This window comes from Lissotriton helveticus, chromosome 2_1 (genome assembly GCF_964261635.1).
Source record: "Lissotriton helveticus chromosome 2_1, aLisHel1.1, whole genome shotgun sequence".
Classification (NCBI taxonomy): Eukaryota; Metazoa; Chordata; class Amphibia; order Caudata; family Salamandridae; genus Lissotriton; species Lissotriton helveticus.
The window spans coordinates 1,488,422,354-1,488,566,532 of record NC_136059.1 but is presented as its reverse complement, the minus strand read 5'-3'; positions in this window follow the sequence as shown (position 1 = coordinate 1,488,566,532).

The following is a 144,179-nucleotide window of genomic DNA, read 5'->3' as shown; positions in this document are numbered from 1 at the left end:
ATCTAGGTAGATGCGTCACTTTGTAAACCCCTGCGCCACATTATACCTGCGCCAGGTGTAATGTATGCAAAGGGGGCGTATTGACGCAAGAAAGGGTCGTAGAAGTGACGCAGTGAAATCTATGAGATTTCACTGCGTCACTTTTAGAACACCGTTGCGTCAAAATCTTTCGCCTGCCTCACAGCAGGCGTAAGACTGATGCAGGCCCTTTCACATGGGGCTGGCCCCATGTGAATGGATGCATTGCTGGAGTTGCGTCACTTTTGTGACACACTCCAGCAATGCATCACTTTTGCGCTTACAGATACGTCAGAAATACTGACGTATCTGTAACTCCTTGCGACATAATGCGTCATACATTAAATATGACGCATCAGGAATGTCGCAAGGAGAGCGCACTGAGAAGTGATGTATCGCTGCTTTCACGCAGCGATGCGTCATTTCTCATAAATGAGGCCCTGACAGAGAGAGTAAAGAAACATAAGTGAGGGAGTGTGGCTGTGTTATCGGGAGTGAGTGTGATAGAAGAGGAGTGACAGACTAAGGGGTCAGAGACAATGAGGCTAACAGAGACAGAATGAGGTAAGAGGAGTGTAGAAGTAAGAGGACAGAGGGAGTAAGAGAAGGAAATAGTGAAGTGGAGTAAGGAGAGTAAGGGAAGAGAAAAGAGTGAAGGAGCAAAAGAAGGAAAGAGATAGGAAGGAAAGTAAAGGTTAAGGTCTGAAAGAAGGTGAGTGTGGGAGTATGGCTGAGTTATAGGGAGTGAACGTGACAGAAGAGGAGTGAGAGGCTAAAGTGACGGAGAGAATGACGCTAACAGAGAGAGAATGAGGGAAGGGAAGTGTAGAAGTAAAACGACAGAGGGAGTAAGAGAAGGAATTAGTGAAGTGGAGTAAGGAGAGTAAGGGAAGGAAAAACAGTGAAGAAGTAAAGAAAGGGAAGTGAGAGGAAGGAAAGTAAAGGAGAAGCTCTGAAAGAAGGTGAGTGTAGGAGTATGGCTCAGTTATAGGGAGTGAGTGTGATAGCAAAGGAGTGAGAGAGTAAGAGGACTGAGAGAATGTGGGTTACAGAGAGAGAGTGGGGGAAGGGGAGTGTAGAAGTAAGACAACAGACGGAGTAAGAGAAGGAATTAGTGAAGTGGATTAAGGAGAGTAAGGGAAGGAAATCAGTGAAGGAGTAAAGAAAGGGAAGTGAGAGGAAGAAAAGTAAAGGAGAAGCTCTGAAAGAAGGTGAGTGTGGGAGTATGGCTGAGTCATATTTACAAAGTGACGCATCTAGGTAGATGCATCACTTTGTAAACCCCTGCGCCACATTATACCTGCGCCAGGTGTAATGTATGCAAAGGGGGCGAATTGACGCAAGAAAGGGTCGTAGAAGTGACGCAGTGAAATCTATGAGATTTCACTGCGTCACTTTTAGAACACTGTTGCGTCAAAATCTTTCGCCTGCCTCACAGCAGGCGTAAGACTGACGCAGGCCCTTTCACATGGGGCTGGCCCCATGTGAATGGATGCATTGCTGGAGTTGCGTCACTTTTGTGACACACTCCAGCAATGCATCACTTTTGCGCTTACAGATACGTCAGAAATACTGAAGTATCTGTAACTCCTTGCGACATAATGCGTCATACATTAAATATGACGCATCAGGAATGTCGCAAGGAGAGCGCACTGAGAAGTGATGTATCGCTGCTTTCACGCAGCGATGCGTCATTTCTCATAAATGAGGCCCTGACAGAGAGAGTAAAGAAACATATGTGAGGGAGTGTGGCTGTGTTATCGGGAGTGAGCGTGATAGAAGAGGAGTGAGAGACTAAGAGGAAGGAGAGAATGTGGGTAACAGAGAGAGAGGGAGGGAAGGGGAGTGAGTAAGTTAGAGGACAGAGGGAGAAACAGAAGGAGTTAGTGAAGTGGAGTTAGGAGAGTAAGGGAAGAGAAAAGAGTGAAGGAGCAAAAGAAGGAAAGGGACAGGAAGGAAAGTAAAGATTAAGGTCTGAAAGAAGGTGAGTGTGGGAGTATGGCTGAGTTATAGGGAGTGAACGTGACAGAAGAGGAGTAAGAGACTAAAGGGACGGAGAGAATAAGGCTAAAAGAGAGAGAATGAGGGAAGGGAACTGTAGAAGTAAAACGACAGAGGGAGTAAGAGAAGGAATTAGTGAAGTGGAGTAAGGAGAGTAAGGGAAGGGAAAAGAGTGAAGGAGTAAAGGAAGGGAAGTGACAGGAAGGAAAGTAAAGGAGAAGGTCTGAAAGAAGGTGAGTGTGGGAGTATGGCTCTGTTATAGGGAGTGAGTGTGATAGCAAAGAAGGGAGAGAGTAAGAGGACTGAGAGAATGTGGGTTACAGAGAGAGAGTGAGGGAAGGGGAGTGTAGAAGTAAGATGACAGACGGAGTAAGAGAAGGAATTAGTGAAGTGGATTAAGGAGAGTAAGGGAAGGAAAACAGTGAAGGAGTAAAGAAAGGGAAGTGAGAGGAAGGAAAGTAAAGGAGAAGCTCTGAAAGTAGGTGAGTGTGGGAGTATGGCTAAGTTATAGGGAGTGAACTTGACAGAAGAGGAGTGAGAGGCTAAAGGGACGGAGAGAATAATGCTAACAGAGAGATATTGAGAGAAGGGAAGTGTAGAAGTAAGACGACAGAGGGAGTAAGAGAAGGAGTAATTGAAGTGGAGTAAGGAGAGTAAAGGAAAGGAAAAGAGTAAAACAATGAAGTAAGAGAAGAGAGAGGAAAGAAAGTAAAGGAGAAGGTCTGAAAGAAGGTGAGTGTAAGAGAAGAGTGTGAAAAAGGGGAGTAAACGTGGGGATTCAGAATAAGTGAGGCAAGCGCAATAAGGGAACAGAGGTTTGGGAGCATCAAAGAAGAGTAGTGAGGTTATGGAAAAGAATATAGAGAAAATACATTTTGTACATCAAACTTACCTTATATCTAATGTAAACTTAATTTCATAATTCAATTAAAATGTATATCTGTGAAAGAGAAAAAAAAGTTAGAATATTTATAATATATATTTTACAATACAAGAGACAAAGTATGCCATTAAAAGTCATAAACGGTTAGTAAGAGATAAAGTAGAAGTGAAGTAGTCAGAACAAAAAACAAAGGAATGGTGAAGGTCAGAGAGAGTTAAAAAGAAATAGAGAGACAGCAAATTACTAAAAGGATAATGACATAGATACATTCAGTGACAGTGAACAAGAGCAGGAGAGAGAAATAAACTGAAGATGAGTAACATCCTAAAGAAATATGCATTACGAAAAATAAAGGCAGAAATGTGAGAAAAGAAAGGGGAGTGAGTAACAGAGAAGCAGGAGTTAATAGTGGATTCATGAAAATGAGGCATGGAATTTCAGTGAAGGTGAATGTAGACTTGTAAGACAGTGAGTATACAATGGGAGTGAACGTAACAGAGAGTGAGTGAGGGAACCCAAGTAAAAATATGATAGAATAGAGGGAGTACGACAAACAGTGAGTAAAGGGCAGTAAGATGAGTAAGGGAAGGAGAATGACTCAGAGAGCAAAGGAAGGGAAGAAACGGAACAAAAGTGAAGCAAAGGGACTGGGAAAAGGTAAGTACGTGATGAAAGAAAGAAGAAGGGTAGTTAAAGATGATGATTCAGGATAACTGAACGAACTGAAGTAAGGGAACAAGGATGAGGGAGGGTGAGTACAGGAGAGTGAGGTTGATAAAAAAGGAAAATAAAAAGAGGATAAAAGCAAATGAGCTTGAGACAAAGGAAGTGAAAGAATGAAAACATAGAGGTAGTGAAGGAAACACTGGCAGAAAGAAACTGAGTAACAGAGCAAAGAAAGATAAGTAAGGGAGTGTGGGTGAGTTTTAGGGAGTAAGGATGACGGAAGAGGAGTGAGAGGGTAAGAGGATCGAGAGACTGGAGCTAAGAGACAGGGAGTGAGGGAAAGGGTTGTGAGGATGTGAGAGGACAGAGGAAGTGAGAGAAGGAGTGAGTGAAGTGTAATAAGGTGAGTGAGAGAAGGGGAATTATTGAGGAAACAAAGAAAGAAAACAAGGGGAAGGGGAGTGAAGTAGAGTGACTGACAGCTGGAAAGTAGTGAATGGGAGAGAGGGAAAGGGCAGTGAAGTAGTGGTTAATAAGAATAAGTGAGCAAACTGTAATAAGGGAAGGGAGGTGAGGGAGAGTTAAGAGGAGTATTAGAGGGTGGAAATAGGTAAGTGAGCATAAGAGAATGGGAAAATAATATATATTTATTAATAGCAAATACAAAATAATTTCAACAACATGTTATATGGTTTATTTTTGCTGTTCTCAGAATATATTGAATTTCACTTAAAACAGTGACTTCAATAGTACTCATCATATAACAGCGGGCAAAAAAAAACCACAATCAAAATGATTGTGTTTAAAAAACCCATAAATACTACTTTTAAATAATGTAAAATTTTGAAAAAACATATCTAACCTCACTTTTGATCCATCCACTTTTCCACGAGGCCAAATAGTATATGGAAAGTCCTTTTCTTTGGAAATTAGTCCAGAGTATTCGTAATTTCTCATTTACCCGACTTTCTGAAAGAAAAGCTCCAACATCTTTTACATTATGAAACAAGAGTTTAATTTCCACATCTACCTTACTTTTTATAAATAATTTCTATAATACTCACAGCACACACTATATGATATACATATTCTATATCTATGAGAACTGCATGCTTTTTATTATCTTCATCACTCTCATTCAGAAAGTAATTTTGAAGAGTAAAGTAAGTTATATTAACTGCTGCAATCTTTATAGGCCAATTACCTTCCCTAAAATTTTGGCTGTAAGAACACTAGGTAAAAATTCTGTAAGTCAGAAAGCAAACGTTGTTTGAAAGTCAATTGAGTATCATTACAGAGCTTCCAGCCTTTTTGACATTTGAAATAACATGTGTAATGTCCTGATGTTGTTGAAGGACCATCATGGTAAATAATTGCTGCAGTTGTAAAGGTTCTTCCTGAAATTGATAACTGAGAAGCCACAATTTTTTTTATTAATGTTGTCAATTTAGTTCCATCAGGTCTACATCGTTGGAACATTAAAATAATATACTGTCCATATGTTTGTAAAAATAAAGTTGATAGCATTTCAGATTTACATTAAGTACAGACCATGCTTTGATTTGCTTCTCTAACTAGATTATTAAAAGACACTGATTTGCAGTCTGGTAAAGTCAAATATATAAATCTTTCAGTGTCTACTGTAGTACTACTTGAAAAGGAGCAATTGTCGCAGTCATGTTGCCATTTATAAGAAAGGCCAAAAAGATTTTCTACATCTACACCTTCATCTTGCAAAATAACAAGCATATACATTAGAAATTCCTGACAATCTTGCTGAATATTCTGTGTAAATTGATTTAGACCAGAACATATGTCTAAAACCTTTCGAATTTCAGAAACACTTTGTATTTTTGTTCTATCACTGCTACATTTCTCAAATACAGAATTTAATAAACAACAAAGTGTTTGATCACGATTTTCAGCAATCTGTTCTTATACAGTTTGGAGAAAGAAAACAACATTAACCACAACATTAGCATAGCAGTTGACACCAGAACTATTTTCAAACTGAAATCCAACAACATCTTTAACTGAATACATTTCGTTTTTGCTTACACTTACTGGTTCATCTACCTTTTTTTTTTTGCTATAACTTCACTACAATTTTTCTCATTTCTTCTTTTTCGTCCTACCACACGCTTTTCAAACAGAGGATATTGAGGTAAATTTGGAGCATACTCTCTTCTTAACCTATTATATTCTTTTACACAATTTAGATCTGCATTAATCTTTGTCTCATAAAAATTAATCAAGTACAATCCTGATAAAGTTCTGACTCGAGATAAAGCAACATATGCCATACCCTCCTTGAACACAGAACTTCCAATATTCACCAAAGCAGTATCCACACTTAAACCTTGCGATTTATGAATAGTCACTGCATATGCCAAAGAAACAGGAAACTGTTTTCTGCAGACATATAAATCTTTCACAAGCAAAAATCAGGCACAACAACGACTGATTTGTTGTACTTCTTCAATACCATCAAATCTTATTTTTATAAATTCAATTCCATCTCTATTTCGGTAATTCACAAAATCCACAACATGACCCATTGTTCCATTTACTAAACCTCTTTCCACATGTAAATTACGTCGTAAAATTACACGACAATTTGAAGATGCATACAGAGTCTTTTCTATACCAGCAGTTTTAGATATTGTCTTCTCTAAAGAATCCAAATTTGATTTCAACTTTTCAGACAAAACAATAGTTGCTCCTTCATGTTCTATTTTATCAATAGCTTCCAGTTTCACAATCTCTTGATTTTCCAACTTTAACATGTTGTTGTTGAAGATTGAACATTCTTGCAGAGTTGGCATCAAGCATATGACAGATTTGTTTACAGGAATTTTCCTAAAAATATTTTCTGGGAGAATGTTTTCATTCGGAAACAAATTTGAAATTAATCGTCCATGTAAAGCTTGTTTTCCATGCTCAGTTAGTTTTCCAATTCTGACATCTTGTAGAATATTTTTATAATCTTCATCCTTTGCCTGTCGCATATTTTGAAGCAGTTCTGCATATTTGAAATGTAACCATATGTTAACATTTCCAATGCTTCCTAAGCACTTCCTGGTATCTTCATGCGTAAGCATTTTAAACACTGGCTGTCCTTTCACTGGAGTTAGTTGCAGTAGATCTCCAAAAAGAATGATGTGCTTGCCTCCAAATAACACATCATAGTTTGTTTTAAGAATTTCTTGCAATCTTAAATGCACAAAAGCAAGCATTACATTTGATACCATGCTTACTTCATCAATGATAAGAAGTTTCATTTTCTTTAGGACTCTTGAAACTTCACAACAAGCTTCTCCAGATAGCTTGTGGTATTGTATCTTGTTATCATGCTCCACTGGCAGCATCAATAAGCGATGTAAAGTAATCCCTTTAATGTTGTGCGCTGAAAACCCAGTTGGAGCAGTAACAACACAAGAGAGCGATGACTCCATTGTTTTCTGCAAATATGTTGCAATCGTTTTAATCAGGAAACTTTTCCCAGTTCCTGCTTCTCCACTCACATATAGTCGGACAGGTACAAATGATGTACATGAGCACTCTTTTTTCTCATGAGATAAACCATGCTCAATGTGTTCTGTGACTTCGTCATATATTTGTCTCTGCTCAACGTTTAGTTCTTTTTCCAAATCTTCTAAGTCAACTCCATCCTCCTGAACTTGTTCCATGGCTCTTTCAACTTCATCCATGGCAGTGGCAGCTTCATTTTGTATAATTGGTCCTCCTAGTGGATCCTGACTCAATGAAGCAGAACTCTGACTATCTTGAGAACTATCTCTAGCCATCTCTGCTGCAATTGCAGCTTCTTGCTGAATTTCCTCGTTCAAAATTTGCAGATAATTTGAAAAAACAGGACATTCTATCGTATCCTTGGTTGCATTAAACGAATCTTCATAAGTAAGAAAATCTCCAAGTAGTTCCTCTTCTCTACGCCAAGGCTTAAAGAGTTGCAAAAGAGCTAAGTAATACAATTCTCTTTTGTCTGGAGAATCACAACTCAATTTTCGATGATTAATCAAATGGCCTTTTCTTTGTTTCACTAGAAAGCCTTCACAACCAATTACAGCATATACATCTTTATTGATGTCTTCTGTGACGTTCTTTTTAAAAATATAAGTTTGCCGAACTTCATAGAGACAAGCGTTCTCAAGGTGAGTACTTCTATTTGGATAGTATGTATCCAACATGTTTGTTTTCAAAATATCTGTACTGTCCGGTTCTTTCTCCACCAAATACCCTATTTCTTGTATAGATTTAAAAACTCGGTTTCGTGTTGCAGCAAGAACTAGACTCACCCAAATGATGGTTCTAGATTTGGCATATAGACTTGCTGATGACAACCGATCAGAACATTCATATGCTCCAATTTCTCGATGCGACAACATCTTCAGACTGTAACTGTATAATTTCTTGCTTAGACTCTTTTCATGTGAAATTTCCTCCCACATTTCCTTCAGTTCCGTCTTTTCTGATTTTGTGATGTAAGACGTCACATATCGAGCCACAGCAATAGAGTTGTTAGCCACATATTCAATATCCATGTTAGCATTCCACATGGACAAAATGACTGGGTTGTAGTCATTTACGAATTTGCATTCCTTATTTCTTCTTAGGTTGTATGTATTTTTGGGTGATTTCCTTGTCACAGTATGTCGCAGAGAAGACATAAAATTGTTGACTCTTCCTTTCAATGTTACTGGATGTGGAAATGCAAAACAACATTTTGTGTAGAACCTGTCCGTGGATTTGTATTTTCGATGACAGTATTTCCCACAACGATGGTTTTGAAAGCGTAAAACTTGGTGTCTTAAATTGTTTTCTTCTGTACTTTTCGGAACAGCACATGTAGAATACTGCTTAATAAAACTCATCACTTTCTCATCTGAATCTGTTCCAAATTTAGGTGCATCTTTAATCCATAGCAGCATATGTATATGAGGAGCACCTCTTGCTTGATACTCCTTTCTCCAAAAGAAATCCAACACCTCTCCAAGCAGAGGATTTTTTTTGTTTGTAATAAAAGACATCATAGCTTCAAACCTATGATTGAAATACCTGCATACATTAACTGGATCCAAAGAGCACAGTTCTCCAGGTGTCTTGTATTCAATACTTTCAATGTTTTTATTTGCCTCTCGTAGAAATTCAAGTAAGTCTTCCCAAGCATACTCAGCATAGCTAAGAGTGAGGAACCATGTAGGAGTTCCTAAGTTTCTTAGCATACATTTCAACTCCCCATGACGACGGTACCAATACTCCTTAGTACCACGCTGACATGCCATGAGATTAATTAGCTGAGATTCTAAAACACTGTCTTGCAGTTTCACTTTATCCATAAAATCCCTTGCCGAAACATTTTGTAGATGTGTTCCACTTTTCAGTATATGGTTTACTGCATAGGAAAGTCCAGACAAGTCACTCTCAAACAGTAGATGGAACAAATATGGAATGCATTAACGAAACCTTGGATCTTCTGCATATAATCTTGAAGTCTGGTATTCAGATGCAGGAATTTGAACAGGTCGGCCGTCATATCGTCCACATTCACCTGTTGGAAATAACTGTGGAAAACAACAAAGCTTCCAAACTTTCTTCCCATACACTAATGGGACTTCCTTCGGCTTTTTTCATCTGAAACAAGTCAATAGCATTCCCCATTACTTCTTTGGAATGCAATGGATGAACACTATAATGTTCATACATTTCTTCACTTCTAGAGACATCAACTTTTTCTATTTGCACAGCAGAGACATCAGTGTTGTCTTGTACAGTTGTTTCCTCTTCTCCCACATACACATTTTTATAGTACTGATTATTTTTTACCAAATACAACGTTGCCTTTTTGACTTTCCTAACATCTACTAATTCTTGCCGGATTTTCTTACTTTTTGTCGGAACACCATTAACTAGAATAACCAGAGGTTCCTCTTCTACTTTTTCGACACCTATTGTATCAATATTTTTCTTAAAATCTAGAGGCAAATAAACAACTCTTCCCTTTAATCCTCTCTGTAGATCTGAAGGAGGCAATTTCCCTGTCTTAGGCTCCATGCGAACAATAGCCTGAAAAGGATGTACACATTGAATCAGAATAGACTCATAGGTATTTAAATCCATCAATTCAGAAGAAATGTCTACCAACTCCATATTATTATGAACAGCTCTAGCAGGCATTCTGTTTTCATTTAATTTATTATAGCAATATGTACAAATACGTTGATCAGAGCCCAAATAAAAACAATTTTCAACCAACAAATAAGTTGCAAAATCCTTCCACTCATTATTATTTATCTTTTCGCTTTTTACATATAAATCAACTAATCTAGTCTGATGCTTATAATGAGTTCGTCGACAACAAACACAAGAAAAATTAGGCCTTTCACTTGAATTGACCTTAAACTTTATAATTTCATTTTCACATTTTTCTGTACTTAAAATCTCTACATTCTCTTTTACATTACCTTCTATTACTGTATCAATTTCTGCACTGACCTCTTTTTTACTAAAGTAACAAAACTCAATTTCATCACAAATGTTTTTGACATCTAATTCAGTTCCATGCAAAAGAGCACTGTTTAACTGTTTTAGTTTAAGTGCTGGACTTTTTGCATAGTACAACCTTCTCACTAATTTCCTCACTTTTTTATGATGCACTGCTAACATCCTAAAATGGTGAAAAACACTCTGACTTCCTTTTCTTGAAAGACAAGCCAGTGAATGCCCTTGCAAACCTGTTTTTTCTCTTACTCTACAACGATCTAACTCTTGTAAAATTTTCATTTTTTGTTTCTTACTTTTCTTAGTATATGTCCGTAAGAAAGTGCGAAACAAATCAATTGATTCCTGTCGGATACTACAAATACTACTACAATTCCATGTATACACTGGAGCCTTAGGACATCTCCCTAAAACTTCATCGGGTAACACCTCTTCCGTATTTCTAGGCACAATCTCTTCTTTTTCAACCGGACAACCGTCCTTCACCTCATATGCTCGACCACTGGTGTCAACTGCATGCACCAAATCATTATCCTGAAAGTAACTTTCTTCATTAAAAAATGGCTCAGAACTTGAACTATGCTTCCATTCTCCAGAAAAAACATCACAGAAATGAGTTAGATTAATTACTCTCCTCCACTTACAATTTGTTTTGAACACATTGATTACCTTATCAAGTGTACGGATTCTATTCATTACTAAGTAAACAATTTATTTTTCACTTTAAATGCTTCATCCACAATCTTAACTATGTTTTTTTTTTCTTGTAAAAAGCGGTCTTTTTTTATACCTCTTTACATTTTTTAATAAATTGGATACAATTCTGTTGTAAAACATTCGTCTACGAATTTCAGTAAATTGTTTGCTTCTTCTTGTGGTATGCAAAATATCGTCTCCTTGTACAGGTCTAACATTTTTAGAAGGACATCCTGTCTTTTTTTAAATTACAGGTGTTTCAATGTTCTTTCTAAAAAAAACTTTTTTTCTTGACATTTCAATAAGTTACTGAGAAAAAATTTATTTTGCTTACCAGGAGCATTTTTCTTTTTCTCTGAAGATTTTATTTTAGTTGGTTCTTGATTTTCTTTTTCCTTAGACCTTAATTTTATTTTATACATTTTTTCTCTTCTTGATTTAGAAGGCATCTTTTTGTTTGTTTGTATAGATGATTATAATCTGTGGAAAACACAAAATAACATATTATAGACCACTACAAACATATTACATATCAATTACAATAAGTAAACCATATAAACACTAGCATACAACAAAAGGCTCAATTACATTACATGTGCTTTGCTTTGTGTCAAAAACAATTTACTACTTAATGTTATATATTTTTTATATATAGGTGGCCTGTTTTTGGCCTGTAGATACAGAGAAATAATTTGTGCAGAGACGCATATACTGCTTGCACAGACAGAGATGGTAGATTACATGTAATATCGTGGACATGTGCCTAAGATCACACCAAATCTATTGCATTTTCAATGCTTGTTTACTTTGGTTCCATCAAGAAAGCAGTCAGATGTGTCACACATTTGCCATAAATTCAGAATGTTAGCACTCTAGTTGCTCATTATATCAAGCTTCACTCACAGTGTGATCTTAGGCAGATTAATAGGATTTACGATATAATGTACCATGTCTGTCACTGCCAACAGTATTTGTGACACAGAGGGCGAGATCTGTTGCATTTTCAATGCTTGTTTACTTTGGTTCCATCAAGAAGGCATTCAGATGTGTCACACATTTGCCATAAATTCTGAATGTTTGACATTAATGCTGGTCCAGAGATAGTGTAAAGGTTTCATACGCATATTTACAAGCCGCTTGCGCAATGTTAGATATAATTTACTAATTAATGTTATATCTTGTTTATATATAGGTGGCCTGTTTTTGGCCTGTAGATACAGAGAAATAATTTGTGCAGAGACACACATACTGCTTGCAGAGACAGAGATGGTGGATTACATGTAATATCGTGGACATGTGCCTAAGATCACACCAAATCTATTGCATTTTCAATGCTTGTTTACTTTGGTTCCATCAAGAAAGCATTCAGATGTGTCACACATTTGCCATAAATTCAGAATGTTAGCACTCTAATTGCGCAATATATCAAGCTTCACTCACAGTGTGATCTTAGGCAGATTAATAGGATTTTAGATTTAATGTACCATGTCTGTCACTGCCAACAATACGTGTGACACCGAGGGCGAGATCTATTGCATTTTCAATGCTTGTTTACTTTGGTTCCATCAAGAAGGCATTCAGATGTGTCACACATTTGCCATAAATTCTGAATGTTTGACATTAATGCTGGTCTAGAGATAGTGTAAAGGTTTCATTGGCATATTTACAAGCCACTTGCGCAATGTTAGATATAATTTACCATATCTGTCTCTGCCGACAGTATGTGTGACTCTGCCAAAGATCACAGTGATGGGTGTATCAAGCTTCAGTCACAGTGTGATCTTAGGTACATGATCAGAATGTTAGATATAATGTACCATGTGTGTCTCTGCCAACAGTATGTGTGACTCTGCGTAAGATCACAGTGATGGGTGAATCAAGCTTCAGTCACAGTGTGATCTTAGGCACATGATCAGAATGTTAGATCTAATGTACCATGTCTGTCTCTGCCAACAGTATGTATCATAGCATTAATGTCAAACATTGCACACACGGCTTGTAAATATGCCAATGAAACCAATACACTATCTCTGTATCAGCTTTAATGTCAAACATTGCGCACGCGGCTTGCAAATATGCCAATGAAACCAATACACTATCTCTGTATCAGCTTTAATGTTAAACATTGTGCACGCGGCTTGTAAATATGCCAACGAAACCAATACACTTTCTCTGTATCAGTTTTAATGTCAAACATTGCGCACGCAGCTTGTAAATATGCCAATGAAACCATTACACTATCTCTGTATCAGCTTTAATGTCAAACATTGCACACACAGCTTGTAAATATGCCAATGAAACCATTACGGTATCTCTGTATCAGCTTTAATGTCAAACATTGCGCACACGGCTTGTAAATATGCCAATGAAACCATTACACTATCTCTGTATCAGCTTTAATGTCAAACATTGCACACACAGCTTGTAAATATGCCAATGAACCCATTACGGTATCTCTGTATCAGCTTTAATGTCAAACATTGCGCACACGGCTTGTAAATATGCCAATGAAACCAATACACTATCTCTGTATCAGCTTTAATGTCAAACATTGCGCACGCGGCTTGTAAATATGCCAATGAAACCAATACACTATCTCTGTATCAGCTTTAATGTCAAACATTGCACACGCGGCTAGTAAATATGCCAATGAAACCATTACAGTATCTCTGTTTCAGCTTTAATGTTAAACATTGCGCACGCGGCTTGTAAATATGCCAATGAAACCAATACACTATCTCTGTATCAGCTTTAATGTCAAACATTGCACACGCGGCTTGTAAATATGCCAATAAAACCATTACACTATCTCTGTATCAGCTTTAATGTCAAACATTGCACACACGGCTTGTATATATGCCAATGAAACCAATACACTATCTCTGTATCAGCTTTAATGTCAAACATTGCGCACACGGCTTGCTTGTAAATATGCCAATGAAACCAATACACTATCTCTGTATCAGCTTTAATGTCAAACATTGCACACGCGGCTTGTAAATATGCCAATGAAACCATTACACTATCTCTGTATCAGCTTTAATGTCAAACATTGCACACACAGCTTGTAAATATGCCAATGAAACCAATACACTATCTCTGTATCAGCTTTAATGTCAAACATTGCGTACGCGGCTTGTAAATATGCCAATGAAACCATTACACTATCTCTGTATCAGCTTTAATGTCAAACATTGCACACGCAGCTTGTAAATATGCCAATGAAACCATTACAGTATCTCTGTTTCAGCTTTAATTTCAAACATTGCGCACGCGGCTTGTAAATATGCCAATGAAACCAATACACTATCTCTGTATCAGCTTTAATGTTAAACATAGCGCACGCGGCTTGTAAATATGCCAATGAAACCAATACACTATCTCTGCATCAGCTTTAATGTCAAACATTGCACACGCGGCTTGTAAATATGCCAATGAAACAATACACTATCTCTGTATCAGCATTAATGTGAAACATTGCGCACTTGGCTTGTAAATATGCCAATGAAACCAATACACTATCTCTGTATCAGCATTAATGTCAAACATTGCGGACACGGCTTGTAAATATGCCAATGAAACCAAAACACTATCTCTGTATCAGCTTTAATGTCAAACATTGCGCACGCAGCTTGTAAATATTCCAATGAAACCATTACAGTATCTCTGCTTCAGCTTTAATGTCAAACATTGCGCACGCGGCTTGTAAATATGCCAATGAAACAAATACACTATCTCTGTATCAGCTTTAATGTTAAACATTGTGCACGCGGCTTGTAAATATGCCAATGAAACCAATACACTTTCTCTGTATCAGTTTTAATGTCAAACATTGCGCACGCAGCATGTAAATATGCCAATGAAACCATTACACTATCTCTGTATCAGCTTTAATGTCAAACATTGCACACACAGCTTGTAAATATGCCAATGAAACCATTACGGTATCTCTGTATCAGCTTTAATGTCAAACATTGCGCACACGGCTTCTAAATATGCCAATGAAACCAATACACTATCTCTGTATCAGCTTTAATGTTAAACATTGCGCACGCGGCTTGTAAATATGCCAATGAAACTAATACACTATCTCTGTATCAGCTTTAATGTCAAACATTGCGCACGCGGCTTGTAAATATGCCAATGAAACCAATACACTATCTCTGTATCAGCTTTAAAGTCAAAGATTGCGCACGCAGCTTGTAAATATGCCAATAAAACCATTACACTATCTCTGTATCAGCATTAATGTCAAACATTGCGCACGCGGCTTGTAAATATGCCAATGAAACCAATACACTATCTCTGTATCAGCTTTAATGTCAAACATTGCACAAGGAGCTTGTAAATATGCCTCTCTTTTTTGAATATTCTTTCTCATTTTATGCCATTAAAAAAAACCTTTTAACATCTCTCACAGCATTCCATATTCTTGTCTGGGTGCCAATTTTATTACTCTCCATGCATTTTCTTCTTGCACCTATGTCAAACATTGCGCAAAAGTCTTGGAAATATGCCCCTCTTTATCTTATATTCCATCTCAATTGATACCATTACCGAAATACTTTATGCATCTCCCACACCATTTCATATGGTTTTCTATCTGCTATTCTTATCCCTCTCCATACATTCACTGCTTCCACCCATGTTAAAGGTTGCACAAGGCGCTTCAAAAAAAGGACCATATTTACAAGTCCAATGAAACCATTACACAATTTCTAAACCAGCATTGAATCCAAGCATAAAAAACAATTTAAAAAGAAGTCTACCTTATAAACACACAGCTAACATTATGGAAAAATGAAAAAATATAATTCCTTAATTCACACAGACACTCACTGTGATACTTGTGAAAAATCTTTATGCTCTCTATCTTTTCTAAAACAATCATTACTCACCTTTAAAAATGCTTTGGAAGATGTAAAACAGTGTCAGTCATAGTCAAAAGATAATCTTAACGAGAATCTCTGAATAATGCTTCCTTCACTTGAGCCAGAGATTAATGGCATAGATTCTTTCTCATTTCAGAGCCATATTCTTGTACCTAACCAATGAAAATTGTTCCCACACAAATTCAAAACCAAACTGCACATTTTAATTGGTTGTACATTTCAAGACTTTGAAACTCACATAACATTCACCCATCCCCCAGTGCTCATTCACCAAGTAGCCATGGTAACTCCCTCTTAAAAAAGCACACAGTTCACAAGTTCATCATACTATGTTGCAAAAAAATCCATCAATGCTGTTTGACCTCTCAATCTACTAGCTAATGAAATGCAATGTTTGTTTAAATGACTTTTTCTCAACCATTGAAATGACTTCTTACAAAAAAAAAGCATGCACCCTAATTTTCAGTGGAGATTTTTAAAAAAGCTCCAATCATTTCTAGTTATTCAACTGCACTGATTCTCAAACACTTTTTTTCATAATCAAACTGCCATTTCATTTCCACAACTCATCTGACTAGAAGCACATCTACCTTTAAGATGCCAAAAGTCTGGTTTGTGGGTCATAGCTATGTCCACTGGAGTCAAAAATACGCAGCTAACAGAGGTAATTACAACCTTGATTTACCAAATGTGGACATTGTATGGATTGGACAGAGAGGATTGAGAAGTCACCAATTGATACCATTGGTAAAATCCTGTATGCATTTACCACGCCCTGACCTTATAATTGTGTACTGAAGTGGCAATGACGTGGGCACTTTGACTGGGGTAGGTCTGGAAATGCTTTTAAAGGACATCTTTGGGCAATTGATGTCACTTTTTCCAAAAACTGCCTTGGTATTTTCTAATATATGCCAAAGGCAAAAATGGAACTGGTCCAACCAATTTTGTCCACAGATTGAAAAAGCAAGGAAACATGTAAATAAATCTGTTTCTGCTTACATGAGAGACTATAACTTGTGTTACAACATGCAAGGCATCTATAGGAGAGATGGTGTGCATTTTACAGATGAGGGGAATAGAGTTTTCTTCTTGAATATAAGACTCTGCATTGGTACCTACTTGTAGGTACAAAAAACACCCACATAACACAACAGCTCTTTTCAAAGCTACCCTACCTCTAAGCACTCTAAATAATTTTTTTACTATAATTATTTACACTGTTTTTCCCCGTGGTGCTTTAGAATGTTGACAGACACCCGACAGCCAATCAGCTTTCTGCTCACGCACTCCCGTAGCGTGCCGGGTGCGCTCCCCGGTACGCGTTCCGGTGAGCGGTCGGAGCGCGCCTATAGATATATATGTGTTTTTGAAGTTAATTTAAAAAAAAAACACTGGAGCAATTTTCACCAAATATAGCAAAGGCACATCTGCGTACCAGTCCATACAATTTTGCCAAGTTTGGCGTAATTCCGTTCAGCGGTTCGGGCTGTAGACTTGTAAGACCGTCCTATGGAAATTAACATGGGGAAAACACGTTTTGGGACCCCCCTTTTTTCTCAGCCCCCACTCTACGAATCCCCCCGAAACTTCCAGGGAAGGAGCAGAGCGGAGCTGGCCAAAATTTTGGAAAATTACACGCAAATTCCTCAACCGGCGCCAGCGTTATTCCCAATAGAATGATGTGGATTTCCTAAGGTAGCCAATCCTAACTGTAACTACCTACTGGCGACCGCCAGTAGGTAATATATATATATATATATATATATTACCTACTGGCGGTCGCCAGTAGGTATATATAGTTAGGATCGATTTCCATAGGGAAATCGCAACATTCTATTGGGAATAACTTTGGCGCCGGTTGAGGAATCTGCCTGAAATTTTCAGCAACTTTGCCTCGCGGCTCTCCGCTCCTTCCCTGAAAGTTTGGGGGGATTCGTCAAGCGGGGGCTGAGATAAAAGGGGGGTCCCAAAACGTGTTTTCCCCATGTTAATTTCCATAGGGCGGTCTGTCGCAGTTTTAGCTCGAACGGCTGAATGGATTTGCACCAAACTTGGCAAAATTGTAGGGACTGGTAGCCCGATGTGCCTTTGCTATGTCTCAAGATATGTGCTCCAGTGGATTTTGAGTAATTTAGGTTTCAAAAAATTTATATATCTGTAAGCGCGCCCCGGTACGCGTACCGGGGAGCGCTCCAGGTGCGCCACGCGACTTGCGCACGGCAAGCTGATTGGTTCTCGGGTGTCTGTAAACATTCGAAACAGTCAGCAGCGGCCGCCATCTTGTGTCTCAGTAGGATTGAGATACAAGAGGTGGCAAAAATCAAAGGGGGAAATGAGCAAAAGGGGGCAGGGTACACCCCCTTTTTTTTTATTTTCGCGGGGGGAGCGCCCGATACGCGCACCAGGGATCGTACCAGGGAGTGTACTTAGGTGAAAAATAGTGAAAATAATAGTGTAAAATAATCATTTTGAGTGATTACAGGTAGGGTAGCTCTGAAAAGAGCTTTTGGGTTCTGTGGCTGTTTTAGGTACCTACAAGTGTGTCCCACACACACCCACATACACAAAACCCCAGACCCACACACCCACACACTCCCCACACACACTTCACACACGTACACCTCCAACCACACTCAAACACCCCACACCCCCACATTGACACCTTACACATCCACACCCACACCCACATCCCACACACCCACACTCAAACACACACCTCACCCCCTTCCACCACACACACACACACATGCACATTCACACAAATATCTCACAGACACACCCCACACATCCCACACACACATCTCCCCCCCACACACACAGAGACAACTCACAGACACATCCACACATCTTACACATACATACACATCCTACACACATACCTCCCACACCCACACACACCCCACACACACCTCACACACCCACACTCCCACCTATACTCAAACCCCCCACACACTCACACCCACACACACACCTTACATACCCATATCCCCACCCACATCCATATATTCCACACACCTATACACCTCATCCTCCCCAGACACACACACACACACATACACACCTCACAGACACCCCCCGCACATCCTCCACACACTCCTCCCCCACGCCTACACATGGGGAAAACTCAGTGAAAGACTAAAATAATAATTTAAAGTGCTTAGAGGTAGGGCATCTCTGAATAGAGTTGTTGTGTTGTTTGGGTGTTTTAAGTAGCAACATGTAGGTACCAATGCTGAGTCTTAAAGTCAATGTACACCGTCTCCTCTGTAGATAATTTGCATGTTGTTACAGAAGTTATTGTGGTATATGGAATCTATACCATAGTCTGTCAGGGAAGCAGAAACAACATGGAGGCAGGAGATGAAAAAGAGATGTCAAATACACATTGGAGATAATATAGTGGGAGAAAGGAAGTAACTATGAGCAAAATTATTATGTAACACAAATACGTTGCACAGTATACTATAAGTCTGACTTTATATTATAATCAATTTGGTACTAGTTTATGAATTACATATAATAATGAATAATGTCTCAAACAATTTTTGATTATTAAATATAAATTTATTTTTCTGATTCTTTTTCAAAATTTAATAGAACGTCTAACATTTGACTGACCGAAATGTCCTCTTTTTGACTGAACATAACTTCCAACATTTGACTGTCAGAAACGTCCTCATATTGAATTAACAAATCCACAGATTCTACACATTGTAGAAGTTCATGGTCCCGTGATTCATCCATGAATTACAAGTCAATGGGTTCAATGATTTCCTCATCGTTCATCTCTAGGACAATTTCAAAGGAAACGTTCTGTTCTCCTTCCATTTTTGTGCTGAAATTTGCATATAAAAAAAATCCGTAGAAATATGGCACTGTTGGGTTTAAGTTCAGATAGGTAGTTTTGATTTTTTAATAGTGAAGTTAACTTTGGGCAATGTATGGTAACAGGCAGGAAGTAGAAATATTGAAAAGTGCCTGTGAAGAAGCGTAAGTAAATTCATAATTATAGCAGAGAAGCCTAAGTCAATCTATAAATATAACAGAGGAGCCTATCTCTATCTATAACTATAGCAGAGGGACAGTAAATAACTATCAGAAAATGTTTTTAAAAAATAACTTAAAGTGCCCCTTACAAATTATCAACTTACTTTACAGAGAGGTGAAGAAGACAAAATGCAAAAATCTTTCCAAGATGTACCTCAGGTAGTGGTAGTGAAAATGGCTGTGTTTCCCTCTCATTTTTCATTTATATTCATGTACATAACCAATCAAATGTCAGGAAAAAAAAATAGAAAATGAAAGTAACATTTTAATTGGTTGTCAATTCTAACACTTCAGATGTGTTTTTGTTATGTAATTTCTCTTAGGATATTTAGACAGGGCTACAGGCCAAATGGCTCAATGGAATTCCACCAAATTTGGGAAAATGGTAGGGACTGGTATGTAGTATTGCCTATTCTTTATTTGGTGAACTTCTCTACAGAGGTTTTTATGTAAATTAAGTTTTACATTTTTTGGGAGCGCTTCCCGGTGTGCGACCCGGTACGCGTACCGGTAGCGCAACGGGAGTCCTCCATTTTGTGTTTCGGTAGAATTGAGACACAAGATGGAGGATAAACAACGTTGGGAATGGGTATAAGGGGGCAGGGTAGACACCCCCTGACCCCCTAGGTTTTCTGAGGGGGGCTTAGGAGGCCCATATAGGTAAAAAAAAAATATATATATATATATATTTTCGGGGGGGAGCGCCCGGTACGCGCACCGGGGAGTGTACCGGGGAGCGTACTATAGTGAAAAAGAGTGAAAAAAGTTATTAAAAGATAATCATTTGGAGTGATCAGAGATAGGGTAGCCCTGAAAAGGGCTTTTGGGTTCTGTGGCTGATTTAGGTACCTACAAGTAGGTACCAATGCACAGTCTTAAATTCAGGAGGAATATTCTATTCCCCTCATCAGAAAAGTGCACACCATATCCTCTGTAGATATCTTCCATGTTGTAACGTAAATTATTATTGTATATTGAACCCATTCCATAGTCTCTCATGTAAGCAGAAACAGATTTATTCACATGTTTCCGTGCTTTCTCAAATTGTGGACAAAATTGATTGGACCACTTCCATTTCTGTCTTTGGCATATATTGGAATATACCAAGGCAGTTTGTGGAAAAAGTGCCATCAAATGATCAAAGGTGTCCTTTAACCACTTGGATGCTAAGGTGTTTTATGGCTTTTAATGTAATTTCCATTGAAATCAATGGAAACTCCATGACGAGCTGGGCTCGTCATGAGCGTCGAAGGGGTTAAAAGCATTTCCAGACCTACCCCAGTCAAAGTACCCAAGTCATTTCCTCCACAGTGCACAATTAACAGGTCAGGGTGTGGCAAATGCAAAAAGGTTTTCACCAATGGAATCAATTGGTGACATTTTAATCCTCTGTGGCCAATCCATTTTATGTTCACGTTTGATAAATCAAGGTTATGTAAATTTCTGGTAGCTGCATACCTTTGAGCCCAGTGGATATAGCTATGTCCAATAATCCAGACAGAATACATGGTCAGAGGAGATCCTGGTGCAGTTTGATGAAGTGTGGAAAAGAAATGGCAGTTGGAACAATAGGAGTTTGGAAAAAAAAACTGTAGACTTTCAGTGCTCTTGAATCACAAGCAATGATTGGTAGAATGAGATGGGTGAAAACTGAAAGTTAGGGTGCATGGTTGTGTTCTGTGTAAATAGTAATTTGAATGGTTAAAAAAAAGTCCTTTAAAGAAAGCTTACACCAGATAAGCTGGTGTATTTGCAAGTCAAACATCCTTGCAGAGGTGATTTGCAACATTGTAGAATAAACTTTTAAACCTGGCAGGTCAGTAGGGAGGGAGTTGCTATGGTAACAGGTAGAAAGGGCTGAGGGGGGGAAGGGTGTTGATTTGAAAATACAGAGGGAAGAGTTTTGATTGGTTACCATGAGCAATATGTGTGTAGAATTAGAGGTTTTCTGTGCCTTTATGGTTTGCAGTGACCGGAGAACATACCTTTTGCTCTGCTAAAGAAATATTGGTGTGTGTATCTGACACTGTTCTGAATCTCCTAAAGCATTTGTAAAGGTGAGTTATGATTCATTTAATATACATAGAGACTTGTATACTCTATGGAGAAGATTTGGAAGCAAATTGTGGTTTTTTAATGTTGCTTTGTGTCATGCTTTTTGATAATGCTTGGTAAAAAGTTTTTACTGCATAGAGTAATTGTATTCTGTAAAATTGTGAAGTTTTAGTAGTGACATGGAATGCTTCTACATAGGACCTGTGTTATGTTTTTTAAATGTGATGTCAAAAACGATTTTGGGAAAAAATAAATGGATTTTACATTTTTAAAAAGGAATAAAGAATGTGTGCATTTTTAAAGAAATATATTTGACTCTTTACAATGATGTTACCTGTGTTTTAAGTCAGTGTAGGAAGCATATTGAGTTTGTTTGCATAGAGTAATTGTATTTTGTAAAATTGTGAAGCTCCATGTGAAAGCTTTTGCCTCAGTCTTATCCCTGGTTTTTACATTTTTGAGTATAATGTGGCGCAGAGGTTTAAAAAGTGACGCATCTAATTACATGTGTCTCTTTTTAAATATGGTGCAAAAAGGTACATGTTTGGGCTTTCCTGGGGAGCGTAGGTGGTGAGGCTTGTGTCTAAGAGTGCAGTGGACTAGGCTTCATGAAGCCTATCCCTGACTGCACTGTTAGACACAGGTGTCAATTTGACTCTTTACAATGATGTTACCTGTGTTTTAAATCAGTGTAGGAAGCATATTGAGTTTGTTTGCATAGAGGAATTGTAATTTGTAAAATTGTGAAGCTTCATGTGAAAGCTTTTGCCTTAGTCTTATCCCTGCTGTGAGGCAGATGGTTGTACATAGGATCTGTGCTGTGTTTCCTAAATGTGATGTCAAAAACGATTTTTCGGAAATGAATGTTTTTTACATATTTGAGTATATTGTGGCGCAGAGGTTTAAAACGTGACGCATCTAATTACATGTGTCTCTTTTTAAATATGGTGCAAAAAGGTACATGTTTGGGCTTTCCTGGGGAGCGTAGGTGGTGAGGCTTGTGTCTAAGAGTGCAGTGGACTAGGCTTCATGAAGCCTATCCTTGACTGCAGTGTTAGACACAGGTGTCAATTTGACTCTTTACAATGATGTTACCTGTGTTTTAAATCAGTGTAGGAAGCATATTGAGTTTGTTTGCATAGAGGAATTGTAATTTGTAAAATTGTGAAGCTTCATGTGAAAGCTTTTGCCTTAGTCTTATCCCTGCTGTGAGGCAGATGGTTGTACATAGGATCTGTGCTGTGTTTCCTAAATGTGATGTCAAAAACGATTTTTGGGAAATGAATGTTTTTTACATATTTGAGTATATTGTGGCGCAGAGGTTTAAAACGTGACGCATCTAATTACATGTGTCTCTTTTTAAATATGGTGCAAAAAGGTACATGTTTGGGCTTTCCTGGGGAGCGTAGGTGGTGAGGCTTGTGTCTAAGAGTGCAGTGGACTAGGCTTCATGAAGCCTATCCCTGACTGCACTGTTAGACACAGGTGTCAATTTGACTCTTTACAATGATGTTACCTGTGTTTTAAATCAGTGTAGGAAGCATATTGAGTTTGTTTGCATAGAGGAATTGTAATTTGTAAAATTGTGAAGCTTCATGTGAAAGCTTTTGCCTTAGTCTTATCCCTGCTGTGAGGCAGATGGTTGTACATAGGATCTGTGCTGTGTTTCCTAAATGTGATGTCAAAAACGATTTTTGGGAAATGAACGTTTTTTACATATTTGAGTATATTGTGGCGCAGAGGTTTAAAATGTGACTCATCTAATTACATGTGTCTCTTTTTAAATATGGTGCAAAAAGGTACATGCTTGGGCTTTCCTGGGGAGCGTAGGTGGTGAGGCTTGTGTCTAAGAGTGCAGTGGACTAGGCTTCATGAAGCCTATCCCTGACTGTACTGTTAGACACATGTGTCAATTTGACTCTGTTTTAAATCAGTGTAGGAAGCATATTGAGTTTGTTTGCATAGAGGAATTGTAATTTGTAAAATTGTGAAGCTTCATGTGAAAGCTTTTGCCTTAGTCTTATCCCTGCTGTGAGGCAGATGGTTGTACATAGGATCTGTGCTGTGTTTCCTAAATGTGATGTCAAAACGATTTTTGGGAAATGAATGTTTTTTACATATTTGAGTATATTGTGGCGCAGAGGTTTAAAACGTGACGCATCTAATTACATGTGTCTCTTTTTAAATATGGTGCAAAAAAGTACATGTTTGGGCTTTCCTGGGGAGCGTAGGTGGTGAGGCTTGTGTCTAAGAGTGCAGTAGACTAGGCTTCATGAAGCCTATCCCTGACTGCACTGTTAGACACAGGTGTGAATTTGACTCTTTACAATGATGTTACCTGTGTTAACTCAGTGTAGGAAGCATATTGAGTTTGTTTGCATAGAGGAATTGTAATTTGTAAAATTGTGAAGCTTCATGTGAAAGCTTTTGCCTTAGTCTTATCCCTGCTGTGAGGCAGATGGTTGTACATAGGATCTGTGCTGTTTTTCCTAAATGTGATGTCAAAAACGATTTTGGGGAAATGAATGTTTTTTACATATTTGAGTATATTGTGGCGCAGAGGTTTTAAACGTGACGCATCTAATTACATCTGTCACTTTTTAAATATGGTGCAAAAAGGTACATGTTTGGGCTTTCCTGGGGAGCGTAGGTGATGAGGCTTGTGTCTAAGAGTGCAGTGGACTAGGCTTTGTGAATCCTATCCCTGACTGCACTGTTAGACACAGGTGTCAATTTAACTTTTTACAATGATGTTACCTGTGTTAACTCAGTGTAGGAAACATATTGAGTTTGTTTGCATAGAGGAATTGTATTTTGTTAAATTGTGAAGCTTCATGTGAAAGCTTTTGCCTTAGTCTTATCTCTGCTGTGAGGCAGATGGTTGTACATAGGATCTGTGCTGTGTTTCCTAAATGTGATGTCAAAAACGATTTTGGGGAAATTAATGTTTTTTACATCTATGAGTATATTGTGGCGCAGAGGTTTAAAAAGTGACGCATCTAACCACATGCGTCACTTTTTAAATATGGTGCAATAAGGTACATGTTTGGGCTTTCCTGGGGAGCGTAGGTGGTGAGGCTTGTGTCTAAGATTGCAGTGGATTAGGCTTCATGAAGCCTATTCCTGTCTGCACTCTTAGACACAGGTGTGAATTTGATTCTTTACAATGATGTTACCTGTGTTTTAACTCAGTGTAGGAAGTATATTGAATTTGTTTGCATAGAGGAATTGTATTTTGTAAAATTGTGAAGGTCCATGTGAAAGCGTTTGCCTCAGTCTTATCCCTGTTGTGAGGCAGGTGCAAGATTTTGATGTAACAGTGTCGTAAAAGTGACGCAATGAAATCGCATAGATTTAACTGTGTCTTTATTACGAGGCTTTTTGTGGAGAAATGACCCCTCTTTGTACATTACACTTGACAGAGGTATAATGTGGTGCAAAAGGTTTAAAAAATGATGCTTTTACCTATATGCATCACTTTTTACATATGGTGCAACAAGGCATATGTTTTATGACGCCAATGCGTCACAAAAAGTGACGCTTCAGTAGCGCAAAACTGACGCATGGATTTATAAATGAGGATCAATTATGTCATCTGCGTTACCTGAAATTAGGAAGTAGATTGTGCAGATGAGGTGAGACATGTCCAGAGGGATAGAGGAGGTGAGGTTTATGATCAAGATTGTTGTGGGAGAGAGGCCTTTCTCGGGAAACATAGGTGGTGAAGCCTGTGTATAAGAGTGCAGTGGACTTAGACATAGGTCTCATCTTCTTTGTACTTGTGGACAGAGCTGTCTTCCACTCTACTCTTCAATACAGGCCTCACCTTTTGTGCACCCCTGGAGAATCCTCACAGATCTGTAATTTTGAATAGATTGTTTGCTTTTTGTCATTGCTTTGTTGTTTGGTAATAGTGGTCTATAATGTGCTATTTTTTTCTTTAACACAGATTGAAATCGTTACTTCAAGAATAAGGAAAGATGCCCACGAGGGAAAGGTCAATTAAACAACGTAACCGGGAAAAATCAAAAACAGCAACGGAATTACAGCACTCTTCCACAACAAATACTTCAAAAAACAGGAACCAAGCTCCTGGTAAGAGAACTAAGTCTTTCTTTCGAAACATATGTACTTTTCAAAGAAATGATGGACAGGATGTAGAAAATGAAAATGAGAGAGTCAAATTGAAAAGGAAGGAGAGAACTTCAAAGAATCCTAAAACTGGAGCAGGAGAGAATAATATGTATAGGAATAGAAGGCAGAATCAGTTTAGAGACATTCGTAAACTAATGTTTCGCAATAGGGTGGTTTTAAATTTGTTAAAAAACATTAGAAAAGGAAAACAGAGAGCTGCTTTTTATAAGAAAAAGAAAAATGTAGAGAAGATTGTTGATCAGGCTTTTGAAGTTAAGAAGAAATTATTTATTTTAGTAATCAATAGAATTACGACACTTAACAAGACAATTGATGTTTTCAAATCAAACAGTAGATGGAAAAGAGTAATTAATCGGACTAATTTTTGTAAAGTTTTTTCAGGAGAATGGATGCACAGTTCAAGTTGTGAGCCATTTTTTAATGAGGAGAGTTACTTCCAGGAGAATGATTTAGTGCATGCAGTTGACACCAGTGGTCGAGCGTATGAAGTGAAAGATGGTTGTCCGATTGAAAAAGAGAAACTTGTGCCTAGAGAATCAGAAGAGGTGTTATCTGATGGAGTTTTAAGGAGATGTAATAAGGGTCCAGTGTACACTTGGAAGTGTAGTCGTATTTGTAGTGTGCGACAGGAATCATTGATTTGTTTTGTAATTTCTTACGTACATATAGTAAGAAAAGTCTAAAGCAGAAAGTGAAGTTGTTGCAAAACTTAGATCCTTGCAGAGTGAGAGTAAAGACAGGTTTGGCAGGCCATTCACTGGCTTGTCTTTCTAGAAAAGTCTGTCAGAGTGTTTTTCATCATTTTAGGATGTTAGCAGTGCATCATACCAAAATGAGGAAATTAGAGAGAATGTTGTATTATGCAAAAAGTCCAGCACTTAAGCTTAAACAATTAAATAGTGCTCTTTTGCATGGAACTGAATTAGATGTGAAGATTTGTGAAGAAATTGAGATTTGTTATTTTGGTGAAAAAGAGGACAGTGTAGAAATTGAGACAGCAATTCAAGGTAATGTGGAAGACAATGTACAGATTTCAAATACAGAAAAGTTTGAGCAGGAAATTACCAGGTTTAAAGTGAAATCAAGTGAAAGGCCGAATTTTACTTGTGTGTGTTGTCGACGGACTCATTATAAGATTCAGACTAGGTTAGTTGATTTATATGCAAAAAGTGAAAAGATGGATAATTATGAGTGGAAATACTTAGCAACTTATTTGTGGGTGGAGAATTGTTTTGATTTGAGTTCTGATCAGCGTATTTGTAAATATTGTTATGATAAATTAAATCAAAACAGAATGCCTGCTAGAGCTGTTCATAATAATCTGGAGTTGGTAGACATTCCCCGTGAATTGATGGATTTAAATACATATGAGTCTATTTTGATTCAATGTGTCCATCCTTTTCAGGCAATTTTTCGCATGGAGCCTAAGATAGGGAAATTGCCTCCTACAGATTTGCAGAGAGGATTAAAGGGAAGAGTTGTTTATGTTCCCCTAGATTTTAAAAAAAAAATATTTATACAATTGGTATAGAAAAAGTAGAAGAGGAACCTTTAGTTATTCTAGTTAATGGGGTTCCAACAAAGAGTAAAACAATCTGGCAAGATTTAGTGGATGTTAGGAAAGTCAAAAAGGCAACGTTGTATTTAGTCAAAAACAATGAGTACTACAAAGATGTATGTGTTGCAGCAGAGGAAAAACTGCAGATGAAGACAGTGATAGTTCAGGCGGCCAAATTGAAAAAGTTGATGTGTCTAGAAGTGAAGAGATATATGAACATTATACTGTTCATCCTTTGCATTCCAAGGATGTAATGGGAAATGCAATTGAATTTTTCAAATGAAAGCAGCAAAAGGAAGTCCCATTAGTGTATGGGAAAAAAGTTTGGAAGCTCGTTGTTTTCCACAGCTATTTCCAACAGGTCGAGGTGGACGATATGACGATCGACCACTTCAAATTCCAGCATCTGAATATCGAACTGTAGGATTATATGCTGAAGATCCAAGATTTCGACAATGCATTCCCTATTTGTTTCATCTACTGTATGAAAGTGACTTGTCTGCTCTTTCTTATGCAGTAAATCATATACTGAAAAGTGGAGCACATCTGCAAAATGTTTCGGCGAGGGACTTTATGGAGAAAGTGAATCTGCAAGATAATATTTTGGAATCTCATCAAATCAATCTCATGGCATGTCAGCGTGGTACAAATGAGTATTGGTACCGTCGCCATGGGGAATTGAAAGGTATGCTAAGAAACTTAGGAACCCCTACATGGTTCCTCACTCTTAGCTGTGCTGAGTATGCATGGGAGGACTTACTTCAATTTCTACGAGAGGCCAATGCTAATATACAAAATATAGAATTCAAAACACCTGGAGAACTGTGTTCTTTGGATCCAGTGAATGTATGCAGATATTTCAATCATAGATTTGAAGCTATGATGTCTTTTATTACCAACAAAAAAATCCTCCCCTTGGAGAGGTTTTGGATTTCTTTTGGAGAAAGGAGTATCAAGCGAGAGGTGCTCCTCATATACATATGTTGTTGTGGATTAAAGATGCACCCAAATTTGGAACAGATTCGGATGAGACAGTGATGAGCTTCATTGAAGAGTATTCAACATGTGCTGTTCTGAAAACTACGGAAGAAAACAGTTTAAGGCAACAAGTTTTACGCTTTCAATCCCATCGTTGTGGAAAGTACTGTCGTCGAAAATTCAGAAACAAGGACAAGTTCTACACAAAATGTCGTTTCGGCTTTCCACGACCAGTGATTTCTAAAGGAAGAGTAAATAATTTGATGTCTTCTCTGTGACATACTGTGACGAGGAAATCACCAAAAAATACATACAATTTAAAAAGAGACGAAGAGTCCAAGTACATCAATGACTACAACCCAGTGATTTTATCCATGTGGAATGCTAACATGGATATTCAATTCGTTGCTGACAACTCTATTGCTGTGGCTCGATATGTGACATCTTACATCACAAAAAAAGAAAAGACAGAACTAAAGGAAATGTGGGAGGACATTTCACATGAAAAGAGTCTAAGCAAGAAATTATACAGTTACAGTCTGAAGATGTTGCCGCATCGAGAAATTGGAGCGTATGAATGTTCTGATCGATTGTCGTCAGCAAGTCTCTATGCCAAATCTAGAACCATCATTTGGATAAGTCTAGGTCTTGCTGCAACCCGAAATCGAGTTTTGAAATCTGTACAAGAGATAGAGTATTTGGCGGAGAAAGAACCACAAAGTACAGATATTTTGAAGACAAACATGTTGGATACATACTATCCAAATAGAAGTCATCACCTTGAGAACGCTTGTCTCTATGAAGTTCTGCAAAGATATATTTATAAGAGGAACATCAGAGAAGATATCAATAATGGAATATATGCTGTCATTGGATGTGAAGGATGTCTAGTGAAACAGAAAAAAGGTCATTTGATTAATCATCGCAAATTGAGTTGTGATAATCCAGATAAAAGAGAATGTAATTATTTGGCTCTTTAGCAACTGTTTAAACCATGGCGTGAAGAAGAGGAACTTCTTGGAGATTTTCTCTGTTATGAAGACTCCTTTAATGCAACGAAGGATACCATAGAATGTCCTGTTTTTCCAAATTATCTGCAAATGTTGAATGAAGAAATAGAGCAAGAAGCCAAAATTGCTGCAGAGATTGCGAGAGACAGTTCTCAAGGCAGTCAGAGTTCTACTTCATTGAGTCAGGATCCACTAGGAGGACCAATTATCCAAAATAAAGCTGCTACTGCCATGGATGAGGTGGAAAGAGCTATGGAACAAGCTCAAGATGATGAAGTTAACTTAGAAGATTTGGTGAAACAACTAAACCTTGAGCAGAAACAGATATATGACGAAGTCACAGAACAGATTGAACATGAATTTAGTCATAAGAAAAAAGAGTGCTCATGTACATCATTTAAGCCTGTCCAACTGTACGTGAGTGGAGAAGCGGGAACTGGAAAAAGTTTTCTGATTAAAGCCATTGCAACTTATCTGCAGAAAAGGACTGAATCACCGCTGTCTTGTGTTGTTACCGCTCCAACTGGGCTGGCAGCACATAACATTAAAAGGATTACTTTACATCGTTTACTGATGCTGCCAGTGGAGCATGATAACAAATTGGAGTATCACAAGCTATCTGGAGATGCGTGTTCCGAAGTTTCAAGAGTCCAGAAGAAAATGAAACTTCTTATCATTGATGAAGTAAGCATGGTGTCAAATATAATGCTTGCTTTTGTGCATTTGAGGATGCAAGAAATTCTTAGAACAGACTATGATGTCTTATTTGGAGGAAAACATATTATTGTTTTTGGAGATCTTCTGCAGTTAACTCCAGTAAAAGGACAACCTGTGTTCAAAATACTCACTCATGAAGATACCAGGAAGTGCTTAGGGAGCATTGGAAAAGTTAATATATGGTTAAACTTTAAATATGCAGAACTGCTTCAAAATATGCGGCAGGCAAAGGATGAAGATTATAAAAATATTCTACAAGATGTAAGGATCGGAAAAGTAAGTCAGCAAGGGAAAGAAGCTTTACATGCAGGATTAATTTCAAATTTGTACCCAAATGAAAACATTCTTCCAGAGAACATTTTTAAGAAAATTAACGAGAAGAAATCTGGCATATGTTTGTTGCCAACTCTGAAAGAATGTTCCATGTTCAATAACAAAATGTTACAGTTAGAAAATGAAGAGATAGTGAAACTGGAAGCTATTGATAAAATAGAGCATATGGGAGCAACAATTATTTTGTCTGAAAATTTGAAATCAAAATTGGATTCATTAGAGAAGACTATATCTAAAACTGCTGGTTTTGAAAAGACTCTGAATGTGTGTTTGAATTGTCGTGTCATTTTAAGAAGGAATCTAAATGTTGAAAGAGGTCTGGTAAATGGAGCAATGGGTTATGTTGTTGGTTTTGTGAATTACAAAAATAAAGATGGAATTTAAATTTTAAAAATTAAATTTGATGACATTGATGAAATAGAACAAATTTGTCATTGTTCAGCTAGATTTTTGCTCATGAAAGACTTATATGTTTGCCGAAAACAGTTTCATAATTGTTTGGCATATGCGGTGACAATTCATAAGTCTCAAGGTTTAAGTGTAGATAGCGCTTTGGTGAACATTGGAAGTTCTGTGTTTAAAGAGGGTATGGCATATGTGGCATTATCACGAGTCAGAACTTTATCAGGATTGTACTTGATTGAGTGTGATGAAACAAAGATTTGTGCAGATCTAGATTGTGTAAAAGAATACAATAGGTTAAGAAGAGAGTATGCTCCACATTTGCCTCAATATCCTCTGATTGAAAAACGTGTGGTAGGCCGAAAAAGAAGAAATGAGAGTAATTGCAGTGAGGTATCAGCAAAAAGGCATAAAGTAGATAAAAGTGTAATTGAAAAGAGAAACAAAAAGGATTCTGTTGAAGATGTTGGATTTCAGTTTGAAAACAGTTCTGGTGTCAACTGCTATGCTAATGTAGTAGTTAATGTTGTTTTTTTTCTTCAAAATTTACAAAGACAGATTGTTGAAAATCGGGAACAAACATTGTGCTGTTTATTGAATTATGTGTTAGACAAATGTAGTAGTGATAGAGCAAAAATAGAAAGTGTTTCCGAAATTAGAAATCTTCTAGATATATGTTCAGGTCAAAATCAATTTTCACATAATATTCAGCAGGATTGTCAGGAATTTTTAATGTATATGTTTGATGTATTACAAGATGAAGGAGTAGATATAAAAAAATCTATTTGGCCTTTCTTATCAATGGCAACATGACTGTGATAACTGTGCTTCATCAAGTACTACTAGAATAGACTCTGAAAGATTTATATATTTAACTTTAACAGACTGCAAATCAGTGTCTTTCAATAATCTAGTTAAAGCAGCGGATCACAATATGGGTGTACCCAATGTTAGTCTGCAATGCTGTCCACATTATTTCTACAAAATTATGGTCACTATGTTATTTTAATGTTCCAACGATGTAGACCTGATGGAACTAAATTGACAACTTCTATTAAAAATTTCGTGACTTCTCAGTTATCGATATCAGGAAGAACCTTTGCAACTGTAGCTATTATTTTTCATGACGGTCCTTCTACAACATCAGGGCATTACACATGCTATTTAAAAACTTCTAAAGGTTGGACCCAATGTAACGACACTCATTTGACTTTCAAACAACGTTTGTCTTTTGGCTTTATAAATTCATACCTAGTGTTTTTACAGCCAAACTTTAGGTAAAGGTAATTGGCCTATGAAGACAGGAGGAGTACTCATATATACTCATACATCTGACACTATTTGGCCAAATGGAAAGGTGCAAGAATGAGTAAAGAGTCATGACTGAAAAAAAAGGGTATATTAAAATTTTGAAAATATTTCAGATATTCTTGGAGCTTTTCTTGTAGAAAGTCGATGAAATGGATTTTTAACTGAACAGCAAAATACCATGCAACGAGAAAAGGACCTCCATGATATACATTTTGGCCTCAAGGAAAACTAAGTCAATCAAAGATTAGCGTACATTTGTTATTTGTCAGTATATAAGGTTTTTTTTAAAACACAATCTTCTAGATTGTGTTTTTTTTCCCGCTGTCATATGATGAGTAATTTGAACTCACTGCTTTAAGTGAAATTCAATATATTCAGAGAACAGCAAAAATAAACTATGTAACATGTTGTAGAAGTTATTCTATACTTTGGATTGTGTAAATTAAATTGTATTCCCATTCTCTGGCATCCACTCTCCCTCGCTTATCTTTGTTTGCTCCTTACTTTTGACCTCTTCTCTCTATTTTTCGTTCACTACTACTCTGTGCTCAGTGCCTCACTCTACTTCTGTTATTTTCACTTGTGTTTATCTTCCTTCTATCACTTCTTTTGCAACAACTTCACTGCTCCTCTCTCGTTGTTCTTCATCCCATTTCTTTTACTCTGGTTCCGTTACTATCCATCATTTCTTTTCTTTCAATGTCCTTCTCTTTACTTTCATCACTAAATTATTTTCTCTCAGTAGCACTGTTTTAGTCATGTTCTCCTCTCTTTCCTTTTTTTTGCTCACTTACTTTTTTCTTTTCTCACTCATTGTACTCCACCTCACTCCGTTTTTCTCTTAGTGTGTCTACCTTATAACTTCCTCAGTCCATTTGCTTCAATTGTTGTATAGTATTCTGTCTCCCTTCATCCTTTCACTCTATGACTGTTCTTCACTTACTCTCAGTTAACTTCTATTCCTCATTCTTCTAAATGCATCCTTAATTAGACTGTTTTCTGTCTCAGTCATTGTCTTTTTACTTACTTCTGTTTCCTGATTTAGTTTTGCTAACTCACATTGTTTTAATATCTTTCTTACCTTCAGTTCATTTCTCTGTTCTTCTCTCTCTTTTTCTTAGTGAATCTATATGCCTTACTCTTTATAATTTGCTCTCCTTCTATTTCTTTTTCCCTCTTTTTGTCCTTCTACCTTAGTTTATTTCCCTTTCTGTGTTCTTCACTCTAACTTTATTTCTAAATAGAGTGTTATGATGTTTTTAGCTCTTCATTTGTATCTTTTCATTTAAAATACATATTTTACTAATTATAACTTATTTTTTCTTCTCTCTTTCACAGATACCAACTGTAGAAAAAAAATTATAGTTACATTTATTATATGGTAAGTATGACAAAAAAATGTAGTTTGTTATCACCCTTTGCTTTAAGGTCACTAAAGTTTTCTCAATCTACCTCACTCCTGTGTTTTTACTCTGCTTCTCTCACTTATTCTTATTCTCCATGTTTACTCCCCTTTCCCTATTTACCCTCTCATATTCAACTTCTTTTGATCCCTATTCTTTACTTCACTTACCCTCTGTTCCCTTCCTTTGCTTCTTCACTCATTCTCTTTTTCTTAATTATTTACCTTACTCCTACATATATACCTCATCCCCCTCCCAACACATACACACACCTGTAACATACACCCCACACACACACCTCATACACACAAAAAAACCTCCCACACACACTCCTCAAAAACACACACACATTCCATACACACACACATCGAACACATATACACCCCACACTCATACACTCCTCACACATATTTCACACACCCTCATCTCTACCCACACCAAAACACTACACACAACCACACCAACAGACACACCTTACACACCCACACTCCGACCTACACCCACTGACTCCCTGTAAGTCACACACACTGCATTACTTATCTTTTTTGGCTGTTTTACTCAAGCCCATTCAGGTACTGTTTCATTTACTCTCTTTGTCCTCTCTCTTTGTCACTCCCCATGTGTTATCCTAATTCAATATTTCTCCCTCTTTCACCCCTCTTTACTTATAGTATGGGTAGAGCACCGGGGAGCGTAACAAGGGGAAAACCAAGAGAAACAGTAAAATAATATTTTAGAGTGCTTTGAGGTAGGGTAGCTGTTGTGTTGTGTGGGTGATTTACTTACTGCACTCCTTCCACTCCTTTTCTCAGTCCCTCTGTTCTCACAGTTTCTCACTCCCGTTCACTCAGTCCGTCTCTCTTACTGTAATTGTCTCTGTCTCTTCAGTCTTTCACTACATGTTCATTATTGTGGAGAAGTGTGGCTCACTGGTTAGAGGAGGCAGACCCTGATGCAGAGGTCAGACCCGGAACCAGGGTTCAATTCCCGACGCGGCAGGGTCTTGAGCCCAAATGTCCACAGACTTGATAATTCTCGCCTCGGTGCCTACTCAAATCATGGGTTCACACTCTGCAGCTCTGGGCAATAGCTTGCTTAATCTCCACTACGGCCCCCTCCGCGGAGGGATGCCTGGTCTTCACCTTGGGGATGCCGAGTAGGGGTAATCTCGCAGGGAAAGCCAGGACGGGTTCCCAAAGCAAATGCTAAGAGACCTGTCGGTGATTTGGCGCTATATAAATAAAAATTAACATAACATAACATTATGCTTTCTCCCTGAAGTTCAAGCACACTACGTTACTTACATTTCTTTGCTGCTTCAATTATTCCCTTTCTGTTACTTCTTCTTTTCTTCTTTTAGTTTTTTCTCTCTGTCAATGCACATGTTTTAACTTTAGTCGATTTTATCCATCTTATTTCATCCCTCTTTAGTTATGCACACTACTTTTTTCTCTCTCTCCCTCAGCAGTGTTATTTAAATCTGGTTCCGTTATTACGTTTTATTTGTAAATTATTTTTTCTCTTTTCTTTTACTCTTTACAGCCACTCACATTCTTTATGTGCCTCTGCTTTAGTATTCTTCTTCTCTCTTTCTTTGTTTCACAGCCATATATTTTTTCATTTTCTCTCTTACACTTTCATATATCTTTTACACTGTTTTACTATGTATTACACAGTACCTCTGTGTTGCTCTCTCTTGCTGTCTCTCTTAACATTACTCTCTCTTTCTCTTTCTCTTATGCTCTCCTTCTCTTGTTTTTTTTTTCTTTTTTTTTTATATTGCGCTAACGGGGCCCTCTCCGGTGCGCGTACCGGGAAGCGCACCCATGAGAAAAATGAAGTCAAGAGTGCTAAAAATTTTAGTAATTTTTTTTAAATGGGAGGTAGTTCTGAAAAGAACTTTTTAAAATGTTTTTGTTGTTTTATATATTTTTTAATTTTTCTGTTTTTTTTTTTTTTGTATTTTTTGAACAATTTTATGTTTTTTGGGGTATTTTTTGTGGGGAAAAACGAAAAACAGGCATTAGAAAGGGCTCAACCAGAGCAAATTTTTTTTTTTATTTCTTGGGGCGTTTTGGGCAATTGTGATTTTCAAAGGCTCTATTAATTAAAATCATACTCATAGTCCCATATGAAATTAGTTCACCACAATAAATGCACACTAGCTTCATGTGCACAAAATTCTGTTGGATACTTGGGACCATCTCCCTCGCCTCTGGTCCCGATAGAGTTACCTGTGACGATGTACTGGCCAGAGGAGTTGGTGGGTTATCTTGGAGGTGACGAATCTCAGCAACGCTGTAATTGAGTGGATGCCACCTCTGCATATGGCGGTGCATAGTATGGTTACCATAACTATACTTTTTGTCTGTACCTCTTGACAAAACAAATTTACAAATGAGGAATGTCACATGTCGGGCATTGACCTTTTTTTGGTCTTGAGGGTATGAAAAAAATTGCCAAATAAAACTGTCTTTGTGGTGGGATTTCCGGGGCTCTTCACGTAAGAACTGCCTCGGCTCTAAGTCTTCTTCCTCTTCTTCTTCCTCTTCCTCTGGGTTTGGAAGGAACTGTGGAGGTGGTCCTTCCTTCCTAGGTGGTTGTGGTGGTGGTGGGGGTCCACCAGCTGCAGCTACTACAGATGCCATAACTAAGGTCTTCCTCTCACAAAGATGAAAGTCAGAGAGAGGAAAGAAGGAGGGGTTTTCATCATTTGTGAAAAAAAAAGTTCTAAACCAATGAAAAGTGTTATTTACAGGTCACATGACCTGTTACGCTTACGTTACGCGTCCCGCTCCGCGCCCGGAGCGCTTCCGGTGTGCTGCGCTTCACGCCTCGTTCGCGCACCGGAGCACTTCCAAGTGCGCGAACGCGGCGCGTCATAAGACGCATTACGCGGCAACGCGATACGTCGCGCTTACGTGACGCGTCACGATGTTGTTCTCGAACGTGGCAGTTCTGCAAATGGAACATTTCCCGGTGCGCGGACCGGGTCGCGGCATAAAATTGAGCTAACGGGAAGCTACCCGGTGCGCGGACCGGTAGCGAAACTTAAAAAAATATATATATATATATACATAAAAAAATTATATTAAATACATATAAAATATATTTTTCCTTTAAAAAAAGAATACATTTAACAGCTTTTAATATTTGCTATTATAAAACCATTGAAATTTACTGAAAAAACCATAGGTTATAGACCATATATAGTTAGGAATTAGCATTTACAAAACCTTCAAAATTCACTGAAAAAACCATAGGTTATAGACCATATATAGTTAGGAATTAGCATTTATAAAACCTTATTTTACTCACACAAAACCATTGAAATTCGCATATATAGTTAGTTGCACTAACTATATATTTCACGCACCCGCTATCCACTGCTGATGATGTCACATATTACATCATTCATGACATGGTCAGTGACATCACTGATGACATCACCAATGACATCTCAAATGACATCACTGATGACATCACTGATGACATCTCATTTGACATGACTGATCACATCACTGATGACATCATTCATGTGATAATACGATGAACTTCTTCAGACTCTAAAACAACCTTATATACACTCAGTGTAAACAGACACTCACAGACTGTCACTCATCCATGGAGTTACTCAAACACCTAGTCAGTCATGCAAAGAATCAATCACACCTCCATTTCCTCAACTATACAGTTATACACACCTTACTTATTCAAACAGATACTAACACATATTTACTCTCTTATACAATCCCTGATACAATTTCAGAATGATCCATACAGCCACTCACACATTCACTGGCTCTTATGCACAGTTATTTATATATGTCAACTCTCACATATACTGTGTTTTACATATGTTCTTACTTGTATGACATGTAGCACTGAGATATCCATTCACTCACCAATACACTCATGCACACAGTCAACCGCCCATACTGCTGTTTCCACATGCACTTTTGAACCCATACATCTAGTGAATCAACTGCTCACACATCTAGGCACAGAGTCATACACCTCTCAACCACCCACACACACACTCAGTCTCCCATACAAATATTTGGGACACCAATCAATAGCCCATATAGTTACTCATATAGCTACTGATCAACACATGCAGCAGTTTACAGAACAACAAACATAATGATGCACACATTCAGACAGTTTAGTCACTAACCCATGCACTCAGTGAGACACATTTAATCACTCACTCATACAGTCAGTCATGCACCTACTAAATCCTTTATCCAGACACTTATACATCCACTCATTCTTCAATATGTAAGACATATTTAAACTTTACAGAAACATAAAATCACTGGATGTTGTTATCAGTGATGTCATTTGAGATGTCATCAGTGATGTCATCAGTGATGTCACTGACCATGTCATGAATGATGTAATATGTGACATCTTCGGCAGTGGATTGCGGGTGCGCGAAATATATAGTTAGTGCAACTAACTATATATGCGAATTTCAATGGTTTTGTGTGAGTAAAATAAGGTTTTATAAATGCTAATTCCTAACTATATATGGTCTATAACCTATGGTTTTTTCAGTGAATTTTCAAGGTTTTGTAAATGCTAATTCCTAACGATATATGGTCTATAACCTATGGTTTTTTCAGTGAATATATATATATATATATTCACTGAAAAAACCATAGGTTATAGACCATATATAGTTAGGAATTAGCATTTACAAAACCTTGAAAATTCACTGAAAAAACCATAGGTTATAGACCATATATAGTTAGGAATTAGCATTTAAAAAACCTTATTTTACTCACACAAAACCATTGAAATTCCATATATAGTTAGTTGCACTAACTATATATTGCGCACCCGCAATCCACTGCTGATGATGTCACATATTACATCATTCATGACATGGTCAGTGACATCACTGATGACATCACTGATGACATCTCAAATGACATCACTGATGACATCACTGATGACAACATCCAGTGACTATGTTTCTGTAAAGTTAAAATATGTCTTACATATTGAAGAATGAGTGGATGTATAAGTGTCTGGACGAAGGATTTAGTAGGTGCATGACTGAATGTATGAGTGAGTGATTAAATGTGTCTCACTGAGTGCATGGGTTAGTGACTAAACTGTCTTAATTTGTGCATCATTATGTCTGTTGTTCTGTAAACTGCTGCATGTGTTGATCAGTAGCTATATGAGTAACTATATGGGTTATTGATTGATTGCCCAAGTATTTGCATGGGAGACTGAGTGTGTGTGTGGCTGGATGGGAGGTGTGTGACTCTGTACAGATCAATGTGTACTTGTATCAATGATTGTATAAGAGAGTAAGTATGTGTTAGTATATGGTTGAAAACGTAAGGTGCTCTATGTTTAACTGTATAGAGTAGAAAATGGAAGTGTGATTGATTCTTTACAGGACTGACTAGGTGTGTGAGTAACTCCATGGATGAGTGGCAGAGTGTGAGTGTCTGTATAGGTGTCTGAGTGCATATGATTGTGTTGTAAACATGAGTGATTGTATGTATGAATGATTGTATGGGTGAATGAGTGAATGTGTGTGTAGACGTAGGAATCAGTGAGTACGTATGTAGTAACTAGTATTGGTGTGTCAATGGTTTCAAAAATTATACTCTGTTTTTAACACTGGGTGAAACAGAGGTTATATTAAAATGTGAGGAGATGCATTGTATTGTCACATGAATGATATCATCAGTGATGTGATCATTGATGTCAAGTGAGATGTCATCAGTGATGTCATTTGAGATGTCATCAGTGATGTCATCAGTGATGTCACTGACCATGTCATGAATGATGTAATATGTGACATCATCAGCAGTGGATTGCGGGTGCGCAATATATAGTTAGTGCAACTAACTATATATGGAATTTCAATGGTTTTGTGTGAGTAAAATAAGGTTTTTTAAATGCTAATTCCTAACTATATATGGTCTATAACCTATGGTTTTTTCAGTGAATTTTCAAGGTTTTGTAAATGCTAATTCCTAACTATATATGGTCTATAACCTATGGTTTTTTCAGTGAATTTCAATGGTTTTTTAATAGCAAATATCATAAGCTGTCGAATGTCAAGTACGTGGTAAGAATTTTTTTTTTCGTGTTTATGCACACTGATCTGCTTTGATTGCTGCCCCCCACCCCTCATTTCTATTAGGAGTACTCTCTCTTTGCAGATAGTGAAGGGTAGTTAACGCAGCCCTTTCCCCCTTTGTAATCCGTCGTGCCTGCTTCTCTCTCCATTTGATTGATTGTTCTCTTTGGTTCATTCTCTATTTACAAACAAGCACAGAGTCGCAATACTCTGTTTAGTCTTTGCAGATAGCGAAAAATCGTGTAAAAAAACAAAAGGAATCGAGCAAAATTAGTAGGCCACTAATGGGATCTCTTTTGACCTCGCTAAAATAGAAACATTAGGAACAACCTGTTGAAAATAGCAATGCGTATGTATATAAGCGGCGTTCATTTGTGTTCACAGTACCCCTTGTTGATTGTTTCAATCGAGCATTGAATTGTTCGAAGTTAATTCTCTTAACGATCTTCTCTACCTGCAAACGAGGAAGAATAGGAATATTCTATCTCCCTTTGCAGATAGTGAAGGGTAGGTAACGCAAGCCTTTAACACGTCGTACCTATTTCATTCCTCATTGATTGATTGATTGTCCGAACATTGACTGTTTGGGAATTAGTTCTTTTTGGAGGTATTCCCTGTTTGCAAATAAACGTAGGAAAATCTTTGCAAGTAGTGAAAGGGTACGTAATGCGGACCGTTCTCCCCCGTTGTAATCTGTCATGCCTATCTACTCCCCACTGATTGATGCACCTTTTTCACCCGGACCATTTACTAGAGATACGTCATCTGGCCCGACCAGAGAGCACCCCTAGTGAAAAGGACATATGCAATAATAACGAAGTGATCACTGTATCCTGTTAACAGAAACTTTACCATGAAACAACCTGGAAAGAAAAAAATAGGAAAACGAAAATCAGTAGGCCACTGATGAACATGAACTTTTATTAAACAACGAACAAAGAAACGATAACATAACGTAATGATAAAACCTATTAATGTCCTAGAAACAAGAAAACGTTAAAATATGCCAGTGGTGAGAGACCAGAAAAACAGTAAGAGAAACCAAATCACCCCTCGCTGTCCCACCGCCTGCCACGCCAAAAAAATCGATAGACTAGGGAAAATGCAAGTCAGTAGAACATCCACCCCCACTCTGGAAACTTCCAAGGTGGGGCAGGGTTCCGGCTACGCCCAGCCGGGAGCAGCCCATATAAGGCAGGTCCTGCTGCCACGCCTCGGCCAGGAGATCCTAACGTAGGGTGTAGCCGGAGGAGAGGCCGAGACCAGCGGGACCCGGCCAGGGGATTGCCTTTACAACGCTGAACAGTTGCAGGGGGGGGGAATGTCTCCTCGACCCTCCCCTCTCTCTCCCAGTCCGGCCGCGGTGGCCCTTGAGAGTTGCAGGTAGTCCCGCCACATGCTCTTCCGGTCCGACCACCAACGGTCGGGGGGCCGAGGCCGACGGGATCCGGCTGCAGCCGATAAACCAAGAAACCCGTTCATGGGGCCAGAGCCAGGGGCGTCCGGCCGACATCCACCGGAAGCCCGGCCCGAAGACGGACGGGACACTTCTTTCTTTTATAATGGCTGCGACAACACTGGAGGGGGATGTCTTGCACATGCCTCCGACCCCCCCTCTCGTCCTCATCGCCTGGTCCGGCCATAACAAATCTCAAGCGAGACGCCGTGGGGTGCACTGGGAGGGAGAGACGGTGCGAACAGGCCTCTCCCGCCTCCCCAGGTGGAGGCTTCCCAGCTGCACCCTCAGCGCTCCAGGCGGTGGCATCCTAACAACTACAGTGCTGCACAGTTTCGGAACGACCTAGATAACGGTTCTTCCACTGTGGCCATGCTGCAACGTCTCGCCCGGCAGGGTGGAGCCCGTCCGCTCATGTGACCCCGCGATCGCCGGTAGCTGCCGAACTCTCAAAATGGCGGTCGACCTGGCAAGAGCGGGCCCAACATAAAGAAATGGCCCGGTCACTGGTTGACTCCACCACCGTAGTCCTCCACGACCTTGAAGATTCTAGAGGAGCCGCGGGAGTCTCCGACCCCCGATGGGGAATGACTGCCATGATCGCCCGTGGAGTGACGAAACTGTATCCGCGGGACGTCGGCGCTCCCATGCTGGCGCCAGCCTCACTTTGAATTACTACAATCCTGCAGACCTTACTTCCGGTGAAAGCACAGTGTGACCCGGTAGGAAAAATTATTGCACCCCCTCCCCTTTTTGACTGATAGTTCAAACCACCGATCCTTTCCTTTGCCCTTTTAACGGAACTTTGGACTGCCTCCCCCTCTTTTACATTTTCTAGAGAAAACAAAACATTAACCACTACATTAGCATAGCAGTTGACACCAGAACTGTTTTCAAATTGAAAACCAACAACATCTTCAACAGAATCCTTTTTGTTTCTGCTGTGACCCTGCTACAGCACAGGCATTGTCCCCAGCAGTAATTCTGCAATGCCGGTAAGAATAGCTGTGGTGCCTACTGGACTCACTCACCCCCGCGGCGCCCCACGCCGTTTTTTGCTGGGCGGCAACTTACTAGACATCACTTTCGTGCCATCTAGATTTCAGCGCGTTCTGCTGCCTTGGAACTATTCGCACAACAGACCGCTACTGACAAGAATATTTCATTATTGGTGCTGTCAATTTCAATAAATCTATTGGATAATTAAAAAGAAATTGCCACGGTCTCTTCGTTGTTTAAATGTTTTTACTGTTTTTGTTTTGTTGTATATATTTATATGTTATTAAAGTTTTATATTCCTACTACTTTGTTGGAGTGCTATATATTTTTAATGTGACACATAATTGTAAAAACTTTGATGTACAAAGAGTCATTCCTGGAATCTTCCGCTTCAGGCTCGGTCCCCTCCCCAATCACAATACAGGATGGTTTTCAGATAGTAGGAACGCGTGTGCTGTGACGGATCACATCGGGTGTGGGCCTTGATCTACTATAACTCCTTTGAAGAGGGGTGATTCTTTACAGCTGGGGCCATAAACTACATCTGCAGGGCTAGCTGATAGCCTAGGACCGGCCTGGACATTCGGACACAGAGGAAGAGGAGTGTCAGAGGGTGCGGTAGTGAATAGGGCGAAAGGGAGGTGTCGGGCGGGCACAGAGTGTGATTCTCAGGGAAGAGCAGCGCAGATGGGGGAAGGTTTATTGCCCATGCATAAGACAGAGAGCGGTGGTGACCAGTGCCTGGGGGAGATGCTTACGAGGGTGAGGAGCCATGCTACGAATCGACAGCGTGCAGAGAGTGGGTCTGGTCAAGACATCTAAAATGGCTGCCGTGCACGACAAAAGTGTGGCATTTCAAAAAAGGCAAGATGGCGCAGACAATGTTTTTCAACACTTCCTCATTTCCTTCGAATCGAACGTTAACAGACGTTGGGGCATATTACCAAAGTTAAGCGATATTTATCGCTAACGATGCTTACCAACCAATTTTTTACCACTAAGCATCGTCAGAAATTATCGAAGATAAACCTTACTATTATCAAGGTTTATCGCAAATGCGATAATAAACGGCCGCAATGCATGAATATCGCTAAAAACTCAGCGATATTCATGCATTACCGAGCTAATACTCTTAGCCATGTTATCCACCTCCCATTGGATAACATGGCTAAGAACTGCTCAGGGCAGGTGTTACTTTTTGGAGATATTCGCGCTTAGCGCGAATATCTCCAAAAGTTGGTAATAGGAGATAGATATCTTGCATGTTGTAATGCAAGTTATTGTGGTATATGGAACTCATACCATAATCTCTCAGGAAAGCAGAAACTGATCCTTTTGGGACCGCCTAAAAAGGCCTAGGGGGTGAGGAGTACTCTACTTTGCCCCCTTTTCACGTTCCGAACTATTTTATTTTACTCTCTTCTGTAATTACACAAAATACCAGCGATAAGATGCATCGGAGACACACAGTGAGAGAAAGGAGGCCGGAGATGAAGAAGACATGTCAAATACACATTGGAGATAATATAGTGGCAGAAGGGAAGTAAATATGAGTAAACTTACCATGTAACATAAAAATGTTGCACTCTATACTATAAGTCTCATTTTATACTACAATCACTTCGCTACAACCTCATAAATTAAAAATAAAAATAAATAATGTCTCAAACAATTTTTGATTTCTAAATATAAATTTATTCTTCAGAATTTTCTAAATTTGAAACAACTAGTAACATGTCCTCATCAGTAATTTCCTCTTCAATCATCTCATCTGGAATCTCCTCATTAAAAGTCTGCAATGATGATTCTTGTAACTCTATGGTCTCCAAACACTCGATAAATTCGCCATCAAGAGATTGATCAAAAAAATCATTCAAGTCATCTCCTCCTTCTGACAATATTTCATTATTGGTGCTGTCCATTTCAATCAATGTAGTGGAATCATTCAAGTCATCTCCTCGTGACAATATTTCATTATTGGTGCTCTCAATTTCAATCAATGTAGTGGAATCATTCAAGTCATCTCCTCCTTGTGACAATATTTCATTATTGGTGCTGTCCATTTCAATCAATCTAATGGAATCATACAAGCCATCTCCTCCTTGTGACAATATTTCATTATTGGTGCTCTCAATTTCAATCAATGTAGTGGAATCATTCAAGTCATCTCCTTGTGACAATATTTCATTCTTGGTGCTGTCCATTTCAATCAATCTAATGGAATCATACAAGTCATGTCCTCCTTGTGACAATATTTCATTATTGGTGCTCTCAATTTCAATCAATGTAGTGGACAATTCAAAAGAAATTGCCACGGTCTCTTCATTGTGAGCCATTTTATTTTGAAATTGCTTGCTGTAAATTGCAGAAAAAAATAATCACTTTCATTTATCGTTTTTAGTAATACATAATATAAAACTAACTTCATCAAGTATTTAGTATAACAGAAGGACTGCAAATAAATAACAGAAAACATTTTTCAAATTATCTTCAAGTGTACAACATAGTTCCCCTTACAAATTAACAACTCACCTTTTTAAAAGTAGCAGAAGTGTTAGTACTGTGTAAATCAAACACCAGAAATTCACCACCAAAAATTCCTCACAAATGTACCTCAGACAGTAGTATCACAAAATGGCTGTGGTTTCCTCTCATTTGACATATATACATAACCAATTAACTTTCATCACACACAAATACAAAACCAAAGTAACATTTTAATTGGTTCTAAATTTCAACACTTTCAAATGTGTTTTCCCCATGCAATTTTCCATAGGACATTTACATACGTCTACAGCCTGAATGGCTGAACGGAATTACACCAAACTTGGCAAAATGGTACATCAAACCTAAGAGGTCAGGAAGGATCTACTATGCCCCCTTATGGTCATTTCCCCCTTCGCTTTGGCCTCCTCTTGTCTCTCAATCCTACCGAGGGACAAGATGGCGGCCGCTACGGACTGTTTGGAATGTTGACAGACGCCGGAGAACCAATCAGCTTCGCAAAGCTCCGTAACGCGAAAAGTACGCGAAGCGGAGCGCTGTTACAGATATATATCTTTTTTTCAACGTTAATTTCTCAAAATCCACTGGAGCACATATATTGAGACCTAGCAAAGGCACATCGGGCTACCAGTCCCTAATATTTTGCCAAGTTTCGTGCAAATCCATTCAGCCGTTCGATTATTATTATTTTGTTTTTTTTTTGCCCCGCGGGGCCCTTTTAAAACCTCCACATCAAACCTAGGGGGTCAGCGAGGATCTACTATGCCCCCTTATAGTTATTTCCCCCTTTGTTTTGACCTCCTCTTGTCTCTCGATCCTACCGAGAGACAAGATGGCGGCCGCTACGGACTGTTTGGAATGTTGACAGACGCCGGAGAACCAATCAGCTTCGCTTCACAAAGCTCCGTTGCGCGAAAAGTCCGCGAACCAGAGCGCTAACCGGTCCGCTGTTACAGATATATATCTTTTTTTAAACGTTAATTTCTCAAAATCCACTGGAGCACATATATTGAGACCTACAAAAGGCACATCGGGCTACCAGTCCCTACAATTTTGCCAAGTTTCGTGCAAATCCATTCAGCCGTTCGGGCTAAAAGTGAGGCCAACCGCCCTATGGAAAACTCAATGTTAAAAACACGTTTTGGGACCCCCCTTTTTTCTCGGCCCCCACTGGACGAACCCCCCCCAATATTTCAAGGGCTGCTCAGAAACAAAATGTGCCATTTTCCTGAAAATTTCAGCCGATTCCGTCCACAAACGCCAAAGTTATTAGACATAGAATTTTCAAAAAACCCATAGAGAAAAATTCCTAACTATATATACCTACTGGCGACCGCCAGTAGGTAATATATATATATATATATATATATATATATATATATATATATATATTACCTACTGGCGGTCGCCAGTAGGTATATATAGTTAGGATTTTTTCTCTATGGGATTTTTGAAAATTCTATGTCTAATAACTTTGGCGTTTGTGGACGGAATTGGCTGAAATTTTCAGGAAAATGGCACATTTTGTTTCTGAGCAGCCCTTGAAAATTTGGGGGGGGTTCGTCAAGGGGGGGCCGAGAAAAAAGGGGGGTCCCAAAACGTGTTTTTAACATTGAGTTTTCCATAGGGCGGTTGGCCTCACTTTTAGCCCGAACGGCTGAATGGATTTGCACGAAACTTGGCAAAATTGTAGGGACTGGTAGCCCGATGTGCCTTTTGTAGGTCTCAATATATGTGCTCCAGTGGATTTTGAGAAATTAACGTTTAAAAAAAGATATATATCTGTAACAGCGGACCTGGCAGCGTCCCAGGACGCGTACTTTTCGCGCAACGGAGCTTTGTGAAGCGAAGCTGATTGGTTCTCCGGCGTCTGTCAACATTCCAAAAAGTCCGTAGCGGCCGCCATCTTGTCTCTCGGTAGGATCGAGAGACAAGAGGAGGTCAAAACAAAGGGGGAAATAACTATAAGGGGGCATAGTAGATCCTCGCTGACCCCCTAGGTTTGATGTGGAGGTTTTAAAAGGGCCCCGCGGGGCAAAAAAAAAACAAAATAATAATAATCGAACGGCTGAATGGATTTGCACGAAACTTGGCAAAATATTAGGGACTGGTAGCCCGATGTGCCTTTGCTAGGTCTCAATATATGTGCTCCAGTGGATTTTGAGAAATTAACGTTCAAAAAAATATATATATCTGTAACAGCGCTCCGCTTCGCGTACTTTTCGCGTTACGGAGCTTTGCGAAGCTGATTGGTTCTCCGGCGTCTGTCAACATTCCAAACAGTCCGTAGCGGCCGCCATCTTGTCTCTCGGTAGGATTGAGAGACAAGAGGAGGCCAAAGCGAAGGGGGAAATGACCATAAGGGGGCATAGTAGATCCTTCCTGACCTCTTAGGTTTGATGTACCATTTTGCCAAGTTTGGTGTAATTCCGTTCAGCCATTCAGGCTGTAGACGTATGTAAATGTCCTATGGAAAATTGCATGGGGAAAACACATTTGAAAGTGTTGAAATTTAGAACCAATTAAAATGTTACTTTGGTTTTGTATTTGTGTGTGATGAAAGTTAATTGGTTATGTATATATGTCAAATGAGAGGAAACCACAGCCATTTTGTGATACTACTGTCTGAGGTACATTTGTGAGGAATTTTTGGTGGTGAATTTCTGGTGTTTGATTTACACAGTACTAACACTTCTGCTACTTTTAAAAAGGTGAGTTGTTAATTTGTAAGGGGAACTATGTTGTACACTTGAAGATAATTTGAAAAATGTTTTCTGTTATTTATTTGCAGTCCTTCTGTTATACTAAATACTTGATAAAGTTAGTTTTATATTATGTATTACTAAAAACGATAAATGAAAGTGATTATTTTTTTCTGCAATTTACAGCAAGCAATTTCAAAATAAAATGGCTCACAATGAAGAGACCGTGGCAATTTCTTTTGAATTGTCCACTACATTGATTGAAATTGAGAGCACCAATAATGAAATATTGTCACAAGGAGGACATGACTTGTATGATTCCATTAGATTGATTGAAATGGACAGCACCAAGAATGAAATATTGTCACAAGGAGATGACTTGAATGATTCCACTACATTGATTGAAATTGAGAGCACCAATAATGAAATATTGTCACAAGGAGGAGATGACTTGTATGATTCCATTAGATTGATTGAAATGGACAGCACCAATAATGAAATATTGTCACAAGGAGGAGATGACTTGAATGATTCCACTACATTGATTGAAATTGAGAGCACCAATAATGAAATATTGTCACGAGGAGATGACTTGAATGATTCCACTACATTGATTGAAATTGACAGCACCAATAATGAAATATTGTCAGAAGGAGGAGATGACTTGAATGATTTTTTTGATCAATCTCTTGATGGCGAATTTATCGAGTGTTTGGAGACCATAGAGTTACAAGAATCATCATTGGAGACTTTTAATGAGGACATTGGAGATGAGGACATGTTACTAGTTCTTTCAAATTTAGAAAATTCTGAAGAATAAATTTATATTTAGAAATCAAAAATTGTTTGAGACATTATTCATTTTTATTTTTAATTTATGAGGTTGTAGCGAAGTGATTGTAGTATAAAATGAGACTTATAGTATAGAGTGCAACATTTTTATGTTACATGGTAAGTTTACTCATATTTACTTCCCTTCTGCCACTATATTATCTCCAATGTGTATTTGACATCTCTTCTTCATCTCCGGCCTCCTTTCTCTCACTGTGTGTCTCCGATGCATCTTATCGCTGCTATTTTGTGTAATTACAGAAGAGAGTAAAATAAAATAGTTCGGAACGTGAAAAGGGGGCAAAGTAGAGTACTCCTCACCCCCTAGGCCTATTTAGGCGGTCCCAAAATGATCAGTTTCTGCTTTCCTGAGAGATTATGGTATGAGTTCCATATACCACAATAACTTGCATTACAACATGCAAGATATCTATCTCCTATTACCAACTTTTGGAGATATTCGCGCTAAGCGCGAATATCTCCAAAAAGTAACACCTGCCCTGAGCAGTTCTAAGCTATGTTATCCAATGGGAGGTGGATAACATGGCTAAGAGCATTAGCTCGGTAATGCATGAATATCGCTGAGTTTTTAGCGATATTCATGCATTGCGGCCGCTTATTATCGCATTTGCGATAAACCTTGATAATAGCAAGGTTTATCTTCGATAATTTCTGACGATGCTTAGTGGTAAAAAATTGGTTGGTAAGCATCGTTAGCGATAAATATCGCTTAACTTTGGTAATATGCCCCAACGTCTGTTAACGTTCGATTCGAAGGAAATGAGGAAGTGTTGAAAAACATTGTCTGCGCCATCTTGCCTTTTTTGAAATGCCACACTTTTGTCGTGCACGGCAGCCATTTTAGATGTCTTGACCAGACCCACTCTCTGCACGCTGTCGATTCGTAGCATGGCTCCTCACCCACGCAAGCATCTTCCCTAGGCACTGGTCACCACCGCTCTCTGTCTTATGCATGGACAATAAACCTCCCCCCATCTGCGCTGCTCTTCCCTGAGAATCACACTCTGTGCCCGTCCGACACCTCCCTTTCGCCCTATTCACTACCGCACCCTCTGACACTCCTCTTTCTCTGTGTCCGATTGTCCAGGCTATCAGCTAGCCCTGCAGATGTAGTTTATGGCCCCAGCTGTAAAGAATCACCCCTCTTCAAAGGAGTTATAGTAGATCAAGGCCCACACCCGATGAGATCCGTCACACCACACGTGTTCCTACTATCTGAAAACCATCCTGTATTGTGATTGGGGAGGGGACCGAGCCTGAAGCGGAAGATTCCAGGAATGACTCTTTGTACATCAAAGTTTTTACAATTATGTGTGACATTAAAAATATATAGCACTCCAACAAAGTAGTAGGAATATAAAACTTTAATAACATATAAATATATACAAGAAAACAAAAACAGTAAAAACATTTAAACAACGAAGAGACCGTGGCAATTTCTTTTGAATTATCCAATAGATTTATTGAAATTGACAGCACCAATAATGAAATATTCTTGTCAGTAGCGGTCTGTTGTGCGAATAGTTCCAAGGCAGCAGAACGCGCTGAAATCTAGATGGCAGGAAAGTGATGTCTAGTAAGTTGCCCCCCAGCAAAAAACGGCGTGGGGCGCCGCGGGGGTGAGTGAGTCCAGTAGGCACCACAGCTATTCTTACCGGCATTGCAGAATTACTGCTGGGGACAATGCCTGTGCTGTAGCAGGGTCACAGCAGAAACAAAAAGGATTCTGTTGAAGATGTTGTTGGTTTTCAATTTGAAAACAGTTCTGGTGTCAACTGCTATGCTAATGTAGTGGTTAATGTTTTGTTTTCTCTAGAAAATGTAAAAGAGGGGGAGGCAGTCCAAAGTTCCGTTAAAAGGGCAAAGGAAAGGATCGGTGGTTTGAACTATCAGTCAAAAAGGGGAGGGGGTGCAATAATTTTTCCTACCGGGTCACACTGTGCTTTCACCGGAAGTGAGGTCTGCAGGATTCTAGTAATTCAAAGTGAGGCTGGCGCCAGCATGGGAGCGCCGACGTCCCGCGGATACAGTTTCGTCACTCCACGGGCGATCATGGCAGTCATTCCCCATCGGGGGTCGGAGACTCCCGCGGCTCCTCTAGAATCTTCAAGGTCGTGGAGGACTACGGTGGTGGAGTCAACCAGTGACCGGGCCATTTCTTTATGCTGGGCCCGCTCTTGCCAGGTCGACCGCCATTTTGAGAGTTCGGCAGCTACCGGCGATCGCGGGGTCACATGAGCGGACGGGCTCCACCCTGCCGGGCGAGACGTTGCAGCATGGCCACAGTGGAAGAACCCTTTTCCGGGCGCCTGGAGCGCTGAGGGTGCAGCTGGGAATCATCCACCTGGGGAGGCGGGAGAGGCCTGTTCGCACCGTCTCTCCCTCCCAGTGCACCCCACGGCGTCTCGCTTGAGATTTGTTATGGCCGGACCAGGCGATGAGGACGAGGGGGGGGGGGTCGGAGGCATGTGCAAGACATCCCCCCCCCCAGTGTTGTCGCAGCCATTATAAAAGAAAGAAGTGTCCCGTCCGTCTTCGGGCCGGGCTTCCGGTGGATGTCGGCCGGACGCCCCTGGCTCTGGCCCCATGAACGGGTTTCTTGGTTTATCGGCTGCAGCCGGATCCCGTCGGCCTCGGCCCCCCGACCGTTGGTGGTCGGACCGGAAGAGCATGTGGCGGGACTACCTGCAACTCTCAAGGGCCACCGCGGCCGGACTGGGAGAGAGAGGGGAGGGTCGAGGAGACATTCCCCCCCCCTGCAACTGTTCAGCGTTGTAAAGGCAATCCCCTGGCCGGGTCCCGCTGGCCTCGGCCTCTCCTCCGGCTACACCCTACGTTAGGATCTCCTGGCCGAGGCGTGGCAGCAGGACCTGCCTTATATGGGCTGCTCCCGGCTGGGCGTAGCCGGAACCCTGCCCCACCTTGGAAGTTTCCAGAGTGGGGGTGGATGTTCTACTGACTTGCATTTTCCCTAGTCTATCGATTTTTTTGGCGTGGCAGGCGGTGGGACAGCAAGGGGTGATTTGGTTTCTCTTACTGTTTTTCTGGTCTCTCACCACTGGCATATTTTAACGTTTTCTTGTTTCTAGGACATTAATAGGTTTTATCATTACGTTATGTTATCGTTTCTTTGTTCGTTGTTTAATAAAAGTTCATGTTCATCAGTGGCCTACTGATTTTCGTTTTCCTATTTTTTTCTTTCCAGGTTGTTTCATGGTAAAGTTTCTGTTAACAGGATACAGTGATCACTTCGTTATTATTGCATATGTCCTTTTCACTAGGGGTGCTCTCTGGTCGGGCCAGATGACGTATCTCTAGTAAATGGTCCGGGTGAAAAAGGTGCATCAATCAGTGGGGAGTAGATAGGCATGACAGATTACAACGGGGGAGAACGGTCCGCATTACATACCCTTTCACTACTTGCAAAGATTTTCCTACGTTTATTTGCAAACAGGGAATACCTCCAAAAAGAACTAATTCCCAAACAGTCAATGTTCGGACAATCAATCAATCAATGAGGAATGAAATAGGTACGACGTGTTAAAGGCTTGCGTTACCTACCCTTCACTATCTGCAAAGGGAGAGAGAATATTCCTATTCTTCCTCGTTTGCAGGTAGAGAAGATCCTTAAGAGAATTAACTTCGAACAATTCAATGCTCGATTGAAACAATCAACAAGGGGTACTGTGAACACAAATGAACGCCGCTTATATACATACGCATTGCTATTTTCAACAGGTTGTTCCTAATGTTTCTATTTTAGCGAGGTCAAAAAGAGATCCCATTAGTGGCCTACTGATTTTGCTCGATTCCTTTTGTTTTTTTACACGATTTTTCGCTATCTGCAAAGACTAAACAGAGTATTGCGACTCTGTGCTTGTTTGTAAATAGAGAATGAACCAAAGAGAACAATCAATCAAATGGAGAGAGAAGCAGGCACGACGGATTACAAATGGGGCAAAGGGCTGCGTTAACTACCCTTCACTATCTGCAAAGAGAGAGTACTCCTAATAGAAATGAGGGGTGGGGGGCAGCATTCAAAGCAGATCAGTGTGCATAAACACGAAAATGTTTTTACTTACCACGTACTTGACATTCGACAGCTTATGATATTTGCTATTAAAAAACCATTGAAATTCACTGAAAAAACCATAGGTTATAGACCATATATAGTTAGGAATTAGCATTTACAAAACCTTGAAAATTCACTGAAAAAACCATAGGTTATACACCATATATAGTTAGGAATTAGCATTTAAAAAACCTTATTTTACTCACACAAAACCATTGAAATTCCATATATAGTTAGTTGCACTAACTATATATCGCGCACCCGCAATCCACTGCTGATCATGTCACATATTACATCATTCATGACATGGTCAGTGACATCACTGATGACATCACTGATGACATCTCAAATGACATCACTGATGAGATCACTGATGACATCATCCAGTGACTGTGTGTTTCTGTAAAGTTTAAATATGTTTTACATATTGAAGAATGAGTAGATGTATAAGTGTCTGGACGAAGGATTTAGTAGGTGCATGACTGAATGTATGAGTGAGTGATTAAATGTGTCTCACTGAGTGCATGGGTTAGTGACTAAACTGTCTTAATTTGTGCATCATTATGTCTGTTGTTCTGTAAACTGCTGCATGTGTTGATCAGTAGCTATATGATTAACTATATGGGTTATTGATTGATTGTCCAAGTATTTGTATAGGAGACTGAGTGTGTGTGTGGCTGGCTGGGAGGTGTGTGACTCTGTGCAGATCAATGTGTACTTGTATCAATGATTGTATAAGAAAGTAAGTATGTGTTAGTATATGTTTGAAAATGTAAGGTGCTCTATGTTTAACTGTATAGACAAGAAAATGGAAGTGTGATTGATTCTTTACAGGACTGACTAGGTGTGTGAGTAACTCCATGGATGAGTGGCAGAGTGTAAGTGTCTGTATAGGTGTATGAGTGCATATGATAGTGTTGTAAAGATGAGTGATTGTATGTATGAATGATTGTATGGGTGAATGAGTGAATGTGTGTGTAGACGTAGGAATCAGTGAGTACGTATGTAGTAACTAGTATTGGTGTGTCAATGGTTTCAAAAATTATACTCTGTATTTAACACTGGGTGAAACAGAGGTTATATTAAAACGTGAGGAGATGCATTGTATTGTCACATGAATGATATCATCAGTGATGTGGTCATTGATGTCAAATGAGATGTCATCAGTGATCTCATCAGTGATGTCATTTGAGATGTCATCAGTGATGTCATCAGTGATGTCACTGACCATGTCATGAATGATGTAATATGTGACATGATCAGCAGTGGATTGCGGGTGCGCGATATATAGTTAGTGCAACTAACTATATATGGAATTTCAATGGTTTTGTGTGAGTAAAATAAGGTTTTTTAAATGCTAATTCCTAACTATATATGGTGTATAACCTATGGTTTTTTCAGTGAATTTTCAAGGTTTTGTAAATGCTAATTCCTAACTATATATGGTCTATAACCTATGGTTTTTTCAGTGAATATATATATATATATATATATATATATATATATATATATATATATATATATATATATTACCTACTGGCGGTCGCCAGTAGGTATATATAGTTAGGATTTTTTCTCTATGGGTTTTTTGAAAATTCTATGTCTAATAACTTTGGCGTTTGTGGACGGAATCGGCTGAAATTTTCAGGAAAATGGCACATTTTGTTTCTGAGCAGCCCTTGAAAATTTGGGGGGGGTTCGTCCAGTGGGGGCCGAGAAAAAAGGGGGGTCCCAAAACGTGTTTTTAACATTGAGTTTTCCATAGGGCGGTTGGCCTCACTTTTAGCCCGAACGGCTGAATGGATTTGCACGAAACTTGGCAAAATTGTAGGGACTGGTAGCCCGATGTGCCTTTTGTAGGTCTCAATATATGTGCTCCAGTGGATTTTGAGAAATTAACGTTAAAAAAAGATATATATCTGTAACAGCGGACCGGTTAGCGCTCTGGTTCGCGGACTTTTCGCGCAACGGAGCTTTGTGAAGCGAAGCTGATTGGTTCTCCGGCGTCTGTCAACATTCCAAACAGTCCGTAGCGGCCGCCATCTTGTCTCTCGGTAGGATCGAGAGACAAGAGGAGGTCAAAACAAAGGGGGAAATAACTATAAGGGGGCATAGTAGATCCTCGCTGACCCCCTAGGTTTGATGTGGAGGTTTTAAAAGGGCCCCGCGGGGCAAAAAAAAAACAAAATAATAATAATCGAACGGCTGAATGGATTTGCACGAAACTTGGCAAAATATTAGGGACTGGTAGCCCGATGTGCCTTTGCTAGGTCTCAATATATGTGCTCCAGTGGATTTTGAGAAATTAACGTTGAAAAAAAGATATATATCTGTAACAGCGCTCCGCTTCGCGTACTTTTCGCGTTACGGAGCTTTGCGAAGCTGATTGGTTCTCCGGCGTCTGTCAACATTCCAAACAGTCCGTAGCGGCCGCCATCTTGTCCCTCGGTAGGATTGAGAGACAAGAGGAGGCCAAAGCGAAGGGGGAAATGACCATAAGGGGGCATAGTAGATCCTTCCTGACCTCTTAGGTTTGATGTACCATTTTGCCAAGTTTGGTGTAATTCCGTTCAGCCATTCAGGCTGTAGACGTATGTAAATGTCCTATGGAAAATTGCATGGGGAAAACACATTTGAAAGTGTTGAAATTTAGAACCAATTAAAATGTTACTTTGGTTTTGTATTTGTGTGTGATGAAAGTTAATTGGTTATGTATATATGTCAAATGAGAGGAAACCACAGCCATTTTGTGATACTACTGTCTGAGGTACATTTGTGAGGAATTTTTGGTGGTGAATTTCTGGTGTTTGATTTACACAGTACTAACACTTCTGCTACTTTTAAGAAGGTGAGTTGTTAATTTGTAAGGGGAACTATGTTGTACACTTGAAGATAATTTGAAAAATGTTTTCTGTTATTTATTTGCAGTCCTTCTGTTATACTAAATACTTGATGAAGTTAGTTTTATATTATGTATTACTAAAAACGATAAATGAAAGTGATTATTTTTTTCTGCAATTTACAGCAAGCAATTTCAAAATAAAATGGCTCACAATGAAGAGACCGTGGCAATTTCTTTTGAATTGTCCACTACATTGATTGAAATTGAGAGCACCAATAATGAAATATTGTCACAAGGAGGACATGACTTGTATGATTCCATTAGATTGATTGAAATGGACAGCACCAAGAATGAAATATTGTCACAAGGAGATGACTTGAATGATTCCACTACATTGATTGAAATTGAGAGCACCAATAATGAAATATTGTCACAAGGAGGAGATGGCTTGTATGATTCCATTAGATTGATTGAAATGGACAGCACCAATAATGAAATATTGTCACAAGGAGGAGATGACTTGAATGATTCCACTACATTGATTGAAATTGAGAGCACCAATAATGAGATATTGTCACGAGGAGATGACTTGAATGATTCCACTACATTGATTGAAATTGACAGCACCAATAATGAAATATTGTCAGAAGGAGGAGATGACTTGAATGATTTTTTTGATCAATCTCTTGATGGCGAATTTATCGAGTGTTTGGAGACCATAGAGTTACAAGAATCATCATTGCAGACTTTTAATGAGGAGATTCCAGATGAGATGATTGAAGAGGAAATTACTGATGAGGACATGTTACTAGTTGTTTCAAATTTAGAAAATTCTGAAGAATAAATTTATATTTAGAAATCAAAAATTGTTTGAGACATTATTTATTTTTATTTTTAATTTATGAGGTTGTAGCGAAGTGATTGTAGTATAAAATGAGACTTATAGTATAGAGTGCAACATTTTTATGTTACATGGTAAGTTTACTCATATTTACTTCCCTTCTGCCACTATATTATCTCCAATGTGTATTTGACATGTCTTCTTCATCTCCGGCCTCCTTTCTCTCACTGTGTGTCTCCGATGCATCTTATCGCTGGTATTTTGTGTAATTACAGAAGAGAGTAAAATAAAATAGTTCGGAACGTGAAAAGGGGGCAAAGTAGAGTACTCCTCACCCCCTAGGCCTTTTTAGGCGGTCCCAAAAGGATCAGTTTCTGCTTTCCTGAGAGATTATGGTATGAGTTCCATATACCACAATAACTTGCATTACAACATGCAAGATATCTATCTCCTATTACCAACTTTTGGAGATATTCGCGCTAAGCGCGAATATCTCCAAAAAGTAACACCTGCCCTGAGCAGTTCTTAGCCATGTTATCCAATGGGAGGTGGATAACATGGCTAAGAGTATTAGCTCGGTAATGCATGAATATCGCTGAGTTTTTAGCGATATTCATGCATTGCGGCCGTTTATTATCGCATTTGCGATAAACCTTGATAATAGTAAGGTTTATCTTCGATAATTTCTGACGATGCTTAGTGGTAAAAAATTGGTTGGTAAGCATCGTTAGCGATAAATATCGCTTAACTTTGGTAATATGCCCCAACGTCTGTTAACGTTCGATTCGAAGGAAATGAGGAAGTGTTGAAAAACATTGTCTGCGCCATCTTGCCTTTTTTGAAATGCCACACTTTTGTCGTGCACGGCAGCCATCTTAGATGTCTTGACCAGACCCACACTCTGCACGCTGTCGATTCGTAGCATGGCTCCTCACCCTCGTAAGCATCTCCCCCAGGCACTGGTCACCACCGCTCTCTGTCTTATGCATGGGCAATAAACCTTCCCCCATCTGCGCTGCTCTTCCCTGAGAATCACACTCTGTGCCCGCCCGACACCTCCCTTTCGCCCTATTCACTACCGCACCCTCTGACACTCCTCTTCCTCTGTGTCCGAATGTCCAGGCCGGTCCTAGGCTATCAGCTAGCCCTGCAGATGTAGTTTATGGCCCCAGCTGTAAAGAATCACCCCTCTTCAAAGGAGTTATAGTAGATCAAGGCCCACACCCGATGTGATCCGTCACAGCACACGCGTTCCTACTATCTGAAAACCATCCTGTATTGTGATTGGGGAGGGGACCGAGCCTGAAGCGGAAGATTCCAGGAATGACTCTTTGTACATCAAAGTTTTTACAATTATGTGTCACATTAAAAATATATAGCACTCCAACAAAGTAGTAGGAATATAAAACTTTAATAACATATAAATATATACAACAAAACAAAAACAGTAAAAACATTTAAACAACGAAGAGACCGTGGCAATTTCTTTTTAATTATCCAATAGATTTATTGAAATTGACAGCACCAATAATGAAATATTCTTGTCAGTAGCGGTCTGTTGTGCGAATAGTTCCAAGGCAGCAGAACGCGCTGAAATCTAGATGGCACGAAAGTGATGTCTAGTAAGTTGCCGCCCAGCAAAAAACGGCGTGGGGCGCCGCGGGGGTGAGTGAGTCCAGTAGGCACCACAGCTATTCTTACCGGCATTGCAGAATTACTGCTGGGGACAATGCCTGTGCTGTAGCAGGGTCACAGCAGAAACAAAAAGGATTCTGTTGAAGATGTTGTTGGTTTTCAATTTGAAAACAGTTCTGGTGTCAACTGCTATGCTAATGTAGTGGTTAATGTTTTGTTTTCTCTAGAAAATGTAAAAGAGGGGGAGGCAGTCCAAAGTTCCGTTAAAAGGGCAAAGGAAAGGATCGGTGGTTTGAACTATCAGTCAAAAAGGGGAGGGGGTGCAATAATTTTTCCTACCGGGTCACACTGTGCTTTCACCGGAAGTGAGGTCTGCAGGATTGTAGTAATTCAAAGTGAGGCTGGCGCCAGCATGGGAGCGCCGACGTCCCGAGGATACAGTTTCGTCACTCCACGGGCGATCATGGCAGTCATTCCCCATCGGGGGTCGGAGACTCCCGCGGCTCCTCTAGAATCTTCAAGGTCGTGGAGGACTACGGTGGTGGAGTCAACCAGTGACCGGGCCATTTCTTTATGTTGGGCCCGCTCTTGCCAGGTCGACCGCCATTTTGAGAGTTCGGCAGCTACCGGCGATCGCGGGGTCACATGAGCGGACGGGCTCCACCCTGCCGGGCGAGACGTTGCAGCATGGCCACAGTGGAAGAACCGTTATCTAGGTCGTTCCGAAACTGTGCAGCACTGTAGTTGTTAGGATGCCACCGCCTGGAGCGCTGAGGGTGCAGCTGGGAAGCCTCCACCTGGGGAGGCGGGAGAGGCCTGTTCGCACCGTCTCTCCCTCCCAGTGCACCCCACGGCGTCTCGCTTGAGATTTGTTATGGCCGGACCAGGCGATGAGGACGAGGGGGGGGTCGGAGGCATGTGCAAGACATCCCCCTCCAGTGTTGTTGCAGCCATTATAAAAGAAAGAAGTGTCCCGTCCGTCTTCGGGCCGGGCTTCCGGTGGATGTCGGCCGGACGCCCCTGGCTCTGGCCCCATGAACGGGTTTCTTGGTTTATCGGCTGCAGCCGGATCCCGTCGGCCTCGGCCCCCCGACCGTTGGTGGTCGGACCGGAAGAGCATGTGGCGGGACTACCTGCAACTCTCAAGGGCCACCGCGGCCGGACTGGGAGAGAGAGGGGAGGGTCGAGGAGACATTCCCCCCCCCTGCAACTGTTCAGCGTTGTAAAGGCAATCCCCTGGCCGGGTCCCGCTGGTCTCGGCCTCTCCTCCGGCTACACCCTACGTTAGGATCTCCTGGCCGAGGCGTGGCAGCAGGACCTGCCTTATATGGGCTGCTCCCGGCTGGGCGTAGCCGGAACCCTGCCCCACCTTGGAAGTTTCCAGAGTGGGGGTGGATGTTCTACTGACTTGCATTTTCCCTAGTCTATCGATTTTTTTGGCGTGGCAGGCGGTGGGACAGCGAGGGGTGATTTGGTTTCTCTTACTGTTTTTCTGGTCTCTCACCACTGGCATATTTTAACGTTTTCTTGTTTCTAGGACATTAATAGGTTTTATCATTACGTTATGTTATCGTTTCTTTGTTCGTTGTTTAATAAAAGTTCATGTTCATCAGTGGCCTACTGATTTTCGTTTTCCTATTTTTTTCTTTCCAGGTTGTTTCATGGTAAAGTTTCTGTTAACAGGATACAGTGATCACTTCGTTATTATTGCATATGTCCTTTTCACTAGGGGTGCTCTCTGGTCGGGCCAGATGACGTATCTCTAGTAAATGGTCCGGGTGAAAAAGGTGCATCAATCAGTGGGGAGTAGATAGGCATGACAGATTACAACGGGGGAGAACGGTCCGCATTACGTACCCTTTCACTACTTGCAAAGATTTTCCTACGTTTATTTGCAAACAGGGAATACCTCCAAAAAGAACTAATTCCCAAACAGTCAATGTTCGGACAATCAATCAATCAATGAGGAATGAAATAGGTACGACGTGTTAAAGGCTTGCGTTACCTACCCTTCACTATCTGCAAAGGGAGATAGAATATTCCTATTCTTCCTCGTTTGCAGGTAGAGAAGATCGTTAAGAGAATTAACTTCGAACAATTCAATGCTCGATTGAAACAATCAACAAGGGGTACTGTGAACACAAATGAACGCCGCTTATATACATACGCATTGCTATTTTCAACAGGTTGTTCCTAATGTTTCTATTTTAGCGAGGTCAAAAGAGATCCCATTAGTGGCCTACTGATTTTGCTCGATTCCTTTTGTTTTTTTACACGATTTTTCGCTATCTGCAAAGACTAAACAGAGTATTGCGACTCTGTGCTTGTTTGTAAATAGAGAATGAACCAAAGAGAACAATCAATCAAATGGAGAGAGAAGCAGGCACGACGGATTACAAAGGGGGAAAGGGCTGCGTTAACTACCCTTCACTATCTGCAAAGAGAGAGTACTCCTAATAGAAATGAGGGGTGGGGGGCAGCAATCAAAGCAGATCAGTGTGCATAAACACGAAAAAAAAAATTCTTACCACGTACTTGACATTCGACAGCTTATGATATTTGCTATTAAAAAACCATTGAAATTCACTGAAAAAACCATAGGTTATAGACCATATATAGTTAGGAATTAGCATTTACAAAACCTTGAAAATTCACTGAAAAAACCATAGGTTATAGACCATATATAGTTAGGAATTAGCATTTAAAAAACCTTATTTTACTCACACAAAACCATTGAAATTCCATATATAGTTAGTTGCACTAACTATATATTGCGCACCCGCAATCCACTGCTGATGATGTCACATATTACATCATTCATGACATGGTCAGTGACATCACTGATGACATCACTGATGACATCTCAAATGACATCACTGATGACATCACTGATGACATCTCATTTGACATCAATGACCACATCACTGATGATATCATTCATGTGACAATACAATGCATCTCCTCACATTTTAATATAACCTCTGTTTCACCCAGTGTTAAAAACAGAGTATAATTTTTGAAACCATTGACACACCAATACTAGTTACTACATACGTACTCACTGATTCCTACGTCTACACACACATTCACTCATTCACCCATACAATCATTCATACATACAATCACTCATGTTTACAACACAATCATATGCACTCATACACCTATACAGACACTCACACTCTGCCACTCATCCTTGGAGTTACTCACACACCTAGTCAGTCCTGTAAAGAATCAATCACACTTCCATTTTCTACTCTATACAGTTAAACATAGAGCACCTTACGTTTTCAACCATATACTAACACATACTTACTCTCTTATACAATCATTGATACAAGTACACATTGATCTGTACAGAGTCACACACCTCCCAGCCAGCCACACACACACTCAGTCTCCCATGCAAATACTTGGGCAATCAATCAATAACCCATATAGTTACTCATATAGCTACTGATCAACACATGCAGCAGTTTACAGAACAACAGACATAATGATGCACAAATTAAGACAGTTTAGTCACTAACCCATGCACTCAGTGAGACACATTTAATCACTCACTCATACATTCAGTCATGCACCTACTAAATCCTTCGTCCAGACACTTATACATCCACTCATTCTTCAATATGTAAGACATATTTTAACTTTACAGAAACATAGTCACTGGATGTTGTCATCAGTGATGTCATCAGTGATGTCATTTGAGATGTCATCAGTGATGTCATCAGTGATGTCACTGACCATGTCATGAATGATGTAATATGTGACATCATCAGCAGTGGATTGCGGGTGCGCAATATATAGTTAGTGCAACTAACTATATATGGAATTTCAATGGTTTTGTGTGAGTAAAATAAGGTTTTTTAAATGCTAATTCCTAACTATATATGGTCTATAACCTATGGTTTTTTCAGTGAATTTTCAAGGTTTTGTAAATGCTAATTCCTAACTATATATGGTCTATAACCTATGGTTTTTTCAGTGAATATATATATATATATATATATATATATATATATATATATATATATATATTCACTTTTGGTTTCCTAATGATGTAAGACTAGGTCATGTGACCTAAAAGTAACACTTTTCATTGGTTTAGAACTATTGTTTTTCCCAAATGATGAAAACCCCTCCTTCTTTCCTCACTCTGACTTTCATCTTTGTGAGAGGAAGACCTTTTGTCATCACTGAGCAATGGCTTCATTAGTAGCTTCAGCTGGTGCTTCCCCACCCCCTCCACCACCTCCAAGGAAGAGAGGACCACCTTCTGAAGTTATCATTCAGCAAGAGGAGGAAGAAGAGGAAGAAGAGGAAGAGGAGCAAGAGAGGAGGCAGTTTTTGCCTGAGGAGCCCAGGAGGTCTCACGTCAAAGAAAACTTTATTTGGCAATTTTTTTAATATCCCTGGGGCCAAAAAAAAGTCAATGCCCGGTACGTAACTTGCCTTATCTGTAAGAAAGATTTGTCCGGAGGGACAGATAAAAAATATAGTTACGACAATTATACAATGCATCGCCATATGGATAGGTGGCATCCTATCAACTACAGTGCTGCGCAGTTACGTGACCAGCAAGATAATCCCCCTTCTGTGGCCAGAAGATCAGTTGTACAGGAAGTGACGGGACCAGAGGCGAGGGAGATGGTCCCAAATATACAGATGAGGTTCGGGGAAGTCAAACAAGTGTGCGTGCGTTGTAATCAGTTCATTTGCTACAGAGAAAGTAGCATCAATCTAATCAACAGAGCTATCGACAATCATGGTTGTCCGAAACGCCCCAGAGAATAAATTCTTTTTTTTTGTTGCTCCTGTTGAGCCCTTTACAATGAATCGTTTTCGTTTCCCCCCCAAAAAAAAATATAAAACCGTTCAAAAAATACAAAAAAAGTAAAAAAATATTCAGAAAAATAATAAAAAAATATAAAACAACAAAAATAATACAAAAAAAAAGTTCTTTTCAGAACTACCTCCCCTTTATAAAAAAATTGGTAGAATGTTTAGCACTCTGCCAACCTCTATTTTTTTTAGTTCGCTTCCCGGTTCGCTCGCCAGTACGCGAACCGGGAGCGAACCCAAAAAATTAAAAAAAAAAGAAGAGTAAGTATAAGGGAAGGAAACAGAGAGTAATGTTAAAAGAAAGACAGCTATAGGGACTAAACCAAAGATACTGTTTAATAGATCTATTTACCGAAGAAAAGATGGAAGAGGGTATAATTGTGAAAAACAAAATAGATAAGGAAGTGAAAGAAAAAAAGGAGAGTAGAAGAATAACAAACAAGAGTTTCTTAGAGAGTGTGACTGAATGATCAAATTAAGATTAAAACATTGGAATAACAGAGAGAAAAAACAGAATGCAGAAAAGAAGAAGTAACAGAAAAGGAATGATTGAAACAGCAAAGAAATGTAAATAACATAGGGGCATATTATCAACATAGGCGATAAATGTTTCGCTGCATTTATCGGCAGATATCTGACGCTAAAGCCGCTTTTGCGGCAGTTTTCTGCCGATAATGACTGCTTTTATCGGCAGAAAACTGCTGCTAAAGCCGCTTTTGCGGAAGAAAACTGCCGCTAAAGCCACTTTTGCAGCAGTTTTCTGCCGATAAAAGCAGCGATAATTTTATTGCCTGTGTTGATAATATGCCCCTTAGTGTGCTTGAACTACAGAGAGAAAGCATAATGAACAAGTAGTGAAAGAGTGATCAGTCAGAGACAGTGAGAGTAATAGAGACGGAGTGAGTGAACAAGAGTGAGGAAGTATGAGAAGAGAGGGACTGAGAAAAATAGTGGAAGGAGTAGAGTAAGTAAGTAATAGAGAAAGGAATGAGGGAAGTAGCAAAGGCAGGAAAGTGAGGGTTAAAGAAATGAAGTAGTGAAACTAATAGAAGTTAAATGTGATAGAAATGTAACGAAAAGAGTACAAAACATTTACCTTATAATTGTCGATAACTTAGTCACTTGTTATTTTTATACTTTCAATCTGTGAAAGAGAGAACAAACATTTGAAAAATATTAAAACATGTATTTAAAAATTAGAAAAGACAAGGGAAAAGATTGAAGGACAAACAGTTTTTCAACAACTTTGACACTTACAGAAGCCTCTGCTTCTCCATGCCCCTACACAGTCCTAAAAATATACATTTTAAACTAACAGTATCTTGATGCAGATGAAGTGAGGCCTATCTTGCAACATGGTGCATCTTTTGCACTGCTGCTGTCTCACAAAAGTGATGCAACGGCAGCGCAAAAGAGGTGCACAGCCATCATAAAACTGTCCCTAACATTTTAAATGATTGTTTCAGGATGCCAATAAGGTGTGTCCTATCCAGAGGTTTGTTTGAGGTGAGGCCTACTCAGGGTTGCAGATGAAATTTAGAGTTGTTGAAGAGTACAGAGGAGATAATACATTTGCAGGAAGTGAGTCATGTCCACTGCACTCTTGAACAAAGGCCAGACCTCCTCTGTTTCCCTGGACAGGCCTAAACTTGATCTGCACAATGTGATGTGTAATGTTAGGAAACACAGGTGATGTAATTGAAAAACGTGCAATTTCTTTTGCTCATTTCACAATCACATCAATTGTGTTTCCTTTGCTTAGGTATCTCATTGTGCAGATGTAGTCCAGCATATGAAAGAGTACCCAGAAGTGCAGCACTGCATGCAACAACTTTGACACTTACTGAAGCCTCAGCTTCTGCATGCCCCCTACACAGTCCTAAATATATACATTTAAAACTGACGGTATCTTGCTGGAGATGAACTGAGGCCTATCTTGCAACATGGTGCATCTTTTACACTGCTGCTGCGTCACAAAAGTGACGGAACAGCGGCGCAAAAGAGGCGCACGGCCATCATAAATCTGCACTTAACATTTTAAATGATTGTTTCTAGATGCTGATAAGGTGTGTCCTATCCAGAGATTTGTTTCAGGTAAGTCCTACTCAGGGTTGCAGATGAAATTTAGGCTTGTTGAAGAGTATAGAGGAGATAATAAATCTGCAGGCCTACCAACGAAGTGAGTCATGTCCACTGCACTCTTGAACAAATGTCAGACCTCCTCTGTCTCCTAGGAAACACACGTAATTTAATTGAAAAACGTGCAATTTTTTTTGCTCATTCCACAATCACATCACCTGTGTTTCCTTTGCTTAGGTATCTCATTGTGCAGATGTAGTCTATCATATGAAAGACTACGTAGAATGTGAGCACTGTATGCAACAACTTTGACACTTACAGAAGCCTCAGCTTCTCCATGCCTACTACACAGTTCTAAATGTATATCATAAATACAAAAAGTACAGAATTAATTATACATGTTAAATGGTTTATTTTTGCTGTTCTCAGAATTTATCAAATTTCACTAAAAACAGTGACTTGAAGGTATTCATCATATAACAGCGGGGAAAAAAAAACACAATCAAAATGATTGTGTTTAAAAAACCCATATAACATAACCAATCAGAAATCAGAACTCCTGAAAAGTAACTTACTTTCCATGATGTCGAAGGATATCCTATGAACAGCTTACACTCTGTTGTGCTGTTATTATTTTCAGCCCGCCACTTTCTGAAAGAAAAGCTCCATCGTTTTGACAAATATGTTACATACAATAAATGACTTCTCGCTCTCTACCTCACTTTTCCACAAGGCCAAATCGTGTAAGAGCCATTTATAACTCTTGGAATTCTTCTAAGCATATCCCGTCATTTTGTATTTCCGCAACTTTCAGAAAGAAAACGTTCAAGATCACTTTCACAATCCTGTACTAGTAATATCTCACCCTTCTTGCTCACTCATGTTCCACATTTCCTATGACACTGATACTGCTTACTATGAAGCAGACTTACACTACCTCTATGACTACTACAATTATTTAATTCTCTACATCACTTTTAATCACAAAGCAATTTAAAACAGTAGATAAAATTATATCAACCCCTAGAATCATTATAGGCCAGTTACCTACCCTAAATTCTCTTTTCTGAAAACAGAAAGTAAGAATATTTTTAAGTAAAAAGGCAACATTGTATCGTAGTCAAATAGGAATCATTTACGAAACAGCAGCTTTTTTTACATTTTCAATAAACTGTGTAATAAGCGGATCTTGTCAAAGGATCATCATGTCATATAATAGCTGCAGTTAAAAATGTTCTTCCTAAAATAAACGACTGTGTAGCCACAACATTTGTAATTAAAGTTGAAGAGTTACTTTCATCAGGTTTATATAGTTGGAATTTTAAAATGACATTATAACCAAAAGTTTGGTCAAATAATCTAGACAGCATTGCAGACTTACATTACCTCTACTCCATGTTTTGGTTGGCTGCTTGAATTAGCTTATAAAAAGAAACAGTTTTTCTGAACTCATTCAAAGTGCAGTTATTTTTCCATGACGTCAAGTGTTATGGTAAGAACACCGTTTGCTTTGGGAAATACTCTGTTGTCCTTTAACTAATCCGTGCCCACCACTTTCTGTAAGAAAACCTTCTTTTTTCCAGGAACTATTTAAAACTCAAAAATAACTTTTGACTCTGTACTACACTTATCCTCAAGGCCAAATTGTGTAGGAGCCATTAGAACCTCTTGAAATTCCTCAGAGCAAATCCTGAGATTCCTTCCCATAAATTTTGGTTTTAAAAACACCAAGTAAGAATTTTTAAGGTCAAAAGGCAATTTTTTTTAAAGTTAAAACAGAATCATTGCAGAATGACCAGCCATTTCTAGACTTTAAATAAGCTGTGTAATGTCCTGATGTTATTGAAGGACCGTCATGATATATAATTGCTGCAGTTACAAAAGTCCTTCCTGATATTGACAACTGTGAAGCTACAACATTTTTAATTAAAGTTGTCAATTTTGTTCCATCAGGCCTACATCGTTGGAACATTAAAATGACATACTGGCCATATGTTCGTATAAATAATGTTGACAACATTTCAGACTTACATTGGCTACACTCCATGTTGTGATCAGCTGCTTTTACTAGCTTATTAAAGGACACTGATTTACTGTCTGGCAAAGTTAAATATATACATTTTTCTGAGTCTACACTAGTAGTACTTGATACCCTACAGTTCTCGCAGTCATGCTGCCATTGATAAGAAAGCCCAAACAGGTGATCTACATCTACACCTTCATCATGCAATACATCAAGCATATACATTAAAAACTCCTGACAATCTTGCTGAATATTTTGAGAGAATTGTGTTTGACCTGAACATCTGTCTAACAGATTTCGAATTTCAGACACACTTTCTATTTTTGTTCTATCAGTGCTACATTTCCCTAACACAGAATTCAACAAACTGCAAAATCTCTGATCCGAATTGACCACAATCTCTTGTTTTAAAGTTTCTAGAGAAAACAAAACATTAACCACTACATTAGCATAGCAGTTGACACCAGAACTGTTTTCAAATTGAAAACTAACAACATCTTCAACAAAATCCTTTTTCTTTCTGCTTATAATTTCTGGTTCATCGACTTTTCGTCTTTTTGCTACAACCTCCCCACTATTGGTCACATTTCTTCGTTTCCGGCCTACCACACGTTTCTCAAACAAAGGATATTGAGGCAAATGTGGCGCATACTCTCTTCTTAACCTATTGTATTCCTTAACACAATCTAGATCCGCACAAATGTTTGTGACATCACACTCAATCAAGTACAATCCCGATAAAGTTCTGACTCGTGGCAATGCCACATATGCCATACCCTCCTTGAACACAGAACTGCCAATATTCACCAATGCACTGTCTACACTTAAACCTTGCGATTTATGGATTGTCACTGCATATGCCAAGCAAACAGGAAACTGCTTACGGCGAACATATAAGTCTTTCACAAGCAAAAACCTAGCAGAGCAACGACCAATTAGCTGTACTTCCTCAATGTCATCAAATTTAATTTTTAAAAATTCAATTCCATCCCTATTTCTGTATTTCACAAAATCAACAACATTACCCATTGATCCATTTACCAGACCTCTTTCAACATGTAAATTCCTTCTTAAAATTATACAGCAATTTAAGCACACATTCAGAGTCTTTTCAAAACCTGCAGTTTTAGATATAGTCTTCTCTAACCGCATGCGTGCGGGCGGAATTCCGCCCGTACGCTGGGTTTTTTTAAATCGCACTTTACGTGACGAGCTGGGCTCGTCATGAGCGTGCGAGGAGGCTACGCCATGACGAGCCCAGCTCGTCATGAGCGTCGAAGGGGCTAATGAATCCAATTTTGATTTCAAATTCTCAGACAAAATAATTGTTGATCCCATATGCTCTACTCTGTCAATAGCTTCCAGTTTCACAATCTCTTGGTTTTCTAAATACAACATTTTGTTGTTGAAGATGGCACATTCTGCAAGAGTTGGCATCAAACATATTCCAGATTTCTTCTCAGTAATTTTCTGAAAAATATTCTCAGGCACAACGTCTTGTTCTGGATACAAATTTGACAGTAATCGTGCATGTAAAGCTTCTTTACCATGCTCGGTCACTTTTCCGATTCTAACATCTTGTAGAATATTCTTGTAATCTTCATCCTTCGCCTGACGCATATTTTCACACAGTTCAGCATAATTGAAGTTTAACCATATATTAACGTTGCCAATGCTCCCTAGGCACTTCCTGGTATCTTCATGCGTGAGCATTTTGAACACAGGTTGTCTTTTCACTGGTGTCAGCTGCAGAAGATCACCGAAAACAATGATGTGTTTGCCACCAAATAACACATCATACTCTGTTTTGAGAACTTCTTGCATTCTCAAATGCACAAAGGCAAGCATGACATTGGAAACCATGCTTACTTCGTCAATGATAAGAAGTTTCATTTTCTTCAAGACTCTTGAAACTTCACAACAAGCATCTCCAGATAACTTGTGGTATTGTAATTTGCTATCATGCTCCACTGGCAGCATCAGTAGACGATGCAAAGTAATACCTTTAATGTTATGTGCTGCCAGTCCAGTTGGAGCGGTGACAACACAAGACAGCGATGACTCAGTCCTTTTCTGCAAATAACATGAAATTGCTTTAATGAGGAAACTTTTTCCAGTTCCCGCTTCTCCACTCACGTACAGTCGGACAGGCTTCAACGACGTACATGAGCACTCTTTCTTCTCATGACTTAATCCATGATCAATTTGGTTGGTAACTTCGTCATATATTTTCCTCTGCTCAACGTTGAGTTGTCTTTCCAAGTCTTCTAAGTTAACCGCATCCTCCTGAGCATGTGCCATGGCTCTTTCCACTTCAATCATGGCAGTGGCAGCTTCATTTTCGATAACTGGTCCTCCTAGTGGATCCTGACTCAATGAAACAGAACTCTGACTGTCCTGAGAACTCTCTCTAGCAATCTCGGCTGCAATCGTTGCTTCCTGCTCGATTTCCGCATTCAACATTTCTAGATATTTGAGAAAAACAGGACATTCTATGGTCTCCTTGGCGGCATTGAAAGAGTCTTCGTAACAGAGGAAATCTCCAAGCAGTTCCTCTTCTGCACGCCAAGGCTTGAAAAGTTGCAAAAGTGCTAAATAGAAAAACTCTTTTTTTTTCAGGAGATTCGCCACTCAATTTTCGATGGTTTACCAAGTGGCATTTTCTTTGCTTGACGAGACATCCCTCACTTCCAATTACAGCATACACTCCTTTATCAATATCTTCTTTGATGTTCCTCTTGAATATGTAATTTTGTAGAACCTCATACAGACAAACATTCTCGAGGTGACTGCTTCTATTTGGATATGTATCCAACATGTTGGTCTTCAAAATATCGGTACTGTTTGGCTCCTTTTCCACCAAATACTCAATTTCCCGCACAGGTTTCAGAACTCGATTACGCGTTGCAGCAAGACCAAGACTCGCCCAAACGATACTCCTGGATTTGGCATAGAGACTTGCTGAAGACAACCGGTCAGAACATTCGTAAGCTCCGATTTCTCGATGTGACAACATCTTCAGACTGAAACTGTACAACTTCTTACTGAGGCTCTTTTCATGGGAAATGTCCTCCCACATATCCTTCAATTCTGTCTTTTCTTTTTTGGTGATTTAAGATGTCACATACCGAGCCACAGCCATACAGTTATCAGCCACGAACTGTATATCCATGTTAGCATTCCACATGGACAAAATCACTGTGTTGTAGTCGTTGATGTACTTGGACTCTTCGTTCCTTTTCAAATTGTATGTGTTTTTAGGTGATTTCTTCATCACATTATGTCGCAGCGAAGACATCAAACTGTTCACTCTTCCTTTAGAAATCACCGGTCGTGGAAAGGCGAAACGGTGTAGAACTTGTCCTTGTTTCTGAATTTACGACGACAGTACTTTCCACAACGATGGCTTTGGAAGCGTAGAACTTGTTCTCTTAGGCTTTTGTCCTCCTTTGCGTTTGGAACAGCACATGTAGAATACTGTTCTATGAAACTCATCACTAAGTCTTCTGGATCTGTTCCAAATTTAGGTGCATCCTTGATCCACAGCAGCATATGTATATGAGGAGCACCTCTTGCTTGGTACTCCTTTCTCCAGAAGAAATCCAACACCTCTCCAAGAGGTGGATTTTTCTTGTTCATGATGAAAGACATCATAGCTTCAAATCTATGATTGAGGTACCTGCATACATTCACTGGATCCAAAGAGCACAGTTCTCCGGGTGTCTTGAATTCGATATTTTCAATGTTTCCATTTGCCTCTCGTAGAAATTCAAGTAAGTCTTCCCAGCCATACTCGGCACAGCTGAGAGTGAGGAACCATGTGGGAGTTCCTAAGTTCCTCAGCATACATTTTAAATCACCATGACGACGGTACCAGTACTCATTAGTACCACGCTGACACGCCATGAGATTAATCAGGTGAGAATCCAAAATACTGTCTTGCACATTGACTTTATCCATAAAGTCACTTGCCGAGATGTTTTGCATCTGTATACCACTTTTCAAGATGTGGTTCACTGCATATGACAGTCCAGACAGATCGCTTTCAAACAGGAGATAGGGAATGCATTGTCGAAACCTAGGATCTTCTGCATACAATCGTAAAGTCCGGTATTCAGAAGCAGGAATTTGATGAGTTCGCTCATCATATCTTCCTCCTTGACCTGTTGGAAATAGCTGTGGGAAACACCGAGCTTCCAAACTTTCCACCCAAACACTAATGGGACTCCCTTTGGCTTGTTTCATTTGAAACAACTCAATAGCATTCCCCATGACTTCCTTGGAATGCAAAGGATGAACACTATAATGTTCATATATTTCTTCACTTTTAGAGGGTTCTACTTTCTCAATTTGACCAGCACACAAATCGCTATCCTCTTCTTCACTTACTTCCTCTTCTGCAACATATACATTCTTATAGTACTTATTGTTTTTTTTCAAATACAATGTTGCCTTTTTGACTTTCCTAACATCCACTAAATCTTGCCATATTTTCTTACTCTTTGTCGGAACCCCATTAACTAAGATAACCAGAGGTTCCTCTTCCACTTTCTCTACTCCAATTGTATTAATGTTTTTCTTCAAATCTAGAGGCAAATAAACAACTCTTCCCTTTAATCCTCTCTGTAAATCTGATGGAGGTAATTTCCCTGTCTTTGGCTCCATTCTTACAATAGCCTGAAAGGGATGGATACTTTGAATCAAAATAGATTCATAAGTATTTAAATCCTTCAATTCAGAGGAATCTCAACCAATTCCAGATTATTATGAACCGCTCTAGCAGGCATCCGGTTTTGATTTAATTTGTTACAACAATAAGTACACACACGTTGATCCAATCCCAAATCAAAACAATTTTCTACCATCAAGTATTTTGCGAAATCCTTCCATTCACTATTATTTTGCCTTTCACTTTTCGCATATAAATCCACTAACTTAGTCTGAATCTTATAATAAGTGCGTCGACAACACACACAAGTGAAATTAGGCCTCTCACTTGATTTCACCTGAAACGTGGCAATTTCCTTCTGAAAATTATCTGTACTGGAAACCTGTACACTATCTTCCACATTACCCTCTTCTTCTGGGTCAATTTCAACATTCTCCTCTTTACTTCCAAAGTAACAAAACTCAATTTCTTCACAAATATTCTTCACATCTATTTCAGAACCATGCAAAAGAGCAGTGCATAATTGTTTAAGCATAACTGCTGGACTCTTAGCATAATACAACATTCTAACTAATTTCCTCACTTTATTATGATGCACTGCTAGCATCCTGAAATGAGAGAAAAACACTCTGGCATACTCTCCTGGAAAGACAAGCCAGTGAATGACCATGCAAACCTGTCACTTCTCTCACTCTGCAAGGATCTAATTCTTGCAACAACATCATTTTCTGCTTCAAACTTTTCTTATTAAATGTCCGTACAAAATCACAAAGCAAATTGATGGAATCCTGTCGCACACTGCAAATACTACTACACTTCCAGGTGTACACAGGTCCCTTAGGACGTCTTCCTAAAACCTCATTACCTAACACCTCTTCTACCTCTGTTGTCACAAGTTTTTCTTTTTCAACTGGACAACCATCTTTCACCTTATAAGCTCGACCACTGGTGTCAACTGCATGCACCAAATCATTATCCTGGAAATAACTCTCCTCATTAAAAAATGCCTCACAACTTGAACTATGCATCCATTCTCCTGAAAAAACTTCACAAAAATTACTACGATTAACTGTTCTCTTCCATCTACTATTTCTTTTGAAATCATAAATTGCCTTGTTTAGCTTCCTAATTCTATTGATTATCAAAATAAATAACTTTCGCTTAATTTCAAATACCTGATCAATAACTTCCTCAATTTTTTTTTCTCTTATAAAAAACCACTTTCTGCTGACCTTTCTTAATATTTTTTAACAAATTGCCAATTATCCTGTTGCGGAACATTCGTCTACGAATGTCCCTAAACTGATTTTTCCTTCTACTACCATGCACAGAGTTATCTCCTGCTCTAGCAGTAACATTTTTGATTGGCCTTCCCTTTCCGTTTAAATTGCTTCTCTTTTTCTGGACTAAAACATTTTCTGTAGTACTACTTTTTTTTCTACAAATGTTTCTTATGAATGATTTCGTTATCTTACCCGGACCTTTCTTGGTGACTTGACGAGTTTTTATTGTAGAGGTCTGCTGCAACAATGTATTAAGCTGCTGTCTTTGATGTTTGGTAGCCTTTCGCCTTCTGTCCTTCGAAGGCATTCTTTAATTTTGAAATGATCTGCAGTTGAATCTGTGGTAAAATATAATAAAAAATGTTATTAACCACTATTAGCAAACAGTAAATCAATAACAGTCATCAAAAATTTAACACACTACTTGTCATTTTTACATAGAATAATTTTTAGTGCATTGGCAAATTTAGTATTCACAAATAGTAGCAAAGAAATTGAATGCTTCTACATTTGACCTGTGCTGTTTTATATGTGAATCTGAACTAATTTTATGAGCATATTTGACTATTTTATTAAAGACACTACACACAACCTATTTTTGAACTTTTGTTTAATTTTAAATGAAACGGTTTACATTTTTACGTTTCATTTCCAGTAACTTTTAAAAATAAATGTTTATAGTTCCATAGGCTCAAGCAGGTCAGCTTCCCACCCTATGTCATACAATTCTGACAAATCGGCATCCTCATCATGTTCTTCATCATCCTCAGGATTTAAATCATCCAAGGGATCTACTTCCACTGACGTTTCAATGACAAGTTCAATGATAAGATCGAGATCAACTGATTGCTCATTATCACTCATGGTTGATGTTGTCGTTATCTTTAAAGAAAGAGAACAACACTAAGATGTTGCAAAGTAATAGATACATCTCAGAGACTATAATATTAAAATTGTTTAACAAGAGTAACATTTTGCAATTATTATTTAGCCATGTCCAGCGATGCTGAGGAGGTGAGGCCTATGTCCAAGTTTTCAGTGAACAGGACTCATCTCTTCTTAACCTTGGATAAGCCTCACCGACTCTTTTTACCCTGCTCATACTTAAATGTAAAGGGGCAGATTTATGTTAACTGGCGCATCCCCGGGGATGCACCAGTTAGCGTGCACCGCTGCTCTGCCACCCATGATGTGCCGCATTTACAATGTGGAGCACCATTGAGCAAAAACAGCACAGATGTGTCACGCATCTGTGCCGCAAAAGCAGCACATTGCAGGAATCACGTCGTAAGCGCGACATGTCTACTGCAATGCACAGGAGGAAGCCACACATTGCATGGTGCATCACTCCTTATGCCTGTTTCAAACAGGCGTAAGGATTTGATTCAGCAATGCTATAAAGCTGACTCAGTGAAATCTTCTAAATTTCACTGTGTTAGTTTTACAGGGCTTTCATGCAAATGAATGCCCACCCTGCAACAAAACGCCTATATGAAACCTGACGCAGGTTTCATGTGGCACAGGACTTTACAGCATGACACATCTGCCTAGATGCATCAAGTTGTAAATATGTCGCAACATAGTGCATCTTTTGCGCCGCCGCTACGTCACAAAAGTGACGCACAGCGGCGCAAAAGAGGCACACGGCTATCATAAATCTGCCCCTAACATTTTAAATGATTGATTCAGGATGACGATAAGGTGTGGCCTATCCAGAGGTTTGTTTGAGGTGAGGCCTACTCAGGGTTGCAGATGAAATTTAGGCTTGTTGAAGAATACAGAGGAGATAATACATGTGCAGGCCTACCAATGAAGTGAGTCATGTCCACTTCACTCTTGAACAAAGGCCAGACCTCTTCTGTGTCCGTGGACAGGCCTAAACCTCATCTGCACAATGTGATTCGTAAAGTTAGGAAACAGAGGTGATGTAATTGAAAAATGTGGAATTTCTTTTCCTCATTTCACAATCACATCACCTGTGTTTCCTTTGCTTAGGTATCTCATTGTGCAGATGGAGTCTAGCATATCAAAGAGTACACAGAAGTTGAGCACTGTATACAATAATTTTGACATTTACAGAAGATTCAGCTTCTCCATGCCCCCTACACATTCCTAAATGTTTACAGTTTAAACGGACGGTATGTTGTTGGAGATGAAGTGAGGCCTGTCTTGCAACATGGTGCATCTTTTGCATCACTGCTGCATTGGTTTCATGTGGCACAGGACTTTACAGCATGACACATCTGCCTAGATGCATCAAGTTGTAAATATGTCACAACATAGCAAATCTTTTGCACCACCGCTGCATCACAAAAGTGACGCACAGCGGCGCAAAAGAGGCACACACCTATCATAAATCTGTCCCTAACATTTTAAATGATTGATTCAGGATGACGATAAGGTGTGGCCTATCCAGAGGTTTGTTTGAGGTGAGGCCTACTCAGGGTTGCAGATGAAATTTAGGCTTGTTGAAGAATACAGAGGAGATAATACATGTGCAGGCCTACCAATGAAGTGAGTCATGTCCACTTCACTCTTGAACAAAGGCCAGACCTCTTCTGTGTCCGTGGACAGGCCTAAAGCTCATCTGCACAATGTCATTCGTAAAGTTAGGAAACACAGGTGATGTAATTGAAAAATGTGGAGTTTCTTTTCCTCATTTCACAATCACATCACCTGTGTTTCCTTTGCTTAGGTATCTCATAGTGCAGATGGAGTCTAGCATATCAAAGAGTACACAGTAGTTGAGCACTGTATACAACAATTTTGACATTTACAGAAGATTCAGCTTCTTATCTTGTTGGAGATGCGGTGAGGCCTGTCTTGCAACATGGTGCATCTTTTGCATCACTGCTGCATCGGTTTCATGTGGCACGGGACTTTACAGCATGACACATCTGCCTAGATGCATCAAGTTGTAAATATGTCACCACATAGCAAATCTTTTGCACCGCCGCTGCGTCACAAAAGTGACGCACAGTGGCGCAAAAGAGGCATACACCTATCATAAATCTGTCCCTAACATTTTAAATGATTGATTCAGGATGACGATAAGGTGTGGCCTATCCAGAGGTTTGTTTGAGGTGAGGCCTACTCAGGGTTGCAGATGAAATTTACGCTTGTTGAAGAGTACAGAGGAGATAATACATGTGAAGGCCTACCAATGAAGTAAGTCATGTCCACTTCACTCTTGAACAAAGGCCAGACCTCTTCTGTGTCCGTGGACAGGCCTAAACCTCATCTGCACAATGTCATTCGTAAACTTAGGAATCACAGGTGATGTAATTGAAAAATGTGGAATTTCTTTTCCTCATTTCACAATCACATCACCTGTGTTTCCTTTACTTACGTATCTCATTGTGCAGATGGAGTCTAGCATATCAAAGACTACGCAGAAGGTGAGCACTGTATGGAACATGGCTATCTAACTCAAAGAATCAAAATCTAAATTTGCCAAGCACACATGGGGGTGTATTTACAAGGACCTTCCACCACGGGGAAATGTCTTTAATTAAAATGGGAAAAATAACATCAAAGGGACTCAAATGCCTTTTAAATATACCCCAAGCAACCTATGAAACTCTAGCACTACATATCAAGAAACCTAATTGATTTCAAAAATCGTTTTTAAACACATCATCTAAATCAATTATATACCTACATTCAAGGGGAAATGACTTAAAATGGCCTAAGACACATGAAAGCGTTTTTTAAGGCCCTTGCACCATTTTTGGGTCCCTTTTAACATGGCTATGTAACTCAAAGAATTAAAATCTAAATTTGCCAAGCACAGATGGGGGCATATTTACAAGGACCTTGCACCACGGGGAAAGGTCTTAAATTAAAATGGGAAAAATAACATCAGAGAGACTCAAAGGCCTTATAAATATGCCCCAAGCAACCTATGAAGCTCTAGCAGTACATATCCAGAAATATAATTGATTTCAAAAAACGTTTTTAAACACATCATATAAATCAATTATATACCTACATTCAAGGGGAAATGACTTAAAATGCCCGAAGACACATGAAAGCGTTTTTTTAAAGCCCTTGCACCATTTTTGGGTCACTTTTAACATGGCTATGTAACTCAAAGAATTAAAATCTAAATTTGCCAAGCACACATGGGGGCGTATTTACAAGGACCTTGCACCACAAGGAAATGTCTTAAAATAAAATGGGAAAAATTACATCAAAGGAACTCAAAAGCCTTGAAAATATGCCCCAAGCAACATATGAAACTCTAGCAGTACATATCAAGAAACCTAATTGATTTCAAAAAACGTTTTTAAACACATCTTGTAAAGCAATTATATTCATACATTCATGGGGTAGTGAGTTAAAATACCCTAAGACACATGAAAGCATTTTTGTTAGACCCTTGCACTATTTTTGCGTCACTTTTAACATGGCTATGTAACACAAAGAAACAAAATCTATTTGTAAAACACTTGACACAAAGCAACATTTTAAATACACAACTTTCTTCATAATTTTCTCCCTAAAGCATACTATTCTCTATCTAAATTAAATGAATCTTTTCTCACAATAGCAAATACTTTATGAGTTTTAAAACAGTCTCAGAAACACACCAATTTGTCTTTAGCAGAGCAAAAGGTATGCACTCCAGAGTCTGCAAGCAACAATGCCACAGAAATGCTGTAATTCATCACACATATCTCTCATGTGACCCAATCAAAACTCTTCCCTCACTTTTTTCAAATCAACACCCTTCCCCCCTCTGCCCTTTCTGCCTTTTTTTCCATAGCAACCACCTCCTGAAAGACCTCTGATGTTTGCAAGTTCACACAACAATGTTTCAATTGAACTCTGAACTCTCAGTACACCTGCATATCCAGTGCAATCTTTCATAAAATGATTTTTTCTTGACCATTCAAATTACATCTTTCAAAGAACTCATCCATGCACCCTAACTTTCTGTTTTCAGCAATCAAAATCCACCAATCACTGCTACTGCTTCATTAACACAGAAACTCCACAGTTTTTTTCATTTTAAACTCTTATTTTTTCAACTGCCATTTCATTGCCACACTTCATCTGACTGCAGCAGAACCTCCTCTCACCATGTTTTCTGTCTGGATTGTTGGACATAGTTACATCTACTGGGCTCAAAGATATGCTGATAACAGAAATTTACCTAACCTCAATTTACAAAATGTGGAAATTAAGTGGATTAGCCACAGAGGATTAAAATGTCACCAATTGATACCATTGGTGAAAACCTTTATGCATTTGCCAAAACCTGACCTGTTAATTGTGCACTGTGGAGGAAATGACTTGGGCACTTTGACTGGTGTAGGTCTGGAAATGTTTTTAAAAGACACCTTTGACCAATTGATGGCACTTTTTCCTCAAACTGCCTTGGTATATTCAAATATATGCCAAAGACAGAAATGGAGGTGGTCGAACCAATTTTGTCCACAAATTGAGAAATCGAGGAAGCATGTAAATAAGTCTGTTTCAGCTTACATGAGAGACCATGGAATGGGCTCCATGTACAACAATAACTTGCGTTACTACATGCAAGATATCTACAGAGGAGATGGAGTTCTCTTCTCAGATGAGAGGAACAGAATTTTCATTCTGAATTTAAGACTGTGCATTGGTACCTACTTATAAGTACCTAAATCTACCATAAACCCAAAAGCTCTTCTCAGAGCTACCCTAACTATGATCACCATAAACAAATTTTAAATGTAATTTTTTTTTACTAATTTTCACAATTTACGCTTCCTGGAGCGCTACCCGGTACGCGCACCGGACGCTAACCGCGCGAAAAGTTTTAAAAAAATGTTTTTTTTTCGCACATATGGACCTCCGCAGCCACCCTCAGAAAACCTAGGGGGTCAGGATACGTCTACCGTGCCCCCTTCTACCCATTCTGAACATTTTTTGCCCTCCATCTTGTATCTCAATTCTACCGTAATACAAAATGGAAGACTACCGTAACGCTGCCGGTTCGCGTACCGGGGCGCTCACCGGGAAGCGCTCATTTAAAAAAAGGTGGGAAAGTAATTTACAGAAAAACGATGGGAGACACTTTCACCAAATATAAATTAACTCATACTACATACCAATCCCTACCATTTTCACAAATTTGGTTGGAATTCCATTTAGCCATTTAGCCTGTAGACCTCTCTAAATACCCTGAGGTATATTACTTCACAAAACACATCTGAAGTGTTGGAATTGACAACCAATTAAAATGTTACTTTCATTTTCTACTTTTTTTACCTGACATTTGATTGGTTATGTACCTGAATATATATTAAAAAAGAGAGAGAAACACAGCCATTTTGACTACTACTTCCTGAACTACATTGCAAGATCATTTTCACTCACAACTTAAACTTGTTTTTAAAAGGTAAGATATTATTTTATAAATTTGAAAACATTTTCAGATAGTTATATACTATCCCTCTGTAAGAGTTAGACATTGAGAAAGGCTTGTTTATTATAATTATGGATTGATTTAGGTTTCTGTGGTATAATTATGAATTTACATAGGCTTTTTCACAGGCACTTTTTAATAGTACTACTTCATGCCTCAAAAGTACCTGTCTGAACTTAAACCCAACAGTGCCCTATCTCTACTGATATATTTATTTTTTCATTCAAATTTCAGCACAAAAATGCAAGGAGAACAAAACGTTTCCTTTGAAATTGTCCTAGACATGAACAATGAGGAAATCATTGAACCCATTGACTTGGAATTCATGGATGAATCACGAGACCATGAACTTCTACAATGTGTAGAATCTGTGGATTTGTTACTTCATTATGATGACGGTCAAATGTGGGAAGTTATGTTTAACCCTGGGCGTAGTGGGCGTAGTGGGCGAGAAACTACGCCCACCTCCGCACTCCGCGTAGCCCCACTACGCACCGCAGGCCTCCCTCCCGCCCTCCCTAAATACTTTAAATTAAAAGTGGAAAAGAATTAAAACGCACTTACCTTGCCCGCCGCTGCCCGCCGCTGCCCGCCGCGTCCCCGGGGCTCGCTATCTTCATGGCTGCCGTCTTGTGTACTAATGCACATGCGCGGGCGACCGCGCATGCCCATTTCTCGTGAGAAATGCGCATGCGCGGCCGCTCGCGCATGCGCATTAGATACACAAGACGGAAGCAATGAAGATAGCGAGCCCCGGGGACGCGGCAGGCAGCAGCGGGCAAGGTAAGTGCCTTTTAATTCTTTTACACTATTAATTTAAAGTATTTAGGGAGGGCGGGAGGGAGGCGGGTGGCGGCCAGCTACGCTCCGTCTGCGGAGAGTGCATAGTGCCGGATTCTACGCCTGCTACGCAAAATGCGTAGAAGCCGGCACTACGCACACTCCGTGCACGGAACGTAGCCGCCCGCCCAGGGTTAGTTATGTTCACTCAACAAGAGGACATATCGGACAGTCAAATGTTAGACGTTCTATTACATTTTGAAAAAGAATCAGAAAAATAAAATTATATTTAATATTAAAACATTGTTTGAGTCTTTAATCTTTTTTATATGTAATTCATAAACTAGTACCAAATTGATTATAATGTAAATTCAGACTTATAGTATACTGTGCACAATTCCAAAAATAAATGTATATGTAATAATCATTAATACTGCTACTTAAATAAAAAAAAAAAAAAAAAAAAAAAGAACAATCAATAAACATACAATATTTCAAAATATCATAGTCTATCATTCTTTTTTCCTTATAGTACGCTCCCAGACCGGTTCCCGGTGCGCGTACCGGGCGCTCCCCACGCAAAAAAAACGTTTTTTTTTTTTTGCCCCGCGGGGCCCTTTTAAAGCCTCCACATCAAACCTAGGGGGTCAGGGAGGATCTACTATGCCCCCTTATGGTCATTTCTCCCTTTGTTTTGGCCTCCTCTTGTCTCTCGATCCTACCGACAGACAAGATGGCGGCCGCTCCGGACTGTTTAGAATGTTGACAGACACTGGAGAGCCAATCAGCTTCGCTTCGCGAAGTTCCGTTACGCGTCAAGTACGCGAACCGGGGCGCTGCCCGGAGCGCGCTTACAGATATATGTATTTTTTGGAACGTTAATTTCTCAAAATCCACTGGAGCACATATCTTGAGACCTAGCAAAGGCACATCGGGCTAACAGTCCCTACAATTTTGCCAAGTTTCGTGCAAATCCATTCAGCCATTCGGGCTAAAAGTGAGGCCAACCGCCCTATGGAAATTAACATGGGAAAAACGCGTTTTGGGACCCCCCTTTTTTCTCGGCCCCCCCTTGACGAACCCCCCCAAATTTTCAGTGGCTGCTCAGAAACAAAATGTTCCACTTTCCTGAAAATTTCAGCCAATTCCGTCCTCAAACGCCAAAGTTATTCGACATAGAATTTTCAAAAATCCCATAGGAAAAAAATCCTAACTATATATACCTACTGGCGACCGCCAGTAGGTAATATATATATATATATATATATATATATATCAATGCTCGAAGGTGTCCACCTTTTTGAGTAGCACGCGAACAGCAGCTTGGTTTATGTATAGGTGAGGACGGGGATCCACTCGTAGACGCCGCTCCGTACGGGATCTGCCCGACGGTGGTTGTGTCATATGGAAAATGGAGAAGTGGGTTAGCGGTCACGCACGCCGCTTGCGTTAAAGCCCCTGAAGAGAAGCATATGGAGCTTAAAAACGCGTCGGGCAGATCCATTACAGAGCGGCATCTGCAAGTGGATTCCCGTCCTCACCTACACATAAATCAAGCTGCTGCTCGTGTGCTACTCAAAGGTGGACAACCTTGGAACGATCATATATATATAAGAGCTCTAATTAGAGCGAAACACTGTGTCAGGGGTTGCTTTTATTCATTCCAGGTTGGCTTGAGTTGGTATTTTACCAATTCAAAGCTGTAATATTGTGCCTGGAGTGATAAATGGCTTTTGTTATTTGACAGCTCGGCAAGGACTGCACTGTACTAGTCCTATGCTTAAAGACTTTGCTGTTTAAATGGCGAAAGACTTTGTCATTTTCTATCTCGGCATGGATAGCACTGTCTAATCCTATGCTTAAAAACTTTGATAGAAAAACAGACATTTGAGGTGAGCAGATCTAGAGTGTCGCTGGTGTTGAGAGTGCTCTAAAAGGAGCTGCTTTCCACCTAAACTGAGACCTACCCAGAGTTCTCTCCTTCTTTTTTGCATAATTTATGCGTCACTCTATGCCTGAAAGGGTTTTGTTTTGACTTAATACTGGGTGCTCCCTTGTGTCTGGACAAAGCTATACCTCTCTGAAGAGCTCTAATTAGAGCGAAACACTGTGTCAGGGGTTGCTTTTATTCATTCCAGGTTGGCTTGAGTTGGTATTTTACCAATTCAAAGCTGTAATATTGTGCCTGGAGTGATAAATGGCTTTTGTTATTTGACAGCTCGGCAAGGACTGCACTGTACTAGTCCTATGCTTAAAGACTTTGCTGTTTAAATGGCGAAAGACTTTGTCATTTTCTATCTCGGCATGGATAGCACTGTCTAATCCTATGCTTAAAAACTTTGATAGAAAAACAGACATTTGAGGTGAGCAGATCTAGAGTGTCGCTGGTGTTGAGAGTGCTCTAAAAGGAGCTGCTTTCCACCTAAACTGAGACCTACCCAGAGTTCTCTCCTTCTTTTTTGCATATATATATATATATTACCTACTGGCGGTCGCCAGTAGGTATATATAGTTAGGATTTTTTCTCTATGGGTTTTTTGAAAATTCTATGTCTAATAACTTTGGCGTTTGTGGACGGAATTGGCTGAAATTTTCAGGAAAATGGCACATTTTGTTTCTGAGCAGCCCTTGAAAATTTGGGGGGGGTTCGTCCAGTGGGGGCCGAGAAAAAAGGGGGGTCCCAAAACGTGTTTTTAACATTGAGTTTTCCATAGGGCGGTTGGCCTCACTTTTAGCCCGAACGGCTGAATGGATTTGCACGAAACTTGGCAAAATTGTAGGGACTGGTAGCCCGATGTGCCTTTTGTAGGTCTCAATATATGTGCTCCAGTGGATTTTGAGAAATTAACGTTTAAAAAAAGATATATATCTGTAACAGCGGACCGGTTAGCGCTCTGGTTCGCGGACTTTTCGCGCAACGGAGCTTTGTGAAGCGAAGCTGATTGGTTCTCCGGCGTCTGTCAACATTCCAAACAGTCCGTAGCGGCCGCCATCTTGTCTCTCGGTAGGATCGAGAGACAAGAGGAGGTCAAAACAAAGGGGGAAATAACTATAAGGGGGCATAGTAGATCCTCGCTGACCCCCTAGGTTTGATGTGGAGGTTTTAAAAGGGCCCCGCGGGGCAAAAAAAAATAATAAAAATAATAATTGAACGGCTGAATGGATTTGCACGAAACTTGGCAAAATATTAGGGACTGGTAGCCCGATGTGCCTTTGCTAGGTCTCAATATATGTGCTCCAGTGGATTTTGAGAAATTAACGTTCAAAAAAAGATATATATCTGTAACAGCGCTCCGCTTCGCGTAACGGAGGTTTGCGAAGCTGATTGGTCATTCTGTCACTGGGCTATAGTTGGGCTACATCTGGCTGATATTTGGGCTACATTTGTTTTTTTGTGTGTCTGGCGGCCATCTTTGGGCTACATTGGGCTACATTGGGCTTCATTGGGCTACATTCGGCTAATTAGCAAATAGCTCATCGCAAACTAGGAATGGTAAAGAATCGCTATTTATTCCTTAAAGTTCGCTATTTAGGAAATGCAAATAACTTTGATGATACATATGGCGGTTCATCTCTAACAAGATAAGAAGCATAGGGATAGATTTATGATGACTGGCGCATCACCAGGGATGTGTTAGTCATTCTGTGCCGCTGTTCCGTCACCTATGGTGTGCTGCATTTACAATGCGGCGCATCACGGGGCAAAAACAGCACAGATGCGTGATGTATCTGTGCCGTAAAGGTGGCGCATTGCTGGAGTTGTATCGCAAGTGTGATGAAGGTCCAGCAAGGGTCGGGGGTGCCCCTGTCGCAGGGTTTCTGTTCTCACACAGAACTGTGGACAGAGGATTGGAACCTCGGCGAATTAGGGTGTCCCAAAACTCACGTTAGTAATCAAAAACTATTTAGCAAGCTAGGTACAGTGTCACATTGGATATAACAAACTCTCAATGTTTAGACAATCCAGAATATGAACTTATAGTACCTCAGGATACGTGGAACTCATGAACAGTCGGTCGTTATATATTTCTTAGAAACCAGAACATGGAGTTAAGAAGAACACATGTGTATTTGAAATGTTTATTTACTAATGCCGTCTTCTCAGGCGTAGTACCTTAGATAATAAAAGTACACATATTATCAGTAGCAAAATTACCAGCATAGTTACTAGTACATAAAAAGTGAATGGTGATAGTATGTTAACATGCTGTAAATGAATAAGAGTTAGCAACACTTATAAGCAGCCGCGGGCCGTGGAGGGAGTTACGGTGAGGCAGGGAGGCGGGGAGGGGGAGAAGCAGGGTGGAGAATACAAGTACACATATTATCAGTAGCAAAATTACCAGCATAGTTACTAGTACATAAAAAGCGAATGGTGACAGTATGTTAACATGCTGTAAATGAATAAGAGTTAGCAACACTTATAAGCAGCCGCGGGCCGTGGAGGGAGTTACGGTGGGGCAGGGAGGCGGGGAGGGGGAGGGGCAAGGTAGAGAGGGCTCCACCCTGCTTCTCCCCCTCCCCGCCTCCCTGCCTCACCGTAACTCCCTCCACGGCCCGCGGCTGCTTATATCTCACCCTCCCTAATACACATATTATATTATTTGCTAAGAAGGTCTCTTTGTGTTGGTTTAGGGCGTGCCCATACTTTAGTGTCTTAGATTTGAAGGAATCACATCAGCATACACCAGCTCTCTCTTCATGTGAACCGCATCAACTGTTGTGTATGTGTGTTCGGCAAAGCAATATAAAACCCGCCTCATGCCCAGAATTGGCAGAAGTTGCACTTATGTTATGAGTATGAAGTCGTGGAGATCAGACCTCATAACAATTCTGTACCGTGTTGTTCTTGAAACTTTAGCACTCGCTGTACAGATATAGTTTAACAAGTAAAGCAGATAGTAGACCAATAACATATTATTCTCATGTAAACCACGATGAACTACTAGGTGGAAAGCTAAAGCAACAACTAAATGTCGTGTGCAGAAGTTGCAAAAAAGGAAAAATGGCGTTTAAACCGGTAATGAGCCCATGCTAACTTAACACGGTGTAAAGATATCCAGGACCTAGATGACACCTCCTCATGATCCGGAAACGAACTGAATAAGATAATAGAAGTGCCATCTCATGAGAGCAGATTGCAAGTTTATATGTGGACGGTCCGCAAGGTAAAGCATTAAAAACTAGGAAAATTCAATGCTAAAGAAAAATAAAACAGCCAAGTACTTTATCGAGTCTTAAGCCAATAGGCAAGGTAAATAATAAAAACTTGACAATTAAGTCAATGAATTGTCAATGAAATGCTAGTACTCAGCATATGAAACATGAAAAAGGTCTATGACATAACTGTGTATGCAAAATAAGCTGCAACAGCCTCCAACAGGAAGTCACCGTCTTCATCCGAAAACAGTTCAGCCATCCAATTTAAAAGCGGAAAAGAACATACGTGCTCTCCCAGCACCGGATCCTCTATCACCATCAGAGGACAGCTCGGTGGGTTTTCAAGAAAGCTGTGTTCCAAGAAAGACTGTGCTGCCGCCAGTAAATTCCAGGGACCAAGTAGTCCATGCATCAATGCCACAGCCATAATCCTTTCGCCAGGACAAATCAACTCGTGAGTAATGATAGGAGTCATCAGCTGATTAAAGTCGACGTCAGGAGAAACCGGTCCGCAGAGACACAAATCAATGGCCCAATCGAAATCACAGGTCAGGCAGTGAAATACAGGCTGGACACAGGTGAAGTAGGAGAACCGAAAAGATAATCCATATGCCGTGCTTAATATCGCCAACGGCATTGTGCCATAATATTCTAGCATGCGATTGCGGAACAGTGTCAGCAGCTGCAGGGTCGGAGGTTGCATAGGAGGGACATCCATATTTAAAAATGTAAAAAAGTACAAGAGCGTCCGCTGGTAATGGAAGTAAAAATGCAATCCACGAACCAGAGTGGAGAAAATGGAATGAAAGGGAGCAGGGATGACTCCAAAGATTTTCTCAAATGAAGTCACGAGACCACTGGTAACAACTTTAAAAAAGTGTGCCAGGGATTTTGTGGAGGATGCGTTAAAGATAGTCGGAAACATGTTGCTGAAATTGAAAGGCAAACCTGTGTACGGGTGTTCGCTATGTGAAGTACGAAAGTTTCACGGGCCGAACTCAAGGCCACCTCTCTCTGAGACAAAAGAGCTCTTATTCTTGTCATGCCGTTGAAACGTGTCCCAAGGTTGGTATTTGTGGCCAGATTGAAAACTCCCTATGTTCATGTGTGGGAGGAAATAGAACATTTCTGCAGCAAATAACCCGTTCACTTACTGTTACGATAAAAGGAATACTTTTAATTAACTCAGAACAATCTTCATTATTGAGCATCAAATAACTACCATTTTCCAACAACTTGAACGTGGGGATGATAGCAGGAACTGGCGTGCCTTGCATCACGCAAGCCATATTTGGTCGCTGTTTGTTGCATGAATCGTGTAACTGTATGTGCCTACACATTAGTGAATGATCTGGCGTCTCAGTGCATTCCTCTCCATTCAGATAAACTTCTTGATCATCTTTGAAACATCTGTATGTGTATGGAAGCGACCAGACCTCATGAACAAAAGCACTACCTAAAGGTTCATAAAGACCTATTGGTATATATTTCATACAATTTGAAAACTTATATAAAGCAAAAGGCAGCGTTATTAAACCGTCGATAAGGCATGTTGCCAAAAAACCCGCAATCCTCTGCTGATGATGTCACTGAGCATGTCATGAATGATGTAATATGTGACATCATCAGTAGTGGATTATGGGTAATAGTATCTCTAGTTTACTCCCCTATAGCTGTCTTTCTTTTAACATAAGTGTGTGTTTCCTTCCCTTATACTTACTGTTTTTGGTTCGCTTCCAGTTCGCGTACCAGCGAGCGAACTAGGAAGCGAACTAAGAGAAATAGAGGTTGGCACAGTTCCAAATATTGTACCAATTTTTTAATAACGGGGAGGTAGTTCTGAAAAGAACTTTTTTTTTTATTTTTCTGAACATTTTTTTACTGTAAGGTTCCCGATTCGCGAAGCGGGAACGAAGAAAAAAAAATATTAAAAAAAATAATTATTCATAAACATATAAAATATATTTTTGGATTTAAAGAAGAATAAATTTTACAGCTACAGATATTAGCTGTTAAAAAACCAATGAAATTCACTGAAAAAACCATAGGTTATAGACCATATATAGTTAGGAATTAGCATTTACAAAACCTTGAAAATTCACTGAAAAAACCATAGGTTATAGACCATATATAGTTAGGAATTAGCATTTACTAAACCTTATTTTACTCACACAAAACCATTGAAATTCCATATATAGTTAGTTGCACTAACTATATATCGCGCACCCGCAATCCACTGCTGATCATGTCACATATTACATCATTCATGACATGGTCAGTGACATCACTGATGACATCACTGATGACATCTCAAATGACATCACTGATGACATCTCACTTGATATCAATGATCACATCACTGATGATATCATTCATGTGATAATACAATGCATCTCCTCACACTCTAATATAACCTCCGTTACACCCAGTGTTAAATAGAGAGTATCATTTTTGAAACCATTGACACACCAATACTAGTTACTACATACGCACTCACTGATTCCTATGTCTACACACACATTCACTCATACAATCATTCATACATACAATCACTCATCTTTACAACACTATCATATGCACTCATACACCTATACAGACACTCACACTCTGCCACTCATCCATGGAGTTACTCACACACCTAGTCAGTCCTGAAAAGAATCAATCACACTTCCATTTTCTCATCTATACAGTTAAACACAGAACACCTTACATTTTTGAAACATATACTAACACATAGTTACTCTCTTATAGAATCACTGATACAAGTACACATTGATCTGCACAGAGTCACACACCTCCCAGCCAGCCATACACACACTCAGTCTCCCATACAAATACTTGTGCAACCAATCAATAACCCATATAGCTACTTATATAGCTACTGATCAACACGTGCAGCAGCTTGCACAACAACAGACATACTGATGCACACTTTTAGACAGTTTAGTCACTAACCCGTGCATTCAGTAAGACGCATTTAATCACTCACTCATACAGTCAATCACGCACCTACTAAAACCTTCATTCAGACACTTATACATCCACTCATTCTTCAATATGTAAAACATATTTAAACTTTACAGAAACACATAATCACTGGATGTTGTCATCAGTGATGTCATCAGTGATGTCACTGACCATGTCATGAATGATGTAATATGTGACATGATCAGCAGTGGATTGCGGGTGCGCGATATATAGTTAGTGCAACTAACTATATATGGAATTTCAATGGTTTTGTGTGAGTAAAATAAGGTTTAGTAAATGCTAATTCCTAACTATATATGGTCTATAACCTATGGTTTTTTCAGTGAATTTTCAAGGTTTTGTAAATGCTAATTCCTAACTATATATGGTCTATAACCTATGGTTTTTTCAGTGAATATATATATATATATATATATATATATTCAAACAAAGTTGCTCAAAGCGTGAGGACCCCACACACGACGTATAAAATATGCCCTTTTATACTTTGACAGGCAGCAGCTGAATAACAATTTTCTTCACAGCGTATCATTTTTGCCGTTTAACGCCATACGCGTTTCAGGACTCATACCCTTGTTCACTGGCTTCGGCATGGTGGAGAAGAACCTTTTGCGTTGTGCACTCACGTTTTTAAATTGTCATAGTCCCGCCCCCTCGGGCGCGTGCATTAGTGTATTGTGGTCTTGCGAGTTTAGTTCAAATAAAATCCGTAGTGGAAAAGGTTATGTTTCTCCTTTTGAAAATATTAATCCATCAGGTAGCTGTTACAGGCAAAGATTATCTGCTGCTTTTCTTACGCCTGGCAGAGAGGCTACACCGTTCCTATTGTACCTCCGTAGTACGGGTGTACGGACCCGCATCAACTGCAGTGGAGAGTCCTCGTGACCGGAGCAGGCCACTAGAAATCCAAACAAAGTTGCTCAAAGCGCGAGGACCCCACACACGACGTATAAAATATGCCCTTTTATTCTTTGACAGGCAGCAGCTGAATAACGATTTTCTTCACAGCATATCATTTTTGCGGTTTAACGCCATATGCGTTTCAGGACTCATACCCTTGTTCACTGGCTTCGGCACGGTGGAGAAGAACCTTTTACGTTGTGCACTCACGTTTTTAAATTGTCATAGTCCCGCCCCCTCGGCGCGTGCATTAGTGCATTGTGGTCTTGCGAGTTTAGTTCAAATAAAATCCGTAGGAAGGGGTAGGTAATTCGTAGGGCTAGACTAAGTTATAGATGAGGTATAGAGCTAGAGTAAACACATGAAGTGTTTAAAAAGTAGTGTGATAATGATGTCTAAATATACACAGATACAAAGTGTTGTTCAGGACAATGAATAGTATCTTTTCCATTATAGTAAAACACATTTAATGTTTTGGAAAGGGTAAGGTGAATAGACATATTCTACATTTTTTAGTAGTGTATTTTACTATAACAGCCTGAGACTTTTCCTATAGTCATACGGAGTGACTGCTTTCAACATTTAAGAAAAGCTAAGAACAGGATATCCTTAAAAGTAATTATAGTTGTAATAATTTTGCAAAGGACTAAAACTCTACTAATGGAATGTTATTAGATAATGGTATTTATACAGTATTTTCTGTAGGCCAAAATAGGTGAAAACTGTGGTTTTTTATTATATATTACGAAAAGTGATCAAATTATCTGTTTATATTTTTATACAAGGAGCAAGAACATAAAGGAAAAATTATGGAAAGAGAACAGCCTCATACTCAGGAGATTTTGGATATTACCTTGAGTGTAATTGAAGAACTAATCGTATCTGTCACAGGCAATGAGAGTGAAAATGGGGAAATTAGAGCTGCAGACATGAATTGTAATTTTGAAGACAAAAGCTTTGATGCAGATTTTGTTGAAGTTTTAAATTATGTTGAAATTTTAGAACACATTAAATCAGAACCTGCTGACGAGGAAATTGATCTGAATGACATATCTGATGAAGTTGCATTGGAATGTCTGTTAAATTATGAGAAGTTACAAGAATACATTTATTGTTGAAAAATAATAAAGGTTTGAGCACTATCTACTAATGTATTTATTGCACTAAAAGTGAAGCAGTTATTGATTCAGTTATATATTCTTTAAATGTTTGTATAGATTTAAAATATGCAAAGTGGGTTTGAGGGTATCGATTTCTTTAAAATCCGTATGGAGTATACATGCTGTCTTGTATGCAGGTGCTTGTCTTTTATGCCTTCAATTCCCCAGTCTGTATCCTTAGACTTCCACCAAACACCCTGCCACTGCTATTTTAGTATTGTAGTGAGCCACTCAGCAGTATGTTCTTTTTAATTGTATGGTGGTAAAACTGAAGCTGTAATAAATTTAGTGACAAACTTTCTTTGCAGAAGTGTAATGATCCAGTCAGTATCTAGATAGTCATGGATTAAAAGAGGAATTAGTGCATAGGCTGTTTCAAAACTCTATGGACTGTGGATGCACTGTTCTATGCACCAGCAAACTTATGTTTTATACGTTCAATTCCTAAATGTGTACCCTAATACTTCCAGCAAACATTCTCACACTACTGTTTCAATATTGTAGTGAGCCATTCAGCAGTATGTGTTTATCTGTGTACTGTGGAACAAGTGAGTCTGCTATAAATTCAATCACGTTCTTTCCTTGTAGCCTTGTAATCATCCCCTCACTATCTAAGTACTCATGCATTAAAATAGGCCTTAGGGCATAGACTGTTTCAAAATCTTTATAGACGATGTATGCAGTCTTCTATGTACTTGCAAATTTGTGTTTTAAACGTTCAATTTACTAGTTTGTATTGTTACACTTCCAGCAAACACTCTGTCACTGTTGTTTTAGTTTTGTAGTGACTCATTCATTGGTATGTAGTAATCCTATCACTACATTAAAACACTAATGGGCACATATACAATAACTGGCATATCCCCAGGAATCTGTCAGTTATTGTGCTCCGTGACACCATCACCAAGGATGCGCCGTATTTACAATGCGGTGTACCATGGGATAAAAATAGCACATATATGTAATGTATCTGTGCTGTAAAGGTGGTGCATTGTTTGAGTTATGTTGGAAGTGCAACGTATCTCCAGCAATGGTGTGGGGGCCCTATGCTCAGACTGCTGTGTCAATCCTTACACCTGCTTCAAGGTAGTGCAGGGTTTTGACACAGCATGAGCCCAAAAGTGACAAAGTGAAATCTTGTAGATTGTAGTCCGCCACTTTTAGGAGGTTTTTCTGTGCAGGAACACCCCCCCATGTAGGAATGTGTCCTTATGGTACAGGGATTTACAATGTGACGTACGTCCCAGATACGTCACATTCTAAATAGCACATGTCGTGGTGCATCTTTTGCACCACTGCTTCATCAGAAAAGTGATGCAACGGTGGTGTAAAAGAGGCACAAGGGTGTTGTAAATCTGCCTCTGACAATCTCACACAGTGGATCACCAACTGCGCCGACGACCTCGCTCCACTGAAGAAACCCCCAGGCAAGACTAGCAACAGAAAAACCTCATGGTTCACAAACGCCCTCAAAATCGCAAAGAAATCATGACGCACCCTCGAAAAAGCCTAGCGCCACAAGCGGACATCAGAAAACATGACATCCCCCAAGAGCGCCACTCGAATACAACCAGATGATCCGCACCACCAAAAGGACATCATTCAAAGAGCGGCTGGACAACAACTCCCACAACAGCAAGGAACTCTTCAGCATAGTCAAAGAGCTCTCCAACCCCAGCGCCAGCAACAACGACATCACACCGTCGCAAGACCTCTGCAACTCCCTCGCCGCATTCTTCCACCGCAAGATCACAGATATACACAACAGCTTCGGACCCCAGACTCCGCCCCCAGCCACCAAACCAATGATCCCCACCACCAGCCTCAGCGCATGGACGCCCATCAGCACTGAAGACACCACCCGCGTCATGAACACCATCCACTCCGGCTCCCCCGCCGACCCATGCCCTCATCATATCTTCAACAAAGCCGACATCATCATCGCACCCGACCTCCGGAACATCATTAACAGCTCCTTCACGTCAGGCACCTTCCCTGGAAGCTGGAAACACGCAGAAATCAACGCCCTTCTGAAGAAGCCAACAGCAGACCCCAAAGACCTCAAGAACTTTCGCCCCATCTCTCTCCTCCCATTCCCGGCCAAAGTCATTGAGAAGACAGTCAGCAAACAGCTGACTGCATTCCTCGCAGCAAACAACTCGCTCGACCCATCCCAGTCCGGATTCCGAGCCAACCACAACACCGAGACCGCCCTCAACGCAGCTACCGACGACATCAGGACCCTGATGGACAACCGAGAGACAGCCGCTCTCATCCTCCTAGACCTCTCGGCAGCCTTTGACACCGTCTGCCACCGCACCCTAACAACCCGCCTTTTCAACTCTGAGATCCAAGGAAAGGCTCTGGACTGGATCACATCATTCCTCCCGGAGAGAACCCAGAGAGTCCGCCTCCCTCCCTTCCGCTCCGAGGCCACCAAGATCATCTGCGGCGTACCCCAGGGCTCCTCACTAAGCCCAATCCTCTTTAATATCTACATGAGCCCCCTCGCCACCATCTCACGCAAACACAACATCAACATCATCTCCTACGTCGACGACACCCAACTGATACTCTCCCTCACCAAAGACCCTCTCACTGCCAAAGCCAACTTCCGGGACGGAATGAAAGATGTCACAGAATGGATGAAGCACAGCCGTCTAAAACTCAACTCGGACAAGATGGAGGTGCTCATCCTCAGACAATCCCCATCCGCCTGGGACGACTCCTGGTGGCCCACGTCGCTGGGCACCACACCGACACCCACGGACCACGCTCGCAACCTGGGATTCATCCTGGACTCCTCCCTCACGATGACCAAGCAAGTCAACGCAGTCTCGTCCACATGCTTCAACACCCTGCGCATGCTTCGAAATATCTTCCGATGGATCCCCACCGAAACCAGAAATACGGTCACCCAGACATGTAGTGTCTGGGAACTCACTACTAACACCAAGGAATTCAGATACAACGACAAATCATACACCCTGAATTCTTTCACCAACTGCCGCTCCCAGAACGTGATATATGCCATCAGTTGTCCTTGCAACCTTACCCATATCGGACACACCACCCAGATGGTTAAGTAAAGAATCATTCAGCATAAGAGCAGAATACACCGCAAAGTTCTGAGAGCTCCTCTAGTTACACACTACCTAGAAAAGAACCACAGTGAATTTGACATTACATGGCAAGTGATTGAGCAACCCCGACTCCCACTCAGGGGGGGCAACTTACAAACCCTGCTCAACAAGAGTGAGTGTAAATGGATCACACGCTGTAACTCAGTTAGCCAAGGGCTGAACAAAATCAATGAGTGGAATAGTACTATCCAGCTGTGCCCTAAGTACTCCTTGCCTCCACTCCTGTATCTTTTTAGCCTGCCTGCCTGCTCATCCTACACAGACATTATCACAATGTTCTGTGCTAACATTTGTATATTCACGTTTCAACTTACCTCTGTTCCACCTCTCCCTACAAATAAGTCATGTAACTCTTATCTATAATTCACTGCTTCTGTATTGACTGCGTTTTCAGCATTCCTTCTCTCATGCCGATCCATATCGGCACTCGTAATTTATGTATGAATGTAATTTGTATATACACACCTGATCAATTCTCCCTTCTGTACCCATCCTTGAGGATGTACATATGTATTTGACATTGACATGCCCGCTCATTTTGTTTTCCCTACCACCACCCCTTGTCCCTGTATCTCAAGTGCATTGCCCCCTCTTAACGGAGTCTATGGACCTTTTTTTTCCCTCACGCACACTTTGCCATTTATTTGCTTTCAGACTACTAATCAGTCCCTCATTTATACAAGTGTGCATTGCCGTCCATTCTCGACAACACCTACTCAGTAACTTTTCACTTTCCTTTTCCCGCACTCATGACGGCCACATAGCATCTTCAGCAATGCCCCGTCCACTTCCTATCAACATATCCACGCGCGGATATGTCATCGCATGCTGCCCCGCCCGCCCCTCGCTGCCTGGGGATGCCGTTTCTTAACCCTTGTTCTACGAACTCCACTTTAAGACACAACTACCTGCACACGACGGTAGCGGCCTGGTGTGACATCCCAGAACCCCAAGGATTCGTTCCCCCGACATAACAAGCACCTTCCAGGTAAGCCGTGGCCATCTCATGTCTGCGCTCCTTGTGCCTTAGCCTTCGCACACGGACATGCCCCTAATCCACTCCACTCCATTTCCAATTGGCCCCCAGCCCAGCGTGGACGCTTTCTGTCGCAATTGCTGAGTCGAGGTAAGCAGGAGACCCCTGGGAATCCCGACTCCTTCACATCCGCCCTTGGGCACCCAACCATCACTAACCCCTCCCTTTTCCTCCTCCCACCAGGATTCCACCGGTTCCCCACGCAGTGGATCGGGGATCCGACCCTGCCACCCCCAGTTTGACCATACAGTGAGTTACCTCTTTACTAGATGGTCTCTTCACTACCACGCCTTAACCTGCTCATGCTGTTACCAACCCTTACTGCCTCTCTCCCAAGGATCTTTTCCTATGGCACGCCATCATCTGCAGACGTCTCATCGCGCTGCTATCCCCTCCCAGGTTTACCCCTGCCTCCTGGGGTACTTGAATTAGCTGCTAGAGGTAGGCTATACATTCTTCTACTTCTCCTCCCCCTCTAACTCACCAACCCCTCCCCCCTCTTTCACATCCCCCTTGTTACCCGCCCTTAGCCACTCTGATACCTACAATTTATCCACACAGCACCTATCTACTTGACAACCCGGTCCTGATGATGATAGTAATTTGATAGGATCGAAACTCCATCGACCCACCAGTGCAACTTATGGCGCACGTTTTCCTTTTGTTCAACAAACTGCTACTGAATTATAGCTAATTCTCCAAAACAAATCCTTGTGTTGAACCTACCATTCTGTATAAAGTGTATATTACGTTTCACCTTGCACCTATCGCTGTTTTTTCACTGTGTCACTTGCGCCGTCACATCCAGTCACGAGCACAATGTGCACTTAATCCTCTAGGGTTGCTAATGCATTTTTGCCTAACAGTGCTGTCACAACTGTTGTCCCTCCGGGGGAGGTGAAGCCATCATTCACCTTGCCGGGCCTGGCCTTGCTCAGATCAAAGAGTCACCCCTCCCCATGCTCTGAATACCGATCTCCCTCCAGCCAGGTCTGACCCAGCTCGCCCTACTGCTCCAAAACCAGATGGCCAATACACATACTAACAAAGCCTACAGGAAAGCTTAGGCAAGAAAATACAGCATTTTCGGAAAAGGCATTTTCGAATACGGGATATATAAACAGTCCTTACTAAAAGGTGTATCTTAATGTCCTGAGCATAAACATATCAAACTCCCCATCGGGTTCCTGGGGTCAGATAGGATTATAGAAGGTAATCCTCACCTGCCTATTCTGGCCTATGAGAATGGGTAGATTCTCAATAGTAACTCTTTCCTCTTGAAACCTTGCATCTTTAGCAAAAAGAGAACCTGCCACCGAGCCTTCTCCGGCACTCCCCTTAAGATATGACTTTTTCTTTCACCAGAAGTTCACAGAATCTCCTCCACGATTGCTGTCAAACTGGAAGCCAAAAGAACAAGTTCTTACCTTAATAGGGTTAGGATCATCTGCTCTAAGTCATTGCTCCTACAACCATTAGACCCTCAGTTGATCCTGTTCTTCTTTGTTTTATCGTGTGCCCCCCTTGTAGCCCGCTATGTACATGTTGATTGTATTAATCGCCTCTGACCCCTTTGTCTTGCAATCGTGTGAATATTCTTGTTTGTTATTCCTACTTGATGTTGATATTGCATTTATCACCTTCCGCCCATCTTTCTGTAAAACACTCTGATATCCTTTGCGATTTTGTTCGCGCTATATATCAACTTTATAAAGAGGTACATTATATAAATAGTGACATGGAGGGTGACTCGCTATTAGAACATGCTACACAAAACAGTGAAATGGAGGATTACTCGATACTAGAACATGCTACACAGAACAGTGAAATGGAGGATAACTCCCTATTAGAACATGATACACAGAACAGTGAAATGGAGGGTAACTCACTTTTAGAACATGCTACACTGATCTAGGCATTAAGGTTATCCTAATTCCTACAGTCATCTTTACGCAGGGAGCATTCACGCTGTAGCACTGATTATCAGTGGCACGGCGACCAGAGCATCTAAATCCAGCCAGTAAAAAAGATAGGAAGAGAAGAGAGGAAGGGGGACCCACACCAATGATGCCAGGTCTAATATGCGTCCCCTCCAGCTGAAAAGTGGGGAGAACTAACCATCTCCTTGGGAGTTCTCATCACTAAGGCGAAAAAATCTGGACAGACCGTCAGCATTGGCGTGTTGGATACCAGGCGGTGTTCCACCGTGAATCTATACACTGTAGGGAAATGGAACACCTCAACAACTTGGGATTCTCACCCTCATCTGCATCAACCATCTAAGGGACCTGTGGTCTGTCTGAACCCGGTAGTGAGTCCTAAACAGGTATGGTCTCAGCTTCTTCAACGCCCAGACCACAGCAAATGCCTCACGCTCAATTGCACTCCACCTCTGTTCCCGGGGAAGTAACCTCCTGCTTAGGAAGGCTACTGGTTGGTCTAGTCCCTCCTCATTGATCTGTGACAGAACAGCCCATATACCATGCTCTGAGGCGTCTGTCTGGACAACAAATTTCTTTAAAAAGTTGGGCGCCCGAAGCACGGGTGCGGTGCACATCGCAGTCTTCAGGGCGACAAAAGCTTTCTGACAGGTGTTAGCCCATTTAACCCTCTTTGGCTGCTTCTTAGAAGTAAGCTCAGTCAAGGGTGCAACAGTGTAGCCATATCCCTTGACAAACCTCCTGTAGTACCCCTTGAGTCATAAGAAGGCCCTCACCTGTGTCTGAGTCTTGGGGGGTTCCCACGTCAGGATAGTTTCAGTTTTGGGCTGAAGGGGTGCCACCTGGACGCTCCCCACCTGGTGCCCTAATTATACAACAGAACCCTGCCCAATCTGGCACTTACTGGCTTTGATTGTGAGACCTGCTTTCTGCAGTGCCATCAATACCTCCCAGAGGTGGCACAGGTGATCCTCCCAAGAGGAGCTAAACACCACAATGTCATCCAGGAAGGCGGCACTGAAGTTTTCCAGCCCAACCAACACCCTGTTGACCAACCTCTGAAAGGTGACAGGGGCAGCCTTCATTCCAAATGGCATCACCTAGAACTGGTACTGCCCATCAGGTATGGATAATGCTGATCTCTCCTTTGCTCCCTCGGTCAAGGCAATCTGCCAATACCCAGACATCAAATCAAATGTGCTCATCAGCTCTGGGGATGTGGTGCGCGTCAGTCTCCGTGACTGAATTGAGAACCAATAGTCCACGCAGAACTGAAGTTCTGGGGTGGCACCAGGCGCTGCAGCTTTCGGGACCAGGACCACTGGGCTGGACCACGGGCTACTAGAGGACTCAATCACCTCAAGGGCAAACATTTTGGTGACCTCATCCTTAATGTAGGACCTTACCCGATCAGTCTCTTGGTAAGCCTTGTGCTTAATGGGTGGACTGTCCCCAGTGTCCGCGTTGTGAACACACCAATCAGTGACACTAGGCACCAAGGAGAACAGATCACTGAATTGTCCCAAAAGTTTGTCAGCAATAACCCTGTTGCTCAGGAGTTAGTGTGGTGGAGAGGACTATACCCTTTACTAACCTATCTTGCTCCCCTGCACACAGGAGGTCAGGAAGGCGCTCGTTCTCCTCCTCCATCCCAGTATCTGTGGCCAGGTGCAGGCCCACTTCAGACCTCTCAAAGTGGGGCTTCAGGCGGTTAACATGCAGGACCGGCAAGGGGTTCCTGGGAGACTGCAAGTCTACCATGTAGGTAGCAGGACTCTTGCCCTCCACCACCTCAAAGGGGCTGGTCCACCTATCCTGGAGCTCACAGGGCTCCACTGGTGCAATGACCCAAACCTTTTGTCCAGGCTTAAACTCGATCAGAGGAGCATCTCTTCCTGGCTGGCTTCCAGGTTTGCCTCAGCAAGTTTCCTGAAACACCGAGTCTGGTTTCTGAAGGCCAGCATGTAACTAAACACATCCTGGGGAGTTTTCCTGGGAGATTGCTCCCAGCCTTCCTTGTCCAGACTCAGAGGTCCTCTTACCGGATGACCATAAAGCAGCTCAAAGGGAGTGAACCCTAAGGACTTTTTGGCACCTCACGGTAAGCAAACAACAAGTATGGCAAGAGGACATCCCACTTATGCCTCATGGGCTCACCTAGGCCCATAATCATGCTCTTAAGGGTCCGGTTGAATCTCTCAACCAGTCCATTACCCTGGGGGTGGTAAGGAGTGGTGAACTTATACATTACCCCACACTCCTCCCACAGATACGTCATGTACTTGGAGATGAAATTAGTTCCCCTATCGGACACCACCTCTTAGAGGAATCCCACGTGGGAGAAAATTCTTATCAGTGCCCATCCCACCACGGCAGCCGTCATTGTCCTGAGCAGGATGGCCTCAGGGTACCTGGTGGCATGGTCCACCAAGACCAGGATGAACCTTTTGCCCATGGGTGTCTTGTGATCCAGAGGCCCCACAATATCAATGCCCACTCTCTCAAATTAGGTACTCACAACGGGAAAAAGCTGTAGTGGGGCCTTAATCTTCCCCCATTCTTCCCACTTGCCTGGCAAGTCTCACACGTCCTGCACTGAACATATGAGCTCCAGTGCTTCTGGGGCCAATATAAGTGGGTGACCAGTGTCTCAAAGGTCTTGGTCTGCCCCAGATGTCCAGCCAATGGCACATAATGAGCCAACTCCAGTAGGAAGGTCCTGAAGTGCTGGGGTACCACAAACACCAGGCTGACCCAGGCTCAGCAGCCTTAGGCTCACTGTAAAGGAGGTCATTCTCCCAATAGATCCAATGTGACCCTGTCTGATCACTTGCGGCCTGGGCGGCGGCCTGTCGTCGCACCCCCTCAAGAGAAGGGCAGGTTCTTTGTGGCTCACAAAATTCTTCTCAGGAGGGCCCCCCTTCTTGCTGCCAATGGTTCAGCTCTGGGATGTCCCCCAGTTCAGCCACTTGTTCCCCTGTAGGTTCCAGGGCATCCCCCTCAGGGTCTGGTTTCCCACGCCCCTTACCCCTTCTCTTTAAGGCTGGGGCCTGGGCCATAATTTCAGGCTCCACGCCCTCCTGAACACCCTTCTGAGCTGTTATGGACCGAGTGGTCGCACACACCCAACATTTCCAAATGAGACTTTCTCTCCACTGTAGCCCATGGGGAGTTCTCTAGATCATTGCCCAACAGACCGTCTACAGGCATGGCGGGTCTCACAGCAACTTGAAGAGTTTCTGAGACCCCCCCACTTGAAGGGATCCTGAACCACCTCACACTATCTCTCTGAGTAGTCTGCTGACACTACATGGCAGAATGCATGGGCAAAACCTGCTCTTTGAACACCAACCTGGAGCTGACAGGAGTCACACTAGCTCCAGTGTCCCTGAGAGCCTCCACCCTATTGCCATTGATGGTCACCCACTGCCGGTACTTTTACGTATTATTAGGCAGTGTGGAGTTAGGGACCTTCTCAAAGTCTCTTAGTGAGACAAGGGTTAACTCTACAGGATCCCACCCACCTTGGACCTCCATCTCCCCCCGGCTACACTGGCAATCTGGCAGAATGGTGCACGGGGTGGTGCATGAGGGGATGCATTGGGGTCCCTCTGGGTACACTGGGTATCATAATACCGGTGGCCCACTTGACCACACTTGCAACAAGTGAGTGGCCCCCTCTGAACAGGCCTACCTGTAGGGGACACTGGCTTCTTCTCCGGGGGAGGCAGGGATACCACTGCTTGGTTCCCTTGGGAATTACTTTGGGGCCCTCTCTGGAACTCCCTCGGCTTACCCATGTACCCCTACTTGTTTTCTGGGGACCCTGCGGACCTCTGGTGAAGACTCCCACAAAACCTTTGCAGACCCGGGTGCTCACCCAGCGGTCAGCCTCCTCAGCAAGCTTCCTAAGGTTAGTCAGCTTGCTATCAATCAGGTGCTGGCGTAGCTCTGGAAAACAGTTACTAGAAATATGCTCCCACGCAAACAAGTCATACAATTGCTCAAAGTTTCCACTTTGCTAACTTTTACCCAGCGATCCATTGCTCTGCAGAAATAAGACACATTCAACCCATGGGGTACCCTCAAACTTCTTAAAGATTCTAAACCTCTGCCTGGACATTTCTGGGGTCAAACCATAATGGGTCATCGAAGCTTCCTTCATATGAGCATACACCCTCCTGCTCTCCTCAGGCAGGTCCAACAGGGTATCCCAACCATCACTCACAAAGCGTCCCCACAACCCAGCTCCCTAATCCTTCTAAGGGACCCGGTGGGACACCATTGCTATTTCATATGTGGCAAACCATTGCCCAATTTCCTCACTCTTGTGAAATTCTCAATGACATCTTTAGGAATATAAACTCTACTCTCAGAAGTTACTAAAGGTATGCTGCCACCAGAGGGGGAGACTGGGACACTCCTCGTCCTGATCTCTATCTCCCTCAACATTCTCTCATGCTCCATTTGCATTTTCTCAAGTTCAAGTGACAATTCATTCTTCTCAATGTCTAACTTCTTACTCTCAAGGTCCCTCTGACCTTCCAATTTAACCCTCTCCAAACTATGCCTCCTATCTCTCTCCCTGTCCTCCGGCTCCTTTGGGGTCAGGCTCCTTTGGTATACAATAGTACCTAGATTTGAGGGCATTTTATCTCCCCCCCTCTACTGCATCATCCTGCTGTCCTCCAGCATTCTCTTCCTCATCCCCAGCGGACTCTCTCGCTTCCCACCAGGCCTTCAGCGCCTTCTGGTACTCCTCCTTCCTAGAGAGACCTATCACAGGGACGGCGAATTGCTTACAAAATGACTTCAGCTGTCTGGCAGTATAGGTATCTAATCTTTCCTCCTCAAAGGTGAGATCCTCCGAAGCATTGGAGGTTGGCCTTCCCATATTAGCAGTACTCATGGCTGCGATCAACAATTCAATCCTAGAACAACCAACCAAACAATAAAAAAAGAATTTGTGACCGCTGACCGCCAATGTTAGAAATGGGGGTCTCTAGTTGGCAATGGCTGGCGCCAATGTCCAAATAGGGACCCGTCTATCTCAGTCAGGGCAAGTGGGCTACCCTCTTTGACAACCCCGTCTCAACCCTGTCGTAACGTAGCACAAGCAGATAGGCCTATCTCAGAGGCAGTGTATGAAGCATTTATGACCATGCACAACAAGGCAGTAATGACACCACAAAAGGACATAACTCAGGTAGCTATAGAAAAATAATACCTTAATCTATGGTTTTACTCCAGACTCTCAAAGCTTTTTAACAAGCTACAATGCATGTAAACCAAAAGGGACTCAAAAAGACAATAACATATTCACCAGAATGTGACACTGACTGAGTTCAAGGCTGGGGCCACTTGACCCAGTGCACACCAGATACCTGCTGTTGAAAGGACACAATATCTTTTAAAAACAATGGTCCTTAGCAAAGCAAACATAAAAAAGAAATAGATACAGTATAGACCTTAATGAGTACTATAGTATTTCAATGTCCAGCCACAATGATTCGGGCACTCGGGGACAGGCGGGCTCTCAGTGGCAGCAGCACGTGGCTGCAACGGCCAGGGCTGGTGGTGGTGATGACTCTCGTCTTGCAGCTCCGTGATGGGCTCACAGCGGCAGCAGCTCTCTCTTAGCAGCGGCGGCCCACAGGACAGATCACAATGATGCAAAGTTGGCAAAAGAACGGGCACTCAGCGGCCGCAGCTCTCTCTTAGCTGCGGTGGCCCACAGGATGAGTCACGATGATGCAAAATTGGCAAAGGTGCGGGCACTCAACGGCAGCAGCTCTCTCATAGCTCCGGCGGCCCACAGGGCGAATAACAATGATGTAAAATTGGCAAAGGTGCGAGCACTCAGCGGCAGCAGCTCCCTCTTAGCTGTGGCGGCCCACAGGATGAATCATGATGATGCAAACTTGGCAAAGGTGCGGGCACTCAGCAGCAGCAGATCTCTCTTAGCTGCGGCAGCCCACAGGACGAATGGTGATCTTGACCAGGCTGGCACAATGGTGGGCACTCAGCCACTACAGCTCTCTCTTAGCTGCAGCGGCCCACAGGACAAATCACGATGATGCAAACTTGGCAAAGATGTGGGAACTTAGCGACAGCAGCTCTCTCTTAGCTGCGGCAGCCCACAAGATGAATCATGATGATGCAAACTTGGCAAGGGCGTGGGCACTCAGCGGCAGCAGATCTCTCTTAGCTGCGGCAGCCCACAGGAGGAATGGTGATCTCAACCAGGCTGGCACAATGGTGGGCACTTAGCGCCTACAGCTCTCTCTTAGCTGCAGCGACCCACACAGATTCAGCGAAGGTTCAGAAGGTTCAAATTCAGACAAGCTCTCTGCGGCTGCAGCACTCTCTTATCTGCAGCAGCCCACACAGATTCAACGAGGGGTTCGAAGGTTCAAATTCAGGCAGGCTCTGAGCGGCAGCAGCTCTCTCTTAGCTGCAGCGCCCCACACAGATTCAGCAAGGGTTTCGAAGGTTCAAATTCAGGTGGGTTCTCAGCAGCAGCAGCTCTCTCTTAGCTGGAGTGGCCCACACAGATTCAGCTAAGGTTTTCAGTCCACACTCCTCACAGTAGAAGTAGAGGCTCCGGATCACTCAACAGAGGCCTCACCTGCAAGCAGAATTTCTCGCACAGGGATTCCGACCGCTGACGGGTGAAGTCTAAGGTCCCTGAGACTTCAGCAGGAGACGCTCTCAATTCAGACACTTGGGTAGTTTCTTCAGCAAGCTTGGTGAAAGTTTCAAAGTCCTTTCCTCTGTTCACTCAGAGTTTCGTCTTGACATCCAGAAGTAACGCACTTGTACAAAGTTCCAGCGCTGCGTGTTATACCTAAAAAGTATTTGTTCTCTAAAGTCACAAATCACTCAATCCAGTCAGAACCAGTTTGGTGGGGTCGGGGAGCCCTTGGTTTACGAGGCGACATCCTGCCCTTTCAGAATGAGGGGGTCTGCTATCAGACGCCCCGTGGGAGATGGAGCCATAATTCACATTGCCAGGTCCAGAATTGCTCAGATCAAAGAGTCACCCCTCCCCATGCTCTGAATACCAATCTCTCTCTCCAGCCAGGTCTGACCCAGCTGGCCTTGCTGCTCCAAAACCAGCAGCCAATACACATACTAACAAAGCCTACAGGAAAGCTTAGGCAAGAAAATAGCGCATTTTCAGAAGAGGCATTTTTGAACATGGGATATGTAAACGGTCCTTACTAAAAGATGTATCTCAATGTTCCTATTAGGTTGCTGGGGGTCAGATAGGATTACAGAAGGTAATCCTAAACCTACCCATTCTGTCCTATGAGTACGGGTAGCTTCTCAATAGTAACAGTGACATGGAGGGTAACTCGCTATTAGAACATGCTACACAGAACAGTGAAATGGAGGATAACCCGCTACTAGAACATGCTACACAGAACAGTAAAATGGAGGATAATTCGCAATTAGAACATGCTACACAGAACAGTGAAATGGAGGGTAACTCGCTATTAGAACATGCTACACAGACCTAGGCATTAAGGTTATCCTAATTCCTTCAGTCATCATTACACAGGGAGCATTCGCGCTGTGGCACTGATTAGCAGTGGCACGGCGCCAAGAGCATCTAAATCCAGCCAATATGAAAGATAAGAAGAGAAGAGAGGAAGGGAGACCCACGCCAATGATGCCAGGTCTAACAACGGTGGTCGCTGTCATCCCTCGTCTCTATTTTAAAGCTCTCTATTCTGCTCCAGCTATGGATGCTATGCATTATATAGTTAATTTTCGACTGTGTACCGCCACGTTTGAAAGTATTAAGAGAGGCAGTTTCTTCTCCATTGCTGAATACCCTTCTGTTACATGCCCTTAGACCGTGTTTTACAGTAAACTGTACTATCTGTAGTGCAGCATTAGTGCAAGGTTTAGATGGCCCGGCCACTAGTTGAGGCAAGTCTGAGGCCATATCCTCTTCTTCTGTGGCATTTTCTAGTCCATTTGATGGCTCATAGGCACAGTTGACTGGCCCGATTCACAAAACTTACTTAAGACAAAATCCTAAACTTACTACTTTTGGTATTCACAGATTGCACTTACTACTGTTGGTATTCACAGAATGCACTTACTACTTTTGGTATTCACAGAATGGATTTACGACTACTAACTTTACGTCCGCACTCGGGTCAGAGATTCCGGCCCGGAGGCGGAGATTCCTGGCCGGTGGTGGAGATTACGGCCCGGAGATGGGGATTCCGGCAGGTGGCGGAGATTTAGACATGGCCGAAATCACCACCTCGGGGCCGGAAGTCCCCTCTCCGGGCCGTAAGTCCCGCCTCTGGGCTGGAAGTCCCGCCTCCGGGCCGGAATCTCCGCATCCGGCCTGGAATCTCCGGCCCGAGTGCAGAGGTAAAGTTAGTAGTCGTAAATCCATTCTGTGAATACCAAAAGTAGCAAGTGCATTCTGTGGATACCAAAAGTAGTAAGTGCATTCTTTGAATACAAAAAGTAGTAAGTTTAGGATTTTGTCTTAAGTTAGTTCTGTGAATCAGGCCCTAAGTTCCCACATACAATCACTGTGTCACTAGGGTCAGCAAAATCCAGGGAGCTACCTAAAGTGTTGATTATCTCAGAATTTAGTGTCTGTCTAATTGGTCTATTGTATATATTAAATAAAATCAGTTTTTCATTAGAAACATTTAAGGTCCACTGCCAGCAGGTCTGGCGAATCTATAGTAAGTTCCAAGATCTCATCCCCAGTGTTATTTTAATCCAGGTCATGAGGCCCCCCAAAGGTCTCCCTCGCTGAGTGGGAATTGGGTTCTTATAATATGTTTTATACCTAACGTATGTGGAGGTGTAAGTAACCATGTCTCTTGGAAAAGACATAACAAATTTGTCTATGTAGCTAAGCCAATCCGATTATTCAAGCTTTTATTTAGTCCAGCTACGTTCCAGGATACTATGGCCATACTTGTTTGCCATATCGCAGTAGTTTTATGTGTTGGGATATTAGAGTCTATGGGAGGGTATGCACCCTCGCGTTGTGGAGTCCCCTCCAGCTCATTTAAATCATTTAAATCACTGGCAACACTAACTGTGCTTATAACAGTTTGTGAACTACTGTCATGATTTAGGCACTATGCGTAGAAGTTCTCTACTCAGTCTGAACTGCTGAGGAGGCTGAGGTCTGGTGTATCAATAGATTCCATCCTGAACTCAGTCATTGTATTCTAGATTTGAGCTACTCGGTCTTCTACCTTGCACTAATAGTGACTGAGTTGACCTGTGGGGGATAGAACGTTTCGTTTGAATTGAATTGAATTGACGAAGAGTCAGGGGAACAAGTGTAAAATTCAGAGTAAGTCGATTATCTACTAATTCTCTTCCTGTTAGTGTCAGCTCAATGTAATCTACTGATTGTCCTGGTGATGTACACCGGCGCCCAGATTATCGAGCGACAGCCCCTGACGTGGCGGATCCAACGGATCCCTTTGTTGATCAAGGAGTCTTCCCTCTCTGGCTCCTGCCTTACACCTAATTTTGGGACATTCATCATGATGATTGTGTTTGATAACGACAAATGGGGGCGAGGTGTAGGTACTCGGTAATTCCTACTGTAGTATAACGTTGACTGATTTTGAGACAGATTGCGATTCCTCTGGTAGTTAAGTGTACTATGCAAATCTGCTCGTGTAAATGGGCTGTTTGCGTGATTCCCATTAAGATCAGAGAATATTTGATTAGGGTAAGCAGCAGCTACTGGCGGTGGTTGTGGGTGCAGGTGGTTATAAATTATTCCCTCAGAATTGTTTGCTTTGTGTGTAAGATAGTGGGATATCGGCTGTGGTCGCCCTACTGTAGCGCATGGCTCTTGTGTAGCCGGAAGTGTATGAGGAAGACTGGGTTGCAATAATGATTTGACTAATGTAGTGAGCTCCCTCTATCATTGCTCTCAGGGACCCTACTTCAGCCCTCATGACCCTAATAATATGATGGGTGCTTGAGTTCACTGTTTTTATATTGGGAGCAACAGTTGCCAACTCAATTAATTTGGGACGATATTTGTGTTGGTCTTCCACTGCTTTGTCAGATAGGGCCATTAAGGGGATAAACCTATTTGTGTAAGGCAGTGCTTTAAATGGAAACAAAAAGTGCAGGTACTCACCAAAAGGAGCAGTGGGTGAAGTTAGGGCGGGGCTAAGGGGGAACAAGGGGCAGGTTTAGCTTTTTCACCGTGCCAAGGTTGTATGCACGAAATCTGCTTGCATTTTATCAACCGCCTAAGGATTACATGCTGCTTAAGACTGCCTTAAATCGAACTGGTGGCCTACAGCCCACTGAGCCATCTGTCCAGTATTGGTACTCTTTTGTAACATGCACACGTCACTTTTCCCTTGTAACATACTGTTTGCTACCTCTTACATTTTGTTTGCTTTAGATACTTGCGCAAGTGCCACCATTGCCTCATGTAACGTTTGTTCTTGTGTTTGTGTCTGCCATTTATTGCAGTACTATACCTCTACTTGTACTTTGTATGCTTTTGTAACCTGCACACATATCACTTTTTCCTCCTGTAATGTATCGTTTGCTTCCTCTTGTATTTTGTTTGCTCACAATTGTCACTTTTGCCTCATGTAACAATGTTTACTTTTGTCATTTGTTCACTTGTAATTTTCTCCTCATGTATCATTACTGTTCCTATTGTGCAGCACTCTGACACCTTCGGGTAAAGTCTGCACTATATAAAAACGCATAAAATAAATAAATAAGTCCCTCCTGGAACATTTGTAAACCGGAGTTAGGGCCAGAGCTGACAACGTCTGTACTGGGGAACCGGGTGCCAATCCCCACAATTTTGATTGGTTTTAAGGTCTGTCCAAGGTCGATGAAATAGGAATCAGCGAGTGTGGAAGTGGAAGTGTGCAAGAAAGCAATTCAGATGCGTGGCAACTATAAAAGTCTTCCCATACGTTCTTTTGTTATGTCCTGAATAGTGCCTCACACCGCCACCCATTAGATTTTACAGCCTCCTCTTAGCGCCCACTATGAAAGATCTTTAAATAAGCAAATGACTCAGCAGACACACCCCTGCGCTGATTTACAAAGCAGCTCACGCTGGGTCCTGGTGACGAGCTCCATTGATTGATTCCGTGCAGTGCTTGAAAGGTGCTGCCGTAGTGTAACTTGAGGGATAAAGGGATCGCGCTGCCTCGGTTAAAGTCCGATCCCCATGAGTACCTGTACTCTCTTTCTTCTAGAAAAAAGTGCAGGTACTCACCAAAAGGAGCAGTGGGTGAAGTTTAGGGCGGGGCTAAGGGGGAACAAGGGGCAGGTTTAGCTTTTTCACCGTGCCAAGGTTGTATGCACGAAATCTGCTTGCATTTTATCAACCGCCTAAGGATTACATGCTGCTTCAGACTGCCTTAAATCGAACTGGTGGCCTACAGCCCACTGAGCCATCTGTCCAGTATTGGTACTCTTTTGTAACATGCACACGTCACTTTTCCCTTGTAACATACTGTTTGCTACCTCTTACATTTTGTTTGCTTTAGATACTTGCGCAAGTGCCACCATTGCCTCATGTAACGTTTGTTCTTGTGTTTGTGTCTGCCATTTATTGCAGTACTATACCTCTACTTGTACTTTGTATGCTTTTGTAACCTGCACACATATCACTTTTTCCTCCTGTAATGTATCGTTTGCTACCTCTTGTATTTTGTTTGCTCACAATTGTCACTTTTGCCTCATGTAACAATGTTTACTTTTGTAATTTGTTCACTTGTAATTTTCTCCTCATGTATCATTACTGTTCCTATTGTGCAGCACTCTGACACCTTCGGGTAAAGTCTGCGCTATATAAAAACGCATAAAATAAATAAATAAGTCCCTCCTGGAACATTTGTAAACCGGAGTTAGGGCCAGAGCTGACAACGTCTGTACTGGGGAACCGGGTGCCAATCCCCACGTTTTTGATTGGTTTTAAGGTCTGTCCAAGGTCGATGAAATAGGAATCTGCGAGTGTGGAAGTGGAAGTGTGCAAGAAAGCAATTCAGATGCGTGGCAACTATAAAAGTCTTCCCATACGTTCTTTTGTTATGTCCTGAATAGTGCCTCCCACCGCCACCCATTAGATTTTACAGCCTCCTCTTAGCGCCCACTATGAAAGATCTTTAAATAAGCAAATAACTCAGCAGACACACCCCTGCGCTGATTTACAAAGCAGCTCACGCTGGGTCCTGGTGACGAGCTCCATTGATTGATTCCGTGCAGTGCTTGAAAGGTGCTGCCGTAGTGTAACTTGAGGGATAAAGGGATCGCGCTGCCTCGGTTAAAGTCCGATCCCCATGAGTACCTGTACTCTCTTTCTTCTAGAAAAAAGTGCTGGTACTCAAGGGGAGAAAATTAAGAAGTGCTGGTACTCAGTACCGGTGAGTACCGGCCCATTTAAAGCACTGGTGTAAGGAACGCCAGGTTTCAGCTGTGGTGGTGTGCGGTGTGAAATGTTAAACAGACTTCTATCATTCCCTATGATATCTTGCCTGGGGGAGGCTGTTTGGGAGGGATTAACTTGCATAAGTGTAAGAGTCACTGGGGTCTGATGTACGATTACTGGAGGTGTTATTAGTGCTGTGCTTTGTTTTATGGTACTCTCTTTACTTCGTTTACTGACGTATATGGAAATCTTTTTGGTGCCCTTGGGTGCCCTTTTGCTAGCATGGATTCCACCTCTTCAATCAAATTGTCAATCTCTGCCAATGTGCAATTATCTGCTGCAGATGTAACTGTTTTGCTGGTCTTTGCTATCTTCTTCCTGTCAGTGGCTGTCTCTATTGCTTTTCTTTTCCCCATTGTCCTACCAGGAGCCTCTCAAACTTTCTGTGAGGGTGATTTCCTTAGATCGGGAAAACCTATCAGCCTTTGCAGCCTCTACATTAGTAGCAGGGCAGGTATATATTAAAGTGCATCAGCTATACAGCAGGTGTACAATTTACAAATTAAAACAAATGTTCCACTGTACTGACTGGTCGGGAAAGAGTTCCAGTAAAGTCAGGCAACGGTCAATGAATTCCAAATCTATAGTTTGCTACTGGTAATCTCATGCCAAGTAATACAGTTGGAAAATGAAAAAACAAGGGTCCTGCTGTTCCTCAATTATTCGCGTAGTCACAACAATAAAATAACCTGAGCAATTAAAAAATTATATATTAAGGCCCATTTATCAAGAATAAAATCAACCTTGCTACAACTACCCTCAGTAAACAATGAATTACTACTCTTGTGGAGGGCATAACATCCCCTTGTTCCATTCTTTCATTCTTTACTATTTTGTTCTCGCTGTTGCTGTTGCCTACTCTGTGTGTGTCTTTGGTGTCATCGGCGATATTGCCTTACCGAGGGCTCACTCACACTGCAGCCACCAGCTACTAGCTGCCACTCTTGCCACTTACCACGGATTTTTTTCCATTTCTTTTTCTTGCTTCTGAGCGCTTTGAATGGATATCTTCGGGAGCGGCCGCCAACCCCTGCTGGATCCCCGCTGCCTACTAGCGAATCGGGTCAGATCGTGACTGCAGTTACAGGGCAGTTACGGGGCAGAAACGGGGCCAGAGATGAAGGGCAAAATGCCAGAGACCTCACTCTGCACCCTCATAATGGGTGATGTGTAATCAGTCCTGTACCGTTCTGACTGCAAGAAATTTTCTCAACGGGCAAGTCAAGAAAACTCACCCCAAATGGGGTTGAGTTTCCTTGTGTTAGCTGGGTGGAATATATGCAGGAAAACAGTCTTTTTGCAGGTTTCACACCACTTGTTGCCTCCATTTCGACTATTAACTGCTGGTTTTTGCCTCTGAAAGGGCACAAAAGCCTGGTAACTGGGCCCCAGTGCCAGTGCTCTTGCCCTAAAACATGATGTAGCAAATTGGCACTCTCAATTCGCACAGACTTTAACCTTCTTATAATTGCCCAATAAAGTGGTAACAAGGGCTCATGGGGCATGGGTGTTAGAGGGATCAACACGACGTGAAGCACTATTTGCACCACCCTGAGTGACCTAAGAAAACAGATGAAAGCAAGCCTGCTATTACAGACTGCAGGAACAGTGCACACTACTACAACTCAACTCTGCCCTCACCACGTGTTGCAAGTTCAAGGCACTATCTTTAATTTATGGTAGTCACCGCAAGATAGGCCTCCTATTCCCAGTAGGCAGACAGCAGTATATTAAAGGTTTGGGCATATAAATGCAAGTTCATATGTTCCTATAGTGGCCCTTTCCATTAAGGTGTTCAGCAGTCCATGGGAGAACATGGTTTGGCACTCGGGCACAATCTAGGTCATCAGCTCTATTACAGTACCGCTGAAATGGTCATGTTTGGTATCAAACAACATGCCTCCCGGTCCCTGCACAATTCCAGTGTTGAAGCTGATGTGGCATGCACTTAGCCAGCTACCGTATAGGTTGACCACATCATTGTCCTAGCTGTTCCTGTTGCATGGCTGGCAGACTTCAACAGCCAGCGCAAAGACAGATATCTGATCTCCTGCCAGGCAGTGTGAACACACCCAGGAGTCAGAAAAAGGCCTGATCAGGAAGGAGGTAGCTATGTCCTCTCTGCCAAGATGGCTAGTGACGTGGCACATCAAGGTGGGGAGCTACAAAGCATTCACTGCCTCTGGTATGCATGCAGGTTGACTTTCAAAGAGAAAGCCGCCCTCTCCCTGTCCCCGGGCAAATCTGCATCAATGCAGGCAGGACATTAGATGGTCAGAGGGCATAAGACCCCAGATGTCTAGCCCCACACTCAGAATGGGCTACCTGGTCTGTACAGACAAGGAAGGTTTCGACCAATTTAAGATGTGGCATAATAGAGAATTATGGATATGTAAAGGTGACAACCTCTCCCTGGTGTCGTCACATCAGGAACGGATTAGCTACTAAGGTAAATAGCCTATTGCCCACATGCACTCACAACCCTAATACCTCCAAATGTAGAATTTATGGTTGGCCCCCGACACTAGAACCTCAGATCTGTGAAGACTGCAACAAAGGGTTAAGAAGGGACCAGGTTTGTGGCAACAGGAGCTGGGCAAACAAAAGGTGGGATAATCTGCACCGGTGGCAACGCTCCTGGAACAGCATGACTGAGACTCGTATTGGACCGAAGACTGGCTCCCCCAGACAAAGGAACCATTTTCTGAGCCAAAGTCAACTCCTAACTCCCTTGGACCAGGGGCACTAGTTCCCTGCTCACCACAGTAAAAAACCTTTCCCGGAACCAAAGACTTGCTGTCCTTCAGGTCCTTCAAGGGAATCACCCAAAATGAAAATGTTCCAGTGCATTGTAGGGAACATAGCACTGACCTCCGACAGGTTTCAGGTGGCTACCATCTCCCCCGGACCTGCAGATGGTGAAGTACTGATTCACTGGCCTTACTACTACCAAGGTTTGTTGGTGACCAGTTCGGTTATCAACTCCTATACTCAATGCCACGTTAAGAGCAAACCAGGCAACATCTTCAACCGACCACGGCATTGGACTTATTTCAAAGTTCTTGCACCTGTTTTATCCCCAGCACCATCTAAGCAGTAAACCTAGTATCCGTGCAGCTCCCGCTTCAGCAACAAGGACAGCCAGGACAACTCTGCACCCAGGCCTCTTGAACTAGATTAAATCAAAGTCACTGTTGTGACTTGGTCCTGGGACCCGCAAAACCTTACCCCTCCCTGGGTTACACGTAACTTGACCTGCAAGTGACCGACTGTCACTAGTACCATTTTTCCCTCTGGTCGCAGTGGTAAAGTTTCAGCATTAAATTGCATTGCTTTATGATGTGTTCTAATACACTTAACTCTGGTTATTTGTATCAAATCTCGCTCACTTTTTGTCAAAATTCTTATAAAAATCTGCTATATTTTTATAAATTGGTGTCGGATTTCCTTTGAGTCATGTTAATTACTAATCTTCCACGTTGGTACTCTGAAATGCTAAACACATGTTCTTGTACTAAAGTCTGACAGCTCTTTGCCACACTACTATGACTGAGCTAAGTATTTATTAGAGTGAATCCAAGGACCATCTTTGGGGTATAATGTTAGTATTACATTGGGAGGCCTAACCAGTATCACCATATAATACTCAAATTTCCTTCAGGCACCAGAAGAAACCTCAGGATTTCCCACTGTCACCAAAGATTACAAGGAAAAAGGCTAAAAGTAAATATAGTAGAAATAATCAGACCCTGATAGCAGTCTTTGAGGATCTTTAAAATATTAAAGTACTAACATAGGCACCTCTTTTAATTGGAGCTCTTCAAGCTCATGAATCAGTAGTTTACAAAGTAACAACTAGTTTGCAAAATAACGACTTTTAACAGCATGCCCTTTGCCCAGCAACAAGAAAGCCTAGAATATATTTTCCATTTGAATTCAATCCAGTAGTGGAATCCACAAATGTATAATTGGGATCTGTTAATAAGGGGTGCATTGGCCGCTGAGTTCACATGCTTGGTAGAACATCAGTTTCATCTGTAACCTCAAAACATAGCTCATCAGCAATCCAAGGTACCTGCAGCATGAACAATCAACGATGTCTCACAAATAACATCCAACCAGGGAAATGTTTGCTTAGTTCAGTTAGGCTGCCGTGCAAGTTCTGTATTGGAGACTTAACTTAGACAAATCTCTGAGAATCAGCATTCAAGGTAAGGGGATCAAGAACAAATCACCGCAAGGATAGAATAATTTCCTGTATCCTTCTTGATATCATCACCGATTTAACCTACCCCCAAAAGCTTAGCTTTTCTAACATAAATAGACCACAAACAAACATCATCCATATTCAGTTTTGGTCCACCCTAAAAGAAACAGTCCATCTTGAATTGCTAAGGCGATTTCTCTGAATCCATGGAGGCATGGCATGTTGAGTTGGGAATATCGACTTCCCAGAATATCACAGCCAAAAAATTGTGGACAAATATATAGGCAGGCAACTATATATCAATAGTAGTAGTAGTATAAATCTCTCTTCGGTTAAAAGATAACCACAAAAGATACACATAAAAAAAAAAAAAGTAAAACACCATACAATCTTATAAATACATAAAACATACTTAAATCTCATTTTAATCACTTCACTTAACATCCATAACCCCACATTTAAATACATTACAAATAGCCTAAACCTTGCATAGAACATAGAACAATACCGTGCAAATGTCTTGGGGGTCTCAGGAACCTGGTACCTTCCTAACAAAAGGTTCTGAAATTACAATGTCCTCTGCAATTAGAGTAGTCTTCCCTGTCAAGTTTGCCAAGTGGATATCAATCAGGATTGACTGAGGGAGCTTCATATAACATTTGTCCAACAGTATTTACTTTTCCACAACACAAAGAAATAGACTTTAAGGATATCTCCGTTCCTTTTTAAAAAGTCAGTTAATTGCTGCAATAATCAGAACCTTTGGGTTCCACTGGTAGTAGTACCACTTTCCACTAGTATATGGCAGCCCATCCTGAAGACAATTGTCAGTTGGAGGAGAAACAGGAGCTCATCAGCTGAGGCTGCCATTTAGAAAATACATTTCACCCTTTCCAAGGAGGAAACACTATGGAAGCCTTGATCGTCATCATAATCAGGGTATAACCATAAGAAGACACAGGAAAACGTCTAGGAAGTGACAAACAGGAGTGATCAGAATCGTTAGGAATAGATTCACGAGGGAGAGAAGTAATTCCAGTTCTGAGAGACCTTCTTAACAAAGAGGGAAGGCAAACTGACCTGACCTTGCTCATACTCCTTCCAGAAAGAAGAGTAAGGACCGCAGTATTGATTCTTCTACAAATGTTTCCGCAGAACTCGAACTAAAGTCTAGGGGCAACGTGAGGAAGCAACTGCAAGCAGTCTGAGGATGCAAGCAAGAAAGGTCCTACACAAAGAGAACCCAATAAAGTGTACTACCTCCAAAACGTAACACATCGTAAATAAAATGATAAACTTGTATCATATCTGAAAGACAGCTGTCAATTGTGACATTAATGTTCAAACCAACCCTACCACATAATTTAAATGCCACGTCATAATCAGGATTTAAAACATAGTTTACCACCAAAAACCCTCTTGTCAACTTTCCATTATATTAGGGTGGACACTTTTAGAAACCCCCCCACTCCCATATATTAGTACTTCATAACTATGGGCAATATAAGTGGTCGACAAGGTTTGGAGCATTACAGGTTTTGGGGTGCATGAACTGGAAGGGCTGTAACAAAATGTCCCCCCGGTGGGAAGAATTATATAATGTCATGTTACCATGTTGCTGAACAGAGCTTTTATATTTTCGTGAAAGACTCGAGAGGGATTTCAAGGGGGAAATAGCTAGATAGGGAGTTACACTGTTTGCCATAGTGACAGAAATTGCATATTTCTATATATTTTATTTTAGGCATATGAGCATCTTTAGGTGGGTGAAGGTGATGACGGCATGTAGGGGAAGCAAGTGGACACTGATGAGGTGGGGCACCTCTGGTTGCATACACTGTTGCCATTTAGAAATAGATGCAGTGGCACACAATGCACATTTTCGAACAATGAGGATGAACTTAGGCAGAGTGGCTGGTGGTCGTTGCCCAATGAATAAAGACATGTGTCTCTGCTTTCATCTTTCTTGGAAGTAACTGTGCACACTTTTAGAGGATCCAACTGCTTCTAAGTGTCTTTTACTGACTACCGCCTCCTGCATTCTCATTGGTTGTGAGAGGACACAATTAAGAAATCTAAAATTGGGAAATCCTCATAAGAAAAGTAAGATATTTTACCATCCAGCGGAGCGTTTTCAGCCACGGCATCATTGACTACAAAAGGAAAAATTAAAGAGATAATATTTAGTTAACACTGAGATCCAAAGAAAACAGAAGAATAGCAGAAGTAACTTGCAAAAACATTTTTTATTTTGTATCTAGACTATGTTTTGGATCATCTAACAATATGTTAATATTTCAAATGGGTTAATACAAGTTGATGGGTTAGCTTCAAGCGGTACTGAATACACCACACTTTGTTTAATCAGATTTTTGATAGTAGGTGTTATGTGGCCTAATTTTGTTAGATTGGAGGGGAAAGGTGTAAAACATTCCGTGCATCTACATCATACTTTCTTTTCTCTGATGGATATTGCCTGTCTGACATTCTTTGAAATGGTTTCCAATTTGAAACAGAAATGCTTAAAAAACAAAAGTTGTCTATTATATTGGGAACTACATATCAGAATTAAACAACTTATGCATCAATCGTATGAGACAAATCTGCACAGAAAATAAATCTTTATGGTTCAAATTTGTAGGACAGATTATTTGATCAAAATTAAAAAGACATAAGGGAAACAGATTGTGCAGCAAGAAGCATATAAAATCGTTTTCTGGAAACAATCATCCTTTCTGCATGAAGCACCAAATAAATAATGCCTCAAGAAATGCAATGTGCGAATGTTCACAGCAAGCAAAAAGCAAGGACAGTTTTAGACATGACAGCTGAAGGGCGGGCTTCCCTAAACTTTGTGCTTGCCTTTCCCATTTGTCTGATCTCATTTTGGCTGGCTTTAGAACTCTGTGCATTTTACCACTGCTGATGCTAAAGTACTTGTGCTCTCTCCCATAAACCTGATGAAATTGGCTTAACCCCAACTGGTATATTTAATTTACTGATAAGTCCCTAGCAAAGTGCACTACATGTGCCTCAGATCTGTAAATTAAATGATATTAGTGGGCATGCAGCACTGATTGTGCCACCAACATAAGTAGCCCCTCGACCATTTCTGTGGCCAACTACTGTAGAGCATGTTTGTGCAGTTTTACACTGCTGTCTCGACCTGGAAAGAAAACCTCTTCCCAGGCCCAAAATGTCCATTTTTATAGATAGAGGTCACCACTGAGGTAGGCCCTATATAACCCAAAGTCAGGGTGCAATGTATATAAAGGGCAGGACATGTACTCTTAAGTTACATGACTTGGTAGTGAAAAACTCCCAATTTTGTTGGTCACTACTGCAAGGCCTATCTCTACCATTGGATAACACTTTTGATTACCTTATTACATCTTTTAATCTTTTAAGTGTGATCCCCATTTGGGTAGTGATAGACTTAAAGTTTGGTGTCACTGGACTTTCGTCTTAAAATCCCAACTCATGTTGAAGTTGGATTTTAAATTAGTTTAGCAAAGGCCACTTTTAGAAAGTTGACATTTAATTACTATGGCCATTTTGGTGCTTTCTGCCGGTCTCTGTTCAGTCTGGGCTGGGTGACACCTGGGCTTTGTGTATTCGTTCTAGATAGCCACGCATGAAGGGAGCTTTAGGTGTGTCTTGATGGTTATAAAATGGAGGAATGGAAGAATTCGATGTCAATGTATGTCATGATATATGTACGCATAAGACTGCCAATACCAACCATTGTAATTACAGTGTATATGATGACAACAGTTTGCCTCATAACAATATTACTGACAAATGCAATCCCTGGAATGTAATGTGTACACGAGCCAAAACATGCATAAGAGTAAAAACACTGCTGATAAATGCAGTCCCAATAATATTACTGTAGGCAACAGCCATAAACCATACAGCCATGATAATGTTGATCAATTCAATACTCATGATGATAAATGCAATCTTCATGATATCAATGTATACCATAGCCAAAGTGCCTGTGATGATTATATGTACCCGCAATCACAGTAATGACAACCTGTGTACTTGCAACACCAGTAATGCCAGTTATGTGCCCTTAATAGCAATGACCAAGTGGTATGTACCTGTAATAGCAATGATTATGCTGTATGCACCCATAGTTACGATCATCGTATTGGATGTACTTGCAATATTGAAATTATATTTTTGTTGTCAAATCCATCCCCAGCTACCGCCAGCCAAAGATACATGATTAGGCAGTCCCTGCAAGCTGTGCCCATATTTATAGATTGACATGCTACAGGTGGAATTACACTTAACCCAGGGAAAAAACGTGGGCTCGTGGAGAGCCCAGATCAATTCGATTCCCCAGATAGGCAGCTGCACCACAAACAAGTCTAAGGAGACTGGCTTCAAAAAAACTATTTTGGTCGAAGGGGCTCACATACCCAAAATACCAGAAAGTTAGATGTCACATGTAGTTAGGAACACTCAACCAATCAGGATACAGCATGCACACTGTACGCACACTGATCACACACTCTCCATGCCGGACATCTGGAAAAACACACTGTGCCCCACGATATCTATGCAAGAACGAGAGCCACCTTTTGTCCCTATCGTATAATCATATTTATGGTTCCTGGTTTAGGTCCGGATTTAAGTGCTTTTTGAGAATATTATTATTATTATTATTATTGACATTTATTGAGCGCACAGCTACCCCCGACGGGGGTGTCCCGGCGCTGAGGAATGCAGGACAGAGGGGCAGGACTTAGTGGCCTGAAAATAGAAAGGTTTTCAATTTGCCCCTGAACTGAGATTCAGTGTCAATAGTCCTAAGACTGATGGGCAGAGAGTTCCACAGCTTGGATACTGCCACTGTGAAGGCTCTGCCACCCTTTCTCGCATAACAAAATCGGGGGGTTGACAGCAGGTGAAGGTGGTTCGATCTGAGATTGAGAGCGGAGTGGACTGGTTTTAGTCTGTGACTCAGGTATTTAGGGCCTATTCCATTGAGAGCTCTAAAAGCTAGTACCAGGGCCTTAAATTTAACGCGAGCAGTAATCGGTAGCCAGTGCAATTTCTTCAAGTGGGGGGAGATTGAGTGCCGATAAGGGATTTTGCAAATTAGCCTAACAGCGGCGTTCTGCACTATCTGCAGTCTGTGAAGCAGATAGGCAGGTAGTCCCACATATAGACTATTCGCGTAATCTAAGTGTGACGTAATTAGGGCATGTGTCACTGTCTTCAAAGCTTCCTTGGGAAGAAAGGGAGAGATTTTTCTTATCATATGAAGTTTCCCAAAGCATGCTGAGGTGACTTTCTGAATCTGGGTTTTAAAAGATAAGTCAATATCAAATTGAACTCCAAGATTGCGGGCCACCCTCACCGGGGAAGGTGGTGGGTTGAGTTCCACAGGCCACCAGGTGGAGGGGGATAAGGGGATCGTCCGATTAAAAAACAACACCTCAGTCTTGTCCGTATTAAGTTTTAACGTGTTTGAAGTCATCCAAGCCACAATATTGGAGAGACAGATTCTGAAGTTGTCAAAACCAGAGGGTGAGTGATCTTTAAGAGAAAAAATAAGTATCGTCAGCATACGATATCACTCTTACCCCCAGAGACTCAATTACCTTTGCTAGGGGTGCAACATAAATGTTAAAAAAGAGGGGGCTCAGAGCAGATCCTTGGGGCACCCCGCAGCCAAGAGGTTTCCTGTCTTTGGACCAGAAAGGCGGCACCAGACTTGTTGTGTGCGGCCTGTAAGAAAGGAAGTAATCCAGGCCAGAGGGGTGCCGCGGATCCCCATCTCACGGAGTCTATTCAGGAGGATGGCATGGGAGACCGTATCGAAGGCTGCAGACAAGTCGAGGAGCACTAACATGGCTACCTCTCCCCTGTCCACAGTCTCCCGCACGGTCTCCGCCACCTCTAGAAGTGCAGTCTCCGTGCTATATCCGGTCCTAAAGCCGTATTGCGAGTCATGTAACAGGTCATGGCTTTCAATATAGTCCGATAGTTGTTCCTGTACTATTTTTTCCCAAATTTTGGCAGGTTTTGGTAACAGGGATATCGGGCGGTAGTTACTGAGAACAGCAGGGTCCGCGTCAGGTTTCTTTAAAAGGGGGATAATAATTGCCTGCTTCCAAGTGTCCGGAAATTGTCCTGATATAAGGGAGGAGTTCCATATCGACAGCAGAGGTTGCACAATCGCCAGAGCAACTGTGGAGAAAACTTGAGCAGGCATAGGATCTAAGGGTGAGCCTGATTTACATAGATGGAGTTTATTCAGTGCAGAATCTAAGGTGATCGATTTGAACGTCCTAAGCCTCTTATCCTTGGGGCTGAGATCGGTGAGAGGTGTGTCATCTGTATCCAGGTTATGCACTGTATTAAAAGAGGCATAGATGAGAGAAATTTTCTCATGAAAGAAATTGGATAATTTGTCGCAGAGTTCTTGACAGGGCTCTGTCTTGTGCAGAAGGGCAGAAGGGTTGGTGAAGTCTTTTACTACTTGGAAGAGTGCCTTGGCACTATTATCTGCAGATTTAATTTTACTGGCAAAGTATTCCCTCATGGCAGTTTGTTTGAGTTTGTGGAAATTTTTTAGTGCCCCTCTGTATGTTATTTTGGCGCCTGGGTCATAGGTACGACGCCAGAGGCGTTCAAGCTTTTTACATTTACTTTTTTCTTCCCGCAGCAGCTGGGAGAACCAGGGAGCAGAGGGCTTGGTTCTGGCTGAAGAAAGGGTAGTGAGGGGGGCAATATTTTCAATGGCCGTGGTGATGTATTGATTTAGATTAGCAACATCCTCATTTATGTTCGCGGAGGGTTGCCATTTGAGCTTGGCTAAAGCAAGCTCAAGCTCCTCAAGCGTTACTTTAAACCACTTTCTACCCGTCCTCTCCGACCTGCAGACTGGGGTCACAGTAGTGGCGAGTTTTAGGTTAAAAGGGATAGTAAAGTGGTCTGACCAAGTCACAGGGAGAGGGGTGAAAGTGGAGAGGCCAGGTAAGTTGGTGAAAATAAGGTCTAACGTGTGCCCAGCAGAGTGTGTGGGGCCAACAACTTTCTGCAGAAGGTTAATACCCTCCATGGTCTCTACGAAGGAACATGCCTTTGCACAGTTACTGTCATCTACATGTAGGTTAAAATCCCCCAGGACAGTAAAGTGCGAATGTTTTAGTGAGAGGTCAGCTAACCTCGACATTAATTCAGTAATATAGATGGGGGGGGTGTTAGGTGGGTTGTAGATAAGTACCCCTGCACAGATGAGGAGAGCTGCCTCGGAAATGCAGAAATACATAGATTCAATGGGGCCCAAATTGTCTAGTTTCCTAGAAGAGATTGTCCAGTGGGCTCTGAGAATAATAGGTATTCCTCCTCCTGTCTTTGAACCAGATCTATTAAGCCCAGCAAATTAATAGTTTGGAGGGACAGCTAGGGCGATGTCGGGGTGCGAGGACTCTTTGTTCCAAGTTTCCGTGAGGAACATCAGGTCCCAGGCATTCGTTGTAAGGGAGAGCCAGCTGTCACTAGCGTGTTTAGGCAGGGAACGGCAGTTGATCAAACAAGCCTTTAAATCACGCGGAAGGGTGCTACGGCAGCTCTCTCTAGTAACCCTGCAAGTATTGGGTAACGCAGGTTGCAGGGAGAAGTGGCAATTAGGGCAAATGTAGCTTTGCTGGGCTAGCGTCGGGTTGTACCTCAAGTGGTTATCAACTGATAGGGGTCTAAGGTCTAGGAGACTTTCTCTGGACCAGCTACGGCGTATCAATGAGTCCATTTGGGCATAATGACCGGCGCTGGGCGCGGGCCGGGAGCGGACGGGCGCAGACGGGCTTGCCTTAGGCGCGCCTTTGGCGCGCCACCGGCGCGCCCGCTGCGCTCGCCCACTGCGCGTTCTCTGACACATTAGATATATAGGAAGCGGAGTTTGCAATCAGCTCCGCCCCATGTGGTGCCGGAACCGCCCTGCGCGTTCTGGTGCAGGTCTCCACGCCCTCCACTCAAACAGCACACAGCTGCGGGGAACGAGGCGGGAGCCGAGAGGTAGAAATGTACGTGTGCAAAATAGCAAGTTTAAATGAAGTTAAAATCGTAAATCATTTTCAAACATTTTCAAACATTCTGAACGCTGTTCACATTAAAATAATGCCACCAATGCTCAAAATCGAGTGTGCACAAAGGGTAAATCACAGAGGGTGTTGGGGGGTCAGGCAGCCGCCTACTCACCGCAATCCTCAGTGAGCAGTGAAGCTACCAAGCTTAAAAGACGAGCGGAGCTTGCAATCAGCTCCGCCCTATGTGGTGCCGGAACCGCCCTGCGCGTTCTGGTGCAGGTCTCCACGCCCTCCACTCAAACAGCACACAGCTGCGGGGAACGAGGCGGGAGCCGAGAGGTAGAAATGTACGTGTGCAAAATAGCAAGTTTAAATGAAGTTAAAATCGTAAATCATTTTCAAACATTTTCAAACATTCTGAACACTGTTCACATTAAAATAATGCCACCAATGCTCAAAATCGAGTGTGCACATAGGGTAAATCACAGAGGGTGTTGGGGGGTCAGGCAATCGTTTTATTATACTTTGTGAAATGTATAAGAATTGGCAAAACACCCTTGTATTCTGAGACAGTCTACAGACCCGACCTCTGAGCTCTGCCTCCCAGCTGCTGTGTTTAATTAAACCAAATCTTTCTGTTTGTCCAAACGCCTCTTGATTTTTCATTTTTTAGGGTTAATTCACACCACAGCAACATTAGACCATCCTGGGAGATGAGAGGTAGGAGCCTCACACTTACAACTGGATAGGATGTGCCCTGTTCATACACTAAAGCAGCATACCACCCTGTAGTGAGTCTGAAGCCACTGCAGGAAGGGTGGACTTCTGTGCCCTTCAAAGCTTTCTTTCAAGTCCCCCTACCGCAAAAGAACAACTGGACGCCCAGAGAGGCTTGTGGCAGCCGCCGCTCACGCCATTCATCCCATGCCTCGTGGAACACATTTCTTTTGCCTTGGACCCCCGCTTTGTGGAATGCCCGTCTTGACTGCTGGTGGGGGGCAGGACCATAGGAACCAGAGACACTCATGCCAGCCACCACTCACGGCATTCGTCCCGCACCCGGAGGTGTGTTTTTCTTTTGCCTGGAGTTCCCCGCTTTGTGAGACGTGCCTGGGCAAACACTGGGCAAAGAGATGGCCAGTCTGAGCCCATATGCGCCTGTTTGAGGTTGGGCAGGGCCCACTCTCTTGAGGCTTACCGTCAAACCTCCAATTTGATCTGAGGTCGCCAAAGCTACCAAGCCACTTCTGGAAATTGAACTAACATCTAAAAGGTACTGTTTACAATTTAAAATGTTGAATAGTGGTCTCTACTTTGTTTCAGGACCCTTGTTTGTGTAAGTTTGCTGTTATTTACTCATGCCCTTTGTATACAGGTCCCCTGCCTTGATCATGGGTAGGAAAAAAGCGGGCAATTGCGGTGTTTCATTTCTGCTGGTAAAACTGACTTTGATTGATCAGATGCTAGAATGGGCCATTAGTGCCATCAGCAATGATATCGTTCAAACAGAAGGAAGGAAGTTACCTTGTCTATCCCCTTGCCGCCTTTCGGATACGTTGACAGCCCCAAATTACATTGTTTCTCTGAAGAACGGGGCCCTCTAGGGCCACGCGGGTAATTTACAACCACCTGCTATGCCTTCCCCAAAATGAAGAGTCAGTCAGATAGTAGAGAATACGAGCTTACTTTATTCAGCATATACTCTGCAGAGGAGCCCAGTCAGGCCTTTACCACTAAGATGTCTGCAGAGGGGACTGACGCCCCAGGGTATGCTAATACATAATACAACCTTCTTGAGACTTCGCCCACGCCTCTAATGGAAAGATACCGGCTTGAGCCGGGCATGAACAAAGGAGGTATAGAGAGATGAGCTAACACCTGCCAGATGGGTGCACTATCAGTAGCCCAAGGTTACTCAGTGTCTCCTAACGTGAGAGCAGAGCTACACATTGAGATTGGAATGCAAAGAAAGAACATCAGTTCATTAGCAAGTCGGGTTACAGTGCTGAACAGGAGAGAAAAAATAATAGTGAAACACAGTGTGCTGCCGAGGCAAGCAGATTAAAAATAAGGCCTAGCCCAAGCAGTCTTCTTGTGATTGCGGAATACAAAATGGAGTCACACAAGCTAACTAAAGTTTACATGTTGCGAGGATAACTCAGTGGGTTGCATAACATGAATACAAATGGCGTCTATTTAGCCACATATTGCTAACCTAATATAGCATGTGTAAGTGCACAACGGGAAGGGTAATTTCAAACATAATAGACCCTCCGTTTAGCATATGTGGCTAAAAGCCTTATTGCTATCCAGCAGGGTCTTTACAACCCTACATAGTCATTCATATTGCAAAACAAAATCAAACCAAATCAAGCATGAAAGAAACGTCATTTAATATTCAAATATTCCTTCGTCAATCAGCATTATTGAATTTCTTGCATCATCATGGGGGAGTACTTATTATCCTGTTTGGGCAGTGTAATGCTGGTGGTGAGTTTACTCACACAATACGGGCAACAGGCTGAGAGGCAATTGATGCACAAACAACAGGCAAATGTGACCCCTGCGATGGCTGTTAGGACAAGAACTATCTACCAACCCATTAAGCCAGCAGACCCCAGAGCCACCCTGTGAGGGACCATGAACCTGTGTCTTGGTATATCTCTGAGGCAAGTTTGTTTAATATCTGTATTGAAGAATATACAGTCGGGGTACTATTGGGTATATAAACGCAGCAACTGCGGCCGATGACCCGGCATGGTCCACCCTAGTCAGCTAGAATGACATCTAAAACCATCCAATTTTGAAGCGAGACGAGTCTTGTAGCTTGGAGGTCAACTGTAATATTAGTCAGTATACCAGCAGTAGTGTTAATGACTCCCTCAACTACTCTGGCAAGGCAACGTATGTCACTGCAATTAAATATGGGACCCCAGAACGGCACAATACCCTTCATTATATCAGTTAATTGCTGGAGGGAGGTAACTGTTTGGTCAATATCATCTGTACTGACAACTCTTTTAACCCGGTGCACAGGAAGGTCCCTATGATGCAACGTATGATATTTGTGGTAATTGGATGGTGCAAGAAAAACAGGTGGCGGAAGGAAGGTGAGATAAGGTGAGATAACACCAGCCAGACCACCCTCTAGGAATCCAGGTATAAGCTTGTTCCCCACAGATTAAATATTTATTGGGAGGTGTCAGCAAGGGTGGAATACTAGTAGTATTCAATTGGTAGGTATAATAACAATGAAGCTGTCTTACGGAAACATTACCTGACCCTTGAACACAGAAACTAGCTGTTGCATTTATCACAGGAACGGGAATAGCTTTATCTTCAGTTATATTGCGCTCTTGGAAACATTTAAGTATTCAGTGACATTGAAACCTTGGAAGTTTAGTACTTCATTTTGTAAACATGTGACATTTTCGTGGACTGTGAAAACATTTATACAAACGTCAGGGTGTATGGTACCCTCCTTTCCGTCTGCCCCAGGTGTATATCCTTTATTGTCAATACAGGATTACGTCCGAAATCAACTTTTAATCCTCCTACACATTTGACCCCTGCACGTATCATCGCTTTTGAAGAAGCAGTGCTGCATGACTTTAAAGGTATTATGAACAGCAACCCGAGACAATTCCAAAACCTGACTAGAACTGAGAAAACTTCTTAAATTTGACTTTCTTAAAGTAGTTATCATTTGTATGTCGCCAAAAGCAGCCGGCACAATCTTCTCCTAATAGGAGTTCTTGAGGTGTCGGGATCTCTTGACTATTGCTACCATTCGAGATCAAGTAGGCACAGTATTTTATAACAGTAGCCCAGTAATATAATTTAAAGTTCGGTAGGGATAGACCTCCCTTTTCCTTCGGTAATGTCAGTTTTTTAAGAGCTCGACGTGGTTTCTTATATCCCCAAATAAAGCTAGAAAGCATGGAGTCAATAGTCACAAAGATCTTGGGGGGGAATTCAAGGCAGATGGTCCTAAAGAAATATAAGAATCGAGGCAAAAAAACCATCTTAATCAAGTTACAATGGCCCCCTATAGTTAAATGTAGGTTATCCAATCGGATCATTTCCTTCTTTGTTCGGGAAATCAAAGGTTTTAAGTTAATATCGACAATGTTTGTGATTTTTGCACTTATTGTTACCCCTAGGTATACGGCCTCCTCAGTCACTCTTGGATCAACCATCACAATCTTGTTGTTTAACACGATTTGAGTTTTATTAGAATTCAATTTGTATCCAGACACGACTCCAAATAAGTATGCCTCTTCTTCTATTACCGGCATAGCTATACAGGGGTCGCTGGTGACAATCGCGATATCGTCGGCATATGCCAATGTTTTAGTATTATGCCTACGTATTGTGATTGGTGATATATATACACAGTTATCTAACCAACGAATAAAACGATCGATATATATTGCAAATAAAAGCAGTGAGCAGGGGCATCCCTGCCTGGTTCCTCTTGTGATTGCAAAATTTTCTGATAGGAGCCCATTAACTAATACTCTCGCACTCGGTTTATTATAAAGTCCTCGAGCAGCTGTGATAAATTTGTCATTAATTCCACTATAGAGCATTGCCGTCCATAAAAATCTCCAGGAGACCCTATCGAAAGCTTTCTCAGCGTCGAGAAGTATAAGCGCCATAGGGTCTCCTGAAGATTCTGCATAGTCGAACAATGAGATCACCCTTTGAACATGGTCCGTTGTTGACCTTCCTGGAATAAATCCATGTTGGTGTTTGGATACTATTTTATCAATTATCGGTGCCAATCTGGTCGCCAAGAGTTTCGAATAAATTTTTGAGTCCCCATTAATTAAAGTGATTGGACGATTCGAGCCTAATTCGAGTGGATTTTTTTTTTTTTATGACTATTAGAGGGGCATATAAAGCATGGAGTAGTATTCGCAAGGTGTTGGGGCTCGGGCGATTTTCATTTTACACACCAATGAATAGCAATAACGATCTACCACTAATATTTCATGATACCTGCATAAACAGATGGGTATCGGCGGGGATGGTGCAACTGGGCTGCTTTTATAAACAAGGCTGCCTCAAGATGTTTGAGGATCTACATGAGGAATATAATATCAGCCATAGGGATTTTTTCAAGTTCTTACAAGTTAGAGATTTTCTAACAAAGAAAACTGGTGGTCGGGAGAAATTCCTGAATAATCAACTGATTGACAATCTATGTAGGAACAAAGAAACTCTCAGGATCGGGGAAATCTATGAATATTTTAATGTAATGGCCCTAGATGATATGGAGAAACAATACGCATTTTGGCAGGAACAACTAGAAGTACAGTCAAATATTCCCCGCATGGCATACGACTTAGCCTTGAATTCATTGATGTCAATAAAACTACAGGCACAATTTTACAAAACCTTCTTCTGCCTTTACTATACCCCTAAGAAGATTACTAAATGGGGAACAGGGAAGCGAACAACATGCCCTCGTTGTGCACTATATGGGGCCGATATTATTCATATATTTGCTACATGTAACACTCTTATTAAGCTGATTAATGATATCTCGGAATTCTTATCAGAGGTCTGTGAAACAAGAATAGAAATCTCAACTGAAGAAATAATGCTTGGTGTGGCAAACCGGGAATTGCAGACAAACAGTCAGTGGCTAATATTTGTGGCCATGGCAATACTTCGACTTACAATTGCATCAGCTTGGTTAGATCCAGAGCCACCGGCATTTCAACAATGGAGGGCTAGGTTTTTAGCCACCTGTAGTCTGGAGGTCGCAATTTATAAAAACAAAGGCGTTAAAAAAAGATTAATGGGTATGCGGATCTGGTCACCAATGCTATCATGGATCCAGAGACATACTTGATTTCATTTAGCGTATATAGTATTATTTACATATATATTTCTTTGTAGTTCTTAAGCACAGTGAAAATTAACCGATGCATGTATGTAATAAGCATATAGTTGTATACACATATGTACTCCTTTTATAACTGTATAAGCAATCATGGATTATTGTATTAATTACATATATATTATTTTGTATCCCTATAACGTAGCTTAGATCAACAGATGATGTATGTATATATTAAGTTTGTGGTATTATGTATATGCATACCTTTTTTGGAATCATACAGCACATTCGGGATTATTTCTATAGTATGTTGGTATATAGTGGCTTATTAATTTATCTATGTATCTATGTTTTTTGTCTTTTTTTTTCTCCTCGACATGCTCTTGGTCAGGGAAAGGGGGGGTGGGGGGGGGTAATGTATTAATTACGTAAAAATTGCCAATAAAAACATTTAAAAAAAAAAAAACTGAGAAAACTTCATTACAAAATTTGGCTAACAATTCTGAGTTAGTTATAAAAACCTGCTAATAAAGGGGGAGCGGTGGTACTTCTGGACAAAGACACTCACAGAAATGAGTGCTTACGACAACTAAGTGACATCAATTCTTACCACAAAATACCTATGGATCCGACCAAACGCTTGACAAATGAGATCAGCAATAAGGTGGATGAAGCTAAAGAGAAGAAATGGATCACCGACCATGAGGCTTCCTATCTAGTGGTAAACACTCCCATAGCACCTTACTTTTAAGTATTTCCCAAAATACATAAGGTTGCTAGACCACCACCAGGAAGACCAATTGTCTCCGGGTTAGGTTCCCTGTTGGAACCTCTATCGACATTTGTGGACTCTTTCCTTCGGCCACTGGTATCACAGATGCCTACCTTTATCCAAGATACTAAGCATCTACTTACTGAAATCCAAGATTTATCATTCGACCAAACAACTGAGTGGCTCATATCATTTGACGTGGAGTCATTACACACGTGTATTCCACAAGAAGAAACCTTGACTACCATCAAATTCATGCTTGAAACCCAGGTATGGGATAGCATAACGCCCTTCGACTTTGTTATGTTCTGTGCAAGGAAGGTTATGAAAGAGAACTTCTTTAAGTTCGAGGACCAACTGTACCTCCAAACTTCAGGGACGTGTATGGGCAGCGTTTGTGCCCCCAGTTTGGCCAATTTGTATGTTCATAAGGTTGAACAGGAGACTATACTCGCACAGAGCAACCCATTATTTGGCAATCTATGTATCTGGAAAAGATACATAGACGACATCTTTGTCATCTGGAGAGGCGACGAAGACACGTTAAAAACTTTCCATAATTGGCTCAATCAGCAGGATAAATTCCTACGGTTCACCTTGGAATGTTCAAGAGAGAGTTTACCATTCCTGGACCTATTGATCAAACCAAAAAACGGAGTACTTGTCACAGAACTATACAAAAAAAACAACTTCGTGCAATTCTCTTTTGCCGTTCTACAGTTACCACCCACGAGCTCTCCGTGAAAATTTGCCTTTTGGTCAATTTTTACGCATTAGAAGGAACTGTACTGAACTGGTGAAATATGAAGAACATGCCAAGAACTTGACACGAGATCTCAAAGAAAAGAACTACCCTACACAGCTCATTCGTAATTCCAAAAAAAGAGCAGCTAATAATAACAGAGAAGCTCTACTAGAAATGAGACCCACCAAAGATACTAACCAGAGAATCACGTTTGTCAATACTTTTTCAAGCTTCTCCAACTCAGTTAAAAAGAGTATTAATAAACATTGGGGAGTTCTTAATTTGGCGAACAATACCTTAGAAAGACCACTATTTGCGTACAAACGGAGTGCAAACTTGCGGGATAAGTTAGTTCACACACGCCCACATGGACAGAAGAACACTGGGCTTCAGACTACATTGTGGAACATGCCGCAAGTGGTAGGACATTTCCCGTGTGGTACCTGTACAGTGTGTCCACAAACAGAGAGAACCCTCGAAATCGATATAGGCACATCTCACCCATGGAAAATCAACAAACACACTAATTGTAATAGTGAGCGTCTAATTTACCTGATATGGTGTCCATGCCTACTTCGGTACGTAGGTATGACTACTAGAAAAATTAAGACACACATTCAGGAACATAAAAGCACCATCAGATGTGGCAAACGATCCACAAAACTCGCTAATCATTTCTTAGACAAAGGGCACGTGGATACTGACTTGCGTTGGGTGGTACTAGAAAAACCATAGATCCCACCACAGTTAAGTGACCCCACGAAATTTCTGTTCAGAAAGGAACAACAATGGGTGTACAAACTTGGTACAGACACCCAGGGCCTCAACGAGGATATTCCCTGGTCATCTATTCAATAAGTAAAAAAATTGATATTGCTTTTTCCCTCATAGCAACTGAATATAGAGATCTTGATTCTCAGGTTTGGGGGCATTTTCTAGATTCGATTAGAGGACCCATATGGGTGACAGTATGAGCAGAATGTCTGTCCCCTTATCACAATACAGTGTGTATGGTAGTCTGTCTCTTCTCTCTTTTTTCATCCTATTTCATTTTAACATGCACTGTTAGTGATCAATACATCACCTACTTCGAGATCGACTCATTCCATTGTGTAAATATGGGGCTTATAGTTTGAAATTGCAAGCATTACTATCAATGTAAAATGAAGTAATAGCTGGCCTTTTATACTTTTATACCTTTATTATAAACAACTATCTGGTATTTGTGCTCACACAATAACGGTGAGAATTCCACTAGCTTCAAGGTGCATAACACTCGCGTTTATCCCACTGCTAGCATAGGGATACACGGGGATGAGATTCTGCATAAAACAGCGGCTCTGGGCGCAAGCGCGAGGGCACATATAAGCGTCACTACTTTTGTAGCACAAGCGCATGCGCGAATGTTTAGCATCTGTAACTATCAAGTTCTAACACATGCGCGAACAACTAGCGCGTATTTCGTGACATGCGCAGCGGAAATGCAGGCAATCCATGGCCTCCTATAGCTTGTGAGGACCCCGCTCTCAAGGCTGCGAGCAATCAGACACATACTATTTAAGTGACAGTCGACCTACCAGTCGGTACCTCCCGGGACTGGCTCTCGAGGGTGACGAGGTACCGACGGATAGGTAAGGCCTCTAGAAACCTTCTTTTGTCTTTGTCTTTATTTTAATTTCGTAGCGTTTTTCACTGTTTGACTTTATAAACAGTAGATCTGTCTTTGATAATTTGTAGTTATGCCATATACACTTGCCTTTTCGAACTTAACGATGTGGCTTCCTGACATTATAGTGGTTGGGTGCCTCAGGTCTCTGCATTAAGTGGGTGTGTATCAACTTGGGTGCATAACATTAGACACTCATATGACAATGAATAGATTTGTGTATACAGATGAGTGTACTGTTTTTAGACACTTATACATACAACTGTTCCCGCAGTGCGGGGCCTCCTTCCAGAGCAGTCTGCCAGGTAGAGGTGAGGCAGGAATATCCTACATTTGAGGGTAAGTCCTTGCTACCAGTTCCAAACGGTATGACACTTGTGACATGTTGACAAGTGCAGTTAATGTGATTATCAAGCATAGCATGAGGTTTTTGTGTGTCTCTCTCTCCTTTTTCTACCACATGTGTTTTTATTTATAGATACCTGGGTATGACCTGACAGACAAGACAAACAGGAATACCGGTTCTGTATAAATTATCCTTATTATCACTTATATGGTTTACACTTAATAGTGCAGCAGCATTATCACTGTATTAATCTGGTCCTGAAGAAAGCCGCTGATACACGGGTAGTGATCAAGAGGCTGAAACATGTCGACCACTGAGTGACAGTGGTTTTAAATCAATACCACTGTGCTGTTCTCTTTCTTTTAATCCTGTCAGGTATAACACATTATTAAAGTAATGTTCTGTGATTCTACCTAGGCAGTTTTAACATCACCACTTAACACTTTTCACAGCGCTCCACACCTCACTACACCCTACAGCTCTCATATGGGATTATCATCCTATTCCTTACCAAAAAAACATCTCTGAGCTCCTTCCTTAAGTTATCCCGAAGTAGTAGCTCCCAGTGTTGACTAGGTTTTCAACATTGGTAAGGAGGACCCAAATGATGAAGCATGTCACCTTCGGGTGAGTGAGGGTTCTTATCCTTAAGGGATGTCTCCCCCTCCCCCTTAATCTTTTCACTTGTGGCAAATCTTGAGAGACAAACTATTTATGCTCACTGACACATTTCTCAGACTATAGGTATACCTTATGTTGCTGTATATCCTTTATGTACCACTATATAATCAAAAACTGCCTCATAGTCAGCCTGAGTAATTTTCATTGCATCCGCATAGTAATGCATATAAACCATAGAGAGCAGTTGAAACTAGGCTTCACAGCTACCTACAAATGACAATAGCAACAATATCAGTAAGTCATGTATATGCATAACTGAGGGGAGCAGTCCACATGCCTAACACTTCATGGCATTTGTAGTTCTATGTACTTGATGAAGTATTTGGATGAATGCATTCTACGTGTAAGTTTCTCTATGTCTTTCTTTATGCTGGGCCAATGTAATAAACGAGTGCTCAGCTGGAACCGGGGTAGTCCCTATTAAAGTATGCACAGGGTGTTATTCCTCCAAATACCAGGCTACCCGAAATAGTGCTATCATCACCAGAAGAATAAACACCACCACCACACCCTACTTCCAGTAGACCAACTGGACCACCCTGTACCATTCTGCTGCATCGGAGAAACCACCAAAGACTGCTCCTTTCTCATGATTGCACGACCAAACAGGTACATAGAAAAAACTTTTAAGAATTGGAACCACAAATACAACCGACCAGAGGGGTATTCTTCTTTCCTGTGTCCGTTATGAGCCTCACAGGCAGGCTCCCACTGTTCATTAATTACTCCTACAGAGGAACTGCACGATTGCAGCCCTTGCTGGAAACAATGGCGGCTCTTACTGAGAATCAAATCCTTCTTCTTTCAGGATCCGGCAACCTCCTTCCTGGGCAAAGACCCTTAATGGTCCTGTCCGGTGTCCAGGGCAGTGCACCAGTCTTCTTCACTCTAGTCTAAAGTAGGCACCTGAGTCACAGCACCTACACCCTAAGCTCAACTCGTTCCATAGCTCTAGGATTGCCCTTCTGGCGCACTGTCCTTCGGTCGGGGCCGCAGATTGTACCTGGTACGCCCAGGCACTTGTTCATCTACAGAGACAAGAATTCATATTCAGTTGGGCCTCTGGACTCAGGTGTTTATACATCAAGAGCTGGAGCATCCGGGCGGCCCTTATCTCAGGGGGAATTGCCTCGAATAAGGCCTTGTCACTCTCCTCATCCGTCTGTGCCCCTCTCAACCGGGCATCAGGGAAAGGAATGAAGCGAGGCACCATCTCACCTTCCTGGTCGGTGATCCCGTCCAGAACCCAGGCAACATATGGAAGCAGCAGAGGCAGCTTCTTCACGTGCGATGCATGGACCAAGTGCTTCCGCCCGTCTAGTTTGACAGCTGTATGAGTGGCAAGTAGCACCTGGGTAGGTCCTTCCCACCTCGGCTCCAGACAGGTTTTGCGCTGGAAATGTCAAACCATCACATAGTCCCCGGGCTGTAGTCGATGCCCGGGCCCCTCTGGTACTGGTTGCAGAGTGGTGTGTATCTTTTGGTGGATAAAACAAATGTCTTTAGACAATTGATACAGATAGTCTATCAAAAGAGGGTACTCTATCTTGGAGAAATGTTTGGGTCTTGGGAGGCCCCAGACATTAGAAGGGCACCCGAAGACAACTTCATATGGTGATAACCCTGTCCTAGAATGCACTGTTTACTCTCGTAGATAAAAATGGTAAGGACAACGCCTCTGGCCATTGCAATCATGTATTTTCATGAATTTTCACTAGCTTTAGCTTGAGAGTACCATTGTACTTCTCAACCAGGCCTGCTGATTGGGGTGGTTTGCTGCATCAAATTTCTACATATTTTGCAGCCCTTGCACACCAAATCAATGACTTTGGCATTGAAATGGCTCCCATTGTCACTCCAGATCGCGCGTGGCAATCCGTAGCATGGGAAATACTGTTTTGAAGGTGATTTTGCCGTTGCCATGGCCGTATTCTCCTTAGTGGGGTAAGCCTCATTCCATTTACTGAATGCACACACTACCACTAGTACATATTTCAAATTATCTACTCATTCCATTTTGATAAAATCCATCTGAAGAACCTCGAAAGGGAAGGAAGGTGATGAAAAATGACCAGCAGGTGTAGGGGTGCCCCTCCCAGGATTGTGTTTTAGACAGATAAGACAGTGTTTTACCAAGTGCGTGGCAACCTTAGGGATATTATCATTCTGCCATACTGGGTCTAGTAGCTTGTTCAAACGCGTGTCCACAGCATGAGGTACCATAACTGTGAGGTCAGTATCAAGATCGAACCTGGCCGATTGTCTGATAGATGCCGCGTCAGCTTTCAGACAAATCAGGAGAGCTCCGGTGACATTATCAAGGATAGCGGAGAAGTATGCGCAGGGTCTCCCCTTACCACGAAACCCTGTATCAGAACAGAAAGCGCACAACCTTCCGCCTCATGTACATAGAGCACAAAAGGCTTCTGGCAGTCAGGAGTGCCAAGAACAGGAGCAGAACAAAGCGCAACCTTTAATTGTTCAAAAGCTTGTTGGCATGGAGGTGTCCAAGGTAGGGGTTCATGTAGGTCCTTGGTGGTAGGATAAAGAAGGGGTTTTGTTAGTAAGGAAAAGTTTGGGATCCAGTGCAGACAATGCAAAGTTATCCCCAGGAACGCGCGTTCCTCGCTTTGGGTCTTAGGAACAGGCATATTAGTGAATGCTGCTATGTGCTCAGGTGTTAGTTTGCAACCCTCCTTCAACAGTAGGTGGCCTAAGTAGGTGACCTCCTGTCGACAATATTGGAACTCAGCTATGGGGCACCTTTTGTCCATGGTGTGTCAAATGCAGTAGTAATTTAACCTTGGATTCTTTACATCCTTTTTCAGTGTCCGATGCCACAAGATCGTCAACGTATTGCACCAACACATTACCAAAATACTTGAGCTTTTTGTATAGCCTTGTGGAGCACGACAGAATCTAAAGCTTTGACTGGTTATTGCAAATCCAAATAGATATCAGCTATCTGGAGGGATTGGAATACTAAAGACAGCATTTTTCAAATCTATCACTGAAAAGAATTTGGCTGACGGGGGAATCATGGTCAGGATCGTTGTAATGTCAAGGACCACAGGATACTGGGGAACCACAATTTTATTAACCTCTCTAAGGTCAATGACAAAATGATAAACATCAGGGTAGGCATCAGAAGAGTACAAGGGTGCCTTTTTTAGGATAGGGATAATAGGGCTTTTACTAAGTATGGGTGAATTTTGTGGTTCTGCGGTCCGCAAATTCGTGCGAAATCACAAAAAATCCGCAAGTTCATGGATTTTCCCGTGAACTCGCAGATTTTTTTGCGATTTGCAATGGAGTACTTTCTACTGGCTAATCCAGTAAGTGGTACCTCGTTGGGTAAATGTATAGTGCTTTTCTACACTACAGCTGCGTAAAGTGCCAGAAGAGTTGTCTCCAGTGACCATGTGTGTGTTACTGCCATCGCGCCGAAGGGCGCAGGGGTCCCTTGAGTGAGCTGGCCATCAAAAAAAAAAGAAAACCCATCCGCGAGCGAATTTTTGTCAATTTCGCGAGATTCGCAGATCGCGAAATTGCCGAAAATCCGCAAATTTCACAAGCAGAACGGAATTTTGGCCCATCCTTAGCTTTTGCACACTTTTGCTGCTGTCTCTTCAACCACATCAGACTTAATCAGCTCCTGTATTATTTGCAACAAAGCCCTTTCTCCTGCCTAGGATATCTTGTATTGGGGCATTCAAGGCATTCTTGCATTATCTTTGATCTGTATAGAGACTGGTGGGATCTGGAGCAACCACACATCAGTTTCACCCGTAGCCTATAGCATGTGTGGTACATCTCGGAACTTAGGAGGAAGGGAGGGATCTTTGGCAAGGCATTGTTTGTCACGAGCCACTTGCAGACCAAGAGTCATGCAAACACCGTCTGGGGAACAGTACATTGTTGCATGCAACCTTTTTAACAGATCCAGTCCTAATAAGTTCTCCCCACAAATTGACGTCAGTAGAAATGGTGAGTCAACCGTAAAGGAGCCAATAATAAAAGCGAGAGGCTTGAAAATGGGGCTAGCAACCGGTGTGCCTGAGAAACCCACCAAAACCTTGTTTTGGCCAGACAGAGCTGCCCTCGGGACCAGTGAGCGGGAAACAAAGCTATTCATAGCCCCTGTATTGACACATATTTTTTCAGTAGTACCTTTTAGATCTGCAGTAACATAAGGTCCAAGCTGATCTACAGGCACAGGAACTAGTCCCTTACCCTGTCCCTGGCTGTTATAACTGTGAGACAACCCCGTCACTTTGTCCATATCATAGTCGTCATGGTAGTATTGTCTTCCTGAGGGTCGTCAAAATAGTTCCCGCTCTGTCTATTGTAAGACATGCCCTCTGACTGCATCCCCCTCGGCCTCCTCCTCCACGTCCTCAACCTCCAAAACCCCAACCTCTTCGAGCCCCACCTCTCTGCAACAGTACCGGGCAGTCGTTCTGCCAATGTCCGTCTTTCTTACAGTACACACATTGGTTGGGTCCCACAGGTGCACCTCAAGCACCACCCCTGTTAGATTGAGGTGGCCGTGGACCTGAACCTGAACCATGTCCACTTCCCCCTCCTCTTGCAACTTGCTGCATCAACACCCTTTTCTCATATCTTTTGACTTCTTCTCTATATTTTCCTTGTCCTCTATGCTCATAATACTGTGCCATACTCAATATGACCAATGGAGAGGAAGTCGTCCAGGTACTTTCCGAGGCCTGCAACCTGGTTGCAACCTCAGGGAGCAAATTAGTGACAAATCTGTTCACAAACAAACTAACACCACCCTCTTTTGACAAATCCTGATGACTAAAATGTAGAAAAACCCTCAAATATGGTAAAATAACCCGACACACTCTCGTCCTTCTTCTCATGACACGCAGTCAACTTATCCCAATCCACTCTCTTCCGTGGGATAAGGGAGTGCATGTAGACAATAATACTCTCTGGTAAAGTCAATGGCTCTGCTTTGGGCTTCTCACCAGGCTTGCGCTCCTTACGCCATGCTCTGATCTTGTCCCATGTGCCACCCAGCTCCAATGCATGGTCCTGTATGTGGACCTGTCTCCATATATCCACCGGTACCAACAAGCCAAAAAATAACTATGTCAGCTAGCATCATCACTGTGGAGGAGGCCGCCTATATCAATTCCTTATAATATGCAGTGGGGTTTTTCCTTGGATCTGGCAACTGGCTCTTTAGGGAAAGGACCTCGCTCCTTTTCCAAGGAGTGTAGATCCATTGCTCTTGAAACCGAGCGCTGTCTAGCGGTCTTATTACAGTATCTGTGGAGTTGCACATTTCCGGTATTTCAGGATGATAGATGGGACGAACGTTCCACATGGGGTGCTGTGTCCCTGACATTGGAGCCTTTTGGAGTAACCTGCCGGAGCCTTTTGGAGTAACCTGCCTTGGTCACCCACCAGTGTAGTCACATTGCTAAAAACCTAATTTAGGCCATGTTTATAACATATACTCTGTCTCATATGTCATAGATAATCTGCAGTGCGGTACTCTGGAAACACTTCCCACAATTCCATCAGCGCGGCGGACATGTGCTTAAGGGTATACTGCTGTATGAAGGGCTCATAGTCTTCCATCACTCCACACATCCTTCACACTATAGATCGGGTGCCGGGCCCATTGAGCTGCCTGATTCGCCACCATCTGTTTCTGCTCAATAACCACAGCAGAGCGCACTACCACTTTCTCCATGGAATCTCGCGCTGCTGCCCAGTTGGCTCCAGGAATTCCACGTGCAGGAGTTTCAGCATTCAATGATGTTTGGGGCATTACACTCACATGGGAATGGACGGATGCAGAGGCAGGTACCATCGCAAGGGAGACGGTGGCAGAGTCTCCATTCCGCTTAGCTTGCTGAAGGAAACACAAACGTGCCTCGCGCTGCACTAATACTGATGCATGTAAGAGTTGTGATTTGCCTGCATAATTTTAAAACTCATTGTTGATCTAAAAACGATGTTTTAACCTGTGTACTCATATTTTAAAAAGACACTTATTCACTTTAAATCACACGCATTGCAATATCGCCACACTTGCTGTTTTGTGTGATTAACACCATCGTCCCTACCCTGATTACAAGGGGGAGGGAATATTTACAGCAAACTGAGAAGCCTGTGCTCGTCTTTACTCCTGCCCGCCCCGGTCCGACGCGGTAGCCAGTACCGTTGCGCGGAGGGCGGGTCAGGGAGAGCCAGTCACTTCCTGCGGGGGCACTTCCAGAGCAGTTAGCGCTCTAGTGAATGCTTCTTGAGGGCCTATTTAGGCGGAGCCTTGACACCTGCTAGCTGCGGAAGGGAGACGGTGGCAGAGTCTCCATTCCGCTTAGCTTGCTGAAGGAAACACGAACGTGCCTCGCGCTGCACTAATACTGATGCATGTAAGAATTGTGATTTGCCTGCATAATTTTAAAACTCATTATTGATCTAAAAACGATGTTTTAACCTGTGTACTCATATTTTAAAAAGACACTTATTCACTTTAAATTACACGCATTGCAATATCGCCACACTTGCTGTTTTGTGTGATTAACACCATCGTCCCTACCCTGATTACAAGGGGGAGGGAATACTTACAGCAAACTGAGAAGCCTGTGCTCGTCTTTACTCCTGCCCGCCCGGTCCGACGCGGTAGCCAGTACCGTTGCGCGGAGGGCGGGTCAGGGAGAGCCAGTCACTTCCTGCGGGGCACTTCCCGAGCGGTTAGCGCTCTAGTGAATGCTTCTTGAGGGCCTATTTAGGCAGAGCCCTGACACCTGCTAGCTGCGGAAGGGAGACAGTGGCAGAGTCTCCATTCCGCTTAGCTTGCTGAAGGAAACACGAACGTGCCTCGCGCTGCACTAATACTGATGCATGTAAGAATTGTGATTTGCCTGCATAATTTTAAAACTCATTGTTGATCTAAAAACGATGTTTTAACCTGTGTACTCATATTTTAAAAAGACACTTATTCACTTTAAATTACACGCATTGCAATATCGCCACACTTGCTGTTTTGTGTGATTAACACCATCGTCCCTACCCTGATTACAAAGGGGAGGGAATACTTACAGCAAACTGAGAAGCCTGTGCTCGTCTTTACTCCTGCCCGCCCCGGTCCGACGCGGTAGCCAGTACCGTTAAGCGGAGGGCGGGTCAGGGAGAGCCAGTCACTTCCTGCGGGGGCACTTCCCGAGCGGTTAGCGCTCTAGTGAATGCTTCTTGAGGGCCTATTTAGGCGGAGCCCTAACACCTGCTAGCTGCGGAAGGGAGATGGTGGCAGAGTCTCCATTCCGCTTAGCTTGCTGAAGGAAACACAAACGTGCCTCGTGCTGCACTAATACTGATGCATGTAAGAATTGTGATTTGCCCGCATAATTTTAAAACTCATTGTTGATCTAAAAACGATGTTTTAACCTGTGTACTCATATTTTAAAAAGACACTTATTCACTTTAAATTACACGCATTGCAATATCGCCACACTTGCTGTTTTGTGTGATTAACACCATCGTCCCTACCCTGATTACAAGGGGGAGGGAATACTTACAGCAAACTGAGAAGCCTGTGCTCGTCTTTACTCCTGCCCGCCCCGGTCCGACGCGGTAGCCAGTACCGTTGCGCGGAGGGCGGGTCAGGGAGAGCCAGTCACTTCCTGCGGGGGCACTTCCAGAGCAGTTAGCGCTCTAGTGAATGCTTCTTGAGGGCCTATTTAGGCGGAGCCTTGACACCTGCTAGCTGCGGAAGGGAGACGGTGGCAGAGTCTCCATTCCGCTTAGCTTGCTGAAGGAAACACGAACGTGCCTCGCGCTGCACTAATACTGATGCATGTAAGAATTGTGATTTGCCTGCATAATTTTAAAACTCATTGTTGATCTAAAAACGATGTTTTAACCTGTGTACTCATATTTTAAAAAGACACTTATTCACTTTAAATTACACGCATTGCAATATCGCCACACTTGCTGTTTTGTATGATTAACACCATCGCCCCTACCCTGATTACAAGGGGGAGGGAATACTTACAGCAAACTGAGAAGCCTGTGCTCGTCTTTACTCCTGCCCGCCCCGGTCCGACGCGGTAGCCAGTACCGTTGCGCGGAGGGCGGGTCAGGGAGAGCCAGTCACTTCCTGCGGGGGCACTTCCCGAGCGGTTAGCGCTGTAGTGAATGCTTCTTGAGGGCCTATTTAGGCGGTGCCCTGACACCTGCTAGCTGCGGAAGGGAGACGGTGGCAGAGTCTCCATTCCGCTTAGCTTGCTGAAGGAAACAGGAACGTGCCTCGCGCTGCACTAATACTGATGCATGTAAGAATTGTGATTTGCCTGCATAATTTTAAAACTCATTGTTGATCTAAAAACGATGTTTTAACCTGTGTACTCATATTTTAAAAAGACACTTATTCACTTTAAATTACACGCATTGCAATATCGCCACACTTGCTGTTTTGTGTGATTAACACCATCGTCCCTACCCTGATTACAAGGGGGAGGGAATACTTACAGCAAACTGAGAAGCCTGTGCTCGTCTTTACTCCTGCCCGCCCGGTCCGACGCGGTAGCCAGTACCGTTGCGCGGAGGGCGGGTCAGGGAGAGCCAGTCACTTCCTGCGGGGGCACTTCCCGAGCGGTTAGCGCTCTAGTGAATGCTTCTTGAGGGCCTATTTAGGCGGAGCCCTGACACCTGCTAGCTGCGGAAGGGAGACAGTGGCAGAGTCTCCATTCCGCTTAGCTTGCTGAAGGAAACACGAACGTGCCTCGCGCTGCACTAATACTGATGCATGTAAGAATTGTGATTTGCCTGCATAATTTTAAAACTCATTGTTGATCTAAAAACGATGTTTTAACCTGTGTACTCATATTTTAAAAAGTCACTTATTCACTTTAAATTACACGCATTGCAATATCGCCACACTTGCTGTTTTGTGTGATTAACACCATCGTCCCTACCCTGATTACAAGGGGGAGGGAATACTTACAGCAAACTGAGAAGCCTGTGCTCGTCTTTACTCCTGCCCGCCCCGGTCCGACGCGGTAGCCAGTACCGTTAAGCGGAGGGCGGGTCAGGGAGAGCCAGTCACTTCCTGCGGGGGCACTTCCCGAGCGGTTAGCGCTCTAGTGAATGCTTCTTGAGGGCCTATTTAGGCGGAGCCCTAACACCTGCTAGCTGCGGAAGGGAGATGGTGGCAGAGTCTCCATTCCGCTTAGCTTGCTGAAGGAAACACAAACGTGCCTCGCGCTGCACTAATACTGATGCATGTAAGAATTGTGATTTGCCTGCATAATTTTAAAAGTCATTGTTGATCTAAAAACGATGTTTTAACCTGTGTACTCATATTTTAAAAAGACACTTATTCACTTTAAATTACACGCATTGCAATATCGCCACACTTGCTGTTTTGTGTGATTAACACCATCGTCCCTACCCTGATTACAAGGGGGAGGGAATACTTACAGCAAACTGAGAAGCCTGTGCTCGTCTTTACTCCTGCCCGCCCCGGTCCGACGCGGTAGCCAGTACCGTTGCCAGGAGGGCGGGTCAGGGAGAGCCAGTCACTTCCTGCGGGGGCACTTCCCGAGCGGTTAGCGCTCTAGTGAATGCTTCTTGAGGGCCTATTTAGCCATCGCCCCCTATAAGCGCGCAGCGATCGCGCGCAGCGTCGCCGAAGCGACGCCGAAGACCAGCCAAAGAGCTGCCCGTCTGCGCCGGTCCGCGACAGTACGAGGCATAGGGGCTATGGGCCCAACCATTATGGACCCTGTCACTGCAGGTCGAGATACATTACATATTCCCCCGTAATCCTCCAACAGCTACAACCCACGGGGAACTGTGATACTCGGTTATCTTGCAAACAGCTTGAGGGCAGCTTCTCGTGCCTTCAATGTCGTTTTCAATCAGATGTGGCAAGGAAGAGTACCCATGTCAATGTTCCTAAAGTAACATCCCCTACGGACCTCAAATGTTTCCTTTTAAATGTACGGTCCCTCCCTAAACATCACTGCAGATTTGGGACCTTATCTTTACTAAGCAGCCTGATATGTGTTTTTTTACTGAAACGTGGATGAAACCCCATACGATAAAAGCAATCACACTAGGGGTCCCTTCAGGTTACAAGATCGTACATGCTGATCGGCCAAATAAAACTGGAGGTGGATTAGCCATTATATTTAAAGACACATATAAGGTTGCAATCTTAGAACAAAGGTGTAGTCCTTTATTGGAAATTATGACCTTTAAGATCAACTTGGTAGGAAACATTTCCTGGAAAGGTGCATTGGTGTACCGCCCACCAGCCCCCAATCCAGATTTTGCTCTGTCCCTTTTGGAGCTATTGGCCCCACACATTAAAGCCAAGGAGGATTTTATCCTCCTTGGGGATTTTAATATACATATGGATAATCCAGCACATCCTGAAACAACCCAACTAACAGCTGACTTGTCTAATCTTGGGTTAAAAGCAATAAATAATGGTGCGACACATATAGGTGGCCATACCCTAAATTCTATATTTACCAACTGCACTAAAATAAGATGTTTTCCCGCGAAAGAAGTCCACTGGTCAGACCATTTTTTAATTGAGTTCCATCTGGCTGGACCGACTAAGCGACTGTATAAAACACCGCCCCCGCCAATTTTCCGCCGCCAATGGCATAAAATATCTGTGGAAAATCTACGAGAAAACTGGCAACAACCGTCATTTACAGATGCAGACTCAGCAGAGTCTGCATTGGAAAAATTTAATAATTCACTTAAATTAGCCATTGATACCTTGGCCCCTCTAAAACTCCACAAGCAGTATCCTCCAACCAAACAAGAAAAATGGTATACTCTAGACCTTAGGAAAGAAAAACAGAAATGTAGGTGACTAGAAAAAGCATGGAGGACATCAAAAAAGGAAGAGGAAAGGAAAATCTTTCAAGAGGCCCAGTCAATTTATTACAAAAATATAAAGCAAGCAAGGAAAAACAATCTCTCTTTACAACTGGCAGAGGCAGGCAACTGTCCACGGGAATTGTTCAAAATCTTGCAGAGCTTTGTAAAACCCATAGCTAGTGAGAGCCCCGATGAGGTATCACAAACACTTTGTGATGAGATTTCTATGTTCTTTGAGGACAAAATTAATCTCATTTACAACACAATGTTGGCCTCTAGGGATGTAGGAACTACGACTTCCTTCCCGAAAGACCCACCCACACAGAATATAAACTTTTTACTTACCATCCCACCAGTCAGTGATCAAGATCTTCCACCCCTTATCAACCACATGAAAACCGGTTCTCCCAATGATTACCTTCCTGCAAAAATGGTGGCCCCTTTGATCTCCCTCTTGGGACCCTCTATCCAGGCAGTTATAAATATCTCACTGGCTAAGGGACAAGTCCCAAGGGAATGGAAGATTGCGGTGGTAAACCCAATAAGGAAAAAAGCGGCCTCCCCCTGGACAGATCTTTCTAACCTCCGGCCCATCTCCCTCCTACCGTATATCGGTAAGATGACAGAGAAGCACGTGAACACCCATTTATCAAATCATATCGAGGCAGCGGAAGGCCTGGACCCTTCACAATCGGGGTTCAGGCCTAATCACAGCACCGAATCAGCCCTACTAGCAGTGACCAATAACATCAGGATGACACTGGATGGTGGGGGGTTTATGATTCTGGTGCTGTTGCATTTATCCGCTGCTTTCGATACGGTGTCTCACAAAGTGCTTCTCGGCCGTTTGAGGGATGTGGGACTAGGAGGTGTAGCCCTCTCTTGGATGGAGAGTTTTCTCTCCTGCCGCTCTCAAGAAGTCAGGATGGGCTCCCATAAATCCACCTCTAGGGAGCTTACCAGGGGTGTGTCACAGGGCTCATGCCTAAGCCCCACATTATTTAATGTGTATGTGGCCCCCTGGCTGACTTAGTGAGGTCCTTTGGGTTTACCCCGGTGTCCTACGCCGACGACACCCAACTTCTGTTCCCTTTTAAAACCTTTACACCTGCTCTGCAAAAATCCTTTGCAGAAGGCATGAGGGCAGTGTCAAAGTGGATGGCTGAGAACTGCCTACAATGCAATGTGGCCAAAACAGAGGTATTACTGTTTGGGGATGCGGTGACACTATGGTCTGATGAGTGGTGGCCCTTAGAATTGGGACCTGTTCCCATCCCAAAGCAGACCGTGAAAAACTTGGGAGTGTTATTCGATCAAACCCTGACATTTAAAGATCATGTCAACCAAGTTGCCGGCACATGCTTTAGGGCCATTGGACTGTTGAGAAGGGTGTTTCCCTATCTTCCTGACAACCACAGAAAGACCTTAGTCCAGGCACTAGTTATCAGTAGACTGGACTACTGTAATGGCCTTCTTTTATCAACCAATGAAGGCCAATTTAACAAACTACAAGTAGTCCAAAACACGGCAACGCACTAAGTTTAAAATTTTGTGTACTATTCACAAATGCCTGATAGGAAAGGGCCCTAAATATCTTACAAAGGCCTTTTTGCCCTATGTCCCAGGCTGCTCCCTACGTTCCAGTAACCTCCAGTTATTACAGGTTCTTAAAATAAAAAAATCTCGACAAGGAGGCCGTGCTTTGGCGCACGCTGGACCTGCTCTCTGGAATTCCCTTCCCCTTACATTAAAACACATTACTAACCACCTATCCTTTCGAAAAACCCTTAAAACCCACCTTTTCACTAGTAGTTAATCACTCCTCATGCCCCAGCAATTCCCTGTAGTGACCTGGTACAGTAAATGCTCCTTCTTATGGCAAAAGCGCGGAGATACCCCTCAGGGGGTCTATTCAGGCGCTATATAAGCACATAAAATAAATATCTTACAAAGGCCTTTTTGCCCTATGTCCCAGGCTGCTCCCTACGTTCCAGTAACCTCCAGTTATTACAGGTTCTTAAAATAAAAAAATCTCGACAAGGAGGCCGTGCTTTGGCGCACGCTGGACCTGCTCTCTGGAATTCCCTTCCCCTTACATTAAAACACATTACTAACCACCTATCCTTTCGAAAAACCCTTAAAACCCACCTTTTCACTAGTAGTTAATCACTCCTCATGCCCCAGCAATTCCCTGTAGTGACCTGGTACAGTAAATGCTCCTTCTTATGGCAAAAGCGCGGAGATACCCCTCAGGGGGTCTATTCAGGCGCTATATAAGCACATAAAATAAATAAAATAAAATAAATCATGTAGGGAGACAGAGTTATAGGAGTACAAGGGGGCATAGTGGATGAGACAGAGCCAAGGGACAGAGCAGGAGAGTGAAAAGACAGGCAGGGGAAGTAACAGGGTCCGCTCCTGTGGCTGGC